The sequence below is a fragment of the Rhinolophus sinicus genome, linkage group LG06 (assembly GCF_036562045.2).
Source record: "Rhinolophus sinicus isolate RSC01 linkage group LG06, ASM3656204v1, whole genome shotgun sequence".
Taxonomy (NCBI): Eukaryota; Metazoa; Chordata; class Mammalia; order Chiroptera; family Rhinolophidae; genus Rhinolophus; species Rhinolophus sinicus.
The window spans coordinates 163070398-163211980 of NC_133756.1; the positions used below are offsets into that span (position 1 = coordinate 163070398).

A 141583-nucleotide genomic window follows, 5' to 3' on the forward strand; every position below is an offset into this window, starting at 1 on the left:
AATGGACGAGCAGGTGGAGGATAAGAAAGGCTGGACAAAGTGTGGGCTTGAATGAACAGTCACGGCTGGTTCACTAAGTGCGACAAACGTGCCCCACGAATGTGAGGTGTGAATAGCGGGGAAAGCGGGTGTGGGGCTCACAGGGACTCTCTGTGCTGGGTCTGAAACTTTCCTGTGAATCTGAAACCGTTCTAAAACGGAAAGCGAATGCTGAAAGCTCATCACGTAAGAACCCGGTCTACATTCGGGCATGTGGCCGGTGAACAGGAGCCCTGACTCCAGGGGCCAGCCCAGCCCCTGTCACTCTGGGCACTAGGACAAGCATAGGCCTCCCAGGGAGCCTCTCCCTTAAACCTGCACAAAGGGTGCAACTGTAAGTTTCTTATTCTGAGCAGTAAATGAAGGAAGGATGGAGCAGTGAATTGTGGGAGAAAGCAGTGGATGTGGGCTCTGCCGGGCCTGGGGCACGTCCTGCTTGTCACCTCCTGACTGCAGGGCTTTGGGGTTTGCAGTGCGGGATACACCGCTCCATCCAGTGACCAGAGACCACACAACTCAGGGCCAATACAGAGGCTTCGCCGAGCTTGCCAGTGGCTCCCCCTGCTGCCTCCAGCCCCTACCTGGACCACCTCAGGGGCCGGAGAGGACCTGCAGGTCTAGGTGGAACTGCTTTCCACCAGGCAGCGTGTCACGGCACACCAACACATGTTCCTGGTCGCTCCCAGCACCCTGTGATGAGAGCGGGGCTCGGCCAGCCCACCTGTGTCACAGTGGGGGTAATCCCACCAACCACCTGCTGAGTCCAGCACGACACCAGCATCGCTTGTGTTGCTCCCATGGCCTCACCAGCGGGGGCTTTACTGTTCCATTTCACAGGGCGAGAGACTGAGGACCAGAGGAGCTGATCACGTGCCCAAAGTCACAGGCACAATTTAAACCTGTGGCTTGAAAACTGTACTTTCAACTATCCCATCTAAATAGCGGTGACAGCTTCCCAGAGAGGGGATGTGACTAACCCAAGGCCACCAGCTCATGAATGTTGACGCAGCATTAGAGCCACCTTCAGAGAATTTTCTGGTACCAGCTTGGCAGCCAGCACCAGGACCAAGCCCCACACAGTCCAGAAGACCCTCTCTGTGCAGTCACAGAGGATGGAGGGCCCCCAGCCTGGCAGAGCTGGGAACCGCCTCAGAAGCCTGACCACAGGGAAAACACACGTGCCCCCTCTTGCCCAGTCTGCTGCCCCATTGTCACCCCTACTCTGAGCCTGTCCCAGACACAGACCAGCTGTGCAGAGGGGGCCATGCTGTGCGCACGTCAGCCCAAACTGGCTGGATAGCCCTCTGTATGTGGCCATGGTTCTGGTTCCCATGCCTGTGCGTGCTAAGGGTGCAAGTAGCTCTTGGCCCGCCCAGCAGTGTGTGTCCAGCCTCAGCCCGCCATCCCCCACCTGGCCCTGCCCTTGACCAGTGTACCAGCCGGTCAGAACTTCTCCCAGCCCCTCCCGAATGCCCTGTCCTCACTCACCACCTGTGCTTTCTGTCCCTCCACACCCGCTCATCCAGCCTTCCCCAGCTCCAGGCGGGGTGTCCCTCCCTACCCAAATCTGCAACAGGTGCCACTCCTGCTGCTGCCACAGCACCTGGGCAAGGCCTGGACCTTAGTCTCCTTGGTACTTGCAGGGTCTGACCCAGAGCCTGGCACGCAGTAGGCACACAGCAAGTGTTTATTGGATAGAAGGAAAGAAGGAAGGAAGGGAGGGAGGGAGGGAAGGAGGGAGGGAGGGAGGGAGGAGAGAGAGAGAGAAAGAAAAGAGGAGAGAGGGATGGAGAGAAAGTGAGGGTAGATAAATAGAAGAGTGAACAGATGAAAAGTAGATGAGTGGATGGATGGTTGGAAGATAGAGGATGGATGGATAGATATGGATGGATGACGGATGCACGCATACATGGAGGATGGAAGGATGGATTGATGATGAATGGATGGATAAGTAGATAAATGCGTTTGTTGGGTTCTGGAGGATGGGAGTGGGTGGCAGCTGTTTACTGCCCACTCAGGTCGTGTCCTCGCCTTGACAACTGAGATGCTCTCTGGGATCATTACCTCCCAAAGCCAGGCACCAGTGTTCACCTGAATTGAATGACCCTACACCAGGGAAGTAAGGATTATTGTAAAGACGTAATTTACCCCAAATGATGCTGTCACCACTGCAACTGGGACCAATGGCCAAAACAAGACAGTCGACGTGCCTGTGCACTCTGAAATCCCCTGCCCAGTGTGGAAAGTACCAGAATTTTGGGGATTTTTCTAGAGTGGATTTCATTTTGCCAGTGAGACAGAATCACAGTCAAATACGTACAAGTGCTCAGAAGAGAGTTTGCAAAGCAGTGGTGACCAGCTGAATCGAGTGCTCCTTTCAGTCCCTCGGGTCAGCCATCATTGTGACCGCCCATCTTGGCTGACCAGCCCCACTGTCAAGGAGGGGTGCCGTACCCCACACCGGGCCCAGCTTTGCCATGTAGGACAGTACTTCCCACAGAAATAGCCCTCACCAAGAGGCTCCAACGTCCACCTCTCACCTGCCCAGCACAGGTACAACAGCCCGAAGGACCATTTCTCCTGGACTCAAAATGACAGGACCCTCGATGAATCAGCAAGGCCACTGGCCTAACCACTCATCGCATCCCCAGTTAGCACCCTCCCCCCACTGCGTGGGGATCCTTTCCTTGGCCCCATCCTCAGGGTCTGGGATGGAGGATGAGAGCTTTGAAGTCTCCTGCCAAAATATCAAAACATAATACAGTGGCGCCTCGATTTTCAAATGGAATCCATTCTGGAAGACCGTTCGAGTTCTGAAACGTTGGAAAACAGCCGACAGTTAGGCCTCAGGATCTTGCACTCAGCGGAGCCGTGTGACATGTTCGACTTCCAAGGCGTGTTCGAAAACCGAAGCATTTACTTCTGGGTTTACGGTGTTCGTAAACCGAAATGTTCGTAAATGGAGACGTTCAAAAACCGAGGTACTATTGTAATCAGCAAATGTATATACTATTTAGTGGGGAATCAGGTCACAAGACGGCAGGTGCAATAGAATCCCAGTTTTGTCAATCTATATCTACATGCACAGAAATAAAGACCAGAATTCCACAGATGGCAAGTCCGCTACCAACCCCCCACTTATCTGTCTGACCCGCATGGAGCTGACCCCACACACACGGCTCCCTCTGTGCGTGTCTCACTGACACCCTCCCGTCTGCTCCTGCCTGCACGCCCAGCAAGGTCGGTCACGTCCACACAGGCTGCGAATGCTTCTGTGTTTTTCATCAATCTCTGTCCTTAACTATCCCATAAACCAGTGAAATCTAGGTGCAAAATGGCAGTTTTTAATTCCATGGGCACTAAGCGTTACAAAACATTGATGCTGATAAGTGGCTAAAAAAGAAAAAAGTGCTTCAATCAAATAATAAGTGAGGCCGGCTGTAGACAATTGTAAGCATTCATAAAATTCTCGAAAAATTCAGCATGTAAAGCGTGAATTTGGATTGGGAAGCTCTTACTTCACCTTAGAGAAGCTGGAGCAGGTGGTATTGAGTGTGGTCTACGCTCGGAAGGTGGTGTGGACCCCAGGCAGCAACAATACCAAACGAGTACACGTTGGAGGTTAAAACAATGTGCAGACCACGAGCACGCGAGGCACGCTGTCATTCTCCGGCTTCACATGCTTCCTCCTTTCCCCGGCCCTCTGCTGGCCCCACCACGCTGAGGAGGCAGCCCCTCAGCTGTACGGCGTGGGTGCTTGTAGACTTGCAGGCAATTTCTACTCTTGTCTTTGTATTTTTCTGCACTTCCTGAAGTTTCTCCAACAAGCACATATCACTTTTATATTCAGAAAGAAAAAATAAAACTAATGCCAACACCTTAAGGGAATTGCTGTTTCCCAGGCGACCTCTGCCAAGGTCTCTGCCTGATCCCTGGGATGAGACGGGGGTTCTCAACCAAGACGCTGTGGACATCTGGGGCCTGACCATTCTTTGTTGTGGGGGTGGGGGGAGCTGTCTTTTCACCGCAGGGTTCTTAGCTCCTCGAGAGGCTGTAGCCACTCCCTCCCCCAGTGGGGACAAAGGAACAAGTCTCCAGACATTGCCAGATGTCCCCTGGGGGGAGTCAACATCATCGCAGGTTGAGGACCACTGGTCCAGAGAGAAGACTTTCTAGGACCCCACACGTCTGTCCTGGGGCAAAGCATGGAACCAGCAGAATTTGCCAGAAGGTCTACTCCAAGAGAGAGGCCACGATGAAGGTGAGTGGCTGAGGCATGAAGGTAGATGGAGGTGAATGAAGGTGAGGCACGGGGAAGGAAGGTTCTGGACTTCTGGTGGCCCTTCCACATGCACACAGGTAACAAAGAGGGCAGACCACGTGGCCGGGACCTGGAAGCTGGGCGTTACCCAGCAGAGCACACACCCAGAAGTGACAAGATAAGCCACTGCGGGTGGCAAGAAACATTTGACATTTCTCCTTATTGTCTCATACCTTTTTTTGGAAAAAAAATAACAGCTTTATTGGACATAATTTACATACCATACAATTAACCCATTTAAAGTGTACAATTCGGTGGTTTTTGCTGTATTCACAGAGTTGTGCAACCATCACACTATCTAATTTTAGAACCTTTCCATCACCCCAAAAAGATACCCCGTGCCCATTAGCAGTCCCCCCACATCCGCCTGCCCCAGCCCCTGGCAACCACCAGTATACTTTCTGTTTCTGGGGTTTGCTTATTCCAGACTTTTCATATAAACGGAATCACACATTCTGTGGCCATTTGTGACTGGCTACTTCCACTCAGCATCATGTTTCATCCATGTTGCACAATGTTTATCCCATGTTCATCCATGTTCATCCCTTTTAGGCCTGAAAAACATTCCATGATACGGAGATAGCATCCTCTGTTTATCCATTCGTCAGCAGGTGGATATTTGGGGTTTTCACACTTTTTGGTTATTATGCTGCTGTGTACAGGTTTTTGTGAGGACTTACGCTTTTATTTCTCTGGGACAAATACCTAGGAGTACAGTTGCTGGGTCGTAAGGTAATTCACTCTCCATTTAACCTTTGAGGAACTGCCAAACTATTTTTCAAACTACACCATTTTATATTCCCCCGAGGAATGGGTGAGAGTTCCAACTTCTCCCCAGTATCACGAACGCTTAAATCGTCTGTCTTTCCTGTTTTAGCCATCCCAGTGGCTATGAGGGGGTATCACGTCCAGCTTTGATTTGCATTTCCCTGCTGCCTATTCATGCTGAGCACCTTTGCCTGAGTTTATTGGCCGTTGGTGTGTCTTCTTCAGAGAAAGGAGTGCACCTGGAGGCAGCCAGGAGCCCAGAACATGACAGAGGCTCGGGTCGGGCAGAGGCTCACAGCCGTTGTAAAGACTGGTTGCTCTGAGTGGGAAGGGACGTCACTGCAGGTCTGTGTCGAGGGGTGACAGGACACCCTGTTTTCTGAGTGGAGACCAGACTGACGTGCACAGACAAAGCTGTCTGTGCCAGAGAGGATGGTAATGACGTTATCCAGTGATGGTGGTGGAGACGGCGTGGGATGCAAGGCAGGTGGTGACAGGTGGTCAGGCTCAGGGTGCACTTGTGCTGACAGATGGCGTATGAGTGGGAGAAAAAGAGGAGCAAAGGTTGACTCCAAGATCCGGCCCACGTGACACCGTCAACAGGCCTCCGCTCGATTTGGGGAGAAGTTTGGGGGAAGATTGGAGAAGGTTAGGGGTTGGGTGGAGGCACCCACAAGACACCTAATGGGAGATGCAAATATGCCAACGGGTACCATGCGTGTGTTTTATGGGAGAGGACAGAATCACGTCGAAAGCCTTGCAATTTGGAATAAAATTACAGGCCCAGCAAAAGCTGGCTGTGTGTGACAGAAGCAGGATCGTTAGGTTGTTACCCACAGCAAAATCAGGAAAAGATGTGACCAGGGAACCAGCAGCCACCAAACACCGGTTCTGATCACACAGAGGGCACTGAGCCCGTGAGGTGCGATGCCCAGATGGGCAGAGTTTCAGGCGAAGGCTGAGAGGAGAGGCGCAGGACTGAAAGGGTTGGGACGGCTTGCAGCTCGGCTCTGCCAGGAACAGCTGGGCCATCTTGCTTTTAGATTCGTGTTCCCAATAAGATGCATTCAAGGGCTAATGCTGAGGTCCTGTGAAGGTGCCCTCACCTGGAAATAGGGTCTTTGCAGATGTAATCCTGCCGGTTCAGAGGCATCAAGTCAAGATGAGGTCAAACTGGATTAGGGTGAGCTCAAAACCAGCGGTAAGAAGAGGGAATTTTGCACAGAGGAGGAAGCCCTGTGACCACAAAAGCAGAGATTGGGCGACAGGGCCACAAGCCAAGGTACTTTGCAAGCAGCAGAGCACTAGAGAGAGGCAAGACTGGATCTTTCCGGGGAAGTGGGTTTGGGATGAACTCAGGGAATGCTTCAGGTGAAGCAGGCACTCACGTCCCCACAGGGTCTCAGGCTGTGACGTCTCTTCAGGGGCCAACAGAGCAGAGTGGGGAGAGAGGAGGTCAAGGGCCTAGACCCAGCACCAGCCCTCTAGCCCGGCACCACCAGACCAGTTAGAGACCCGCACATTTGCCTGTCCAGCCAAAGCCACAGCCACCTCCGTGAGAGAGGCACAGGTTGGGCAGTAATCACAGCCCTTCCAGGAGTGCTCAGTCTCCCAGAAAGGATGCAGGGCCAGTGTCCTCTGCGGCCAGCCAGCGAAGCCTCCCTTGGAGGTCACAGAGCTCGCTGGCTCCAGCTGGGCCCATCTTTGGGAATGTAGATCTTTGCAGACACACCCCCATGACTGGAGAATTGCCCATTCAACACCTCACACCAGGCTGTCTGGGGACTGGGGGTCTGCTCACAAAGCCGTGACAAGGCCAGCGAGATGGTTTGCTGAGGCTGTGGGGGGAGCTGAGGTGACACCCTTCTCGGAGGAGAGTCAGCCGGCCTGAGGAAGAGGCAAAGGAATTCCCAGTAGAGACAGGAGCCAGAGAAGGAATCTCTGCTTGAATAGCCCTGGAGACGGACAGCTTACTACCTCTACAGGCTGCCATCCATTTGGGGACATTAAGTTGTAAGAAAGCTTTTCCTGTCTCTAGTGGAAACCTTGCTCCCTGGTATTGGCTGTGGTCCTGGTCAACCGCCCTTTTGGGGAAGCACATGAGAGGTTTGCCTGTCCCTGGCCTGTCCCTGGCCTGTTCCTGGCTTTCCTCCAGCCCAAACACCCTGGGTTTCTACAAGACTCCTCAGGTATGTCCCGTCAGGCCCAAAGCAGCCTGCCCTCCCCCTGAGAAGCCCGGGGCCTGGATGTGCTTTGCAGAACGGACACCTGCTCAGTGGCCTTTCCATCCAGACACCAGACAGACAGAACTTCTTAGAAGTTACAGACAGATGGCTTCCAGAAGTCATCGGAGCCTCTGGAAACCTCTGGAAGGAGGGCAGGGCTCCCTCCACCACTGTCGTGCTCTTCCTTAAGCACCGGGACCCTGTTTCTTTGCCACACCAGCTCGTGGACCAAAGTTCGACAAGACTCATAAACTGAGGAATATTTCAGTAGAAGGGGCTCAGATCCTGGGAAGTCAAAAAAGGAAAATGGGACAAATGTCAGGCACACTTGGTCCCACCCCCACAATGCACTCAGTCTAGTGGGATGCTGTGGTCACAGCATCGAGACAAAAACCCCACCCCAGTGACTTCAGGTGACTCCCCGTGAGCACCCACACACGTAAGGCTTGCCCCGAGCTGACCACTGCTGGGATCCGGTTTACCTGAAAACCAGTTACTGCAGCTCTCAGATCACCCTGCCCTTGAGTCTACAGACCCACCTGCGCAAATCAAGTCAAACAAAGCAGCCGTTTAGCTGGGGAAAATGAGAGACACATCAGCTTCTGGTTGTCCCCACCCCAGGACAGTGACGCCCAGGCAGCTGTGGGCCCAAGGGCCTCTGGCCAGGGTCAGCGAGTGAGCTCCTGTCACAGTGGAGGCTGAGACAAGCCATGAGGGAGCAGAGGGGAGAGAGCTGGGTTCTGGCTGGTGGGGTGGAGGTGGAAGGGTGATGGGAAACTTCAAGCCACAACAGTTGTGCAGGTCCTGAGGGCGGTGGCAAGCGAGCAATACACAGGTGGCAGCTTGGCTCTGTGTCCACTGGAAACAAAGCTGCCATCCTTGCTGTAGCCAGCATCCGGGCCATTTTCTGGAAGGCACGCCTGACCGTGTCACCAACCTGCTTAAAACGCATCAAAAAGTCTGATGAAACATGACGCTGAATCACAGAAGCTGGCTTCGTGTCTCTGAGCGCTTTCATTGCGGAGTCTAAGAGGATTCTTCAGTTTGGAGAATCTGGAAGAACCTCTTTGCCACCCTCTTGCTGAGGAGCTGCAGTTCAGCCTTCTTCAGCTATGTCCCTCGTGCTATTCCTCCCATTTTTCTTTTTTTCCGACAATCAAACGTTTAACTCTCAAGCCCTCTGACTCCTCTTTTGGATGTCCTCCTGCTTTGCCTGATGGTCGTAATATTTATATGTGTATGTATTTAAAATCCTCTTCTGTTTGCTCTGTGAACTCTGTTTCCACAGGTGCCAGGACTTCTGTTTGCTGGGCCTGGTGTTCCCATTACACAAACACCTGGTGATGGTGCCACGTTGCCAGGTCAGTGCTGTAGCTGGGACGGCCTGTCTCTTTGCTCACTCTGGTCAGGAAGCCAGCCCCCCACCACAGTGTTGCAGGCTGGGAAGTGGACGAGTTCCCCTCCCTCCTGGGCTCTGCCTCTCTGGACCCCTGATGTTGCAGAGGAATGTGTGGGAACCCATGGGACACAAGGCCACTCCCTCCCCCCATGGAGGCTCATGTGAGGCTACGTGCATGGTAACCAGGGATGGGGGTCCCCTCCTCCTCTGGGTCCTTTCAGTGGGAAGGTCTGAGACACACAGCTGACCCAATTATTCACTGCAATAGGACTTACTAATAATGGTCATTCTTCCAATGAAACTTAGAAGGTCGAGCAAGGCACCAGGTCATCAGCGGTGGCAGCAGGACCCAAATCCAGGTGTTCTTTTCTAAAACCTTAGCTTATTCCCCTCACCAGGATGCCGTAGTCTACAAGAACTCTATTATTAGCATAGCCCACTGTCTCCTGATTCTAGAACATTCTTGTTCCAAGCCCGCCCTCCATAACCCCCTGGCTCTTGGGAGTCAGGCAAACCTGGCCTGCTGACCGGCCACGAGGAGTCTGGAAGAAGTTCTTTGCAACCCACTTGCTGAGGACGGAGAACAAGTTGCCTGTCTTCACTGTGCCTCCGTTTCCCGACTTGCAAATGCGTGTCAAGGCCCCTTTGCTGGGCTGCGGTGAGGACCATTGAGGCAACCAGGCGAAAGAGGGCAGCACATGGCAGGAGATCAGTAAATATGCGTCCCCCTCCTCCGTTTTCCTCAATGCCATAGTTAGGGACGGGCGCTGACACTTCAGAGTCACATCCAGGAGCCCAGGTTCCAGGGAGTCCCAGAAAGGGGGCGAAATGGACAGCCCTGGCTTATGGTCTGGACCATGGACATCGGCTCTGCACCGGATTCCACCCTTCAGCAAAGACTGATGGCAGGGCAGCTTCCACGGCAGGTTTGGGTCTGAGTGGAAGGGCGCAGTGGGGAGGGGGCTCCCCAGCCTGCTCTCATATGGCAGCTGTGGGGTTTGTATGGGATTGACCCTGTTCCGAAATCCAGGAGTGGGCTCTGATTGGTCTAAGCCGGTCACGAGAACCTAGTCACCCTTACCAGAGGGATTTCTTAAGGAATGAGAAATAACTCAGCCAATCCGTACATGGCATTGCTCTGTCCCAACAGTGATTGGCCCAGGTTGGTCCAACCAGAGCAAGGCTCAGGACTTCTGTTCACTAAGACCCCTCTCTTGCTCTGACCAATGAGGGGTGCAAAGGCAAAGCCTGGCACTCCTGCAGCTACTTTGTTGCTATGAGGCACCCCTTCCTGATGACAGCCCCAATGCACAGAGGCAGGCAGAGCAAGAGAACTCCTGAAGAGTGGAACCAGAGCCCTGGTACAACTGCACCCAAAGCCCACCTGCCACCAGGCTTTTTAGCTGGCTCTTCCTGCAAGATGAGAGACTGACTAACAGAGAACCCCCAGATGGATTTGCTGTCAATTCAGACCTAAGCCTAGTAACAAGTAACGAGTCCTCTCTGTCCAGTGTCCCCAGATTTGATGGTGGAAACCCTTTTTCTTCTGGGTCTGCCATATGGTCTGAACTAATCAATCCATCAATGGCTCCTGGGTGGTTTTCCTTAAACTGTCAGCTGAACAAGAAACCACAGCCTAGAGAGGGGCACGGACTTGTCCAAGGTTACCCAGCTGGTTAGTGCCAAATCCAGGATTCGAACCTGGGCCTTCTGCCCTCCGGGCCGCGTGGCATTCCTGAACAGAAACTCATCCAGCTGGCCTGCCCAGCCCGGCCAATTGAACTAGCTGCTAAATTGATACTTTGCAAAACATGCATGTTTCCAATTGCAGAGCGTTGTTGTGACTTTGAAGCAGCGTGCAGCCTTCCCCTGATGTGGTGAAGGACGGAGGTGGCTGGCCTGGTATGGAGAAGGATCTTAGAAAACCCTCCACAGAAGCCCCAGGGTACCCACTCACTGGAAGGAGATCAGAACGCAGCCTCCCTCCCGAGGCCGCAGGCAGCTGGCTTCCCACTTGAAAAGCGCCCCGTATCAATTTCACTTTTTTTTTTTTTTCCTTCTTGGTGCCTCCCTAATGAGACGATGTTAGAGTTGAAAATAAATAGATGTGTGGCTGGGTAAATAGATAAATAGATAAATAAAGCATGGATTTCTTCCAGGAACATTGGCCCTCGTTCCTTCCCAGGGGCTGGGGGAGGCGTGGGTTCCAGTGAGGGCTGCCGGTCTTGCTGAAGAGCTGGGAGGGGCAGTGAGAACAAAAGCACCGGCCACATTGCCTGCATACCTACTAGGTGCCGGCTTTGTGCTTTGTTTGCTCGCATTTAGCCTTCTCTTGGAATAGGCAGGCATCACCTCACGTGGGTGGAGTGCGACTCCTCTGATGGCTTCTGGTCAGGGTTGAAACAGGGATGGTCATGCTAAGTGAGCTGGAGGTCTGGGGAGGGCAGTGGAGAGAGCAGACGCCTGATCCACGAGGTCAGCTGGCCGGGCAACACAGACGCCTGCAGGCCCGTGACCATGGCTTCGAGGTGGCACGACCAGCCTGGCTGTTTTCCTCCAGCCTGGCTCACGCTGGAACCAAGGCAGAGGTGGCTCTGAAGGGCCCCAAGGAGCTTGCAAAGAAGTGGTGACGATGGCTGGTCTCGGAACCGAGTACAGAGGTGAGGAGCGAGGGGCAGGAACCGTGGGCAGGGTGGGAGGGATGGGAAGGGGGGTTCGAGGGCATTGGGGTGCTAGAGGTGATGAATCAGCTGATGCTTGAAATTGCAGTGGGGCTGGAGGCTGAAGGGGGACAGATTTGGAGAGGAGAGAAGGTGACTAGTCTGGGAGGCCAGGCTTTGCCATGGGATATATAATAACTGAAGGGCAGGTAACAGTGAATCCAGGGCCAAAAGTCTTCCAGGCATGAGGGACAACCTGGGGTCTATAGATGACCCCAGCACCGAAAGCACAGTCTGGTGGCTCAAGGTCAGAGCCAGGAGAGAGATGCAAGGAGGGCACTTACCCCCACTTCCAGGTCCTGGGTGGATGGGGAAAGGAGACAGTGCCACAGGGACCTGGAGGGGCAGAGGCTTGCCCAGGGGACAGGCAGCTTCAGGCCAGCCAAGAGTGTGAAGGGACCTGTCCAGGAGAGGCCCGCACCCCTCACCCACCTCTGTGCCCCTCTCTCTGCACCTCTCCCTGGGGTTTCTTGGGCTGAGCGTGTCCACAGGGCCCCTGGGAGTCTCTGCCATTCAGTACCCCCGACGAGGGCAGGGCCAGCAAATGAAGACCAGAACCCCAGCGCCAGCCTTCGGGGACAGGTCTGAAGGGTGTTTTGCACAGCTCTCCCGAGGGTCCCCAGTGGGATAGAGTCCCAGGTGCACACCACAGTCACCCATTCGTGGAAGCACATGCTGTGGCTTTTCTCTCCTGTCCCTCGCCCCTCCCCCCCCCCAGTTTGGCCTTCGTGGGATCACTTCCAAAATAAACTACTAAGTCCACCAAGTCCTCATGTCAGGCTCGGCTTTCTGGGGAACCCAAACCAAGCCAAGAGCTTTGGCTGATGCCTGGTGTAAGCTCCAAAGGCCGCTGTGGGCAGGTGGGAGAGGCTGAGGATGGAGACTATTGGAAGAGGAATTGAAGAGCAGGTAAGTATCCAGGCCAGGTGGGATGCCCCGGGGTTCTCACAGGGATGACGGGACAATGAAGGGGCACTTGGGGACAGGGCTGGCCCTGAACATCTCAGGCAGAGTGGTGGGCGGTGTGAGCATCGGAAGGAGCTATGGTCGGTCCAGAAGAACTACGGAGCCCTCCTTTCTCCTGCCTGTGGTGGCTGGTCCCCTGGGAAGCACACAGACTTCCCAGGTCAGAATTGTGAAGGAGACAGTTTAACCTCATCCTAGTGGCTTAGAGGGTAAGACCTTTTTTCCCCATTTAAAAATGTCATCATTTATTTTTCAGATGAAAAAATTGCGCTTTCCTACAAAACTAAACATGCTCTTACCCTACAATCCAGCAGTCGTACTGCATGGTACTTACTCAAAGGAGTTGAAAACATGTCCACACAAAAAGCTGCATACAGATGTTTATAGCAGCTTTGTTCATAATTGCCAAAAATCGGAAGCAACCGAGCTGTCCTCTGGTAGGTGATGGGTGAATAAGCTGTGAGACACCCAGACAATGGAATCGTCTTCAGCACTAAAAAGAAATGAGCTTTTAAAATATGAAGACATGGAAGAAACTTAAATGCATCTGACTAAGTGAAAGAAGCCAATCGGAAAATGCTGCCTAGTGTCTGATGCCAACTGTGAGACATCCGGAAAAGGCAAAGCTATGGGGACAGTCAAAGATCAGTGGGGTCCGGGGCTGGGGACAGGGGTGAACGGCTGAGCACAGAGGATTTCTCGGGCAGTGAAAGTACTCTGTGTGACATTGTAGTGATTGATATGTGTCCTTATACAGCTGTCCAAACCCATAGAACGTACAGCACCAAGAGTGACCCCTCACGTAAACGGTGGCCTTGGGTTTCATAACGTATCAGCATTAGATCTTTAATTCTGACAAATGTGCCACATCATTGTATGAGATTAATAATAGGGAAAACTGTGTTGGGGGAAGAAAGGGGTGTATGGGAATTCTCTGAACTTTTGGCTCAATTTTTCTGTAAACCTAAAACCACGGTAAAAAAAAAAAAAAAAAAAGCCTATTAATGTTTTTAAAAACCGCTAAAACCTGATCCCCATGACTGACCCACACTCTTGGTGGCCACTGCAGCTGGTGTTGAACTCTGTGGGACCACAGCCCCCTCTGATTGGTCCTAATGCCCCCCACCCAGCCCCACTCAGTTCCTCCCACAAGACCAGGAGCCAGGACAGCAGGAAGAGCTGGGGCCAGCTCGCTGCCTGCCCTGAACGAACAGGAGACGGTCAGGGCCACGGTGGCAGCTGCCGGCCAAGGGCTAGGTCAAGTGTTGGGGCCAAAGGTGGTGGGGACTCCCGTGGACCTACCGAGCCTCCTGGGCTGCACCCACAGGAGGGGTCCTCCTGCATCACCTGTCTCTGGGCCACACCTGGGCGCTCAGGTTGCACCTCCATCCCGGCTGGTGCAAGAATAAAATCAAGAAGTCTTTCCTGTACGCACCCCCTCCCCTGGAGCGTGAACAAAGCTCCCCTTTGACGGGTCTTTCGGGGACTAAGTCACATTCCCACGGGACCCATTCCTGGCCCCCCGTCCAAATGCAAGTTGTCAGTGACCTGACCCAAGGGACAGGCCACTCTGTTATCCGTCACCAGCCCAGCATTGTGGAGGCTTATCAGAGCACTCATGTTACCCACGGGGAGTGCCCAGCGGCCGCCCGCTCTGCTCTGCCAGCCCTGCCCACCTGGCCTGGCCCCACGGGCAGCCGACCTCTCCGCTAGTGAGTCTCTAATCCAACCATATCTATCAAGTGGAACTTCCTGGAGCCTTGGGGTTCTGCGAAGGTACCCCAGGGACGACCTGGGGGAGGGGGCTCCAGGCCCCAATTCCCTTCCTAACTATTATACTGGGAGACCTGGTAGCATTTCTTTGAAAAATGACTCTGGCTACAATGTGGATGAGCCTTGGGGACATTATGCTAAGTAAAATAAGCCAGTCACCAAAGGACAACTGTGTGATTCCACTCAAGGAGGTTTCTACCTAAGAGAGTTCTATGTTCAAAGTCCCCGGAGCAGTCGATTCATAGAAAGTAGAAGGGTGGGTGCCAAGGGTGGGGTTAGTGGGTTTGCTTTAAAATGAAAATGGTACATATTTAAGGTGTATGCCGTGATGATTTGATATACACCTACACAGCAAATGGTTACTACAGTCAAGCTAATTTCCATATCTCCTCACAGAGTGACCTGTGTGTGCATGTGTGTGTGTGGTAAGAGCACCTGAAATCTTCTCTCTCGCTCAGCAAATTTCCCATATTCAGTACAGTGTTAACTTCAGTCGTCACACGCAACCTCAGGTTTCTAGACTATTCACCGTATGTACATGCAACTTTGTACCCTTTGGCCAACAGCTGTCCATTCCCCCAGCCCCCACCAGCCCCTGCAACCACCATTCTACACAATCTGCTCTGTGCATTCAACTTTTCCTTTTCTTTGATCCCACACGTGAGCGATATCATGCAGTTTGGGCAAAGGACCTGAATAGACATTTTTCCAGAGAAGACATACAAAGGGCCAACAGGCACATGAAAAGGTGTCCAATGTCACTCACCATCAGGGAAAAAAAAATCAACACCACAATGCAATATCACCTCACACCTGTTAGAATGACTAGCATCAAAACAACAAAAGATAGCAAGTGTGGAGAGGATGTGGAGAAAAGAAAACCCTTGTAAACCGTTGGTGAGAATGTAAAATGGTGCAGCCTCTACAGAAAACAGTGTGGAGATTCCTCAAAAATGAAACTACGCTATGATCCAACGATCCCACTTCAGGGTATTTATCCAAAGGAAATGAAGTCACCATCTGAAGAGACATCTGCATCCCCACTTTCATTTCATCACCTTTCACAACAGCCAGGTCTGGAAACAACCTAAGCGCCCGTCAATGGATGGACGAATGAAGAAATTGGGGCAGGAATACACAGTGGAATATTTTTCAGCCTTAACAAGGAAGGAGATCCTGCCATTTGTGACAACACGGATGAATCTGGAGGGCTATTACAAGTGAGATAAGCAGACGCAGAGTTAGCGTTTCGTGGGGTCAGCATTCCAGTTTGGAAAGATGAGAAAGTTCTGGAGATGGTGGTGGTGACGGTTACACGACATGAATGCATGTACTGCCACTGAGCTGTACAGTTAAAAATGGTTAAAATGGTAAATTTTATGTTATCTGTATTTTAGCACAATAAGAAAAATAGAATGTTACCCACCCCAAACTCTAGAATAAGAAATCATCTTTTTCACCTCTGAAATGTAGATGAGAGGGGCTGAGGAAAGTTCTGTAAGAACTTGTCTTCTCAGTTTGACATAAACACTAAGTACAGCGCTTGAGAAACAAAAAATTAAGAAAGAATGATTGTGCTCACACAAAATATATACTTTCTAAAAGCGTGTGAAAAGCACTTCTCTGTTTCCCCCTCCACAGCAGAGGAGGATGAGTCTGATGCTGGCGTCCAAGGGTCCTTATCACATGTAAGGCAAGTGCGGCCACCTAGTCTGTGGTTTTCTGTTATGCCAGCCCGAGCTGACTAAGACACTTTCAAAGGTCAGTTATCCTTGAAATGAGACTCAAAATCCTTGCTCGGCCTGGCGTGATGTGGCCCCCATCTCCCTTGCTGACCCCCCACCCCAGCGGAGCTTTGTCCACACTTTTTCCATATGCTGATCTGCGTCCCTCCTGCTCCTCTGAAGAGAGGGCTCCCGTCCCTGCACCCTGGTCTCATCTTTGAGGCCAGCACCAAGTCACTTCCTCTTTCCTTGGCCTAGAGCAGGGGTGTCCAAACTGCTGCCCGCGGGCCAACTGCAGCCTGTGATCCATTGTTAATTGGCCCGCAGCAAATTCCAAAAATGTATTTAGTTTACTGAAATAAACCAGGTGAGACAATATGTACTTCACCTCGAGTGAGTGGCCCGGCTGTTTGTGTATTTTACCGCATATGGCCCTTGGTAAGAAAAGTTTGGACACCCCTGGCCTAGAGTGTCTCGCCCCAGCAGAGCAGTGGCCACACAGATCTTGGGCAGGCTGCCAGCAGACGCACTGCTTTCAGACGGTTGGTTCTTAGGGAAGCTTTGATGGGGCACAGCAGGAAATGAGGCAGGCGGGGACCAGGGCACCGGCCTGAGCTCTGGCTGTGATCAGGGGACCCGGGTCCAAGTCCAGGCTGGGATGGGGGAACCCAGAACCAAGACTGGCTCTGGGCCCTCTGGCTGAACAATAGCTGGCAACTCACTCCCATTAGTGTCCTGGGCTGTAAAGCAGGGATGACCAGTGACTAGTGACCACTGACTTGGCAATGTTGCTGGGAAGGGCTGAGAGCTGCGACACAGCAAGGCTGCACAGCGATTGTGTTGGATGAATTCCTCTCTGTCACCCTTACGCCTCACTCCCAGTGCCACCTCTCCCGACCTCATCCCCAGCTCTCCCCACGCTCCCGAGTCCCCCTACCGCACAGCACACCGTCCTGGGCGAATTTCCTCTCCCACCTTTGTCCCTGCCCATCACTGACAGCTGACCTGTAGTCTGTCCCCTCCAGGTGCATCTGCCCCCAGAATGAGTGACATGTCACAGTCATAGCTGTCTCTCCCTCAGGCCCCCTCCCTGAATATCTGCTCCAAGGAGCAGTTCAGTGCCTGTTAGTTCAGGGAAGGGACGAACGAAAGAACGAGTGACTAAATGCTTCGGTTCTGAAAGGTACACAAGGTGGAGGAAGAATCCAAACCTTGTTTTCTGCCAAGGGGAAGACGGAGAGTGAACGAGGTGACAGAAAAGGACTCCAAACCTGGTAGAGTCCAGAGATGCTGGGTTTACTAGAAGGTGAAGGCCACACAAGTGCTAAATGCCCCATTTCCGCGTCGAAGGGTGAAATCTGATTCCTGCCTGCCATGTCGCCAGGAAAGGACGTCTAATGTTCCATTCACTTCAAAGGCAGAAGCCAAGTCTACACAACAGAATCCTGGACGCGACAAGTCGATGAAGGTGAAATGTGTCCGCCCTGCGGGCCTCGCTCAGAACGTGCAGCCCTGTTCCACCTGTGCTCCCCACACATCTGTCTCCGGGGCACACAGCCCCACTGTGCAGTGAGCATACCCGGCGTGGCACTGCCATTGTACAGGGTGGGGGCCTCCACGGGCCCAGGCCCTCCAGCCCCGACAGCCCTGGGAGCCAGGACAGTGGTTACGACCACTGCACGAGGAAGGGGACCAGCCTTCCCAGACCACGGAGAGGGGCACCCCTTTCTCCTCTGGGGGTCAGAGCCAGGGGCAGGGCTGGCTGGGCAGCTGAGGAAGAGCCTGAAGAAAATGCTCGGCCCCTTCTCACTGGGGTAAAACAACCCAACAAGGGCACTTGGAGAGAAGAGGAGGCTTCGTAACGGCACAGGATCAAGCAGGAAATTCCCACACATCAAACCCTGCCGGGCCCCCCGGAATCGCAGCAGGGATGCCTGACCCTGACAGCACGGCCGGGGGCCTGAAGCCCAGAGCACCATGTGCCAGGCCAGGGAGGAGGGGCACTCAGACCGGCCTTAGAGGAGGGGAGGACACCCGACTTCATCCAGCGTGAGCCCCATTTGTCCCCACCCACAGTCCATTTTCAGAGCCAGTCTGCAGGCTGTGTCTGTTTTGAAGACACCCAGGTAAGCAGTGTGGTGTGATCAAAGCAGGGTGGCCCTAGGGCCGTGGTATCTGCCACCTGGTGTGGAGCGAGGAGGGGCACAGAAGGCATCTGCTGGCATGTGCACATGGCCCTGGTGGGACAGAGGGATGGGGGGCTGGCTGGGGACGAAGAACATGTGGGGCTGTGGCTCTGTGTCTGCGGCTCTGTGTCTGCTTACTTTCAAACATTGTGACCACGTGAAGGCATCAGCCATTCAAAAAATTAAATTGACAGGTTTTCAAAATTCACACACACACAGGTATGATGGAACAAATAAGTAGAAGGCCTGTGCTGACATTTCTGGGGATCAGAGTGTTGCTGAGCCCCATGTGAGAATCAGAATCCAAGGCCCTGCCTAGGAGGAAGTGGGGTGCTGGCACATGATGGGCGGAAGGCCTGGAGACGCTGGAGCTGAGCAGGCCAGCTCTGTGCCCCCCCCCCAGATCCTGTGTGTCTGCAGGGACCGTGCCCCTCAGTGCACTGGTCCCCCAGACTGGAGATCCCTCCTCCATCTCAGAGGGGAAGAAGTTCCTGCTGGAACATCACCTGACTGGAATCTCACAGAAGGAATTGAAAACCGTTGGAGCCCCCTGCCCAGCCTCCACCAACAAATAAAGAGTTGACAGCACAGAGTGTGGGCAGCCAGCTCCTGCCCCATTTCCAGGGCCCCAGCTTCCTTCTAGGAACCAGGAGCCTGGCCTGAGAGGACAAAGTCCCCAAGAAGGCAGTGTCGGCAGGGTGGCTAACTGCCCGTCTCCTGAGAAGCTCCGTGGGGATCCTTGGGGACAGAGAGCACCCCAGAAGCAGCTGCCGGGTACAGGGCAGCCTTCTTCCCTTCCCCTAAGGACTATCCCCTAAGGGACTCTCCACAAACCCCTTTGGCCTCATGGTAGGAAAAATGGCGCTCCTGTGACACAGTGCTTTGTGGATATTGGAGAAGAAATGAAGGATTTGGGGGCCCACGGCTTCTCCCCCCACCTGCCGCTCCCCTCCACTTTCCCCCTAGCATCTCCTCCCTCCCCCCACACACCACATAGCCCTGTTTTCTCTCACAGTGCTGGTGCCACCGTGCACATGGGACAGCCTTCTACAGAGCAAGAGGTGCAGAAGAGGAAAACTTTCCTTCCCGACCACCCATAATGCCCAGGCTTCCAGGGATAGGACCCGCGCAGAGCGTCTACGATTGTCTCAGGCCCACCCAGCCCCCACCCAAATCGCAGGGAAATCCCGTGCCATGTGTTCACATCCAAAGTCTCCACTCCCACCTTGTTCCAGCACAGGAACCAAAAGGCAGGGGTCCATTTAGAAGGCCGCGCGTCTCCTAAAACAGTTCTCAAGACCTTGAACCACGCAATCGGTGACAGGAAAGGCGGTTTTGCCAGCGTCTCAACTTGCACCAGAACATTCTACATTTAGACTCATGGAATAATCACATCAGACAGAACCTCGAAGACCTGTAAGACTACTTACAGGTGAGGAAACAGAGGCTCAGAGAAGCAAAATGACTCACTTTGGGGCGTTTGGGAAGTTGGGCGGCCTGGGTATCCTGTTGCTTGATCTACTGGCCCCTGTACCCGCCTGGAAATACGCGGAGAGAATCATTTGGTGACTGAATGGAGCTGGCCAGGAGAGGAGAGGGCCACCTGGGCTCCAGGAGGACGGAAGTCTTCTTGGAGGAGGTGGGGCCTGCACAGGGGTCTGGTGGGTGAGTGGACTCCTGGTTAACCTGGAGGGAGTAGGAAGAGGCACTAGGGTCTCCCAGACATGGGAAGGGAGGCTGGGTCTCCAGATCCCGTATGAGGAGTGAGGGTGGCTGGGGACAGATCCTAAGGGCCTTTACTACGCCTCTGGGCAGAAAACAATGAGATCGTAATTAGCTTTTTCACCTCTCAACTTCAGATCCACTCTCTGAGAACAGGACCCTACATGAGGCAAGACTTCTGGATTGTCACATGTCACATGCACCCCTCCCCTAAAGCTGGCACTGCTGGCTGAAGCACCGGACGAGTGCCACTGGGGGCCCCACTAGCTGCTCTGCTAACATTCTGGATTTTTCCTTCCAGTTGTCGCTCCGCAGTTGAGATTGCTCGCAACAGCAGGGGAGAGGATGTTTGGACACCCTGAGAACCCTCTTGAAATTCCAAGGTCCTGAATTTCAAGCTGAGCTCAGTCCTTCTGGTGTTCAAGTTCATTCAATGTTGGCAAAATTCAACTTCCTGTTTACAAGGGGCGATCGAGGAGGGGGAGAGGAAAGCCTTTTTAAGAGATTCCGAAGGCGGCTCAGACACCAGTGAGTGCTTATAAAGCACGTTGATGAATTAAGTATAAAGATGAATCAGAAACATGAGGATTAAATTTCCCTTGGAATACGCCCAGGTTTAATAATTAAAAGAAAAATAACTTGGCAAATAGAGGTGGGTTTTTGCTGAACCCGAAACATTTGAAAAGATGTTTGACTAATTCCAGCCCTGGGCGTGGCCCAGGCTTTTAGAAAGCGCCCTGGAAGCGTTAAAAAACTTCAGGCCACACGCTTGGAGCCCACAGCGCCCGCTGGCTTTCAGTGTCTCCTTTCCCTGTTTTTGCACCTTTAGGGAGCAAGTTCACCCCAATCTGTTGCCTCCAGTCTACGTGTACCAGGTAGATTTCTTGATTCTCCAGTTCTAGAACGTCAGCAGTCTCCACGGGGGGGCTAATTCCTGAGAGATGTTGAAGAAATATTTTTGGATGATTCAATGGCTTTCGAGACTAGAAGACTTTTGATTTTGATTCACACACACCCACACCCACACCCACACTCAAACACACACACTGACACACTCACACACACGCACACACACACACACACTCACACACACTCATACACACACACACTGACACACACTGACACACTCACACACTGACACACTCACACCCACACTAACACACACCCACACTCACACACACACACACACCACAGAAACAAAACTTCACCAGCAACAGTGCTATCATTGTGTAAACGGGGCTGCTCCTCAGTGTCCCGGAGGGTTCCAAGAAGGCCTCGAGGGCACAGTCTGAAATATCACAATGGTTTCCAGGAACTTCCCTGCTAGTTTCTGCAGCCGGGAAAGAAAGAGCCGCCCTGGTCCCATTTCTGAGGCAAAAACAACGCTCTGACGGTCGCCGGCCCTCAGCCGGTCGCCGGCCCTCAGCCGGGCGCTGTGTCTGCGTCTTTGCTCAGAACCTCCTCCCTGGAGGCTTTCCTCTTCCTGCTGCCTGCAGGCGGCCCGGGATGGTCTGAACAGTTTCCCACGCTCCTTTGCCACCACACCTTGGGCTCAGAGTGTGATTCGTGCCACGTTGTGTAAGGCAGGTCTTTTTGAGCCCGCTGGTCACCGGCACTGCACACCCAGGTTCCCACAGGTACCCACTTAGCACACATGTCGTGGCCTGCCAAGTGCCCGAGATACCCGGACATAAAGATACAGACTGTGATTGGACAACTCACAGTGGCAGACCAACCCTACAGATCGTTACGCACCACTATAAGAAGTGGCATGTATGCATCTGTGCATCCATCCAGCTACCCACCCGTCTATCCATCCACCAATATATCAACCAATCCATCCATCCATCCATCATCCATCCATCCATCTATCCATCCATCCATCCACTCACCCATCCACACATCCATCCATCCATCCATCCATCCGTCATCCATACACATACACACACACACACACTCATTCATTCATCCATCCATCTAACAAATATTTTTTGAGAAGTGCATTGGTTTCCCATGGCTGCTGTAACAAAATACCACAAAGTGGGTGACTTAAAACAACAGAAACGCATTTTCTCAGCGTTCTAAACCCAGTAGTCCAAATCAAGGTGCTGGCAGGGCCACGTTCTCTTTGAAAGCTCTAAGGTGAAAGATCCTTCTTTGCCTCTTCCAGCTTCTGGTGATTTCTGGCAATCCTCAGTGTTCCTGGACTTGTGGCAGCTTCCCTCCGTTCTCTTCCTCCATAATCACACAGCCCGGGGAGTTCCTCTGACAGGAAAGTTTGAGAAGCCCTGCTCTAAAGAGCAGAGCCTGGGGCAGGACTCCGATACTTATCCCTGCCCCCTTCCGAGGGAGGTGTGAGCTCAGGGTGCTGGGAGTGAGGGAAAGGGGCGTCACGCAAGGCAAGACACCCAGGAAAGGGGACGTTGTGCAGGCATCTAAGCAGGAGCCCCGGCTCGAGGTCGCTCCCCAACTTTTGTTTCCTAAAAGTTTACCCCGTGGTGGGGGGGGAGAGAGGATGGGGAGCACCTGACCAGTGGGTACGGGCTTTCCTTTAGGGAGATGAGCTAGACAGATGTGATGGTGACACAACATTGTGGACATATGAGGCCATGTAATTGTTCTCTTTACAATGGCTAATTTTATGTTATACGAATGTCACCTCAGCAAGAGACTTTACCCCAGGGACTGTTAGCCTCTCCTGCACTTCTGGGTGGCACCATCAGGGCTCTCCCTCCAGAAAGCCCTCAGTACACCGGAATCCTACCCACTGTGACGAGGCGTTTGGGTACCACCAGGGGAGAAAGAAAGGAGGTGGTGGAGAGAGTCCAAAAAGATGCACTATAAAATCTCCCATTTGATTATTACTTTTCTTATTACCACCATTCTTCTCTCTAAACATTGCACCAGCTTTGCAGTGGGTCTGGCCAGGCCCAGGTCAGCAGGGGCATTCTCATCAGCTGAGAGCAAATGGAAACCACCTTGAGAAAGATCAAAGGGAGAAAAGATCTGTCTGTGCAATTCAGAGGATGGTGCTACATACCACGGTGCCTGTCCACACTTCATGACATCATTGACTGTTCAACTCCAGGTCACTGTGTCACAGGATTGCAGCCCAAGGGTTAGCCACACCATCCTAAACCAAAGGGAAGAGGAACCTGCATGCTATATTGCCTGAAGATTGATGACATGATCAATGGAACAGAATAGGAACCCAGAAATATACCCACATAAAATATGACCAAGTGATTTTTAACAAAGCTGCAAAAAAAGCAGACAGTGGAGAAAGGAGAGTCTTTTCAACAAATAGTGCTGGAACATCATGTGCAAAAACATGAACTTCCACCAAAACTTCATACCTTCTACAAAAATTTACTCAAAGTGGATCATAGATCTAAACATAACACATAAAACGATAACACTTTTGCAACAAAATGTATGAGAACCTCTTTGGGACTTGAAGTTAAGCAAAGAGCTCTTAGACATGACATCAAAGGCATAACTATAAAAATTGATAAAGTGGACTTTATTAAAAGTAAAAACATTTGTTCTGAGAATTGCATTGTTAAAAAGAATAAAAAGAAAAGCCACACACTGATTAAAAAAAAAATATTTGCAAATCAAATATCCAACAAAGGACTTATATCCAGAATATGTCAAGAATTTTCAAAACTCAATAGTAAGAAAACAAACAACTAAATTAAAATATATGTAAAATATTTGAACAGTCACTTCACCAGAGAGGGGGATACAGATAGCAAGTAAGCTCATAAAAGTTATTCAACATCATTAGCCACTAAGGAAATACAAATTAAAACCATGATGAGATACCACTACACACCTATTAGAAGAGCTAAAATTAAAAAAAAAAAATTACAATACTAAGTGCTGGCAAGGATGTGGAACAACAGAAACTTTCACATATTGTTGGTGGGGATGCAAAATGATACAGCCACTCTGAAAATCAGTTTGGCAGTTTCTTTAAAAGCCAAACATACACTTACCATAGAACCCAGCAATCCCACTCTTGCACATTTACCCTGGAGAAATGGAAACCTACGTCCACATAAAACAAGTGTTTATGGCTGCTCTACCCATGATGCCAAACGTGAGAACAACTAAAGTGTCCTTCAGTAGGTCAATAGATGTATAAGCTGTATGCGTCCATACAATGGAATACTAGTCAGCAATGAAAAAGGAAGAGCGTGCAACTATTTAAATGACTCTCAAAAATATTGTGGTGAGTAAAAGAAGCTAGTCTAAAAAGGATATCTATTATATGGCTTCATTTATAGAACATTCTATAAGTGACAAATTTATAGCAATAGAGAACAGGTTGGTTTGGGGGACAGCATTACTATATAAGAAAAACACAAGGGAGTTTGCGGGGGTGATGAGACAATTCTGCATCCCGATTGTGGTGGTTGTTACATGAATCTACACACGTGTTAAAATTCATAGACGTGTACATCCTCTCCAACCAAAGTGAATTTTACTGTATAATCATTTTAAAAATAAAAAATAGAAATGGATGGATGTATTAAACAGCATATTAGACACAGCTGATAGAAGACGTAGTGAAAAAATTGTCCAGAATACAGCCCAGAGAAAGTATATGAAATATGAAAGAATGTATTAACAGGATATGCATAATTAAAAGGAAATTTAGAGTCCTAAATATTTAGTAATAAGTAACGTCCAAGTTGAGTTTATCCCAGGAATATCATTTTGGTTTAGAAAAAATCTATGAATGTAATTTACCACAATAACAGATTAAAGGAGAAAACCCAAATTTATTGTTTTAATAAATGCAAAAAGTAAACATTCAATAATATTCAATATCCAATCATGGTTTTAAAAAATCTTAGCAAAATAGGAATAGAAAGGAAGTTCTTTAACCTGATAAAGAGCATCTATCAAAAATACCCACAATAATAATCCTAAAGGATGAAGAGAATCTGGAAGAATTCCTTTTAAAATCAAGTATCAAGCATTTCTATAGAACATCAAACTCAAGGTCTTAACCTATGCAATAAGACATGAAAAAGGAATGTAAAAGAAGAAAGGTGGAGAGACTATTCTTAGTTGCAGGTGAACATATATGTCTACATAGAAAACCAAAAAAGAATTATTAAGAAAAGAATGAAATTAGATGAGTGGATACAAAACCAATGTACAAAATTCAACTGCATTTCTCTAAAGCAGCCACAGTTAGTTAGAAAGCACAAGTTTTCAAAAGAATCCATTTGCAATAGCAACAAAAACAAAGAAACAAAAATGATGTATACATAAATATAAATTACCTAGGAGTAAATCTAAGAAAAAAATGTATCATCATGTAGCATGTTTTTGGATAAGACTCAACATCATAAAGGTGTCGGTTCTCCCCAAAATTGTGTATAGATTCAGTGCAGTTCCAATGCAAAAACAAATAATGCTTTAACTCTTCTTCATGTACTTCAGTGAAGTTTGATCATTTTTACCTGAAAGGGATCATTATATACTTGCCCTGGGACCTAGGACAAGGGCTAAGTTTTTTCACGTGAAAAACAAGAGGATGAGAACAGATATCCCTGAGGTCACTTCCTGTGCTGAAATCCTAAGATCTCTGAAGCTCTCAGGAGGGGCTGGGTAAGGTGCATCTGATGCTTCTCGGTGGCTCCTCTTCTGCATTGCCCACCTGACGGAAATGAAGTGATGAACCAGGGCGGGAATGCGTCTCAGACTCCTCCCCGAAACCTTGATTTCTAACAGGAGGGAAAGAGGGAGCAAATCATGACACGTCCAAAACATTATGTAATCACTGCAAATAGCTTTTAAAGGATTACATAAACATGGAAAATATTTATGACATGTTAAGTGGGGGGGAAAAACTGCGCCTAGACTATAATTACAATTCTAAACGCAAAGACAAGATCCAGGATGTAAGGCTGCCCAAATTGTAAGTTCCACCTGAAGACATGTTTTGGTTGGCCTACATTTTATGCTTAATTCTAATTGTTGGTCAGCGTTTAAAAGTCCGGAGGTTTCACATAAACGTCCAGATTTCTACTTTTTCTTAAAAATATAAATACTGACCAACACTGGACCAAATTCCCACGTGACAAACAGCGACAGGAGCTGCACTGAAGCTGCCCCTCAGAAGGGGCCTCACGCTATCTTGCTGGCTGAGTCCTCACCTGCTCTGCTTCTCTCATTCTATGTGAATGTGTGACACCTCGATTGTAATGCTCTTTCAATACCTCCATATTTTGTTCATGCTGTTCCCTTTGTCTGAAATGCCTTTCCAGCTTTCTCAATTGGCAAAGTCTTGCCCATTCTTGAAGCCTGAACACAAAATGTCATTTCTACCACGATATCTTCTTAAACCTCCAGATTGGACCAAGTCCCACAAAGCCGAACCCCTGGAGGAGCCTTCTGTGATCTCTTCATTTGTGTGTCCCCTACCCTGGACCAAGCCATCACCCCAAAATAGGGAATGTGTTTTATTCCTCCTGGAAGCCCCAGCCTGCATCACCAAGCCCAGCACAGAGTTGAAAGGAACTGACGAAGAGATAATAGGTGAAAACAAAATTGTGTCGAACGGATGACGGTATCAGGAGAGCTTGTGGTTTCTTCTTAAAAACCTCTTTTAATGCTGGTATAATATCTCCAAATGGGAACACAGAAGATGGTATGTGAGGGAGCTCTGGACCCCTGCCCTGCCTGGGAAGGGCTTCCAAGTGTGGCTACACTCTCGGCGGTCAAGAGCATTGCAGTGGCCATTTGCCTTCTTGGGACTGAATGGTAGACTGTTCAATATGATTGAGGAACATAGTAAAGACAGGTGACGAGCACGTACATGAGTAAAGGCTCTGGTTTCTCTCCTAAATCCTCTATCCGCTTCCTGGAGTGAAGGCAGGGCGTGCGAGGCATTTTCAGGCCTAGAATTTGGGGATTCCAGGAGCTTCTGAGCAAGGTGCATGTGTCTAACGGTCCAGGGCCACTCAGCCTTCCTGCCTGGCTCCTGGGAATGCAACCAGGTCCTGGTAGGTCTGTCTGCATCAGGGTCCACTTCCCCAGCCTGGCCCACTCCTTGGATCCTAGAACACAAGCTCCCACTTGCTGTCAGGCTGAGGGCGTCTGCTTTCGGAGGTGCAGAGCAAGGTCTGTGGGCTCAGTGAGCACCTGCAGGAGCCCCCTTGCTGATTCCCACGTCGCAGGACCACAGGTGTAAGAGCTGAGACTGTATCCCGGGTCCATCTGCACCAAGACCTTCTTTCCTTCCTCTGTATCAGGGGTTTCATTTCCCACCTTCCTCAGTGCGCTTAGGCTCTGATAGAATTAAACGAGGAAAGGCAGCAGGGTCCATCACATGTCAGCTCTCACTGCTGGTGCCATGTATTAGAAGACGTTTATTTAGGGCTTTATTTGGAAATTGTTACATAATACAATAGTTTTCACTGAGTCGCACATTTACCACAGCTCCACTGCTGTCCCCCTGTCACTTTAGGAAAGTTCCTTAACCCCACCGTACCTCAGTTTCTCCATCTGTAAAATGTAGACAATGCAAGGACCCAACTCATAGGGTTGCGGATCAAAGTACATTATTCGTTAATGCATGGAACAGGCTTAGGAGAGCGAGTGGCATAAAGCAAGTGTTAAATACAGGGTAGCTCTTCTTATGGATAATGGAGAGAGAAAGTTTATTATGATAACTACGGTACAGGTGTAGCTATTTCGTTTGCTTGGTTCCCTTGTCATTCCTTGGGACTTCTGGAGAGCAAACTAGCGACGTCATGACATGTTGGTCTCTGAGTTCTTTGAACTACGTGTCTTCTATGGGGTCGTCCCGGTCGGGCGAGAGGTTTGACCGGTGCAGAGACACCCAAACACTGGTTTCATCAATTCTATCTTGTGCTTCCTCATTTTCTCTCGCGGGTTCCATGCAAGCCCCTCACTTTCCCCTCGCTGGCTGTGTTTTAGAAATAATACCCTGTTTCTCAAATCCTACGAGGCGAAGGCCACTTGGGCATGTTTCTGTCTTTGTCAAATGACAGCCCAGACACAAACAAAGGTTTTTTTTCTGCCTCCATTCTCTTTTCCGCTTTCTCTCTACTTTTCTTTCTGCTTCACCCTCCCCGTGGCCCCTTCCACTATGAAGTCTGTCTGTCTGTCATATTATGTAAGTTTGGGGATGTTTTTGATCTACAAATCACATAAGAAAAAAGATTTTCTGAAGTGAGATGTGGTGCCAGAGAAATGACACAAACCTGAAAACATCACGTCATCTGTGCCTCATCCATCACCCCACATCCTGGAGGTGACACGGCTCTGGGGTCTCTCTCCTCCCTCTCAGATCAGCTTGAATCACTGAGAAGAAAAATCCACTACGCAAGGAGCAAGGGGGAGGAATGGGAAATGTGCCCGTTTATATGAAAAATTGGACAAAAGAAGACTCAGCTCTCGCAGGCTGTAACGAAGTACTTGAATGTCTGCTGGCGTCAGTAGGCATCCATTAGCATATCTAAAGGTTCGTTTTTAAATCTGTTGATATGTCTGGTCAAAAATTATTAACCTGAGCAGGAAGTGGCTGCAGGCTTTTTCGGAGGGCCAGGCAGACACACAAAAGAGAGATGAAGGGAACTTATTGCCCGAGCCCGCCTTTTGTCACCCGCGGTCATTCCCTAGAGAAAGAGCCCAGGGTTGGGGACGGAAGGGACCTTCGAGCCTGCAGCTGAGATGGGCCAGACGGGCTCCTTAGTTTCCCTTTAAACACAGTCCAGCTCAACAGGGCTCACACCACTACTTGTCCCCATTCTTAGGGATCGTCCGTCATGCACCCCAAAACTGCAGTGAAAAGCCTGTGAACCTCTCATAGCTCCTCTCACATTTCTTACGTCCTGACTCTGTTTTTTGCTTGTTTTGTTTCCTTTGTTTTCATTCAGGTGAAATTCACATAAAATGCACCATTTTAAAGTGAACAACTCATCACCTCTGTCTAGTTCCAAAATATTTTCATCACTCTCCCCAGTAAAACCTGGAGCCATTAGTAGTCAAACCCCGTTCCCCCTTCCCCAGCCCCTGGCAACCACTAATGGACTTCCTGCCTCTATGCATTTGCCTGTTCTGGACGTTGCATATAAATGGGGTCACACAGATGGGGTCTTCTGGTTCTGGCTTCTTTCAAGTAGCAGAACGTCCTCAAGTTTCATCCACGGAGCGTGTGTCAGTGCGTCGTTCATTTTTACGGCTGAGTGGTATTCTGTTGTCTGGAGGTGCACATTTTGCTTCTCCCTTCATCCGGTGATGGCCACCTGGGCAGCTTCCCGCTTTCGACCCTGTGAACAACAGTGCTATGATCACGCATAAACACGTTTTTGAGTGAACACCTGTGTTCACTTCTTTTGGGCACATACTTAGGAGTGGAATTGCTGGGTAATGTGACAATTCTTTGTTTTGATCTGTTTTGTTTGGATTTTTTCTCTCCTTTGGCTCCAGTTTCCCAAAATGTCCAGACGGTTCTTCTCTGATTGGGTCATCTGGATGGTGCGTTCACTTGGCTCTAGTTATGTCATTTGGAGCTCTTTGGGGGTCCCACATAAAGCCCGAGGAAGCTGGAGACACCGCTCCACAAAGGAACCCCATGTCCTTCCTGCATGCACAGTGGGGCTTTGGGCTGGGGGGGCACCTTTGTCAGTTCTGTCCTCTTTTTGGTCCCCTTGCCTTTCACTGTCATATGCCCATGGGGTCATATCAGGCCCAGGGGAGGGTCTGCCTCCTTGCAGGACCCACTGCCTTCATGGATCACAACGCTAGATAGTTGCCACCTCTGTTCACTCAGAGCCTGTCACTGCCCTCTCTGAGCCAAGAGGGGTCTGATGCACCGGGAGTGTTCCCCGTGAAAGCCCGTGTCCTCCTTAGGAGTGCTGTGTACTCACTGCCTTTGTTAGCTGGGAAGTGAGGAGGACTCTGGACATCAAAAGGCCTGGAGTACATTATTCCTTTGAAGAATGGGGCCTCTGCTGAAAAACGAGCTCAGTTACGATGGGAAAGAAAGCAGGGGCCAGCCCAGGCACTGAGTGCCCTGCACCGCCATGGCACTCTAACTCCTACAGGGGCTGAGGGAGAAGCCAAGGAAGGGCCTACGTAACGTCTACCTCCAGACACATCACGAATGGCGTGAGGATTTGAAATAGAAAAAGGGGGAGAGCGACGGGAAAGGAGGCTGGGCATGCAGAGCAAAGTCCTGTCCTTAATGGGTCATTCAGGGTCTTCGCTAGAATGGCCACCACCTAAAGCAGCTCGGAAGCAGATCAGACAACTCCCACCCAGCTCCCAGGGTCTCCACAAGCATTGTGTACACAACGAGTGCTCTCAGCACTGACCCGAAGCCCACCCGGCCCCTGGGCCTCTCGGGGATGGGGTGTTGAGCTAGCCATCTGTAACTGAGAGCAGACCTGGCCCCACTTAGCCTGCCTGGCTCCTCTCCCTGCCAGGGAAGGAAAGGGCGCCCACTGCTCCTCCAAATCACTCTCTCCTGGACTTACAGCGTCTGGCTGTTTGGATGTTCACCTTTGTAGTCCTGAAACCTCAGGGCTGCTGGAGGATCTCCGAGACATTGCTGTCCGCTTCATTATACCCACCGGCCCTCCTCGCTGGCCCTGGATAGTGCGTCCTTCTGTCACTCTGCCCTCCCCGCAGCCTGGCCCGTCCACCTGGAAGGCCCACCCTCCTTCCACCCTCCTCCTCTTGCTGGCAAAATCCAGCCCATCCTTCAGGAGCAGCTGTCTTCCTGGACGCCCCTCGGCAGGTTCAGTCAGTTGTCTCGGGCTGCCCTCAGTATCTGTCCCCATCATGGCAGGGACACGAAGCCATCGCTTCATGCTCTCCTCAGTGTCACCGCACTGAGACTTGGAGGGCGTGCCCATGGACTGGTTGTCCTGGGAGGTGATGTGGCACAGAAAACGGGTGTGGGCTCAGACCTCCCAGGCACGTGGCCCTGGGAAGGTTACCTGACCTCTCCACCTACTTCCCTCATCAAAACTGGGGGGCCCAGAGCACCTGCCTTGCTCTTCAGACTGGATGGGAGTTTGTAGCACGATTCACTGCAGAGAAGCCTGTAACAGACGATGAAGGTTTGTTTCTTGTTGTCTTCTCTGTCTTGTTTCCCTCCACACCTTGGTCTCCCCTGAGCCACAGACAGTGCGTGACAGGGGGTCAATATCTGAAGGATAAGGGACGCCTGTGTCAGGGGCAGAGACATCTTCTCCCATCACGTTCCCTGACGTTTTTCAGCCATCCTTTTGTCAACGTCACAATGTCCAAACCTGCAAAGAACTTTTATAAGAGTTTATTTGAGCTAAACTGACGACATGAGCTGGGGAGCAAGATCTCAAATGCTCCGGAAAAATAACAGTTTTGCAGCTTCTTTTGTACATTTGGAATGAGGAGGGAATGTGAGGAAGATGACGTGAGAGTGGGAAAAAGGAAGGCGGGGATCAGGTTACAGGATCGTTAATAAGGGTATGTGCCCTCTTCAGGGTAGTTAGCTTCCAAGGGTCTGGAAAAGAGGCATTTCAAAGGTGTGTTAAGCTAGATGCACAGAAACAACAGGGCTGCTTAAGGCAGAGAGAAACCTTTTGTATGCCTGGGGCTGACTACCCACTGTGACCTGCCCAGTTAGGAATTTAGGGTCAGATCACCTGTGAGGTTACATTCAGTCAGATTTACGACAGTGCCCCTTTCTCATCCTCACTTTTGACCTGTCGTTATGCTGCTTGCCGCTGGCACACGTGGGCAGGGGCTGGCATTTGGGGCAAAAGACTTGGCTTCCAAAGAGAAGGGTCTGAAACTATGGCAGCTCAATGGTTTGCATTGTTTTTAAAGCTGTTTGCAAAGCATGCCAAACTGTTTATGGCAGATCCCACATGAGATGGTTCACCCTCCACCCAGAGCTGGCCACACCCTGGGCTGAGAACCAGCAGGGAACATCCTGCAACTTCTTTTCCATCTTAATTGTGCATTTGTGTTTTCCTCCAGAAAATGACAGAGCATCTGTAAGTACAACCTGATAGAAAAAGCGGCTGGAATTTGACTTTTACAACCTGCAAATGGATCCTCTCCCTTTTTAGATAAACACCCAGGGACAGACCCATTCTTCCTCTGACTACTCAGGAAATGAATTTTGGTGATGGCTCTATGGTATGTTTCTTATCAGAGGGAATTCTCTAGCTGCTGGTGTGTGTGGGTTTTTTTGGTGTGGTTTTTTTTTCCCCAGTGCTGTAAGAACTTGTTGGACCTGAACATAGAAGAATTGAGTCAAGTTCCTCAAGTTAGTTTTTGGGTGTTTAATAGACAAGTCCAAGTTCTCTGCATGACCCAAGGCTGAATCACCCACCCTTTGGCTGCTGCCCAATAGAATGATCTTAGATACCATAGAGCCACTGTGTAATTTTTATAACAAAGTCCATTCACCAAGAAGACTCCTGACTGGCTTAGGCTAGCACACCCCATGAGATGGTTAAGGATCCCTAATATATAAAAAGCTCTTAAAAATCAATGAGAAAAAGAGGGAAAGCCTATTGGGAAAATGCAGAAAAGGCATGAGCAGGCAATTCACAGAAAAATAAATCCAATTACCTCTACAAATATGAAAAGATGCCCGGCCTCACTATTAGTTAAAACAATGAAAATTGAAATAATAGGCGGGCTTTTATTTCTGTGTCGTCTATCAGATTGGCAAAGACAAAAGAGATTAGCACAATCCCATGTCACTCATTGCTGGTGGGAGCATAAATTGGTCCAGGCTTCATGGGAGGCGGCACAGGAGGGGTGGGGACCCTCTGGACCTACCGGTCAAATGTTAACTGGATACTCTTTGATAGCAATTCCACATCTAGGAATTAATCTAACCTAAAAAGTAAGTGTACAAAGGTATACAAAGACAATAGTTAGGGAATCCTTTTTAAGAGCGAATTTAAAAAATTGTCCCTACCCCCAAAAACTGCCAAGCCCAGCGGTTTCCACAGGTAAACACTCCTAAATCTCCCATTCTCGTGCTGTTTACAACTGTCGAGCAGAGAACAAGAAAGAAAACCTCCCAATTATTTTTATAAAGCAAACGTAACATTGATACCAAAACTAGACTTCTTATTAATACGAAGGGGGAAATCCAAGCTGAAATATAAACAATGAAATATGAACAAACAGAAGTCAGAAGCACATGAAAAGAATACTACATTAAGACCAAGCCTGGTACAATACTAGGAAATGTGTTAATGTAATTAATCATATTAATTGACCTGGGGGGAGGAAGTCAAACGATAGCTTCGATAGTTGGAAAAGCATTTGACAAAGTTCCTGATAAAACACTCAATACAATAAGAACAGATGGAAATCTCCCTAATATGACAAAATATATCCATCGCAGCCCCCTCGTGCTTAACAGGAAAAACACAAAACATACCACAGCAAGCATTATGGCCACTGTTATTTAATTGTTCCAGAATTACTGCAAATGCAATTAGAAATGATAAAGAAATTAGAAGTATAAAAATGGAAAAGAAGAAAATAAAATTTTGTTATTGTTGGATGATGTGCTTATATTCCTAGAAAACCCCAAAGAATCCATTGAAAAGCGATTATAAGCAATAAAATAAATCATCAAGGGATGATATGTTAAAACATCAATAGTTTTTACACACACACAAACACACACGCACACACATGCACACACACACATGTTCACACACAGGCACAGAAGCTAAAAATCCTGAGTCTCGGTTCATTTTTTTTAAAGATAAAATACTAGGAATAAGTATAACAAGAATTTTTAAAGAACTATATGGAAAAACACTTTGAAGACTATTGAAAAACAGAAAGGAAGACAACTGGAAAGACAAGTCAAGCTCTACAGATCAGTTCTTCCTAAGGTAATTTATAAAGTTAACTTGATGTGAATTAAAAAAACAAACAGGGGCGGCTGGATGGCTCGGTTGGTTAGAGCGCAAGCTCTCAACAACAGGGTTGACGGTTCAATTCCCACATGGGATGGCGGGCTGCACCCCCTGCAACTAAGATTGAAAACGGCAACTGGACTTGGAGCTGAGCTGCGCCCTCCACAACTAGACTGAAGGACAATGACTTGGAGCTGACGGGCCCTGGAGAAACACACTGTTCCCCAATATTCCCCAACAACAACAAAAAATACAGACAGTCTTTTTTTCTTTGACTAGACAAGGCAATGCTAAAATTCATATGGAATAATAAATAAGATAGCCAAGGAAATCCCGCAAAGAAGAGGAACAAAGACAGGGATTATCCTGAAGGATATTAAAACATATTATAAAGCATCAATCATTAACAGTGTGGGGCCAGAGATAGACAAAGACACAGCAGACAAGGTCCAGATCGACTCAGAACACATACGGGCGTTTAGTGTAGGAAGGAGAAAACTTGTCAATCAATGGAGAGAAAATGGCCAACAAGTGGGGCAGGGGACAAGTGGGCAGCTCATTGCATATGCCAGGATGAACTCGAACTGAATCACAGATTCAAATCAGAAAAGAAAAAGAAGTCATAAAAGTGATAGAAGAAAACATGGAAGGATTCTTTTATAACCGTTCAATAGGGAAGGCCTTTTCGTTGTGGCTGAAAACATAAAGGGAGCAAAAAAATAAAATTTCAACTATATAAAAATTAAAAAAAAAAAACACTCTAAGAAAAATCAAAAGGCAAGACTAAATTAAAAGTTTTACAAGTTACAACTTATGAAGTCTTGGATGTGGTTACCCAACTTTCTAGAAATGGCATGGATTTTGGCAGTGGAGAGTTAAAAGTGCGTTAGGAAGAGAGAAGAGAAAATGAGGGGACGGCATGCATGCAAATATCTCATGAAGTAACGACTGGAAAGATGCCGCCATATTTGCTTTGCACATTCAGACCTCGCCTCTTCTTCTGATGGAGGAGGCAAAGTTCACTTAGCGTTATCTCCTCCCCCTTGATACAATCAAATTAGAATTTAATTTCCTTTTTGAGATACAATTTTAACTAAAAGATTGTCATTAGATTGTGACAGGCTCTTGGAATTTTAGAACTAGAAGAATCATTAGAGGTCACCTGAGGGGACCTCATCAAATTACACTGATGGGAAGTGTTATGGACTGAACTGTGTCCCCTCCCTCAAAAAGAATTATTCTATTTTGAGGTCGTGGTCCGCAGTGCCTCAGTATGTGACTGTATTTAGAGAAAGGGTCCTTAAAAGAGGTACCGAGGTAAAATGAGGTCACTGGGGGGGGGCCCTCATCCCCTGTGACTGGGGTCCTTATAAGACAAAGAGATCAGGACACAGACACACAGAGGGACGACCGTGTGGGGACACAGGAAGGAGACGGCCGTCTACATGCCGAGGACAGAGGCCTCAGAACCAGCCCTGCCGACACCTGGCTTTCGGGCTCCAGCCTCCAGGACTGGGGACAGTGAGTGTCTGTTGTGTAAGCCGCCCGTCTGTGGGGCTTGGTTATGGCAGACACTGGAAATGAATACAGAGGTACCTTGGTGACGAGGAGTATCTTGCTGCTGGGGAGTATCTTGCTTACTAAACCCAGCAGGCTCTCCCGTGAGTCTCCCCCTGCAGGCCCACAGGAAGCTGCTGCGGGCCCTGCCCTGGCCTCTGCCCAGCTCCTGCCCTTTCTCCTTGCCGCTGCATTCTGGACGCTTCCCTCCCAACTCCGACACCTCCTGCCTTCACAGAACCTTCACACCTGGAAATTGTTTGGGCTCCCTTTTGGCCACTTGACCAGCTGACTTCATCAGCCACTCTCAGCCCCCTTGGTGCCCTAACTTTGATGGCCCAGCAGCCTCCCAACACCCTCTGCGCTGACATGTCCCCAAGCAGCCTTCCCCCCTCAGCGATCCTGAGTGTCTCTGAGTGAGGAGCCGGCTGCTGGCTCGCTAAGGAAGAACACAGTGAAGGGGCCGGGGGAGGGCTGCGGAGGCGGGGGGCTTCCTGTGCAGGGGCCAGGACTGGCCCCGAAGACTGATGTGATTCCCATCCATGAGCAGAAGGAAAGGGAAGAAGCACGCCCCTTGGAGTCACTGTCTTGTTGGCCTAACTGCTGGGAAGCAGAAACACCTGATCTCGGGGTGCTTTAACCAGCCAGTTTCCCCGTGAAAATTCCTCCAGTGTTCTTCACAGTCCGTTCCCGTCTTCGTACCATTGTAGATGCTCCAGTATTTTGAGAGATATTCAATCCTTACGTTCCAGATTTATTTATACTGAAATCATCAAAATGCTGTGTAAGGGGACTTAGGTGTTCTTTTTATAGACCCATTAAACCATTTTTGCTTTGAATCACTGTTCTGGCAGCTACAAATGAATTCAGACGCAATCTCCATGACCCCTCCCAACTCCAGTTCTTTCATCCGAAGGCTCAAAATTGAGGAAAGTGCTAGATTTGGCCAAACGATTTCCCTCTTGTCACTTGAGATTGATTGTGTTGCACAGGCAGGAGACTTTGGGGGGCCCATGTCCACGTCCACCATGCTCATCCTGGAGGGGCTCAACTGGCCTGATATTGCTTCTTAACCACACCGTGTGCATGGGGTCCCCTCATCTGGATTACAAACTCCAAAGGCAGGGACCTCAGCGTAGGCGGCCCGTGCATCTCCCTGCTGCTGGGGGACCCTTCCCTCTAAGTGCACGCCCCTCCCACATTTTTCAGACACTATCAGGGCTCCTAGTTTAAGAAACTCTGCCTGGACCCTTATGTTCATTGCAGCATTATTTACAATCGCCAAGCTATGGAAGCAACCTAAGTGTACATCAGTCAATAAATGGACAAAGAGGAAGTGGTACATATATGCAATGGAATATTACTCGGCCATAAAAAAGAATGAAATCATGGCATTTGTGACAACGTGGATGGGCCCACGGGGATTATGTTCAGTGAAATAAATCAGACAGAGAAAGACAAATACCACATGATTTCACTTACATGTGGAATCTAAAACATAAAATGAGCGAACAAAATAGAAGATACAGAGAACAAATTGATGGTCATCAACCAGATGGGAGAGTGGTTGGAGGGCTGGTTAAAGAGGGAGACGGGATTAAGAAGCACAAGTTGCCGGTTATGAAAACAGTAAGGGGGGTGTAAAGCACAGCATAAGGAATACAGTCAATAATATTGTAAGAACTATGCGTGGCATCAGAGGGTACAAGACTTACTGGGGTGATCACTTTGTAAGGTATATAAATGTCTAATCACTATGCTGTACACCTGAAACTAACATAACGTTACATGTCAAATGTAATTGAAAAAATAAATTTAAAAAAGTTTTTAATAAAATTACGTATGTCAAAAAAAAGAAAGCACCACCAAAAAAACTCTCCGTGCGGTCTGGCCCAGGGCTGCTCAAACGTGGTGAGGCTGGCCAGCAGGAGAAGCACTTGATGTACCAGCAGCAAAGGAGGTGTGGTCTTCGTGAAGGCTCATCCTTGCACGTGACATTGCCCGGGTAGAATGAGCAACCGGGGGACAGCAGAGGGAGGAAGCTTGGGAACAGGCCGAGGCAGGAATGCCCCGAGCCCTGCATCTCTGCCTGCAGCATGTCTTCTCGAAAGGAACCCACTCTGGGCAGGGCGGTAGGCTGAGTGATAGGCACCGAGATACCAGGTCCTACCCTCTGGAACATCTCAATGTTACCTTCTAAGGAAAACGGAACTGTGCAGATGTGATTACATTGAGGATCTTTGTGGGAAGATCCTTCTGGATTATTCAGGCCTTCAATGCACCCACAAGTGTCCTTTTAAGAGGGAGATGAGACATACACGGATGAGGAGGAGGTAATGTGACCCCAGAAGCAGAGATTGGACTGATGCAGCCACAAGCCAAGGAATGCCAGCATCTGGAAGAGGCAGGAAGGGGCTCTTAGAGCCTCTGTAAGGAGAGCAGTGCCGCCCACACCTTGCCATTGGTTAGGATGCTGGTCTCTCACTTCTGGCCTCCAGAATGGTGAGAGAATACGTTTCTGTCATGAAGCCACCCAGTGTGGGGTTATTTTTTATGGCAGTGTCGTGCGGGAGACCCTGCTCGCTGCGCCATTTGTCGTGCACGGAGGCCTTCTCGCTGCGCCATTTGTCGTGCACGGAGGCCTTCTCGCTGCGCCATCTTTCAGGCGGGGTGGCCTGCGGGGTCTCTGCTCCCGCTCCCCACACAAGAATGCAGGATATGGTGAGGCCGAAAAGGAACACCCACGGAGCCATAGGTAGGGGAGTCATACCACTATGGTCTCACTGGAGGCTGGGCCCACCGGACGCCGACCTGCCGTCCGCTTTTCCGCCGACCGACCGACGACTCTTCTCCACTCTCTCCTCTGTTCCTCTCTCTCTCGGCCCTCCTCTTCCGCTCTCTTCGGCTCTGCTCGGCTCTGCTCGGCTCCTCGGCTCTCCTTCGTAGCCGCAGCAGTTATACCAGCGGCCAATCGGCTAACCGGCCACAGCTGACGGCCAATGAGCCACAGCCGACGGCCATTCACCACCCGAGCCAGCACCCTTCCACGTGAGGCCGAGAGCCTGTAAACTACTTTCTGGGGCTCTGTCCCCACAGGCAGCCTTAGGAAGTGCAATGTTAGCGTGGAAAAGAGTTGAAGAAGAATCTAGAAGCAGATTCCGGAGGGACTGCCCCAAAGCCAGGGATACGGTGAAAGTGGCCCCTTGTCTACCTGTGTAGGTGAAAAAGGACAAACTGGGACCTGAGGGATATTGGTCCCCTGCTGCTCTTACTCAGTTTCTGAGCCTCGGTGTCACTGTCTGTAAAACAGCGTGGATGCAGGTGGCGTCCACACCTGGGATACGCTGCGAGGGCCCAGTGAGCTGGCATCGTTCCTTGCCCCATCTATGTGGGGTGTGAGCAGCGTGTCGGTGACAGCCCACGAGGCCAGGACATGTGTGACAGGCAGATCTCAGCGTCCCAGGGCTGCCAGCTTCCTGTGTCACCTGTGTGTGAGCACAGCTGAGCTGCCCTTCTCACAAGAGGTGAGGAAAGACACTCAGGAGGAGCCCAGGAGGCGGAGACGTGGTCTGTGTGCCGACAGCCCTTCTGCACTTGACCTCAAGTGCTAGGGGAACCCTATCTGGTTCTTACATCACTCCCAGAATGCGTAACGACCCTGCGCTGGACTGGATTGTGGCCCAAACTCATTTGGTGAAGCCCTAACCCCCGTGTGACTGTATCTGGAGACGGGGCCTTTAGGGAAATGGTTAAGGTTACATTAGGTCATAAGGGCGGGACCTGATCCAACAGGCCTGGCCTTATGAGAAGAGAGGTCTCTCTCTGTCTCTTGATCTTGCCAGCCTCCAGAAAATACATTTCTGTTGTTTAAAGCACGCAGTCTTTGGTATTTCATTCTGGCAGCCCTGGAGTCTTAGATGTCCTGTTTTAATAATAATAATAATAATAATCTTTTACATGTATGCAAGAATTCAGGCGGTCAGAAAGCTTTCCTCTCTTACCTCGTGGCCCTCACACTCTCTCTATCTCACCATATGGACAACTGGGGTGCTATGGGGCCAGGCCCAGGACCCCGTCTCAGACCCCTGGCTTAGCACTATTCTTGATACACCAGTGTGGGGACAGAGTCCCAGAGAGCAGTTTCCAGGCTCTCGGCCTCACGTGGAAAGGTGCTGGCTCAGGTAGTAGATGGCCATCAGCTGTGACTAGTTGGCCATCAGCTGTAACCAGTTAGCCATTAGCCACTGATATAACTGCCGTGGCTGAGCTAGCAAGTGCGGGTTGCAGTTAGCAAGTGGAGTCAGTTGGTTGGCAGACAGAAGTGGATGGCAGGCTGCGGATCTTGTGGCTCCTGCTTCCTGTGTCTCTAACCCAGCTGCCAGAGAGACTATAGTGGTGTGACTCCCCTATCCATGGCTCCGTGGGTGTTCCTTTTGGGCCCCACCATATCCTGCATTCTGGTGCGGGGAGCGGGAGCTGAGACCCTGCATGACAACCAACATTATTTTTTATAGCCATTTGTTACCCACATGCTGGCTTGTTCCACCTAAGAAGGAATCCCATTTCCCAGAGTTGACAACTGAGAACAGGGCAGTTCAATGAATGTCCCAAAGCTGGAGGCAGAGGCCAGGCCTCTTCCAGGTGGAACCCCCAGGTGCTCCTGGCATCTTGACATAGTGGAAGGGGAGCCCCGAGTAAGTGGGAGGCAGAGCTGCCTCCGATCCCTGACACGTCACTCCTTAGGTATACGGGGCTCTGGCTGCCCCTGCCTGGCCTCAGTTTCCCTTAACTGTAGGTTCCGTGACAGAGGAAGCTGGTAAGTCCGAGCTACCTCCTCTGAAGCACCCATCCTGCAGCCTGGGTCCGTGCCCCTCTGTGCAGTATACAGGGGCAGCACATGAACGCAGTGAGATGGAGGAAAGGGGCGGGAGATGCCAAGATTGCAGGCTCCCCTCACCTTGCACAGCCTGCAGTATCTGAGAAGCCTCTAGGGTGTTCTTGGGCGGCCGCCATGCCCAGGCTATTAGCGGCCGCGGGCCTCTCCCTTGGAGTTCCCAGCCCTCCACATACCTCTGTCCTGTGAAACCAGATCCCACAGGACACTAAGCCTTCGGATGCCTGCAATTCCTCAGCTGATGCTTGGCTTAATTAAGACACCGACTTTAATGGCATTCTCACCGATTACTTTAAGAAATGGCAGGTCTGTAAGATGATATTTCCTGGTGTGCAAGGATATCATGATGAAATCTCCAAGTCATCATTTCAACACAGGAAGTTATCGGCTACCTGGGGCAGCCCTGGCCTTCCTGCACAATTGGCCCGCTGTTCCAAGCGTTATTTAAGAGGCCGAGGCATCCACGTTCCCCAGCAGTCGGTCAGGGGGGGAAAAAAGGATCAATTGAGTATGTTAGCTCTGCATATAGACCTTCTCAATGTTTGGTTTGCTTTGATGCAAGCGAAAAGTAAGCTCTATACATTTGAACCTGTCGCTTTATCTTTTCCAGACTTCTGTCGTGCCTCAAAGTCAGCTAAAAAAATAGTCAGCTCGAGTTAAATTAGCATTTCTCCATTTCCTCCTTTGTCCTTATGTCCTTTGGTTTTAAAAATGAGCCTCATATTTTTATAAAATGAAGACACTGGGATGTTTGCCTCATGGGACGACGTGACCACCAAGCACTTGCCCCCACCCCCACCCCAGGTTACACGTGGAGCTGGTTCTGCCTTAGATCTACAGACACACTGGCCATCCATCTGGTTGTCAGGGTCATGGGGGAAGGGAGAAAGGAAAAGCTATTTCTATAAGGAACTGAATAAGTAGTTTCTCAAAAGAACTCCTCTCTCTAACATCAGGGCATCTACCCCTGTGTAGGATATTGTCCCTTTTACACCATGCTTCTCTGTTTTCTAAGGAACTGTCTGATATGAGCAGAACATGAAAACTTCCCCCAAGCTGCCCACTGAGTGGGTGCAAGGGGGCTTTTCCGAGATCTTTCTCCATCATCAAAATAGAATCAAAATCGGGGCAGCACTGGGGCTGGGTCCGCAAACCCGAAACCCTCCATCTTCAAAGCTCTGCGAGGGTTCAGTGGGCTGATGAGTGGATGCTTCTAGTTTCCTCCCTCACCTCCTCGCCCTCTGGTGCCCTAAAGAGCTGTGCCGGCCAGTGTTCAGGGTGGGAAGGAGTGCTGGGAAGTGGGCTCCTAACCTGAGCATATGTCTCGTGAAGCATTGAACAATGTCGACATGGGCACGGGTGTTTCCTAACATGTGGACAGTGCCAAGCTCAGATCTAGAGAGACTCATCCGTGCTTGGGAGATTTGAGTGCATTATCATTTTTCCAGCATGCAGTAATGATGGTAAGGGACCTGGGAAGCCTGCACTCTACCCAACAATGGCTGGAGCCGACCGTGCGGGTGTAGACAGGACTACCACCAGTGAACTGGATGGAGTGGACCATGCGGGTGTAGACAGGACCACCACCTAGGGAAGGAGACAAACCCAACTGATATGTGTCACTCTTTCTCTCCCTGAATATCCAGAACGTCCCTCCCTTGTCTCTCTCAGGAAGCGAGAGCCTGTACCGGCTTTGGCTCAGAGATCACCCTCCTCCCCCAGGCCCAGCCTGTCCTCTCCCCGCCTTGGCTGGTGGGCAGGCTCGCCTGTCTGCAGAGATGCATGGATCCGTTTATTTATTCAATCCACTTGATTTATTCATCAGATTTAAATCACCTCTTTTTGATAAAAGCCCAGAGAGTGGGGGAGGAAGAGGCTCTTTGGATACAGAGGTTGGTCCACGGCTGGTCCACACGTGCTTCCTGTTAACCCCTCTTCCAGGGTCCCTGTCACGTGCCAGGCCCCTGGGCAGGGGCAGCAGGACAGCGAGGCCGTGGAAGCCAAGCACTGGCGCCCCTGGGTTTCGCAGGCCAGCCTGGCCGGGGGAAGCCCCGCAGTGGGGACTGGATGCTTCCTGTTCCCTCCGTGGCTGCTGTGGGCTAACCCATGTGTTCATGGCAAGGGCAGCAGATGCAGGACCAGACAACACAGGTCATTCGGAAACTCCCCTCTTACAGCTCACGTCGGGAATCCTGGCTTGGTGTTCGAGTCTCTCCAGATCAACCACTTTCCAGAAGCTCTGCCTGCCCCCCACTCTGCCACTTCAGGCCCCTGGGGTCAAACCACCAGAGCAGCTACCCTCTCTCCCCCAAGCTCACTGTGCCACTGGGAAGCTGTGGGGACCCTCTCATTCCCCTTAATGACTTGGCCACTCTAGGCACCCGCATGTAGGCTGCCAGGGACAGGCTCACAGCCACTACCTTGTCCAGAAAGCTGCAGGAGAGTCCCTGGTCGGGAACATCACACTGCAGCCACCTGCCTTGGAGCGCCACAGCCCATGTCCCACTGACTCCAGGGGTACAAAAGGCCCCCGTGCCTCAAGATGGGACCAGCTCTGTGGTCCGATCCGGAGCTCCCTGTGGGATCAGGCTGAGGCCACTGCGTTGGCCTCCGTTCCATCCTGCCTACTTCTTTTCCATTCTCTTAAGAGCCGTCCCTGAATAAATCACATAGACTCAAACCCTTGCCTCAAGCTCTGTATCCAGAAAACTTGACCCAAGACCCTGCCCTTTTGTATCTCTAGCTTTGCTGCCTTCCTTCCTCGGTGGAAAGACCTCCTTCTCCCTTGTTACAAGCTAAACTGTGTCCCCAAATATTCATATGTTGAAGTTCTAGAACCCCCAGAACCTCAGAATATGACTATTTGGAGATAGGGTCTTTCAAGAGGTAATTAAGGTGAAATGAGTCATGACGGTGGATCTTAATTCCATATGACTGTGGACCTTATAAAAAGGGGAAATTAGGACCGGCACACACAGAGAAGACCATGCAGAGACACAAAGAGAAAACAGCCCAGGGCAGAGACCTCAGAAAGAGCCAGCCTTGTGACACCTGGCTCTCGGACTCCAGCCTCCAGGACCTGCAGACAGTGAGTGTCTGTTGTGTGAGCCTCCAGGCTGTGGGGCTTTGCTATGGCGGCCCGAGCAAACTCACACAGCCCTCCTCTCATGAACGTCACATTTATCCTTCAGAATCCAGCTGGAATAGCTTCCCAGGTTTTCTGAGACAAAATGAATCATTCATCTGGAACATTCTTGTGCCTCTCTTAATATGTATATATCATCCTCATTTGCCTTCCATTAGTCACATACATTTCTGTCCCATGCAAAGACTGTGTTTTTTAACTTATCCATCCTGTGCATTCCACACAGGAGCTAGTAAACGCTCAGTCAATGTTTGTCGAGTTAAAAGCGGGCTTGGATTGAATTCCTCGACTCCCCAAGGCAGGCCACCTTCCTCTTCCCCAACAGACCGAGTTCACTGGCAACCCAGATGCTATCACAAACTGGCACGGCGCAGAACAGGGTCCTGGCCAGGTCTCAAACACGGGCTCTATTCAGATGGCCCTGGGGACAGAGGCTGGGAACTTAAATTTCTTTCCATGCGGCTGAGGGCTTCCTAGGAAGTCACTGACTGAACACACCTCGCCGCATACAGACGAAACCGAGCACCGAATCCGTCTGGGTTCCCTGGGGGGTCCTCGCCTACAGGGCTGGCGTGCCCTGAGAACCCCCGTCAGGAGCGAGGCTGCTGTGGCTTCCCTCACCCAAGGTCAATCTTCCGATAGCGCCAGGCCGGACCTACTATCTGTTCAGTAGACAACATATCTACGTGTCAGAATCAGCAACCATCATCCAAGATGCTGGGTTTTTTTCTTCCTCGTTGAAATGGATCTTTTGAGAGTCGGTCAAGAGGAAAGAATGTGGAAGGATGGAGTGCCGTGGGGTACCTCGGTGAATGAGGCCCTTGATTATACGGGACCATTAAAAACAGGGAATTCACTCTCACCGCACACTTCCTTCGGTTACCTATAAATCTCACTGTCAGAGAAACTAGCCATTTGTTTTCCTGCAGAAGGGGGGAGAAAATGTCCAGGGCCCAGCGTATCTACTGCAGCGTTCTCCATTGTCAAGAGCGAGTTTTTGAAGTGAATGGATGTACAGGCGCTCTCCCTGCCCCCACCCTCCATCAGAATACCGAGAGCTGCTTTGCATAAGCTGCCTGTTGGGCAGAAGTGAAGCGAATGCAAATGTCATAGGATGGATTATGATGCCCGGCCCTTGCCGTGTGGACAATAGACTTCTCGCCAGACCCAACATTAGCTACAGCCAGGTTGCATTTTTAAAAGGACTTTTGTGCATTTCCCTCCCTCTTAGGACTTACGAGTCCCTTAAAAGACATCAAACGTGTTTAGTGCGGATATTCAGAATAAACGAGACCTTTTTCTTTTTTTTTTTTTCCCAGTGTGGTTGCCTTTGTAATAACAGTCTTCTTATGTGCTGGATACTTATGTAACTTAAGATGAAAAGACATTTTATAGCCTCCTGGCAGAATGATGGGAAATTAGCAGCATACCTGAGGCTCCTGTGCGCCTGGGGGAGTCCGTTTCAGGCCATGGGAAAGGGGCACTTTTGCACGGCTCCTTGGGACCGGCCTCCTGCTTTTCCGTATTTCCATGCAACGACTTTTCCTGCAGGCATGTAAAAAATACCTTGGTTAATTGCTTGTGATGAAAGAACATGATAGGGGAGTCGGTCTCAGAGACCCGTGGAGGGTCTGCCCAAGAATTCGTTAAGTCACTGGTTTCTGAGTAGGTTTGTTTAAATTCTCGCATCCCTCTCTGATTTGGAGACATTAAAACAAACCGGGCAAGCTGGAGTTGAAGACAGGGAAGTCAGAATCAAAGGCTCAAAGCAAGTCGGCTTGTCTTAACGGGCCTCGCATGACCCGGCTAAGAAATGGGTCCAATTGTACCCACTGCCTCAGACTGTTTTGAAGTTTAATTAATGCTTGCTACATTTTGAGGTCCTCAGATGAAAACAGACCACAAACGCAGAGTGTTATTATAGGGTCCAATCAAATGCCATGGGCATTGTCTGAACTTTGTCCCTTCTAGCAATAGCGATTGCTGTCCTGTCCACAACACCTGCTTTGGAACCCACCTCCAACCCTTTGATTCTTACGGGCCTCTTAACATGTCCCAAGCTGTAATCATTCGATCTGAACACACTCTTAGCACCACGATTTCCAAGAAGGAAAGTGTATCTTTGCCGTCTCCTGTGGATTCTTGTCCTTTTCTCCGTCATCAACAGTGTCATTTGGGGATGACTGTGGTACCCACCACACCTGGCTTACGTTGCTCAAACTCGCAATGGTCTTTCCTAATGAGCAGCCAAGGAAAGAAAAGGTCTTGGGTTCATCGTCTTGTGTTTCTTCTTTTGTACCATAATGAAGTAGAGAGACTTCACTGATTTCAACCACATTTGGTTTCTAAGAAAGGGATTTGAGATGCACGTAGCTTTCTTTTACCTTTTGACCTGCCGTTTCTGAGACATGGGTTTGTTTGTTGTTTGTTGTTATTTTGCCCGGATCGTGTCTGCTGGGCAAGAAAAATGGGTGAAGGATCGTGTGTGATCGGAAGCGCCCAGGCTCACGAGTACGTAACGTTGTTGTATAATCCTGCTAAGCCACTTTCTCAGGAGTATTATGTGAAGTTGAATAATTTTTATTTCTAAACACTGAATGGGCTGGAATGAAAGTGACACTCATGTCCCCTATGGGGTCTCTGGCTGTTCCCCCTGCCCAGGATGCTTTATCCCTGATGGTCATCTGGTTCCCTCCTGTCTCACTCAGAGCTCCATCCATACAGATGTCCCCCTGCTCCTCTGGCCACTCTCGATCTCCCACGTGGCAGCATTTCCTTGCATGATTATTCACTCAGCCACATGTTACGATCTGCTTCCCACTCTAGAGTGTAGTGTCCGCGGGGTGGGGGTGGGCTTTTCTGTCGGACTCATTGCTTTATCTCCAGCCTTGAAATACGACCTTGCACATAGTGAGGACTTGAGAAATATTGTTAAAGGAATGGCATTGGCTCCCAAGGGCACGGAGCACATTCCGTCTCTTTTAGCTCGGGGTCCCCAGAAAGTAGACACTGAAACACAGGCTTATATGCGAGTCCCTTGTGGAGGAGTGTGATCTAGGGGCCGGAAAGGAGAGGGAGCCCACACAGATGTGGTCCTGGGTCTCCTGTTGCTATGGTCACCAAGCTGCTCCACCCAAGGCGGTCCCGAGTGAAATGCATTCTAGTACTTCCTCTGGAGAAGGGGAAGCAGCAGGCCCACCTTTGTCTGTCAGCTGTCACCCTCCTCTGGACAGAGTCCGCCCACAAGATGTTGACTTTCTAGCACTTTCAGATCCTGGTGCACGAGTGCCAAGCACATACCCACTGTGTCATCAGAGAAGCACAGAGGCAGGAAACAGGATGCACAGGTTGGCATGACAATGAGAAATGTCACCCCTACTTCCAGCCTTTGCTCTTGAATCCATGCATTCCAACCTCAGGGGCACAGCACCCTATACTGGCCAGACGTTGGGTACCCTCACCACCCAGGGTGAATGGAAGGAAGACAAGGTCGCCAATTCCACTGGGTGTCCCCTGAGTTGCCCCCTTGGCTGAGTCTTTACGAGGACGCTCCAGCATTCTCTCAGACTAACTGCTTCTGGCTGCCGGAACTGTATCATAGGATCAGTAGATCTCAAGGTCACGTGCTCAGTGTTGTATCTCCCCATCTGCCCAGCTATAAGGTGAGTCCTTGATCCAAGGCATGTGGCAAGAGCGTGGTGATGGCTTCTGTAAGCCCTTTGATGGATGCTGGCAGAGCACTATAAGGAGGGGAGCAAACCCATATCTAAAGCAGTGTCAATTCCAGCAAAGGACAAACTGCTCTCCCCTCCAGATTAGAAGGGGTCCAATGCCTTGGTGGTTAGCTGGTACCCCACAAGGAATGGGACCTTGTTAAAGGTTCTTTGTTCATCTCTGCTGCTGAAATTTTACACATCCAGCATGAGTGTTGGAGTGGCTGGAAAAAAACTAGCTGTCATTCCCAGGGTGTCCCACCGACCTGGTCATTCAGAGCCTCCTTTATGGAACAGGCCCTCTGGTGGGCATCAAAGATCCACACGCTTTGTGCCCACTCTTATAGGTCTATCTGCACACCTTTTCTCCAGACTAACTTGTCCCTGATCTTCCCATTTTGTTCCTTCCGGGCTCTTGTGCAACCAGCCAAGCCACCTTCCCATGTCTGGGAGTCTATGTATGTCTTTACTCCAGGCCACTCCTCTCTCCATGCACAGCAGAAGGCCAGGTGTGCTGCGCGAGGATTTCCCCACGGCCCTGTCACTCAGGGCTACCCCTCAGGGGGGATATGCATAAAAGTCCATTTTGAGGTAGCACCAATGTACTGCGCCAACCCTTCTGTAAGCCATGCTTCAGTACTTCCCTCGTCCATCATTTGGGTGCAGAGCACATCCTCTTAAGATCACGCTGTGAGTTGATGGAGAGGGATAGGTGGCAACTTGGGAACCTAGGTACCTGTTCCTCTCACTTACTCATCCTTCCAGACCTGCTCACCCCCAATCTCCATCACACAGCTGCTGTGCCTGTGTAAACCTATGATGTGGGGAGCTCTAGCTAGCTAGCCCATATGGACAGCTCCAGTGGCAGTCAGTTGGTAGCCCATGACCAGGCACTTGACCTTGACTGGAGCCTATAGTCTTCCATGAGCTATTCAAATTAAGTTCTTCAAATGGCAGGTAGTTCCTGTTGTGCAAAGCAGGCCTGTGGTGCAGAACTCTGCAGGTCCCTGTTGAGGCTCTCCTAGAGAGAGTTTCTGCATGCTCCACCCAGGTGCTGGTAGATGCCCTACAGCACCATCCTGTCTGCTGGGTCACATGTCCTGCGTGGCAGGAAGCTTGGATGGCAGCCTCCACCTGCTGCAGAACTCTCCATTGCACGGGGTCCCACTTGAAAGCCACAGCCTTTCAAACCACTCAAAAAACCAGTTAAAAGAGAATTTCCAAGTATGGTATATGTTGGTCCCAAATTCAAAGATATTACATGTTGTACTTCTCTCTTCTTAGTAGGAGATGCAAGATGAGCAATAAATTGTTCCTTTTTATTTATTAAATTTATTGGGGTGACATTGGTTAGTAAAATTACATAGGCTTCAAGTGGATAATTCCATAACACATCATCTGTATATTGCACTGTGTGTTCACCACCCAGAGTCAGTTCTCCTTCCATCACCACATATTTGACCCAAATTGTTTCTTGTTAAAGGAGTTGTCCCAGCACGCCCCAGACACTGCGTCCCTAATCATTTCATTGGTATGCAGACCCTTAAATTTTCATGAGTTTGCCTCCTACATTCTGGGCATGCATGCATCTTATCAGGGCTTCCAGGGTACTTGCCCCTCCCTGCTCACCACATCCAGTGAGCATATGTTATCCGTTTAGCAGACCAGCATGCGCTGTCGAATATCAAGATGACTCTGGTCCCTGTGAGGTATCTTGTGTAGAGAACAGGAGAGTTAATGCAGGTCTGGAGCACGACAGTAAATGTGTACTGCTATCCTTGCCATGTAAGGACAAGTTGCTTTTGACCCTCACTGACGGGGAAGGAGAAGAACACATCCTCTCTGTCAATAGATGTCTATCATCCAACTTCCATTTCTGCCTCCAAGACGGAGAGGCAACTCCCAGAGTAACCTCCCTGACAGAAGCAACTATAAAAATGGGGGGAAGTATGAAGCAGCTGTGTTTGGCATTGGACAACAGGCAGCAAAGACTGAGAGGAAGAAAAACTCGTGAGGTAATCCCACTGATTGGCCTGCCTCTCTGCCTGGGGCAAACTTCCTGACTGTCGGGCAGGAGGCTGGAGCAGAGCAGAGTATGGCAATCTCACTGAGCTGAGGAGGCTGCCAAAGTAACTCAAATCTATGGGTCAGGGCCCCAGAGTGAAGGAAGCTGTGCCAAGCAAGGGAGCCCAGACACTTGTGCAGAGGTCCCTGCCAGTCCTTGGTCAAAAGAGGGGCTGTGCATGTGCAGGGAAAGACTACACAAGAATTGCCTGGGAACAGCTGCTGTGAGGTTGGGAGGCCCAACTGTGCTGAGACACACTGGAATTCCAGGCCAGTGAAAAGGGAGTGATTTAATTTATACCCAACTTAAAAGACATTACAAAAGCCTTAGGAGTAAAGACTATCCCCTAGAGTAAGATCTAGTCTACACTCTCTCTAACAGAGCCTTAACCCAAGTTTCAACAAGGGCTTTTCATGTGGCTGGAAGGCAGAATTTGGAGGATGAGCCAAATCAACTTAGAGCGGCACAAGAAACACCAGATCCAAGTCTATGCAAGCTCAAGTGATCAGCCAAGAAAACAATTACCTACTAGAACAAAAATCAACTCAGAGGCAAGGATCAGAATCCCAAGTCTTTATAATGTGTCATGTACAATGTCATACATCATATGAAGCTCCACATAATAGAAAAAATTCCAGACATGCAAGGCAACAGAAAAATGTGACACATATTCAATAAAAAAGCAGTTGATTGAAACTGACCCTGAGATGGCCCAGACGTTGGACTTAGCAGATATAGACTTTAAAGCTATTATTATAAATAAGTCGAAGGACTTAAAGGAAAATATAGTCCTAATTATGGAAAGAATAGGGAATCTCAGCAGAGAAATTAGAACTTGAGAACTAAATGGAAATTCTGGAACTCAAAGGCATAATAACAAATCAGGTCATCTCTTCTGTCATTTATAGTCTTTTAGGACATAGTCTATTGTCCTAGAAGACTATAGGTGACAGAAGAGATGACCTGAAAAGAGATCAATAGAAACTATCAAATCTAAAATACAGATCAAAAAATGAAAAGAAAACTAACAGACCCGCAAAGACCTACAGAATCACATGGACCAGTATATGTCTAATTGCAGTCCTAGAAGGAAAGGAGAGTGAAAATGAGACAGAAAACATGTGAAGAAATAAAGTAAAGAATTTCCCACAGTTGATGATTTTCATATAATAGAAACAAACAAACAAATTACAGATCCAAGAAACTCAGTTGACTCCAAACAGAATAATTGCAAAACAAAAGAAAAAAACCAAACCAGACCTAGGCACATCATAGTAAAACTATTGAAAACCTTGAAAGCAGCCAGAGGAAAAAATACATTACATACAAGGAAACAACCCAAAAATGATGGCTAGTGTCTCATCAGAAACAATAGAGATTCAGAAGTTAGTGGAAAGACATAGTGTTGAAAGAAAAGAATCATCAACTTGGAATGCTACATCCAGCGAAAATGTCCTTCAAAAACAAGAGAATTTAAAAAAATTAAATTAAATTAAATTTAAAAAATTTTTTTTAAAAAACTAGAGAATTGAAATAAAGACATTTCCAGATCAATAAAACCGATAAAATTTATCACCAGTAGATCTATACTCCCAGGATATTCTTCAGGCTGGCGGGAAATTACACCAGGTGAAGACAAGAATCTATAGGAGGGGGGCCAGCCCGGTGGCTCAGGTGATTGGAGCTCCGTGCTCTTAACTCCATTCCCACATGGGCCAGTGGGCTCTCAACTACAAGGTTGCCAGTTCAATTCCTCGAGTCCTGCACAGATGGTGGGCTGTGCCCCCTGCAACTAGCAACGGCAACTGGACCTAGAGCTGAGCTGTGCCCTTCACAACTAAGACTGAAAGGACAACAACTTGAAGCTGAATGGCACCCTCCACAACTAAGATTGAAAGGACAACAACTTGACTTGGAAAAAAGGCCTGGAAGTACACACTATTCCCCAATAAAGTCCTGTTCCCCTTCCCCAATAAAATCTTAAAAAAAAAAAATCTACAGGAGGGAATGAAGAGAGTCTGACCCAGTCAGTAGGTGGGTAGAGACTCTCTACCCAGTGTCAGCTCGGCTGCAGTAAATACGAGGCATGTGGCTTGAGCTGCCGTGGGTTAAGGTTATGACAGCCTCATACACTGTGCCCCACCTGATTTCTGCCGGGCCCGATGGGAACTGAGTGGGGATGTGATGAGGCCAGTACCCCTGCACCCGTAAGCTTTTGTGGGGAACTCACCCCACTGTTCTTCCAGGTGGTGGTTGCTCCTGACTCGCAATCTCAGCCAGGAGGGGGCAGTTTCACAGGTTTCCCCTTGGCTCCTCCCACTGAATGGCTCTCTCCTTGGTTCTGCTCTGCACTGGCCCAGAGGGGACGCTGACCACCACAGGACATGAGTGAAGCCTTGTTTGGATGGAGAAGCCCTTGGCTGAAGGGCTCATGCACGGAAAGGAACCCACAGACAGGCCACTCCTAACAACCTGCCCAGACATGGGGCCTGGGGGCAATGGGGGTGTGGGAGCTTCGGGGTGGGGGGGGTCTGGGGAGCTGCAGGGGGTTTGGGGCACCACTTTTTACTGAGAGGGAAAACAGGGTCTGGGGGACTGCAGGGGTGTGGGGGACCCCAGGAGGTCTGGGGGCACAGGACTTATTCCCAGATTTGGTTCAAGTGCTTGCTCAGATCATATACCAACACTTCACACTCAGATTGAAACCCCAACGTGACCAGCTCAGGGATGGTGAGCAAGGCCCGGGGGGCCAGGCAATGCCCCCCAAGACGGGAGGTGGTGGCAATGCCGCCTGGTGAGTGGAGCACTTTTCACTTCTCCACGTTTACGGAGCCTCTGTTTTCCATCTCCCTGTTCAGTGAGCTCCAGAGACCCCCCCAGTGACGTGGCTGACAACTGTGGCACGACTGACGATGGCAATCATTTTCCGAACATTTCACCGAGGTGTTCCTGCTCCTTGCCAGCCGAGGGGTGGGCACTGGGGCCGCAAGCTGGGCCCCTTCCTCCAGGTTTCCTGCCACCCTCAGGGAGGCCACATGGTTTCAGCAATGAAGTCAGCGGGCCCATGTAAGAGATGACGTCCTCCGGCATCACTTCATCATGGGAGTGTGGGCCTGGGCAGTGAGCCTGGGTGGCCATGGCTGCCACTGGTCCAGGCAGGCTTCCTGGAGGAGGTGAGGCCCAGCAGAGCTTTGAAGGATATGGAAGGTCTGAATAGGTGAGAGTGGGGTGTGGCATGCAGTGGACAAAGTCCTGAGCCGAGGAAGCCCAGGGGAGGCCCATGCAGTCAGCCGGGAGCAGATGGCCTGGGGTGTATTCTTGGAGGCATGCACCGTCCACGATTTCTCCATGAGGTTTTTAAATTTTGCTTTCATTCCAGTGACTGTGCCCTCCACACACCACACCCACACGGAATCCTCTGGAATGTTTCTGGCTTCAGGGCTCAGGTCTGCATTTCTCATTCTTCGGGAGTAAAAAGATAACCGGGGTGCGGGGGTGAGGGCTCTGAGTCTTTGCTGTGAGGTGGACTTTCTAGCAACTATTAAATTCTGTGGCCCCCTTCTCAGAATACTTATAAATACAAAACATAAAATGTTTTGGATTACAAAAGATACAAATTGCACCAAAATCAGTTAACTCAATATTTAAAAAATAATAAATTTTTGTGATATATATAGAAACTGCCCATCTTCATGACACATAAAATAAACTCCCAGCAGTAGGTCTAGAAACTTCCATGATTTTGAAGGGCAGATATTTTAGGATCTCTGCAACAACTGTGATGTGGTTTGAAAATTCCTGTTGGTGACAAAGCCACTCGCTCTGCCACTGCCACCGTGGTTTGTTGCCGACCATCAATATACCTGATTATACTTAAAGGCTGGTAAAAATAAAGTTGTAACTTTTTCCCCTCCAAGTTCACGGCCCCCAGGGTCAGAATCCCTGACTTCTTAGGACTGTGCCACTCTTCATGTGTCAGGAAACAGATGTCTGGCTGCCATCAGATTAGCAGATTGTGGTGCCAAAATGCTCATCAACCTTCCAGCACATGACTTGGTACTCAGGATAAACTTCTCTACCAGCTGGAAAGATGCTGGAAACAGAAAGGTAGGTTCACAGGACAGAGCTTTAATTCAGTTTAACACCATGAGACTGGCACTGCGTGTTGGAATGTGGGGTCCCTTTAATTGACAGTGGCCACTGGAGGCCAACTTGACCCATAGAGGACTAGCTCCTAGGGAAGGACACGAATGAGATGTCGCCTCCTTAAGAAGCTGCTCGGTTTTCTGTTTAAGAGGTGTGATCTTTCCAGGTGAATTAGGGGAAGAGCCCAGCTGTGGTTTTGTCATTTGTATAGGAGTTGAGCCCCCCGCCTGGCTGGAAGCTCCAGGTGGAACAAAGGAGGCCGGGACCCCACCCAGCCCAGCTCAGGATGCTGGAAGATGCTTAGTAGTTCTCGGGAGTGTCTGGCTCCAGTTGCTGGAGAATTGTGGTAGAACACACAGAAGACAGGGAGAGGGACAGAGAGCCACAAAAGGGCTCCTGAACGAGGCAGGAGAGGAGGAAAGACACACACCCACTCCTCTGAGGTCTCGGACCCAGAAGTAGGGGGTCCCAAGGATGGACCTGTCATCCTCCCGCAAGCCTTCTTGCCTTGAAACCTTCGAAGCTGTAAATACCATGAGATACAACAGAAAAGAAGCTTGGTGTGTCCATGCTCTCCTTTCCACTGAATACACCCTCAACCAATGAAAAAATAGAGGCTGTATTCCCCCTCCCAGAGGACAGTGTGACAGTCTAAGCAGGCCTGCCCAGCTGCCAACGGAAACTTTGCAGAGGCGGGAAATGCTGTAGCCTGTTGACCAAAATGAGCCCATTTGCAAATGGCAGGTGGAATTTGCCCTGTGAAGATAAAAGGCTTGATCTGGGACTTTGAAAAATTGTTTAGATGTTTTATTGAGTGCAAAAACAAGAGAAGGGAAAAATAATGAACTTAATAAAAATTTTACTGAATTCAGTTCGAAACAATGGTAGTATTTGAAAGCAACGCCGTCCACTGAGGTTTTTACAACAGACTTTTATGAGCTGTTTTTTCATTCTTTTTTTCCTTTTAAAAGACTGCACAGTGAAGAGCCTTTTCAAATGCTATTAACCACATTATTTTCAATTCCTGAACCATGATTTTCCCTATGTGGGGAGGCTCCATTTTCCAATTTACAGACGGGCAGGTCAGTTTTCCAAGGGAGGCTTCTGCCATTCGACTCAGATTCGTTCACGCGAGTCTGCAAAAGCCACTCAATGGTCACCAAAGTCCCGAGGGATCCAGAAGTTCTCTGACGGAAGCCCTAACACTGTTAGCTCTTCTAACTCCACAGTGGCCATCTCCGTGTCTCTTCACCATCCTTAACCCAAACACATGGAGGTGGGGGGAGAAAAATCCCATTTGCAGCAATGAGACGTTTGAGACTAAAAGGAGTGCATTGGTCTGAATGTTTGTGTGTCCCCCCTCCCAAACACATATGTGATGGTGACGGTGTTAGGAGGTGGGGCCTTTGGCAGGTGCCTAGGTCATGAGGGTGGGGACCTCAGGAATGGGATTAGACAGACAAGAAAAGTAACGGGAAGTGCCAAGGACTTGGCAAGTTGGAAGGACTTGCTAGCAACTGGACCTGAGGTGTGAGGGGACAATGTGAGTCAAGGACGACTACAAGGTTTGGGGCGTGAACAACTGGAGAAATGGGGCTTCCATCTACCAGGATGGGGAGCCCACAGGTGAGGAGGTGGGGAGGTCGGGGAGAAGGTCAGGAGTTGAGGACGCCTTTGAGACATTTCAGAAATGTTAAGTCTGGAACGTGTGCTAGTGGCTGGGCCAGATGTCAAACAGCAGCCCCATAAATGAATGTGGGGACCTGGGAGGTGTCCTGGCTGCACAGACCAACCTGGGGTGGCCAGCTTCGGGCTGGCACTTACAGCCCTGAGCCTCGGTGGGCATCCAGAGAAGAAAGACGAGATTCAGGGACGCTCTGGGGGAATGTACGTTAGTGTTATCCGTGTTGCACAGGAGAAATGTGGGGAGGTTTACACAACCTGGGATGGGAGAGAGGCCACTGGTCTTTGCTCCATCAGAGTCGTCGGTGAGCTGCCCTCGCTGGCCATTTGAAGGTGGAGCTCCATCCTGCCATACCAGGTACGGCACAGAGCTCCTTTGACACGAGTCCCACCCCATCCTTTCCTCCATCTCCCACCCTGGCGTTCAGGTGCCACCCTGTCAGAGGACCTGCCACTTTTCTGGGTGCTGTGAGGGAACCGAGCATGGGCCTTCCCCATTCTCAGAATGCCCCTGCCTTTAAATACAGCCCCCATCTTGCCTACCAGACCCAGCCACCCCCAGACCTGGCCCCATTCAGGCCCCCAATGTAAACCAGAGCGTCCCCGATCCTTGAGCCATTTCAACACTTTTCTAAAACCAGAGTGAATTATCTTCACCCCAATGGATCCAGGAAGCCCTGTGTCAAGGATTTGCTTGTCCTCTGGAAGGACAGGTAGGGAAGGGAAAGATGGCGCTCATGCCTTTGGGTTCTTCTAGAACAGCAAGAATGCAGATTATTTTCTCAATACAGTAACCTTCCATATATGTTTGTTCACCTGCCCGAATCAGAGAAAGTGTGTATCCTTCAAGGAATGTCTTCCACTTAATAAACTGTGACAAAATATATAGAAATAGGGTGCACGATAGAAGTAGGGTGCAAACAGAATTTGGAATCAAACTGGAAAGAGCAGTGAAAATGAGTAGGTTAGTCTCAATCATAACCACAAACCTGAAATGCAAGCACAAGTAGGAAACCTAGCGAAACCAGGGGACGCCTGGGATTTACTTAACAGCAGCGTTCCGATGTCACCCTCTTAGATTTGACGAAGCTGCAGCGTTTATGCAAGATATTAAAATCGGGAAACTGCGGGAAGGGTATGGGAACGCTCCGCGCTATCAAACATTCGTCCTCAGCAAAATGTCTGTTTAAAAAAAATGAAATACAAGCAGAGACTGTCAGCACTTAAACACATGCGTCTACAGCAACCAAGTAGGGTTTTCCCAAGAATAAGTTGGTGGCGATGAGCAGGAAAATGACTTATCCTATTGGCCTGAGAGAGAGTAAACGGAGGTTATTTAATTGTCTCAATAGACGTCAAGGAGGCTGAAAAACATTCACTATTTAAAAATTCGTAGGACAGGTTTTATTCGAAACATGATGAAAATTGTGGATTTAAAATCAAAAGCCAATGTTACTTAAATAATGAGTCATTAGCATTAAAAATCGGAGTCACCTGCCATGTGCCCCGTCCAGTGACCACTCCTATTTTAATTTAAAAAACTAGAAATACTGGTGAAAGCTATTTAATAAGAAAAGGAAATAACATGCAAATGTAGGCTGAGAAGGCATAAAAATATCAGTTTTGTGGTAGTCATGATTATAAATCTAGGAAAGCCACTAAAGGTGCTAGCAAATTAATTCTGGAAGATAAGGTACATAGAAAAAAATGCTTATCGGCAGCAACTTAGATGAGTATCACGCAACTAGAAAAACCACATAAAATAAGAAATTTTAATCACAATTTAAAAATCAAATAATTGAGTATCCATTTTCTTGGGGACACAAAACACTTACTCAAAGGCCATGCTAAGACCCTGATAGGAGAAAAAAGGAAGACAAAACACAGAACAACGATGACCAGCTGGTCGTGGCCAGCAGACAAGAGCCCAGTGTTAAATAGTCAAAAAAATCTGCAATCCATTTGTTAAATCATAAAAAGCCCACCATCAGCCACGTGGGCGTTTTCACACCATAGAAACCAGGGAAGTCCACATGAGAATCAAGAATCAGGGCTTGTCTTTCCAGAGAACGGGTTTTCCTGCACACCGTCATATTTAGCAAAGGCCAAGAGCTTCTGAAGGGCACTTTTAGGAATGTGATCCATTGGGAAAACCCAAAATTCCTGTTGAAGAGCGTGTATGGGCTTGTGCGTGTGTGTGTCTGTGCATACGTGTCTGTGCACACGTGTGCACATGTGTACACAGAGTACAAGAAGGTGCATACTCTAAAAAGTACAGTTAAAAACTGTTCATATAAAAAATTTTAATTTAAACATTTTGTAAAAAAGTGAAAATAAGAGTATATAAACACTGAGAAAAGTCTGAAAAGATCTACAAAAGATAGTACCAGTGCTAGCTGAGTGGTGGTACTTCAGGGGCTTGTTTTTCTCATGTTTTTGCTCATTTTTATTTTCCATAATAAACCTGTATTACTTCCATGACGAGAAAACACACATTGTGTATTTTTTCAGATTTATTTTAACGAGATAGAAGAAAACAGAATAACATTTTCCCCCATCCATGTAAAGGCAACAAATTCTAACTAAAGACATGAAACATCTCATTGGAGGCAAGATGGAGGGTGTTGAGTATGTAAAAAGAAAAAATTAAACCTCTTTCATAACCATGCACATGATAAAATACAAAAGAGTGACATCATTGGGAAAATGTGTAATAAACGTAAATAAAAAGCCAACTCCCCATGAAGTATTGCTATAAAATATACAAGATCAGTGTCTAGTCCATTTAATAAGTTATCGAGAAGAAGAAGAAAATATAATTGACACACCAGAGAATTTACATAACGAGTCATCACATGGAAATGCAAAGTTTCTTCACTGGCGATTAAAGAAAGAAACTCTAAATAATTCAAAAACATCATATACCACTGGGAATCCAGCTGAGAGAAACAAAATGGTAAGACCCAGTGTGGGAAGAAATGGAGGGGAAAAGTTCCTTCCACATGGCTGCTGTGGCCTGCCATGAGCTGGTTCTGTCTGGCAAGTGTTCTGACAGCCTTTTTTATCTTATTGAGGGAAAAGTACATACACTTTTTTTGTATCACACGAGGAAAATATGTTCTAACACAATGTTTCCCAAGTAGAAATATTTCTGGAACCCTGCCATGCGATGTCAAGAGGTGACATAAAAAGTGTACTGGTCACAAACAAGCATGTTTCTAGGCTGCAGGACTTGTCAGTGCCTTTGCAAATGTGCCTTGTGAATCTCCCAAGTATGTAGTTTTTACTCAGTGAATTTGATCTCAGAATCTCTTTTTGTGATAACATTAGTAATATCTCACAGAGCACTAGGCTACTGGAAATCACATTGAGATTAAGAGAAGTATTTTGTATAAGGATGTTATTTGTAAAAGTGAAAAATGGAACAATCTGAGTGTCCCCCAGCCTAGAAAATGTTATCCCATCAGCTGCATTTAGTAAGACTCCTTGAGGGTAAGTCCCTCTCGTCTGCCAGTTAGATAAGCAGGTTTTTGGACTTCGTATTAAAGTCATTGCATGAAGAGTTGAACAGGAGTGGAACCCTGTGGCTTGCTGCTCGAGACCCATTTCCTTGGTTGCCATTACTCAGGGGTCCCTGTTTAATTGAGAAAACCAACCGGACTGCTTTATCATGTAGTCCAGAGACGTTATCTGAAGTCACATGCCCTGCTGAAGCCAAGCCGGAAAGCATACTTACCACTCAATGTTCATGTATCGCTGTTACCCTTTAGAAATGGGAAGGGACGGGAGCCTGGTGCCCCACTGATGGTGTCAGCTCAACTAACTGACCCCTGATTAGATCTCAGCTCGAATTAAGATGGGAAATGTGCCCTGTATAAGCTCATTCATGTCTTAGTCCGTCTCATAGTCTGCTGGTTTATTGGCCTTCTCGCAAGCATTCCTCTTCGAAAATTTCCAATCTCCCCCCAACCAAATGGAGGGGAAGAGGGACTCTCCCCACTTTGGCCACATTGAGGGCGAAGGTTGAACCAAAGAAACGTAAGTATAAAACCAGAACATCAAACAGTATCTAGACACCAATGTGTGGCATCTGTGCACGAGGGCCCAGGAGACCCTGAAGGAAGACAGAGGGTGGGAACCCACGGCTGTGGATATTGTTTCCTCCGCCCCGCCCCCACCCCACCCATCACTCCCACCCCTCCCTCACACCATCCAATCACGTCCACCCCATCTTCCCTATTTCCCACAACATTTAACACACACAGTTTGTCTGTCTTCTCAGTTAGCCTGATCTTTGTGTACTAACGTGGTCACTAGCCTAAAAGAACCCATGTGTTCCTGGTGACATTCAAATGAGCCTGGCCATCAGGAAGATCTCTCGGGACAGAGAATGGAATGGCCTGTAGGCCATCACTCTTCAAGCCAAAAACACATCTTTTAATCCTTTGTTCTATGTATTCCTTGCTCCAACATATCTGTGCAAAGCCCCTACGGAGTACAAAGCCCCAGGGTAGGGTAAGGGCGGCTCCCTCCTGCCTCACAAAGTTCATAGTCTAGGACCTGGACAATTTCAAACACCGATGTCTGACAAAAACGAAACTCGATAGCAGTGTGCATTTAGAACTAGATGGTAAGTAAGACCAATGATTTGTATTTCCAGATTTCCAAAGCCAGCCAACGGGCTCGTCTCAACAGCCTTGGAGGCTCAGCCTTCTGGCCGGTCCCTGGCCTCAAAAGTCAAGTGTTTGCCACGCCAGCTTGGTGGCTGCCTGTGGGGCCATCCTCCACGTCTGGTCACCGCGGAGGTTTGTAAGTTTATCACATTAACTGTGCCTGATCCCTTGAATCCAAATTACAGACCAAAGCCACAAAATTGTCTCCCAATCAGAGGCCTCTTGCTGAACGCCCCCACAAACCCCAATTCCCCTTAATCAGCATTGAGGGGATGGGCCAACACTCTGCCACGGGGAGCACATTCATTTTTCCGATGTTGCAACGTTCCCCGGCAGTCTCCCTCTAATTGTCCTGTTCATATTCTTTTGAGGAGGTTTTGCGCATTGCGAGTCAGAGTTCTATGGCAAACAGAACAAAAGCGGCAGCAACAACAAAGCACTGGGGTCTGTCAGCTGGGCCTCCATCTCCCAGGGTCCCCCCACCCCACATGAGTCGGCTTTCACACAGCCTTTGTGATTTGGGGAGAGGCACTTTATCAGGAAGATCTTGAAGGCCAGGATCCTCGAAGTTTTCATGGATCGCAAAGAGCTGCCTTTGCAGACAGACACCCTGCCCCCAAACCTTCCAGCATCCCAGCTGTGAGTCAGAACTCTGAGCAAGTTTTCCAAACTCCAGACACTTCCAAAGAGAAGGCTTCCCTGGGATCCCTCCCTTCCATGATCTCCTGGGAAGGCTGGGATGGTGGTGGGAAAGGGCAAAGTGGTCACTCTATACGAAACTACTCTTCCATAAAGGAATGTGTGTGGCACCAGTGGAGTGAGAGGATGGTGTGTAGAGCTGAGTGCAGAGCAGGGTTTGTGAAGGATGGGGACGGCATTTGGGTCTTGCATTGAAGGCCAAGGTATGATGCACTTAACGGAAGGGGATTCTATTGCAAAGGGTGGAAGAAATAGGGCGGTGGGGGTGGGTGTGAAGGTGTGAGGGGGAGTTTTATAGGGAGGAGTGAGAGATAAGGGAGGAGAAGTCAACTTGGGCAAAGAGGGTCTTGGAGCATTAGACAAGTGGTTGGTTTTAGAAGGTCTTCGGGGAACCTCGGGAAGCCACTTAGGGTACCTGAGCATGGAGTGGCATGATGAGATAGAATCCTCAAGTGTGGCAGGCAAGGTGGGTGGGAAAGGAGATCAGTTGCAGACAGAGCAGTGTGATAACCCTAACTTCAAGTTTGGTGACAATTATGACAACAGATAACACCTTATTCACAATGGTGTCTACTTTATAATGTAGCTTTATAGTAAGTCTTAATGTTACGTAATGTCCAGCTTCCAATTTCGTTCTCCTTCAGTATTGCGTTGGCTCTTGTGGGTCTTTCGCCTCTCCGTATAACCATAGAATCAGTTTGTCAATATCCTCAAAATAACTTGCTGAGATTTTGATCAGGAATGCATTGAATCTTTAGATCAACTTGGGAAGAGCTGACATCTTGACAATATTGACTCTTCCTATCCATGAACATGGAATGTCTCTCCATTTATTTAGTTCTTTGATTTCGTGCATCAGAGTTTGTAATTTTCCTCATATAGATCTTATACCTATTTTGTTAGATTTATACCTAAGTATTTTGTATTTTGGGGTGTTAATGTAAATAGTATTGTGTTTTTAACTTCAAATTCCACTTGTCCATTGCTGGTGTATAGAAAAGGGATTGACTACCATATATTAACCTTGATTCCTGCAACTCTGTTCTATGCCCCAGCCATTTAGTGACCCAACCCAGAAGTTTCACTCATCACTTCCACTCACACCGATTGGTTAGGTCTTAGTCTCATTGCAACGGAGGCTGGGAAATGTAGTCTTTAGTTGAGTAGTAAGAGCCCAGTTAAAAATTCTGTATCTGTGGAAAATGGGGAATGGATATCAGAGGACACACAGTGATACCTGCCACACAACATCCTCCCCACGTATCTCTCCCCACGTGGGTCAGTCTATACAATGCCCCTGCTAAGGACGTCCAAGATGGGAGACTCAGGTCTAGCGTCCCTCAAAGTGTCCTTATTTGTCCTGGTAGATAGCACTAACCACTGGATCAAGCCCACACACCTGTCTCCCAAGGAGCACACGAATTCTCAGAGATAACAAAGTCCATATTAAACAAAAGACAGCTGCCCTCATTGCTTCTCATTCAGAGCCAGCCCAGCTGGCCACAGAAGGGACAGCATTTTACCTTTTAGGCTGTATCTGTTGGTTCCGCTATGACTCTCCCTCCTAGGCACCTGCCTCCTCTTAGCCGTGGCCTTAGTCTGGGCCTCTTCTGCTCCTAAGTGGTCACCATTCAGTGATGTGAAGGCCTGGTTTTGCATTTACAAGCAGCGTCCATCTGGGGACTGATTAAGCTCTACCTAAAATACCAGCCTCTTACTATTTTGTCTGCTGGAAAGGAGGTCATGTGAGAATTTGGGGTGCCCCTGAGCTGGTAACTGGGGTTGGGGCCAGGCTGCTTCTCCATAATGGAGACAATCCCATGTGGGTCCCGCCTGATGAACCACAGGGGTCTGGTTCAAGTGTCCTAAGGACAGCCCAGGGGTCTGGATTATGGAAAATATCTGGACATGGTTAGAGTTGCTCCTGATTGGATTCTCTTTTCTGGTTATAAAACATTTGTTCATAAGAGAATACAGAATTTGTTCATAAGAAAATAGGGAAAGCACATAATAGACTATAGCTTGAAGGAAAAAAGTAATTCCTATCACCCCAAAAGTCTCAGTTCTTCCATGCTGTCACATGTCCTTCGTATCAGCTGTCTGTCCTGCAGTTGAGCTAATGATGTGCGTATACGTTTGGATCTTGCTTCTTCACTTAATGTTCTCCTATCCCCTGAATGCACCATAATCTACTATTCCCATTATTAAACATGAGCTTCTTTCCAGGACAACTCCTGTAAGTATATTGGGTGGTGAGGTGGTAATACCTGCTGCAAGTTGCAAACGTGCACGGTCCTGGTGCCTGCCTCACCCTGGTTTGGGTTGCAAGAAAACAACAAAACAAAACAAAAAAACCAGCATCGGTGGACTTCAGCAGCAAAGGAAAACCAGATGGAGAAAGCAGGCAGGACCAAAGGAGGTAAGGCAGCACAAAATACAACCAAATCACGCCCCAGATCCTGCCCCACACCGCCACCCAGGCCCTGCAGCATGACTGCTGTGGCCCTGACCCTGTCACTGGACCCTGTGACCTCAGCTGTTGATGGCCCTGAACCTGGACACCCTGTCAGTGCTACACCAGAAGGAACTTTCTCCCTTCTCTGGTTCTGTGCAAGACTGGCTTTCAATTCAAAATCTTGGGGTGGGGGGGTGGGGAGATTAAAATTAAAAGTATAAAAGATACTATTTATAATGGCATCAAAAATAGGAAGAAATCTAATGAAAGATGTAAGACACACACGTACACACACAATGAAATTAAAGATCTAAATAAAGAGAGGGTCATATCCTGCTCATGGATGAGTATCTTAAATGGCTTGATTTCTAAAGATATCAATTCTCCCCACATTGATCTATAGATTCAGGGCAATCCGAATTCCAACCCCAGCATCTCGTGTGTGTGTGGGGGGTGTGAATTGATTGTGATATGTATATGGAAATGCAAAGGGCCAAGAATAGCCATGGCCTTCATAAAGAAGAAAAGAAAACTTAGATTACCTGGACCAGCCCGGTGGCTCGGGTGGTTGGAGCACTGTACTCCTAATGCCGAGGTCACCTGTTCGATTCCCACATGGGCCAGTGAGCTGCACCCTCCACAACTAGAATGAAGTCAATGAGCTGCCGCTCAGCTCCCAGGCGGCCAGATGGCTCAGTTGGTTGGAGCGCGGGCTCTCAACCACAAGGTTACCAGTTCAACTCCCACAAGGGATGGTGGGCTGCGCCCCCTGCAACTAACAATGGCAACTGGACCTGGAGCTGAGTTACACCCTCCACAACTAAGATTGAAAGGACAGCAACTTGACTTAGAAAAAGTCCCGGAAGAACACACTGTTCCCCAATAAAGTCCAGTTCCCCTTCCCCAATAAAAGAAAGAAAGAAAGAAAGAAAGAAAGAAAGAAAGAAAGGAAGAAAGAAAGAAAGAAAGGAAGGAAGGAAGGAAGGAAGGAAGGAAGGAAGGAAGGAAGGAAGGAAGGAAGGAAGGAAAGAAAACTTAGACTACCAGCTATCAAGAGTCAGTGGAGGGTTACAATCATTAAGACAGTGTGATGTGGGGCAAAGACTAAAAAATAGACCCACAGAACCGGGCAGTAAGTCCATACACAAGCCCACACCTGTCCATCTACCTGATTTAGGACTAAGGACCGTCGTCGTGTTGTAGAGCCAGGACAGGCCTTTCTGTAAGTGGGTTGACAGGATACCCATGTGGGGAAAAAATAAACCTTAGCTTCACCTCAGACCAGACGCAATTCAGTTCCAGGTGGACGGTGAACTTGGAAGTGAACAGAAACAATGGAGCCTGCCTCTGGCTCTGCCCCGCGTCCACCACATGCTCCACTATTGTGCCTGTGTTTCCTCAGCCTGGAAGTCCCACCGGGTTCCATGGTCCTCCAGGATGGCCTCTAGTGACCCCGACCTGCCATATCCATTAACGTCCTGTGCACTCCTCATGACATGGGTCTAGGATTGGTCTGTGTGACCTATAGAGTGTGGCAGACTGGTGACATGTCACTTTCACGATAAGGTTATGGAAGACCGCGGCCTCTGCCTTGGGCTGGTTCTCTCTCTTTCTCTCTCTCTGCCAGCTGCCATGTGTATGAGTGCCAAGGAGCTGAGGCAGATTCTCCAGCCCTCAGACGGCTGTAGCCCCGCTGACAACTTACTGCAACATCATGAGGGACCCAGAGCCAGGTCACCTGACCTGCTTTTCCCACAGTCCTGATCTGTTTGAGATAAATGCTGGTTGTTCGATGTTGCTGATTACGGGACTGCTTGTCAGGCAGCAGTTGCTGACTAGTACGCCTGTCAATACCCTCAGCCGAGTTCCCTGGAAGATTTCCTGGTCCTGCAGGCCGACTTCTCAGGTCTCTTCCTTCCTGCTCCTCAGCTTTCAGCCACTGCCGTTACACGACTTAGTGTCCGTGGGCTTGTCCATTCGTCCTGATAGAACGCACGCCCTTCGGGAGCAGGGACGGTGCCAGTTCTGGGCAGAAGCCTGTGGAGCTGGAGACACAGAGGCAGATGGCACGCTTGCTCTAATCCTCCCTGGTCCTATGAGGGCTGGTCTTGTCCAACACCCCCCTTGACAAAAGAGGAGACTGAGTTGCCCCACTGGGTGAGGGACACTGGAGATGGGGAGGGGATGGGGTTTCTAAACCAACTGAGGTGTAAGAGTTTCTTTAGCTTTCTGGTGCCGTGGTCTAGCTCTGGGCAGCTCACGGCTGGGGTGGAAGAGACATCAGAGGGCCAGCCTGGCCGATGCAGCCCCAGCACCCCCTCCCCGCTCACTTCCCCTCCCTCCACAGAGGCTGTGCAGTGGTAAGCACCCTGCTCCTGGGTGAATCTGCTGCCCTGGGGGCTCCAGGCCCATGAGGGAGACTGGATCGGGAGATGGGAACGCAAGAGTCTGGAGGCATGTCTAAGGTTGTTTTCTTTTTTCAGGTTGAACCTCTTAGTTACTTCTGGGATGCTAACGGTGCAGGTTTATGCAGTGAAAGTCAGAGCGGACGCACCCCCGATGCCTGTACCAGGGCCGCTAGGAATGCCCCACGCTCACGCTGATTTCTGCAGGTGACCTACATTGGCTAATTAGGACAATGTGTCCATTTTGTCGAGTTTCTTAACGTCACAGCCAAAAAGCATGTCTTATGCATCATTTCTTATGGTTCCAGACGTTACGACCTCCCCGTGGAAGGAATGAGACAAAAGATGAAAGAAAAAGAGAACAGGAGGAGGAGGGGATAAGAAGGGCAGGGCAGGGGGGTGAAATGGCTGAGAAGTCCTCTTTGAAAGTGTCCAGGTCTGTCCTGGGTCGCCTGGGTCCCAACGAGCTAACCTCGCCCCCAGCCCCCGGCAACAGCTTCCCTCCGCTGGAGTATCTGCTAAAGATGAGCCCTGCTGTGCAAGAGAAACAAATGCAGGTGGTTCTGAGCCAGCGCACAGGAATAACCCGGATGTGTGGACGGTTAAAACGTGCTCCGTGCCCACAGCGGAATATTACTCAGCCATAAAAAGGAACGAAGGTCTGATATGCACTACAAAACACAGATGAACCTTGAAAACACTCTGCTAAATGAAACGAGCCAGACTCAAAGGACCCATAGTGTAGAATTGCACTTCAATGAAGTACCCCGAAACTGGTAACTCCATAGAGACAGGTGTCCTGGGGCTGGGAGGAAAAGGGGGTGATGGCTAATGGGCACGGCATTTCTCTGGGGGATGATGAAAATGTTCTAAAATTAGATTGTGGTGATGGCTGCACAACTCTAAGTATAGTGAAAACCACTGACTTGTACACTTTAAAAGGATGAACTTTATGCTGTGTAAATCATATCCCAATACAGCTGTGTCTTTCAAGGTGAGCCCTGCAATTTCTAGGTGCTTGGTAATTCGCCTTTGTCTCTGGGTTTTAGAGTGAGATACAGCCGGACGCATCCCAGCTCTGCCACAGCAAATGACCCCATGGGCCTCAGTTTTCCCATCTGTGAAGTGGGGAACAGGTGACTGTCCTCGGAGGTTGCTGGGAAGAGGAGTTAGATATAATCTGTGGTGACGCTGTGCAGCTGGGAGAGCTCAGTAAGCAGCGATCCGTTATTGCTATCATCAGTGTCGGGGCTACTCTGCCCAGGAGCAGCCGGGGTGGACGAAGAAAGGCTGCTTTCCAGAGTGAGCATCTAACTGTCCTGGCTCCTCCTGCCTCCCTCGCCTGCCCACTCCCCTGGCCTTTTGACTCCCTGATCTCTCCCCCTCCACCCCTGCGTGGCAATCACACCTTCCTCACAACCACCCTTATCTTTCATCTCTTCTTTCCAAACAGCCTCTGTCTATCACCCTGAAACTTGCATGGGAATTTGCTGGTGGGTGGATTTTGAACTTGGTCTCATCAGCCAGTAACCAAAGGGTAGAGGGAAGAGGTGGATGAGGGCCGGGAGAGGCCAGGAGGCCTTCCAGGTCTCCCTCTGGGAAAGCCCAGATTCGTCTTCCCAAGAGCTGCTCTGAGCTCCCCCCCGGTGCTCCCCACCCGGCTCTCTGCCCTGCATGACCCTCTGTGGCTTCCTTCTTGCAGCTGTAATTCTGACCTGGGAAGCTACAAAGGGGATTCTGAGACCTACTGTTGTTCAATAACTCACGAATCACAGAGGAAACAGTACATTCACCCAGGACAAGGCAATGAAAGGAAAACCTCTGTTGATATACTTTCCCCTTTGGCTGGAAGTATATCAACTCTGCATAACAACCCTGTTTATTTCATGTTGATCTCATTGGCAGTTACATAAGCCTTTGATTAAAATAAAACGGAGGGATGAGTTGGTTATGACTTAATGAAGTCACAGTTTCAGCGTGTGGGATTTATTGTGGGTCTTGGCTAACAAGGGCAGGACGCGCTCTTGACGGACTTACCTACGCCAAGTCGTTCAAGACCCTGTGAGGTCAACACTGTCATTATTTCCATTTTACAGGTGGGGAAACTGAGGCTCAGAGCGGTGAAGCCATACAAAGAGGAGGCGGCAGGTCTGGGGCTAGAGCCTGTTGGTTCCAGAGTCCACACTCTCCACCACTGTGTTTTAATGCTGGAGAAAAACTTGGACACTGTTCAGAGACCCTTCGCTTATTAGTTATGTCCACCACCTAACCACCTCGGACTTTGCCTGTTCAGTTTCTGTCCTTCCTCCTTGTTCGGTGAAACCTGTCTGTTTACCCCTCCACAGAATTCTGCTGGTAATCGTACTGCTCATTACTTCCGTCTGCCTCTGGAAAGGAGTGAGCAAGACAGGGGCATGGTTGCCTGCAGAAGGCATCTGCCAATTTGGCCGGGAACTCTCATTAAAAAAAAAAAAAAAAAAAAAAAAAAAAAAAAATTCTATGCATTATTTCTCAGCTCTCTAGTGGGAAACCTCTGGAGGACAGAGACCATAACTCAGTCACGTTTGAGCCCTGCCCGTGTCCGTAAACATCTAACAGACATGGCCTGACTCAAACCATGCCCTTAGCAAATAAAAATATTTAGTTGCCTGCCTATGTAAGGTGCTACAAAGCATGTCCCATCATTCTCCCTCTCCCTACCTCTAGTGGATTGAATGGTGCCCCCCCAAAATCATACGTCCACCTCCTAACCACCAGAGCTTGTGAATACAACCTTATTTGGAAATGAGGTCTTTACAAATGTAACCAAGTTAAGGATCTTGAGATAAAGTCATCTTGGATTGGCCAGGGGGCCCTACATCCAGTGACAAGTTCTACTCCAACAAACAGAAGAGAAGACACATAGAGGAAGAGGCCAAGGGAAAATAGAGGCAGACTGGGGCGATGCGGCCACAAGCCCAGGGACGCCTGGAGCCCCTGGAAGCTGGAAGAGGCAGGAAGGAGCCTCCCCGAGAGCCTTTGACAGGAACGCAGCCCTGCTGAGATCCTGATTTTGGATTCCAGCTTCCAGACTGTGAGAGAATCAATGCCTGTCATTTTAAGCCCCCAGTTTGTGGTCCTTTGTTATGGCCGCCATGGGACCCACCAGGGCCAAGGAAGGGCTGAGGCTCCCTCCAGGCTAAAGGATGACCACTCGGCTCACCCACCACACCCCACAGAGCTGACAGGATGTTAACCTGCCCAGCTGCCAACACTAATGTTACATTTTGCTTGAAAGCTTTCTAGCTGGTGCCTCCAGCTTTGTCTTTGGGTTAGAAGATAACTGGACAGTGGGGCAAAGGACAACGGATGCCCAGAGACCTAGGGGCACAGACGATACCCTTCCAGGCTGGTGGGTCCAGGAGCCCACTCTCCCCAAGAGGCTCCAGCTGTACGTAATATTTAAACAAGCTTCCTGTCCCCTCCGCTGTGTAGTGCTGTGTCCGGGCTGGCGGTCAGCTGACACTATCAGCGGCTTGGGCCTCAGTCTCATGGCTTCTTGACAGTTATGTTGCTTCGCTTCCAGCCATGTCACCGATCCACACCTTTGGCCAATTTCACCTGTGGTTGCCTCCCCTCTTCCACTTTGCCATGGAGTGACAGGCACTGGGCCCCATCCACCCAGAGACCTGGGAGGTGCCTTAACCTTTCCGCCCTCTTTCACCAGCAGAAATCTCCCCTTGGACATCTGCTCTTCATGCTTACATTGACACTTATGCCCTTAATTACTGTGCTTCCTTTTTTAATCGGCTTTTTTACTCCTTTTTAAACTTCGAAAAGATTTATTTATAAGTACATTCAAGGATTTAATTCTCACGTCCAGACAGCTCAGGATGAAGTCAGCAAATAAAAGTGAGTTTATAGACTATGAAGCCATTTTTTAAATTCTTTCTGAATATAAATCGAAATGTTTAATTCCACACCCAGCATGCATCATTCAGCATAAGAGCAAGTATGTAAGTGAACACGCTGAGCAGATTTTGATATACGCCAGGCCCTCTGCTAAGGGCTTCATACCTGTTACCTTAATTACTCTTCTCCACAGCCTTGGGAGGAGCTCGATCATGCCCCATTTTACAGATAAGGACACCCAAGGTTGCCCAGCCCCTGGCAGATGTGGGTCTGTGTGTGACCGTCTTGTGCAGTTTCACAAATAATGGTTGTAAACCTCCTGGCATCTTGAAAAAGAGGTGGCTTGCTTTTGCATGTATTCTTGGAAAAGCAGATTATCCTGATCAGCTTGGAAGGCCCTGGGATTGTTCTGACAGTGACATGGAGGGAGGAGCAGCCATTGAGGGTGTGGGTCTGACGGTCAGGTCCTCACGGTTGCCAACGCCGTGAACTTGGATAAGGCACACCTCAGTTTCCTCACTCAGTAAGTGTGTGTGGGGGGGTGAAGATTAAGTGCACCAGTGACAGGCGTTCTGGGGGAAGGGGGCCACCACCTTGCAGAAGTGAGCAGATGAGGATGGGGACATTAATGAAGGCTTTTTCTCCAAACCCTGCAGGAGACGTAGTTCAGAGCAAGGGGCCATGCGGGCTAGAGGAGTATTTCCTGCAGCCTTTCCTGCTCGTATCCCCCATCCCTGCCTCCCTGTGACTGCAGGGCATACTCTGTCCAAGCCGCCATTCCTAGAGGTGGCAGTGTCAGGAGGGTCTTCAGAAATCCTCTGACCCAGCCAAGCCTGGGGTTCATAGGGGCGCCATGAGGTAGAGGCAGGGGTCCTGTTGGTTAAGGTCAGCTGCTCAGGATACAGTGAAGTGCTCAATTCTTTATCTTGTACTGACCCTCTGAGAAAAGACCCTTCGTGACTTTTTAAAAAATAGGTACAGCTAGCTTATAAATGTTTTCCTATGTGCTGGGCACCTCCCAAGCTGCCACTGGACTGAGCCACCGCATGATTTTGAACAATAAAGAAAAGAGTCGGACAGCTGTAGCTCCTCAGTGCTGGGAAGTCATAATGGTCACCGGTCCGGTTCGGTCACGTTCCTCAGATGGACAGTCAACCCTATTACGGATAGCAATGGGGCCTGGGCCCACATCCTACATGTCCACAAAAACTGAATATGCCATTACACCACCAACACAACTCTCCTTATTACATTAAAAACAAGCAAACAAACAAACAAAAAAACACCTGTCTCTATATCGGGAGTGGACCGGTAAAGCACCGTGGCTGGACCTTGTGTCCGCGTTCCATACTCAGGGAGGTCCGCACGTGTTCTGGAGAAGCGAGTGCGCGCTTTCTCCAAACCTTACGGTAAGCGCGGCACACAGAGCAACCACGTGGCGGCAGAACCGAAGCCCGGCGGGAATGCGCGGAATGCGCGGCGCGGCCCCGCGCGGCTTGGGAGCCAAGACCCAGGTTCCCGCGGCGCGCGCTCTCGCCGCCCTCTCTCTCCCCAGCCCGGCCGCACCCCAGTCCCTGGCCCCCATTGCCCAGAACGGCAGGAGCCTATCGAGCCCCGTACGAATACCCTAGCGAGACTTGAGGACCGAGCACGCCCCATCGACCCCTCGGACCTCACGTGCCAATAACTCCCCAATGGGACCAAACCCGTGCCCCGCCACCAGCCCCGACGGCTTGAGACCGAGGGACCCCAGGGGAAGGGTGCAGAGAGTTAGGTATGCAACCCTTCGCCTCGCACCTGAAAAAGTGTCTTTCCCCCGTCCCTCCTGGCAAGTGTCCACAGCCCCCAAACTGGAAGGATCCCCATAATCAAGACACCCACCCACCCCCAGCCGTCCTTCCATCCACCACCAGGGCTATGGCGCATGATAGGACCTCGGGCGTTTCAAGGGCAGAACGAAACTGACTGAAAGACAGGAGGGTGCGGGGTCCTCCCTGCAGACATTCTCCGGAAAGGGGAGGGGATGGGGGCAGAGTGACAAGTCCTAGAGGCGAGGGAAGGGGCCTCACGTCCTTCCCGGGAGTGGGGAGCGGTGGGGGCGCCGCGGGAGTCGACGAGGGTCTTAGAGCTGGTCCTTCTCCCGGAAGTTCCCGCTCCCACAAGCCACACGTTTCCTAGGCCACGCGAGTCTCCACAGTGGAGCCCTGCGCCCTCGTTCGGGGAAGGGGGTCTGCTCAGCCTCTGGTGAGCCGCGGCCCTGCTTGGGCACGGAAGACGCGGGAAGGACATGGCCTCCTCGGTCACCACCCCCACCTCCCGCCCGATCTGCCTTAGTTGAAGGTGGTTATCTTCTCAATCTGTGCACCCACTCCGCAATACTTGGTCAACGACCGCCCAGAGACCTGAGCCAAGAGGCCAGGAAATTCCTAGTGGACTTGGGGTTTCATGTTACTCAGGACATCAAGCGCTGCGTTTTGAGAGGCGGAGGTCAAGGAGTTAGAATCTTCATTCACCCCCAAAAGAGCATGTTTTCCCTCGGGATCTCAGAGGCAGGAGCCAGCCACCCACACACCTGTTGGGGTTTGCTTTTTAACTCCCACGCACACCTCGCCCGAGATCAGAGCTGGGGGAGGGGTGTCCGGACCCCGCAGACTGCCGGACCGACTACTGGGGCTCGGGTAGTCTGTGTGTGGCTGAAATGAATTGATCAGAGGCAGAAACGCACCTCCACAAGCTTGGAGCGGTGGGAGGTGCGGCTGCCTCTGCGCCCAGCTGTGCCTGTGCCGGGTGGGCTCCAGGGCCAGAAGCCGCAGCTTTGGGGCGCCAGGGATCCGCACCACGTAGCCAGGGCGGAGCTACCGCAGCACGTGGGCCGCCATGCGCGCCCCCAAAGCGTGTAGTGTGGGGGAAGGGGAGCCCGAGCGCCCCCGGAACCCCGTGGCCCTCATTCGGAAGCGTTTCCCAGGGCGACTTAAGGGCTTAACAGCGGAAAACTCGCGGAGCTGGAGCCAAGTCCTTTCAAGTCGCCGGCAGGTATGCGGCTGCAGGTGACCCCACCTGGGTGCGTCCGCCCGTCCCCAGCCCGTCCTCTCTGGGGAAGGCGGGAGGTCGACACCCGTGGAAGAGCCCCATTGGGCCCTGCACCCCCTCCTCAGAGCCCCCCCTCCTCCTGCGGGGCGGCGCGCAGCCGCGGTGCATCCCAGTGTCGGCGCCGCGGCGCGCGGGTTCCTGAATGAACGCGCTCCCTTCCCCCGCCTTGAATGAAAGTTCCCACAGCCAGGGACGGTGGCAAACGCGCCTGCTGCGGAATTTGCCCTCTCGGGGCCGACGAATCTCCCCAGCCTGGGTCACCCCGGTGGGGGGCCAGGGACCCAGGAAAGCAAGAAGGTGATTTAGTTACTTTTGGATTTCCTTTCCAACCAACGTGGTTTCCCTCCCGATTGAGCTGCCGGTCCTTTGTCTCTAAATGGTCACCAAGAAATAAGCTCAGAGCACTTTAAATGAGCCCAGAATTCGGAGTTCCTGCTTCGTGGTGGGTTTTTTAAAAGCAGTGCAAAATTAAAACTGCAACATAAAAGTTTTCAAAAGTTGCTTTTCTCTTTGGAAAAAAATTAATATCAAAACGCATCCTCTGTTCTCCTAGAAACAGCAGTCCTCAAGGAACCGGGGCTGTTGGCCCTCTCGCGGGCTCCGGGGAACACAGATCTGGGATCCTGGGTGGGGGCTGGGCAGCCAGCGCTCCCCGCGGGGCCCCAAATTCCAGCGCCTCCCCCGCGGGTTCCTGGACGGCTCTTCACGCTCACTGGCCGGGCTTGCACTTTTGCGCCCGTCCCTGAGCGGGGAAATCAACGAATTTCCTCGTTGAGATCTGCCCGGTCCGCCTAGTAACAACGCCGGGCCCCCATTGGCTCATGCTAATTCCAGTTTCCTCTGCCTTTCTCCCGGGTTGGGGGGAAGCTCCCTCCAGGACCCGGAGCCCGTTTTGCTGGAGTGGGCGAGCCTCTTTATGCCCCGCTGCCCCTCGCTGTCGCCTACCCGCCCCAGCCCGGCAGGGGCGCACGCGGGGCTCGGGCCCCGTAGACCCCCGGGACAGGAGCCGCCGGGTGATAGCGCGAAGCCCCATAAATCATCGGGGCGGCCGCCGGGTCGGGATTTTATGAATGAAAAAGCAACCCGGCGGCCCTCGTGCGCAGGCTGATGCTGCGAGGCTCCGGCGTGCACGGGGGCCAAAGCGAGCATAGGTGCCCGGGGAGGGGGACACGGCGGTGGGTGCTCCCTACTGGGGCCACCCACGGCTTCCGAGGCGTAAACCGAGGGTAATTACCCTCCTGGATCTGGAATATTAGAAACCCTAATTTCCAGCCGGGAATAGAGCACGGGAAGAATCAGCCCTGAATGTGGGGGTGTCTTGCCTTGGTGCGTGCGCCCTTGAGAAAGGGAGGGGTCTTTTTTGTCCGTTTTCTTGGAGCCTTTACTGTGAGAGGATACGGTGATTTGATGACACTAAACTATTCAGAGGGAAGTATATGAACAAATTTCTTAATTTAGGGAAGGTAGTGTAAAAAAAATGTTACGGTAGCGGAAAAATGTCCTTTTGTTTTTTAAAAAAGCACCAAAAAGACAATCTAATAAAACAATTTATGTGTTCTTTTATATGTCTCTTAACTTTGCAATAATATTGGGGACCCTGCCGTATAACCACGAACATATATAGAGTTTGCTAAAATCATCAGCTCAATACACCCATTTCTTTAACTTAACAATTGTTCTAATTTTTGTCACCCCTGCCGTCCCCATCAGGCTCACGTGTGCAGCCCCAGGGCAGATTCTTAAGGTGAAAAGATGTCCACACCTCCAACAGAACCAATTAGGAAGCTTCCGGTGGTCTTGTCCCTGGCAGAGCGGCGACTAATAACTTTAAGCGATTTAATGTACTTTTTAATGTTAAAATGAGACAGGACAGAGACCACTGTCTTGCTGCCTTCCATTCAGGGTGTTTTTCTAGTAAGTAAATTACCGGGAGGGGTGGATTGGGATTTGGGGACCCCCATAAGGATGGACTGGCCAAAGTAGGAAGACAGCCTGCAGATCCCCAGGCGAGGAGGACAGGATGAAGGAAATGCTGGCCACCATCTTGGGCTGCTGCTGGAATTTTCGGGCATTTATTTCATTTTATTTTTTGAGCGAGCACATGCTAGGCTGAAATCTCTTCAACGTTTAGGGTTACCCCCCTGGGCATTTGCAACGACCCCTCTGTGCGCCGGAATGAAGCCTCCAGCAGGGTTCTGGGCTCTGCCCGGCGTCCCCGAATGTTCAATGGTTCCTGAAATTTACACGTGTTAATGAAAATGAAAGAAGATGTAGACGCTGAGATTCCTTGGCCGCCTCTCCGCCCGTGGGTGCCCTCGTGGCGTTCTCGGAAATGCGCCCATTCTCCCGGCTCCGATATAGGGTGCCGCCAAGCCCCACAGTACCCCCTCCATGCGGTCTCCCCCCGGCTGCGTGTGGCCTGCCCGCCCTCCTACTTGTACCCCTCTGCAGAGCCACCTCCACCCCACCCCCCAAATCCCGGGGGACCCACTCCGGGAAAACAGGCCCCCCTGCACCCCTCTTCTCCGGCGGGGAGGAAGGCTGCCTCGGGTGATTTGCATTTCTATGAAAACTGGGCTTCGGGGGCAACTCCGCTGCGGGGCTCTGCCCCTCGCGGCTCCCTGGCGCTCGGCGCCCGCGCCCCCTCCTCCTGAGCCCGCCCCCGCCCCCGCCCCCCCTCCCATTCTCTGCCCGGCTTTGATCTCTGCTGAACAACAGTAACGTCACACGGGCTACAGGGGAGTTTTGTTGGAAGTTGCAAAGTCCTGGAGCCTCCAGAGGGCTGTCGGCGCTGTAGCAGCGAACAGCAGCGTCCGCGCGCTCGGGCGAGGAGCAGAAGAGCTCGAGGGAGCGCAAGAGCTAGAGCCGAGCGCGGACCAAGCCCCCGACCCACCGCCAGCCCCAGGCCGCCTAGCAGAGCCTCAGCCATGGCACACCAGCTCCTGTGCTGCGAGGTGGAGACCATCCGCCGGGCATACCCAGATGCCAACCTCCTTAACGACCGGGTGCTGCGGGCCATGCTGAAGGCGGAGGAGACCTGCGCGCCCTCCGTGTCGTACTTCAAGTGTGTGCAGAAGGAGATCCTGCCGTCCATGCGGAAGATTGTGGCTACCTGGATGCTAGAGGTGCGGGGCTTGGGCGGCTCTCTTAAGACTTGCCTGCAACTTGTTACCCACATTCCCATTTCTTTGCGGCTCATCTTGCTCCCTTTTCTCCCACCCTAACTTTGAAGTTTGCCGGGGGTGTAGCTAGGAATTGTATTTTCAAAATATATAGATACTGTGGGGTTTTTTCGAACAAGGACAGAGTGGGGGCATTAGAAATTCCCTTTACTGGTGGTGGGGGAGGGGGTCCCTGCGGGGAAAGGCAGTACCAGACTCACCCTAATTGGCTCGAGGGTGCGGGCCGGCGGGCTGGGCGCCCTTTTGGGCCCCCGCCTGGGCCGCCACCGCGCAGCTCCCGCCTGCGCCTGAGTCCGCTGCGCCTCCTCTCCCAGCCGCGGAGCCGCCAGCTCCAGAGGGAGGGGGCATATATTTGATTTTTAAATGAATATCCATGGACACGTATGCAAGGACCGCTCGTGCCAGTATTATGCGCCATCTTTGTTCTTTTATTGCAAAGCAAAAGTGTTTATTAATAATTGGGGGCAGGGTGGGGGCGGGGAGCGCCAGGCGAGGCGCTGGGGCCGCGGCAAGGGGCCGCGCGGACGCCGGGAACCGGCGGGAGGGGCGCGGAGACCGAGTGCGGGCAGTTTGGGGGGACCCCACTCGGGAAGTGGGGGCCCTTTGTTCAAACAGCGAGTCCCGGGGCTCCCTGCACCGCCAGCCTTGGCCGGAGAGCACGCCGGGCTGCAAGGTCGCGTGGCCCCCAACACGCTGGTATTGACCCTCGTCTGCAGGGGTCTCGGGTTGGAGGACCAGTCTATATCGAGCCGGGGGCTAGAGTTACATTTTCGGGCTTTCAGTGGGCGCTTGGGGGGCCCGCAAGTATTTTTAAATAATTTTTTTAAAGTGCGGCGTGGTGCCCTTGCGAGAGTGAAACGGCGCCCGCGCCCAAGGGGAAGGGGGGCCCCTGAGTTTGAATTCCTGGGGCTCTCCACCGAGCCTGCAACGAGCTCCCGACCCCCGGCCTGGGTAAAGGGCCGCTCGAGGGTCATTTTCAGGTTTTTTTTACGTACCCAGTTATTTTTTTTATATTTTTAAATATTTTTTGAAAAGATGACGTCTGGGGAAATGCGGCGCGGCGGCCTGGGACGCCACCTTTGTGTCTCGCAGGCGCTGCGAGCGCGGCGCCCAGCCCCGCGTCCCCACACCCCATTTGGTGCGACCGTGGGCCAGGCGGGCCCCAGAGTACCCACTGGGGCCGGGGTCCCCAGGGCCGGCAGCCCGTGCGCGGCGCATGCCGGCCAGCCATGCCCGCTGCCGCCTGCACCGTGCCAGCCGCGCGGGGACTTTCCCTTTCAGTTTCGGGATGGGTGGGTACTGGGGATACTTAAGGGAGGGGTTGCATCACTGCAAGCGTCTGCCACCCCCTGCCCGACCCTCCGTGTTCTGAGACCCGTGGCATGAGCGCGAGCGGGATGGGGGGCGCGGGGTCCCGCGGAGGTGCCCAGCGGCGGCGGTCACGACCCGGGTGCCCCGGCAGGTCTGCGAGGAGCAGAAGTGCGAGGAGGAGGTCTTCCCGTTGGCCATGAACTACCTGGACCGCTTCCTCTCACTGGAGCCGGTGAAAAAGAGCCGCCTGCAGCTGCTGGGGGCCACCTGCATGTTCGTGGCCTCAAAGATGAAAGAGACCATCCCCCTGACGGCCGAGAAGTTGTGCATCTACACTGACAACTCCATCCGGCCCGAAGAGCTGCTGGTAACCCACTGCCCACCGTAGCCCTCTTAGCAAAAGGACCCCGGAGTGGGGGTGGGGAGAGGGCAGGGGGTACCCGGCCGGCCTCCCACAGACCTTGTGCTCTGAGGGCGGGAGGCCAAACTGCCCGGGCCCCTCCCGAGGACCTGGCGGGACCCCCGCCCCACCTCACACTTACTTTCGCTGGGATTCCCACTGTGTCTCCGGCCCTAGTACCGCCGAAAAGTGGGCGGCGCGCGCCCTCTAGCGGCGGCGGGGCGGACAAGGCTTTGCGTGCGTTCCATGTGCTGGTGGTCTTTTTTTGTCTCCGCTTGTGAAGTGTTAATAATAAGCAGGAACCTTTACAAGTGGCTCCTTCAATTTTTTGACCTGGGATAGCATGTTTTCCCCCCCTTGCTGGACCCCCAACATCCCCATCCTTTCTCTCCAGGCCCCTATCCCACTCGAGCCCCTCCAGGAGCGGCCCCCGCACCTCTCTTTATGTTTGTTCGCCCCATTTCCACAGCAAATGGAGCTGCTGCTGGTGAACAAACTCAAGTGGAACTTGGCAGCCATGACCCCGCACGATTTCATTGAACACTTCCTCTCCAAAATGCCGGTGGCAGAGGAGAACAAACAGATCATCCGCAAACATGCTCAGACCTTCGTTGCCCTCTGTGCCACAGGTAGGGTGACTGGCCCTGTTGGCCTGGCCTCCCTGGCAGAGCTTCTTGCCCTCTACCTCAGTTTCCCCATCTGAGCAGATGGTCCGCAGACCCCTCCTGCTCTCCGAAGCGCTCCTCTGTCCCGGTTCTGTTGAACAGAAGGCTCAGGCTGTTGGTTGGGCTGATGGAGGGGGGTGTTGTCTTCCCAGGATCTGGAGGCTGGCCTGTCTGTATCCAGTTGCTGTGGCTACTGCTCCCCACACCAGGCAGGGGCCAGGCTATGGCTACTCCATGTTAAAGGGGTTTACCTTGGCCAACAGGCCTGCCTCTCCCCCCACCCCCACCCCTGTCCTTCCTTGTATCCTCAAGGAGTCTGAGCTTTGGGGCCCCCTCCTGGCCTCTCCCGGGCTGGGCCACCTGCCAGGGGCGCCTACAGGGGTGGGGAGTGCAGGCCGGCAGTGTCTGCACCACGTGCTCTGGGCGGCCAGCTTCAGCTTTGGCCCTTCTGCGGGGGCGGCCACCAGAGCAGCCCAGCTGCCTGAGGCCCCACTAGGGGCGCCTCAGCTGAGCCCTGGGAGGGGCTTTGGAGCAGCCTGCTGCTGTGGTTGGCAGCAGGGGGCAACCCTCCCTCCCCCTGGCACAGCTCTGGATGGTCCCTAGATGCCTCTCCCTGGCACTACCCTGGCCCCAGCCCCCGGCAGCCAGCCTTTCAAACCCAGTGAAGACACACACACACACACACACACACTTGCCTCCAGCTTCCCCCAGCCCTCCCCTGACCCTCTGTGACCTCTTCCTTCCTCCCCTCTAAGCATGAGCTGGGCCCAAGAGACCTGGAGACACTGACCGGGGACCCATGCCCGCATCCCACCCAGCTCTGCTGTGTGCTGCCTCTGCCCCTGGTCAGGCCTCAGCTGTCAACATCTGTTTGGGGCTTATTCTGGGCAGCCAGAAGGCCACACTTTGTCAAAGGGGGAAGTTGGTATTTTCTACCCTCGCCCCCTTGGAGGGGTAGAGCCCCCGACCCGGCATCTCATTGAACCCTACTGATGTCTGGGGTCTCTGGTGGCTGGAATTTCTGGGTTAGGCGAGAGTTGGGAAGATTCTGCTGGCCTCCTCACCCTCCTCTCAGTCCTTCCAAGTGAGGCATGGGGGAAAAGCCAAGGACATCGTTGGCTGGATGGATCTGAGGGGTGGGGAGGTGCCCCCTCCCCAGGCGTTCCAGCTCTGGCTCTTGGGTGGGGGTGGGGATCCTCCCACTGACCATCCCCTCAGCCTCCAGGGCCAGCCCAGCAAGCAGGCAGGGAGGCTTCCTCTGGCTGGGGCGCCTCCGAGGAGAGAGGCCTCTGGAGATTTCCAGGCAGCCTTTTATGGAGCTGAAAGTGGTTTGGAGAAATGGGCAACGTTTCCTGGAGATAATGCAAGGAATGGCTCTTGTAACACCCTCCCCCTAGGATAGTTGGGGTGGCCTGGAACTGCTCCTCTACTGGGACCCTGGGAAAGCAGGGGGTGTAGCCTGCGTTGGGTGCTGGCAGTGCGGGAAGCAAGCCTGGTGCAGAGGCTACAAACAGGCTCTGGTGCCAGCTCTCAAGCTGCAGTAGGTCGATGTATGTGAGCCCTGGACTTGGGGTGACCCAGCTTTTCACATACATTAATTCCCAGGGCGGGCCCTGTGGGGGACCTCAGGCCAGAGGAGGGGTGCGGCACCACCCACCAGGTCCCTTAGAAGATGCTCAGGGTCCTTATTGCCCTTGGTTACAAGGGGACCTCTCGAGATGAGAGTAACATTACTGAAGCTCAAAAACAAATGAGTTACGGGAGGTGGGGGCATGAGCAAAAGTCCCAGAAGGTGTTTTTGGCCCTCACATGGCAGAGGTCCCATTGAAAGGTGCTGGGGGGGGCGCTCCACTCTCCCTGCACCCCAAAGACGGGTTCCTGAGGACCCACCCATGTGCACACATCACCCACCCAGCACTGGCTTTTGCTTTTCCTATAACATGTAAATGGGAGCTTTTCCTTGTGCTGTGCTGGGTAAGAAGACACTGCCACGGCTGTTTGACATGAGCACATAATCTAGCTCAAAGAACGGGTCTTTGCCAGCGTCGGCAGTGTCACGGCTCCAGGGACTGCTTGTTCTCGCATGGGCCCTTCACAACCAAAGAGTGAATAGGAACAACTATTGGAGCTTCTGGATTGCTCCTTACCTAAACATAAGCCCCCCAACACACACACACACACACTTCCGTGGGGGACAGGCTTCGGAAGTGAGCCTGCCCCAATTATTCCATCCCTTTAGACGGGGTCTTGAGGTCCAGCCGGTCAGACCTGGTGCTCCAGCCGCGGCGCTATCTGTGCAATCCCGACGGGCCTCAATGAAAAGCTTTTCATTCATAGCCCCTGGCTCTCAGACTGGGTGGAATTGCTCCCCTTTAGTGGGGGAGAGAGGTGGCGAGCCTTGTTAGGGATTTCTTTTCTAAATCACAGCGCCCAGAAGCCGGCTTTGTTGCCCCTTCAGGGTGGCTGCCTTTATTCCCAGCCCCCCTGGCTGGCGCCTGCCCCTTTAACAAGGCCAAGCTGTTTATTCTCGGGATGAAGACTCAGATGGGCTGTGCGCCCCAGCCCATGGGGGCCCCACTCCCTTTGTGCCCAGCCCCCTCCCATTCAGCTCACCCAAGTCCCCTATTCCTGCACACTCAGTGGCAAAAGATGAGGCAGTGGGGCGGGCTCTCACAGGTGCCCAGCTCCAGGCTGAAGGCTCCTCGTCCGGTGCAACAAAAAAGCAGTCCACGCGTGCCACTATCACCACTTTAGTGTCCTTTCCACAACAAGTGTGCAAGGGGCCTGCAGGTCAGGTTGCCCTTAGGAAAAGCAGAGGGTCCCACCATCACCTGGGCAGAGGGAGCCTCCCGCACTTCCCGACTGGCCCCTCAGAATTAACAGACCCAGGCCAGCCATTGCTGGGACAGGCCCTGGTACCTGCCTAGATCACAGGGTCCTGTGGGCTGACCCTGCTCACGGCCCCCTTGCCTCTCTCCCTCTGCCACAGACGTGAAGTTCATTTCCAACCCGCCGTCCATGGTGGCCGCTGGGAGTGTGGTGGCCGCAGTGCAAGGCCTGCACCTGGGGAGTTCCAACAGCTTCCTGTCGTATCACCGCCTCACACGGTTCCTCTCCAAAGTGATTAAGTGTGACCCGGTAAGTGAGCACGTGCACTGCTCCCACGTTGGCACCAAGTACTAGAAACATCCAGTGTCTGGGGCACTGAAGCTGGCGTTCACCAACGGGAAAGGCTTTGGCTTATGCCAAGACCGCCGAAGAGGATGGCTTGGTCCCATGTGGGGGCCGTGTCACAGGCTGACCGTGCACCAGCTTCACCCACCTCTCCTGAGGGCTCCTCTGGAAGGGAAAGCACCTCCTGATGTCCCCCATTGCTCCCAGGAGCCATAATGGCCTCCTGGTGAGCTGTCCAGGAAGAGGGCCCACAAGGCAGGCCCCTGTCAAATGACCCATGCTCTGATGGGTGGACCTGGGGCTCGGTTGAGCTTTGTCTGGGCCACAATGTGAATGGCCAATAAAAAGATGCTTTAAAAGGGCTCTTGTGAGGTCTCGGGCCATGACAATAGGTCCAGTCCGGACAACCTTGTTTTTTATGGCTGCCTTTGAGAGGCTGCTTCTCTTAAAGCCAGAGTCAATTGTGTTCTCTCAAAAATGCCATTGTTTTATTCCCAATTTTTCTTCCCTCCTTAAAGAAAGAATTAGAATACCAATGACAAGGGTTTGTGGCATCTACCGCATTAGACCAGAGTGGTTGGTAGGTCAGCCGTGACCCTGGGAATGACCCCATTCCAGGCCTGGCTCCAGCTGCCTTCCGGTGGCCCACCAGGGGCCACCTCAGCAGTATGACTGCAAAAAGGTAGGGTATGAGACACACACTTGCCTATCCTGTGGCCAGCGGTGCTTGGTTGCCAGCCTATGTGTGTCCCCAGAGGAGGAAGCATTCCTAACCGTAGACACGGGAGCTCCTGGAGGGGGCCCCCCTCTGCCTTGGTGCTTCCATCACTTGTGCCCTCAGGCAGCCACCGGGAAATGGGGCAGCCTCACTAGAAATGCCACAAACAAGAGTGCTGTCCAGACAGTGGTAGGAAATGACTCCATGACCCCTATTTGAATAGAGCCTGTTTTAATTAGATCTGAATCAAAATGCCTCGCAGCTGACAGACGGGGAGCAATCCACCCAGGCTGAAAGGTGTTGTCTGGGCACCTGGTGAAAAACATCGCTTGGCTCAGACACAAACCTCTCAGCAATGGGGGCCCCGGGTTGTCAGCCCTTCTCCGGAGCCAGCCCTCAGTGGCCAAAGTCAGCTCTTCACAGGATAGAGCTGCAGGTCCGAGTGGGCTGCTGGGAGGAGACAAGGGCCATGGAGCTGGGCTGTGGCAGCCTAGGGGAGTCCCTCCCTGCACCCTCTGCTCTCTGTACCACCACACAGCCCCCCCGAGTTACCAGGGGCAAGTAAACCACTGCCCCTAAGAGCTGCCTATCGAGCTGACCTGGGTTGGTGGGTGGGAGCTGTCAGGACTGGACTGAGGCTGTGCTGGGTGTTGGGTGTGTGGGTCAAAGCTGGAGGCGGCCATCAGGTGTTGGGCTCCACACCAGAGTTGGGCCTCAGTTTCCTCACCAGTAAAATGGGGCTATTTGCACTTGCCCTATGTTCTAATCTGCCATGATGAATAAACGTTGGTGGAGGCGGGGGGGGATAGACCTCCCTGTAAAGGCCTAGAGCTCTGGAAATGTGGGTGGTCCCCCGGGATCACCCCAAAGCCTTGTGGCCTGGGTCCACTTCTTTTGGGTGAGAAACCCCAGCCCTACTGGTTAAAGTTCAGCAGCACCTTCCCCGTGGCTGGGCCATGGGGAACCCCATTCCTGGGGGAAAGGCACAGGTTTGGAGACTTAGTTCTAGAGTAGAAGTCCAAGTGTGGCATCCTGGGAGCTGGCACAGGTGGCTCTGACCCCTGGAGCTGTGAAGCCACCTGGCGGCAAAAGTCCCCTCCACACCGCTGGGTTTGTCCCTGGTGAGACAGGAGCGGTCCCTGGGCTCCAGGATGCCTGTCCATTGACAACGCAGGGTGGTGGCAGCAAGAGGAAGGCTGCTGCAGGTGAGCACGGCAAGGCCCGTGCATCCCCCAGGATGCGGGCCGAACAGGAGGATGGAGGCGGATACAGGGTCCCGGTTCCCCAGGCCACCCAACATTCATTCTCAGTCATGCACGGCCTAACGCTTTGACAGCTATTCATCACAGAAGGCTGGGTTCACCGCGGGGCTGACTTGGCAGGGCTTAGAGGGCCTCCCTGTCCTGGGTCAAATGGCTGAATTTGCCAAGGACAGCAGCGGGGCCAGAGGAACCAGATCAGAGCCCAGCAGAAGAATTCCCTGCTGGGAATGCAGGGATAGGCGGGGGCGGGGAGGGAAGGTCTGCAGCCTATGGTTTTCGCTCCTGCGTGGGGCTGTCCCTGCCTGGTGAGCGTGTGGACTGCTCGGGCCAGGGGCAGCTGGGGGCCCGACAAAGCCCATGCAGGTCTATCCTGGGGTCGGGAGCAGCCTTAGATCAGCTCCCTTGAGTGTCGGGGGGATGCGGCCCTCCCACCGTCCTCCTTCTGAGCCCCCCACCCCGTCTCACCAGGACTGCCTCCGGGCCTGCCAGGAGCAGATCGAAGCCCTGCTGGAGTCGAGCCTCCGCCAGGCCCAGCAGCAGGACCTGGACCCCAAGGCTGCCGAGGAGGAAGAAGAGGAGGAAGAGCTGGACCTGGCCTGCACGCCCACCGACGTGCGGGATGTGAACATTTGAGGGTGCCCACGGCCGGCAAGGGAGGGGCTGGCCCGGGTGTTCCCCACAGACCGCACCTCTCCAGGACCGCTCACGGCCAGAACGGGCAGCTTCCTTCCCCTTGCTGTCGGTTTTTTCCTTTGCTCTTTCCCCCTTCTGTCTCTGACTTAAGCGAAAGAAAAAAAAAGTACCCAAAAACTGTCTTTTAAAAAAAGAGAGAGAAAAAAAAAAATAGTGTTTGCATAACCCAGAGCTGGGTGGGGGAGGAGGGTTGTGCTACAAAAATAGGATTTTATACCCATAATCAACTAGTTTTCTATTAATGTGTTTGTGTCTCTGTATTGTAAGGATAGGCATTAACACAAAGAAAGTCTGCAGGGGAGGGATAGATTTGATTCTTGATGCGTTTAAAGCAAAAAAAAAGCATAAAAATGTTCTAAAAAATAGAAAACTTAAACCATTTTTAATGTAGAAGGTTTTTAGATAGAAATACGTATTGTGCTTTTCCCAAGGAGCAGAGCTTTAAGGCGGTTCTAGGCATCCTGTATCTTGCTTGCTCACGCATGTAGTCACTTTATAAGTCATTTGTGCGTGTTTATTTTATTTCGTAGGTAGGCGTGTAACCTCTTCACCTTGTCAATGGCTGATGTAACCTGTTGGTTAGAGTAGCGGACAGTTCATGGCTGAGTGCGAGTCCTTTCTGCCTGTGGACCGACCACCCGAGCGGGGTGTCGGGAGCCAGTCGGCGTAGCAGTAACGGGAAGCCAACTGTCCGACTCCTCGCGGACAATACTCTAAAGAAAAGCCGCAATAGCGATGTAACATTCTATTTTTTATAATCTTCATAGTTTTGTAGTTAACCTGTTTAGGAGATGCTGGGTGTTCACCCAACAGACCTGCAGCCTGCTCTCATCCGGGTGAAATCCACAGCTTTTTTTTTTTTTTTTGCTTTTCCCCTTCTCAATATTCTAAAACCATTCCATTTCAAAAGCACTTTCAGTCCAGTAGTTGTAGGAGAGATCTCTCGTTTATGTTGTATGTGGAGAGGGGGGCAGTTTCTTAGTGGAATGGTTTGGGATATTCACGTACTTGTGTGCAGAGAGGAGTGCGAGGACAGGGCGTGTCAATACGGTGTTAGCGAAAGGGGGTGTGTTTCAGAAGGCTCGGTTCCAGGCGGGAAAGAGAAGAAAATGTGCATTCTCGCATTGCCAGGATGATCCCTTTTTCCGTACAGAAGTGGAAGTTCAGGGACCCTTTGGTGCCAACTGGTGTTTGAAAGTAGGGGCCTTAAAGGTTTACCTAGAGGATGCATAGTTTAAGGCTTAGGAAGGTTTTTAAACACTAAAATATATAATTTATAGTTAAGGCTAAAAAGACTATTTATTGCAGAGGATGTCTGTAAGGCCAGTATGATTTATAAAGTGATGCAATCTCCCCTTGATTTAAACACACACACACAACATGCTGCCTTTGTTGCAGGTTTAATACAGTTTATAAAAGTTAGGTCCTTTCAGAGGAGAGGGGGGAAAATTCCCAGGAAAAAAACGAAGACATCGATTCGGACTGTTTGGCATTTCCCAAAGTGAATCCAATCAGACAGGCATCAGAGTTGCAGGAAAATTAGGGTGCTCAAGTCAAGTTCAGTTCTAGTATGTTCTTTCCCTGCCCCGTGTGAAAGCAATGTTAGCAACCAATAGACACTTTGCACATCTTGGCTGTGGACCTTTTTGTAATGATTATGTCGGGAGTGTGGAGGGAGGTGGCCAGAGCGCCCAGGCTGCTGTGATGCTGGGAGGGCATGTGAGTGAGGATGTGCGGGAGGGAGGCTGGTGGGGGACCCCGAGGGACAGGCTGCCGCTCCGCTTTCTGATTCGCTGCTACCGATCCAGGACTTCCCAGCACGGTCTGGAAACAGATTCACAGCGCTTCTCTGTGTCTTTCACAATGTTTTGCTGCTATTGGAGGATCAGTTTTTGTTTGTTTGTTTTACAATGTCATATACTGCCATGTTCTCGTTTTAATTTTCTCATAGAAAAAATGTATTACGGATGCCTTTTTTTTGTAGTTGTTTGTTTTGGTTTTTTTTTTCTTTTTTTTTTTTTTTTATGTGATCAGTTTTGACTTAATGTGATTACTGCTCTATTCCAAAAAGGTTCCCGTTCCATGATACCTCATGCTTCATTTAGCCATGTGGAGACCAGGCAGTTGGGCTCTGTCTGGCCCACAGCCTCCTGCTTCGGCAAACAGACACGCGGACGAGATCCCCAGAGGGGCCTGGTGTGGATGGACTCCGGGCCGCGTGCAAGCGGCCATCCTGGCGTCTCTGAGGACCAGCCTGTGTCCGGTTCCTTTCCCTGCGCCTGTTAATGCTGGACTCCACCTGACCCGGCATTTACCATCCTAGTAGTTTTTACAGCTGTGTTGTTCTTTGCGTGTAGCTATGAAACTTGCATCATTATTATTATTATTATTGTTATTATTATTATTGTAACAAGTATGTCTTAACGTGCCCCTGTGGTCACTCGGGATAATGGGAAGAGCTTCTGGAGTCGTTCAAGTTTCAGGTTATGTACTAGCGCTGTTCGCTATTCTGCTCATGACAGCATGATGCTGATTTCAAGACGCTCCAGATGTCACTGCAGCCCGCTCACAGTGCTGTGTGCCCGAGTCACCTCGTGTGCTGCCGAACCAAAAGGATTTGCACCCTGGGGGCCCCAGTGGGGTTAGCCTGCGTGCTCCCGGGACCTGCCCCGCCTGCAGGAACGTGGCTTCCGCTTACCTCAAGCATTCTGGCTGTGGCGTCTGAACCAAACTGGGTCCTGGAGGGGCAGTCCTAGTGGGGGGTGAACACTGCGCTGAAAGGCCAGACGCGGGTCCCGGGGGGCACAGCGGAGTCTGTCCTACAACCAGCAGATCTGTGAGGGTCTCTGGTGGGGGGGCACTTGGGGTCTGTGTGATGGTTGCACACCCTGGCATTTCCCAGCACAGACAAGTGATGGGCATGTTTCCAGCAAAAAAAATACAAACGTGAAAAATCTAGAAATAAAATTGGTAAAACCCCAGTGTGGTGCCTGCCTGTTTCCTGGGGGCAGGCAAGAAGCCAGGGGCTGGGGGCCTGGTGCCAGATCTTGGGCTGGGGGTGATGGGTGGAGTCCCCTGTCCTGTCGTGGGGGGCTGTCCTGTGTACTGTGAGGTGTTTAGCTCATCCTTGGCCTCTACCCACCAGGTGACAGGACATCCCCAATTGTGACAACCAAAAATACCTCTGACATTGCCAGATGTCCCCTGGTCCAGGAGCAAATGATGCTCTCACAGCGCAGGGATGAGGGGAGGGGTGCACTCGGGCCGAGAACACGCACGAGTGACTGCCAGAGGCTCTAACCACCTAAGACAACAGCTGGGGGGGGGAGCAGTGACGTGACCGTGCCTGTTGATCAGAACAGAACTGTCTTCCAGCCCACGTTTAGTCCTCCCAGGTTATTTGCAGATAGGAAAATAAAGCCAGCATTTGTTAACCCCTTTTGGCGCAAACTGCTGCTTGCTCTTGGTGAATCATGGTCCCGAGGCACCCAGGCGTGGGGACAGCGCAGTGCATGTGTTTGGGCTGCATTCCAGTGGCCTTTCACACGGGCTGGTGACCTGGGAGGCCTGGTGGACACCTGTGATGTCACGTGTACAGTGGAAGCTGACACCACGAGGGCTTCAGCTTGTCCTGGGCGAGAGGGGGTCACAGCGGGTGGACTGGGTTCCAGCAAGAATCGGGAGAGGAAGGGCGAGCTCCCTGCACGGGCGTGAACGCACGCATGGGAGGCTGGAGCTGCGAGGGAGCAGCCTACGGTTTTTAATGTTTTCCAGATGGAACATCTCAGTGCAGGCTGACAGGGTGGGCAGAGTGGAAGGGAGAGAGGCAGGGCCTGGGAGAGCGGAGGGGAGGGGAGGAGGCCCCACAGGACGGGCTGCATAAGCACAAGTGAAGGGTCTGGGCCACTGAGGAGGGTCGCTAGTCCCCTTGGCCCCGTCTCCTGGGAAGCCCCCACGAGAGGCGTCTGGAAGGCTCTTCCTCGGTTATGCCTCCAGCCCTGACCTTTCAAGCCACACACAGCCCCTCCGGTGTCTGTGTCCCCTTATGGGATGGCAGTGAAGGCCCTGTGCATATGGCGAAAATAAAAACGCCTTTTAGGGACTTCGGAGGCAGCCTTTCAGCCTCACCCCCACTGCGTCCTGGCGGCAGCCCGAGCTCCTGTTGTCCCTCAGCCCCACTGCCCCAGTGCGGGCACACTGGGCCCTAGTTAGCCAGGAGGCCGGCCCAGGCTCCCAACCTGGCCTTAGGCAGCCCCCCACCCTCTGCCAAACCCTCCTGGGGCTTCTGGCTCCTCTGGCTCTATTTAAGGTCCTGGGACCTGGCCCATCTCCCCCCCCCCCCGCACCCCCCTCCCCTTCTATCTCACCCCCTCTCTCCCCACCTCCGTTTCCCCCAGCCTGACTCCTCTAACCCGCCCATAGGACTGCAGGACACACCAGACTACCTCCTGCCTCCACTTCTGAGCCTGAAACGCTGCCCCCTCCCTCCAGGCTCCCACCACGACCCCCCAGGCCTTCCCCAGCAGGTGGCTCTGGGAGGCCCAGGAAGCACCACACCTGATGTGAGCCCTTAGGACAAGTGTCTTGCTAATCCTCTCTGCCCCCCAATTCCAGCCTGGCAAACAGTGGATGCTGAGAAGTGGGAGCTGAACGGAAGGGGGCGGGCGGCATTCCTGTTCCCACAGGTCACCCAGCTTGCCTTGTCGGTTACAGAGGGACAGGGACGGCCCTGCATAACCTGGGGGCGAGGACGGATTCCACGGCGTGAGGAGGTGGGAGGCGGGCACGGGGTCTTCCCAGGGGCCCAGGCAGCACCTCATCGTCCTGGCCAGGGCAGAAAGGCCCCAGGACCCGGCAGTGTGCACCCAGGGGAGTCAGTTCCATGCCAGGACCACGTTGGGGAGAGGTGGGGTTCCCAGAGCAGGCGGCTGCAGCTGCAATCACAGAGGTGGGCGCCGCCAGGCCCCTGGGGGCCCCAGCTGCAGTGCCAGCCTCCCGCACTCCTCCCAGACCACCCCGCCCAGGGCCTCTGGGAAGCCAGCTGCCCGCATGTCTTGGCTTCATGTTTGGTGGGGGACGGAGATCACCCCACCAGGCCAATCCCAGCAGTGGCTGGGCGTGGGCACGGGAGGGCACGCCAGTGCTGGGCTGTGTGGGGGTGCATCCCGCACGCTGGGCGACCTCTGAGCACACAGGGCTCTGTCATCCCAGGAATGTCTTTGATCAGGAGTTTATGCCGAGGGGAGCCAGCCCAGGGCTTCTAATCCGTTCCCACAGTCCCGGAGGCCTGCCCCCCTGCCCTGAGCCACACCGAGGCCCAGCAGACAATAGCCAGGGGACAGTGGGCGGGTGGCTCTGGGCTTGGGCCTTGAGGCCCACATCCGGGGGCATTGTCACTGCCCCTCACAAGGAGGATGGAGAAGAAAACTACACAGCCAGCCCTCCCCTGATGGCTGCAGGCCGTGAGCCTATCAAAGTCGGCAGCGTCCATTAATCCTTTTAATTCTCAGCTACTGGCAGCTGTGACAACCCTCTCCACTGCAGTCTCCCAAGGGCAGAATGGTCTGACCCGGAGATCGCCCACACTCCAGACCCCACATCGGGGCAGTTTTCCTCCCCCAGGTTCAATCTCAGAAGAATACGAGCTCACGGTCACTGAGCATGGGCTGGGTACCAGGCATGTCCTGAGTGTCAAACATACAGCTGCTCCCTAAATCCTGAAACAGACCCTGGGGTAGATGACAAGCGGGGGACACACTGGTGAGTGGGCCCTCCGGAGCCCAGGTTCTTGCAGGTCTAACTTTCCCCACCTCCCAGGTCAAGGGTCAGCAGACTTTCCCACGAGGGCCAGACAGCGAGTGTCTGAAGCTTTCCTGGCCACACAGTCTCCGTCCAACCTCCGCCACTGAGCAAAAGCACAGCGGACGATGGTAACCGATGGTAACCGAGTGAGCACAGCTGTGGCCAGTCAATCCTTAGCCACCAGAACGGGCAGTCAACTGGGGCCCAGAGAGGTGAAGTCACTGAGCCAGGTCACACAGACAGGAACTGTCGGGTGGCCAGATCTATCTCTGGAGCCCACAGTCCTGTCACGGGGTTGGCTGCCTCCCAGGGAAGAAAGGGCATGGGCTTCAAAAGTGGGCTTGATGAAAATGCACAAAGCCTTCACTTGACTCTTCACTCAACAGCCAGTGCAGGCACACTGGGCCCTGCTCAGCCAGGAGACCCAGGGGTGAGGTCAGGTCCACGCAGGTCCAAGGCTTCAAGTCAGGGCAGGGTCTTGGCCAGCCGGTCAGCCTGGAGAGGGGCAGCAGCCAGGCACATTGGTGGGGGATGTCTGAGCGGCCTGATCTTGTTCTTAAAAACTCTTACACGTGTACACATACATGTTAAACACACATGTTTTGGGGCAATAGACCAGGGGGCTGAATCTCAGCTCTGCAACTCTCAGGCTGTGTGGCGTTGCCTTTCTGAGCCTCAATTTTCTCACCTGTAAAACGGGAATAGTCACATCTACAGAATGGAAGCTCAGACATCCATTCTGAGGGAGAGGACATTCATTCGGGGGAGGACAGGGCGTCTCCGCCACGTCGCCCATCAGCGTATCCTTAGTATCTATGGTAACGCCCAGCACAGAGCTGGGGCTCAGCAAATCTCCACTCAGTAAATGCCGTTTGGGGTGTTGATAGGGCTGCACGGCCCAATGCGTAAGCCACAGCGCAGCACCTGGCACACACAGCACTCAGTAGATGCCATCGTCATCTCACCTCTCATGCTGCGTAGCATCCGGCTGTGGGAGGAGGCCCCAAACACCAGTGCTGTTTCTCTAGCCACACTTCCTTCCTTCCTTCTCTTGGCTCATAAAGTGGACAGTTTGTGGTCTTCATGCTGGCACCAATACCCCTCCCAGTGTTGACAGCCACCAGATTTTGCTCTGGGGAAGCCCTATTCTCAGCTCTGTGGCTTGGTGGGACTGACCCCATCCCCAGCTCTAGGACAGGTGTCGATGGGCTCAAACCCATTGCGGGATGGGGTCCAAGGCTGGCACGTTCAAGGTAGGATGTGCAATCAAATAGCCAATGAGACTCGGGGTGACATTTATGGGGTTTCTGGAGAAGAGAGTACTGCCCTCTCTTCCTTGGGACACCTGGGGACTGGCACTGTTCTTCCACTGCCCATCGGGTGGGGCCTAAGTATGAGGCCAGCCCTGCAGGCGAGCAGGGAAGGCACCAGATCGCCAGACAAGCTGCTGGATCAAGCCTCTCCTGAAGTCACATCCCTTTTGTTTCAGGCAATCACTGTCCTTATGGTTTAAGTCCGTTTGATATGGGCTTCCTGTCATTTGATTTTCAAAGATTCTTAACTATTACAGTGTTTGTGTTTTCTGCCTTTCCTAGATTTAACCCGTATTACTGATATAAACAGTGGGAGCTGGGCCCTTGCAGGGGCTGAGACTAGGGGAGATCTGAACCAGCTTTCAGGGGTAGACCGTCTTGGCCCTTGTGTAGAGCCAGCAGAGACCCCTGAAGGCAAGCCAAGAAGGCTTCTGTGCCTTGAGATAACAGCATCTTTCTGGGGTACAGTGCCACCTGCTACCTGCTTCTCAGAGCAGCCCAGACCAGGGAGCTGAGAAAAATCCCTTGAGGAATTCCCTTGCATTGCACGTCAGGCCAGGAAGGGTCTGGACTGTGTACGTCCAGTGCCCTCACTCTGCAGATGGGCAAACTACAGCACAGACACAAGGAGACCTTGTATCAGCGTCCTGAGAGTGCCGTAACAAGTGACCACACACAGACATCGATTCTCCTACACTCCTAGAGGCTGGAGGTCTGAGCAAGGTGTGGGCAGGGCCGTGCTCTCTCCCAGCTTCCGGTGGCTGCTGGCACTCACTCCTTGGTGATGCTGGGCTTGTAGCTGCATCGCTCCAACCTCAGCCTCTGTCTTTACGTGGCCATCTTTCCTGTGTGTGTGTCTCCATGTGGCATTCTCTCTGCAGGTCTTTTCCTCTTCAAGGACGCAGTCATATGAAATGAAGGGCCCGCCTTTCTCTAGTACAACTCACCTTAACTGACACCTGAGTGCCATCTGCAGAGACCCCATGTCCAAATAAGGTCTCATTCACAGGTTCCAGGAGCTAGGACTTCAGCATATCTTTTGGGGGGCACAATTCAACCCACAACAGATGTGTCTGAGCTCTCAAAGCGAGGGAGCAGGTTCAACGAGCTATTTCAGAGGCATACATGCAGCGGGAAACAGCAGCTGTTCAAAAAACCCCTGCCGAAAGGACGGAACGAGCCCTTCACGAACATTTACGGGGGCGCGGGCTCCCCCGGTGTCACGTTCTTGAGTGGACAGAAAGAGAATCACATTCAGGTATCACCCGACAGGACCTCCAGCCCAGGACCCAGGGTCTGGCTGATCTGGTGAAGGAGGCCAAGTCACTGTCTGTCAGACCGGCAAGGGCCTCAAGGCCACACGAGAAGTTCAATCAGCCACCAAGAAAGGGTTACGGAAAAGTGCACAAGCAAGGAGTGACTTTCCTTCTTAGAAAATGAACCTGCCAGCCACTCAGCCATGTGGGCGTGGACAAGCCACAGCCCCTGTCAGGGTCTGGTCCCTCAACAGTAGGACTGTCGTGTCCTGGGAGAACTGCTCGAGTCAATTGTACCAGCTCAGTGGCTCAGTCTCCTGGGTCGCAGACAGACCAGTGCCTCGCTTCATTCATTACGGACCTGAATCACAGTGGATGTCAGGTTGACCTCGCCTGTTAATTGTAGTGTTGGGCACCTCCAAACTACTCTGGTATTCTCAGGTGGAGTAGAAGAGACAGTCTCCGTGGTGTTGAGGTCAAACAAAAACTCACAAAGCTGGTAGTGCGAAGGTTACCTCCTCCAGGAAGCCTTCCCTGTCCACTTTCTCATTCCCTTATTCCCCAAGCAGAGCTGAACACCCCCACCCCGGCTCTGGACTCCCCAAGTGCCACGTACGACCCTCGGGGGGCCCTGCCCACAAGGTTCAGGACGGCCAGTGGCCCGTTCGGTTGCTGCCTCTCCTACAGCAACTGAGGACAGCTCCTTTCCCATAAATCCACCTGCCTTTGCCTCAGTCCACTAGATGCAAGACTGGTTAGAGACAGGCCGCCAACGGTCAGGAAAACGAGGCTCCTTTCCAGCTAAGAGTAATGTAAGCAACTGCGCAAGCCCAGCCCCCTCCGTGCTGTTAGGCCTGAGGGCAGCCACTTGCTGGGACCACTGGCATGTCCCTCAGCTCGACTGGGCAGCCGTGCCTCCCTGTGGGAAGTGGGGGGAGCAGTGCCTCACAGGGTTAGTGGCCAATTCAGGGACATGAAGAAGGTAAGGGTGGTCACCCGCGGCCACTCAGTAAGATGCTTACCCTTTCTCCAGTGCCTTCCTTCTCACCACTGGGAGGAGAAAAACAATGCGGTGAAGGCGAAATAAATAAAAAGTAACATGTGGCCTTCCTTCTTTTGGGGACGGCGATGTGGCCTGTCGTCAGGCCCCTCCCTTTGGCCACCATGGTGCCTCTGAGTGCAGCTGCAAAGTGCTCAGCTTAGGTGGAGGGTTGATTAATCTGCTTACTCTAATTCCTAACATTCTAGAAAGATAAAATGAAGTATCGCCAACTTTTAAGTGAAAAGTCCCAAGTCCCAAGTCAGGGTGGCAGTTACGGGCTGAGTTGTGTCGTCCCCCCCCCCCCCAAATTCCTATGCTGTGAGTCCTGACCCCTAGCACCTCAGAATGGGACTGTATTTGGAGCTGTGGTCGTTAGAGGTGATGAAGGTAAACGGAGGTCACTGGGGTGGGCCCTTAAACCATAGGACTGGGGCCCTTATAAGAAGAGATCAGGGGGGCGGCCGGACGGTTCAGTTGGTTAGAGCGCGAGCTCTCAACAGGTTACCAGTTCAATTCCCGCATGGGATGGTGGGCTGCACCCCCTGCAACTAAGATTGAAAACGGCGACTGGACTTGGAGCTGAGCTGCGCCCTCCACAACTAGATTGAAGGACGACTTGGAGCTGATGGGCCCTGGAGAAAAACTGTTGGCCAACAGTCCCCAATTAAAAACAAAAATTAAAAAAAGAAGAGATCAGGACACAGACACACACAGAGAGGGACGACACAGGGAGAAGACGGCCGTCTACACACCAAGGAGAGAGGCCTCAGAACCAGCCCTGCCGACACCTGGCTCTCGGACTCCAGCCTCCAGGACTGGGGACAGTGAGTGTCTGTTGTGTAAGCCGCCCAGTCTGTGGTATTTGTTATGGCCGCCCGAGCTGACTAATAAAGTGGCACAAAATACGCTGGGAGTTTCTGAGGGGAAGGAGGGAGCAGGCCAAAGCCTTGGGAAAACTATGAACCCACCAGAAAGGGACAAAATCCAACCCAAAGAGCTCCCGAATTCGAGGCCTATCTGGACAAAGGTTAATATCCAAGAGAACCAGGTAGACAGGATGGGATCGGATGGAACGGGCAGAGAGCAAGCAGGGCACCATGGCACACAAACGATGGAAACCCAACCCAATGGGCTTGAACGACTAAAGCATCACCAGCTCATTTACCTGGAGCCCGCACCCCGAGCCGCTCGCTGAGGCCCTCAGGGCCAGGTGCGCCCTGACTCTGCTCTGCCGTACCCAGGGGGGCCACATCTGCTGGGTTGCACGTTGCCTCAGTAATTCCAGGTGTCACATCCCCATGGCACACCTTCCAGAACAGATACCATCTCTCTCCTCTCGTAAGTGATGTAACCTTTCCCAGAAGCTCCCAGAAGACTTCCACTGTGATCACATTCGCAGAGGAGCCATGCCCATTTCTGAACCCAGCGCTGCAGACGGTATCACCTACAATCGTGTGAGTGACTGGTAAGGGGGCCTCCGCTTGGATTAGAATCGAAGGCCATCTGGGGCGACCAAGGGTTCCTGGAAACTGGGTCTAGTTCTCCAGGGAGCTAGGCAGGCACAGGTCAAGCCCAGTGTCCGGGGACCCTGACAGTCAATGAGGCAGCCTGGCCCAGTGTGATGGGGACAGAAGTGGCTGGCTGCTGCTCATGCTAACACCTGGTATGGGAGAGGCTGAGGGTGAGCAGGGAGGGGGAAGGGGGGAGGGAGGGAGGGAGAGAGAGAGGGAGAGAGAGAGAGAGAGGCTTGGGGCAGGAGAGATGAGTAATAACTGCTCACAGGCAGCTGGGCCCGGGTCAGCAGGAACTGACCTGCCTGGAAAACACGGGCACCCTTCTTTCACAGGAACCGTTTCTGTGTTAATGAAACACGTGGATGGAAAGCCACACACCTTCCTTTGTAACTAGACCCCAAGTAGCAGGAGGAACGAAGTCATTGCCTGGATGTCGCACTATGAATGGTCCCAAACGGCCTTTAGCTTTAAAATACGCTATTTATTTTTGTTCTCCAATTACAAAAATAATACATTATCACAACAGATAACAGAAGACACAAAACCAGCAAGGGAAATGCGGCGGCCCCTGCTTCTCACCGCCAGGAGAGAGCCCTGGAGGACCAACATGAGGAAAGCGGTGTTTGAGGGGTACACCCAGCACACAAGACGCCCCCAAACTGAGGGGCTGCAGGTGAGGACATACACACTTAGTGCAGTGAGACCACCGACTGGGGGACAAAACGCCCAGCCCAGCTCCCCAGGAATCCCACTCGAGTCTCCAGCCTCTTCCTTTATTCACCCCACTCCCTGCTTTTGGACATGCTGCTCCCCCCACCGCCCCCCGCGCGACAGAAGTCGGGGAGCAGCATGCCACAGCCCTGGGCACCCTCTGGGGATGTGGGCCCGTGCAGTCACATATGAAGTAGCTCAGGGAGGATGAGCTGGGGAACCCACTCCCCTCCGCCGGGCCTCCCCCTGCACATACGATGCCCTGTGTGCACGGGCAGACGCAAGAACCCATTAAAGGGAGAAGGCAGTGTCCTCAACGTCAGACGCCAAAGGCTTCTGTGTACAGCGCGGTGGCCTAACACTTAGTCTTCAGTTTAACATTTTCCCCTTGAACCAGTTCTGATGCTGCAAAGCCCCACCCCCACCTGGAGTACTGAGCGGGCCGCTGGCCTCTTCTCTCTGCCGGATGCCACAGGTCTGTTCTTGCATCTGTAAAATGGGAATAACCTCACCTCGTGGGCTACTGAAGGGATTTAATAAAACACGGAGGCACGTCACACAGCGCTGGCGCATCTTAAATGTCAGCGCTTGTTGGCACTCACTAACTTCATGTCAACCCTGATGCTCTCATTTTTCGAAAAACCTGTCCCTCTGAGCACTGAGTCCAGGCTTGGGGGGAATCCCCCCCAAAGCCAACCCCAGTCACGAAGCTGCCAGGCCTGCTGCCCAGCTGGACAGGACCAGTGAGTGCCTCGCTCTGGCTACACAGCAGACAGGGTGGGACACAGGACAGGTGGAGGGCCCTGTGGGGACACCGAGGCAACACAAGCAGATCGGGGAAGGGAGCCCTTCCATTGGCCAGACTGAGACCTTCCCTCCAGAACAACGAAGACCGACCCCACCATCACTCTCCTTCAACCACGTTTTTAAACGCCTAACACACAGATATCTGTCCTTGATGTTTCGTCTTTGTTCATCTGTCGTCCTCAAAACGAAAGTCCAGAACCTTCCACACTAATTTTAAAGTCCGGCTGAACATTCAGTAACGAACAAAGCTGAAAACACAAAAGAAAAACGACGGTTTTTGGTTTTTTTTTTACAATTTCCTGGATTCTGCCTCACAAACTAGAGCCCACCCCTCTCTAGCTGCAGCTTTGCTTGTCTGTGTCACCACCCTTCCAGAGCCCTAACACCTCCCCTCTAGACTCTGCAGTCCACACACAAAACGCTTTGCACACGCAGCCCGAGACCATTAGCAGAGTGAGCCCCCAGGGCCCACGGCTCTTCTGAGGAAGGCACTCCCACCAAAAGAAACACTGCGGACAAACCTGTTTAAATCTTCCTCGAATTCTGTCTAAGTCGTCGTGAAGTTTGGCATAAGTAGGGTCATCGTAAGGGAATTTCTGAATCATTCCAATCAATGATTCTAAGACCTTCAGCTTTTTGCTGTAAAGCACAGAAATGAAAGGCTTTTAGTCCTCTGTACACAACAGGCTCAGCTCACATAACAACTATGGCAACTGCTTCCTTAAGAGCGATGGGCGTGCTGAGCACGGCTGGGTTCAGAAGCCGGTGATTCCTTTTCTTATCAAGCGAAATAGTATTTATTTACTGAGCAACGTGCTCTCGCCCACACCCATGCCTCCACATCAAGTACGGCCCGAGCAGCAGACGTGCCTCTGTCCTAGCCGTGGAGCCGGGCACAGAGGCAACCCACAACAAGCACGCTGACGGCTGTTTCCCTGGGTCGCAGACACAGGCACAGACAAAACTAGACAGGAAAGGGCACGCTGGGCATGACCAAGCCTGCTCTGGGCCTGGGGACTTTCCAGTACTGAGACACGCTGCTCCCAGGCTTGGGGGTTCAGCGGCAGGTGAACCAGCAAGGCCCTTCCCTGCCAAGGGCAGGGCTGGTGTCCCAAGAGTCCAGCCCCCTCCCCAAGGAGAAAAAGGGCTCCGCTGGGCGGGAGGTGGCGGTGCAGAAGGGGCCCAGGCACCCGGTTATTCAGCCTCGGACCTCGGCGTCCTCATCTGTAAAATGGGGTGTTAACCGCGACCCCACAGGCTTCCTAGAGCACACATGCTCTGTGCAAGTGCAGAACCTAGTAGCAAAGGGCAGGCGCTCCATAAATGTTCATCTCCTCGCTTCCACCAGACGCTGGAGGCCAGGGTGCTCTCCTGGGGGCAGGTTAAAAACAAGCAGATGGGGATCGAATATATGGTGATGGAAGGAGAACTGACTCTGGGTGATGAACACAGAATGGGATTTATAGATGATGTAATACAGAATTGTACACCTGAAATCTATGTAATTTTACTAACAATTGTCACCCCAATAAATTTAATAAAATAAAATTATAAAAAAAAACAAAAAAACAAAAAACAAACAAATAAAAAAAAACAAGCAGATGTGCCCACATCTGGATAATGTGCCACATCTGATCAGCTGAGTGGCAAGAATATGCTAGATTACTGGGACTTTCAAATAATGTGTCCTCGAGATGAATCAATAACAATTCAAAGCAACCAAGACCCCCTGAGTACCTGCTACGTTTGCTGGCTTTAGATACGAGTGAGTGAGAACGTATGGCTCCCTCTCTGAGAAAGTGAAGTCAAAGCAAGTTAACTAAAGCAACAAAGCACTCGGTTTCCAGGGAGATCGCAGGCAGATGCCAACAGATGGGAAATGGATGTATTCTAACACCATACAAGAACACCAGCTATTTTCAACTTTGCAAGTAGTGACTTATCCTCCTCTGGCCGGTGAAGCCACTCCAAACACACCCAGCAAAGTCAGTGCATGTCAGGAGGGTGGGAACCACTCATGGCTGATGTAACAAAAACAACGCAGGCAGAGTGCCCAAACTCAGCCCTGGCCAAAGGCCGGGCTGCATGAGGCTCCAGCCAGCTGCTCAAGGGGCAAGAAGCACCCCAGAGTTTCCGGGAAAGCTACGTCCCAGCTGCAAAGCACCCTACCATCTTAGCTACTGCTCTCTGTGGTCTGCGGCGTCAAAGCCCAGTTTTACCAAGCAATGATGCAGGTGGCAGGTGTTCCTTTTTTAACATCCTTACTTGGAACGTGAAGCAGAAGATCCTGTCAGCTTTCTAACATTTGTTTTTAATTGCATTGACTTATAAAATGCAGTCTGCGAACCATGGCTCCAGGGTAAAGGCTTTCAGGCTCAAAGAGCCCCTCAGGCACTGCTGGTGGGAGGTGGGAGCAGAGGAGCGAGCACCCAGGTTGGGGGGCTTCCACCTGCCGAGCCAACCACCACGGCTCCTGCTCTGACAGACAGACTGGAGGCACGGCTCTAAGGAGTTAGGGACCCCTGGACGTGGGACCCCTCGCACACAGTGCCGGCGGGAGAGGGGAGACAGGGAGAACTCCAAGAGGTGTCTCTCCTGGTTCTTTGTGTAGCGGGGTGGAGCGCCAAGCTCAGCTTCCACTGCCACCCAGTGGCGCCACACACAGGCTGCCAGCCACTATTCTAACTGATCACAGGCCATCCTGCACCCTCGCTGAGTCCTCAGAGGACATTCCCCCCAAGGATATACACCTCAGTCACCTCCCAAGGACTCACGCAAATGACACGGACAAGTCAGAGACAGGCAACCTCAGAATCACCCTCACTCAGCGGCAGGCATCCCGGTTCTACATCTGAAGGGGGAGGAGGGCAAATTTTAGAAAGTCTAGCTATTTCATGAAGGCAACGAGTCACCCGACAGCGGAATGCCACCTTCCCTGCTCTGTTGCCCACTCTCCTCGCGCCCCTCCCAGGCTAAGCAAAGCCACCAGGCATCAGGAGGACGCAGCACCAGCGAGGCTGCGCCGGCTCCTGTGAGCAGGAGGGGAGGACGGCCAGGCCACGTGCTCCTCCTCCTCAGGGCGCGTTTCCAGCTTCAGAATGAGCACAGATGTGACAGGCCCATGGCGCCTTCGGTAGGTGGCACAGTGTGTGAGAATAGCTTAAAAAGGCTACAACAGCTCACACGTACCCACTGCTGCTAAGAACCAGACACATGCTGAACACATTAAATGTGTTAGCTCGTTAACAGACCTAGTTGGCAACACTTTTAAAAAACTGGTGACAACAAGGTCACCATCTCTGAGCCCTAGTCATGCCAAGACTGTTGTACTCTGCTTATTAGAAGTTTAGAGGAAAGATGGAGAAGATATCATCAATTTCAACATCGCTAACAGCAGTCTATCTAAAAGCCACCTGGTGCTCTAATGGCACCAGGAGAAAGCCAGGGGGACCTGAGAACTCGCGAAGTAGTAACGACCAGTGTTCATCCAACACCGAAAACGTGCCTGGCACTCCCTGGTTACAGGCCCCCCCTTATCTGCAGGGGTACATTCTAAGACCCCATGGACAGCACTGAACCCTTACATACTGTTTTAAATGAAGCACTTTATGGCTTCTCTCCAGCGTGTCCAAGTGGCCGACATCATGACTCCTGCGCTTTGTGGCCATTACGTAACATGAGGGTGACGTGAACACAAGCCCTGCAATTCTGAGCTGGTCCCCGAGGCGGCTACTGAGTGACTAGCAGGTGGGAGAGTCTGCAGCGTGGAGACGCTGGACACGGGGCGATGCACGTCCTGGGCACACAGGAGCAGGACAGCGCGAGACTTCCTCACGCTGTTCACAATGGTGCCCAATTTAACCCTATGAACTGTTTATGTCTGGAATCTTCCATGTAATAGTTTCAGACCCCGGTTGACTGAAAGCGCAGGTAAGGGGGACTACTGTACTATTTCCTGTGAATCTCATAACAACATTCAAGTTTGGTATGATTATTTCCTCCATTTTCCAGATGAGGACACTGAGACATTAACTGCTCAAGGTCACAGCAAGCTAATGGAACCAGAACTCCTGGTCCACACACTGAAAAAAAAAAGAAGTCTCCAACTTTACCTGTCTTTCTCAGTGGCCCGACCGTGCAGGAGACACCTCCAAGCAAAAGCAAAACCTTGGTAGCACCCAATCTGTAAATTTAAAAAACATTTAAGTGAGAAATTAATAAGTAACTAGCTACCCTTGGTCTAACTATCCTACTCTCAAAACAATAGGTGGGGAGGAGGGCAGGGGTGCCTTACATTGCTGTTCTAGAAGTATGTGCTGAGCACCAGGCGACAGAAATTAGGTCATCAGTGGGGTAGCCAGCCTCCAAGGGGGTCCCACAGACATGTCCTTGGGCAGCCCCTCTGATGGTACCAGAGTGGACAGTGTAACCAACAGAACCCAGGAAGAGGGAGCACATGACTTCTGAGGCGAAGCATCACAGACAAGGTCACTTCTGCCTTCATCACTGGCTCAAGTGTCACGAGGGCACTGAAGCAGCCCCAAGGAGAGGTCCACAGGGCGAGAACAATAGCTGTGTGAGCCACCACACAAGTGGCTCTTCCAGCCCCAGTCAAGCCTTCACATGCCTGCAGCCCCTGCTGACCTTGACTCCATCATCAGGAGACCCTGAGCCAGAACCAGCCAGCGCAGCTGCCCCCAGACTCCTGACCGTCAGGAGCCAGGGAGATAACAAACGTTTGCTGTCTTAAGCCCACGTGTTTCGTGGTCATTTTGCAGCAACAGACATCTAATATAGTCATGACTGCCTCAGACTTTTCATTTAGTGCCAGCTGCCTGTGAGGGCCACTCTAGGACAATGGGCAGAAGAGAAGGCAAATTATACATTTTACGGAATTTTGGCGTAAATGAAAATGGACTATGTTCACATGACATTCTTTGGGTGAGGATTCAGCTGGCTTAAGACCCGAGGCAGCACCACGACTCTCCCAGGTAAACTGAGGTGACTGAGGGTGGGCTTTGTCATTCTCCAACCCGCACACGTCATCATCTCTATACAGTTCCGTACTGAGCATATTTCTCCATCAACATCTACCTAGTCTATTGCCATTGTAAAAGGCCTGAAGTTCTGGTCCCTCATACTGACCATCAGAGTAAATTACAAACGGCACATGAAAAGGATTCGTTTCGACACAGGGGTTCCCGCTCACCTCAGATCCGATTTTGGCTCCGTGTAATGCGCCATGTTGTCTTCCCTCGCTGATACCCAAGCTGCTGCCTTCCTCGTAGCCTTCCTGGTACCCTTCCCCGTGAAACCTGTGACAGAGAAGCGGCAAGCCTGAGCGAATAAAGAGGCGCGAGAGTCTTCTTCCTGGGAAACCTTTCCTCCCCCACGTCACCCAAACCCAGCGAGACCAGGCACAGCGCAGCAGAAAAGGCAGGAAACTTAAGACAGATCGTTTGGGCTCCCGTCCCAGCTCTGCCCCTCCCTAGGTCTCTCCTGGGGCCAGACGCCCTGTCTCTCGAAGCCTCTTCACCAATGAGGAGGGCGAGCTACTTCGGGATTCCCAAGCCTGGAAGGACCCCAGGAACACAGGAAAACTTCAAGGATATTCCGTGAACTGAGGCCCAAGAATCTACTTTTCGAAACTTCCCGGGGACCCTAGTCTGCAGCCAGGGTAGCAATCTTACAGTGAGTCTGTAAGACCCCGCACGGGACCAACTGCTTCAAGAAAACTGCAACCTACGGAGGGCTTCCCGTCACATCTCAGGAGCCGAGCAGAGAGAAACGCCCCCAGGTCACCACAGGCGGACGAGGGCTGTGGGGCCCGGAGCACAACGAAGTCTCCGACTTTGGGGCTCAACAGCGGAAGCGGCACCACCTGAACGTGCCGTCGCCAAAAAGGAAAGGGGTTTGCTGGAGCCGCAGTGCGGTGGCCAGCGCGGTGGCGAGGACAGGTCCCGCCCACTGGCGGTGTGACCTGCCTCCTGTGTGACTGACACGGGCACCAAGGCACAACGCTTAAGGCAGCAGATTCACAAGGTAAATGGCAGCGACTGAGGGTCACACGCTCACGTCCCGACGCCTAGCGCTGGCTCAGGACAGGCAGAGCGACTCGCAGCGGCCCCGTGGCACCGCCCTCGGCGCTCCCGGGCTCCGGAGGGACCGGGCTGACGCCTGACACATTTACCAGCACGTCCGTGAATGCTGCCGTATGTGCGGCCATTGCGGAAAAAGAAGCAGGGGCAGAGCCCAGATGGCAAAGGCCTGTCGCACCCGGAGACGGGCGTCCCTGGAGGAAGGCGGCCACGCGGCCGAGCAGATGCTCGGGGCCGCCGCGAGCGGGGAGGCGGGTCTGGAGCAGCAGCTGGGCACCGGGCGCCCGCCCAGCGGCCGAGGAGCAAAGAAGGGTCAACAGCACCTCGGCCCCCACGCGTCCGCTCCTTCCAGGCCCACAGAGCGCTCCTCCGAGGCCCCGACGCCCGGACACCAGGCCCGGGCGGCCGCCGCAGCCCGCAGCCCAACAGCTCGGGAGCTGCCTGACAGGGCGGCGGTCCCGGTCCCAGCTGAGGCCGGCCACTCACCTGTCATCCGCCATCACGATGGCGTCGAACAGGTCCTGCTCGCCGGCCATGGCGGCAGGTCGGCCCGCCTCGGGCCCGGAGCTCCGTCCAGCGCGCTGCCGCCGCCGACCCGCGAGGCTCCAGCAGACGATCCGCTTCCGAAGAGGCGAAACTCACTTCCGGCGGCGGCGGCGCGGGGCAGGCCGGGTAAGGACGGCGCGCGGCAGGGTCCAGCACGAGCCGGCGCGGGGTCGCAGCGCGTGCGCGGGGGCGGCGCGGGGCGGAGCTGGGCGGGGACGCAGCCCCGCCCCCGCCCCTCCCGCCTCGGCTCCCTCAATAGGCGGGTGGGTCCCAACCCGGAGCGTCCACCTGGCAGCGGGGCGGGGGGTGTGACCCATGTTTTCAGTTTTACAAAACCGAGCAGATGGAACCGAATTGCCAAAAGCGGCTGAGAAAGAAGCAGGGAAGAAACTGGAAAAGCTATCAAAGAACCAATGCCTCGGGAGGCTCGGGGCCAGGAGGCTGCCCGTGGGATTTGGGATGGAAAATGGCCAGGAAGGGCAATTCCTGGGGAGGCGACAGGTCACAGAGGAGGGGGGCCCGTCCCCCCGCGCTCGCTGACCCCGACCCACAGCCAAGGGCCACCTTCTAGGACGACGTCAGACTCCCGACCGCAGCCTAAAATGCCACCGAGTCCACGTTAACAGGAATCCAGGGACTGCGGGCCTCGGTTCAGGAAACGCAAGCTGGCTGGACCCTCGAGCATCGGCAACCGCAGCAGGTGGCAGGGAAGCAGCCTCGCCGTCTTGAGGCTCGCCGGGAATGGCAACAGTAAATGTTGGCACCCCCTCTTGAAATCTTCAGAGTTATTTGAAAGCCTGAAATAAAAGTGTGTGCGTGTGTGTGGTTTTTTCTTGCTGTTATTTGTTTTTAAAACACAAGCAGGGTGATTCATAATTCATGCAAAGTCAGGAATCCAATAGTACAGAGGATTTGTAATTAAGAGCAACGGGTGCCCCCACTCCAGCAGGAGGCATGCTCCCCCTTTTGTTTCAGCAGTACCTAGCCCTAGCTCTCCCATTTGTCCTTTCCATGAGAGATATTGAGAGAACACTTTTAAAAAGGTGCCTCTAACTCAGTGACAATGGGACATAGACATGAAGTACCAGAAGTATTCTCCTTAAAATACAACAACAACAAAAATGAAGACATTCTCAGAACTGGACAGAGTTCAGAAAAAAAACGAAAAAAAACAACATTTGCTTTCTGTTATTCTGACAATAATTAGTCATAGCTTGAGCAGGGAGGATTGGGGAAATCCTCTTTACCATGGTCACAATAAATTGCTTAGGAATAAGATTTGAGCAGGATCTATATGAAGAAAACTGCAGGCTAGGAATGACCCTGGATAGGAATAAAATTCTATGGGATCTGGGGGAAATGTGTCAAAATTCTATATTTCATCTGGATGAATACGAATAAGATGTTTTTGAAAAAGAACATGGCGAACTTACCATACCAGGTATGAAATGATAAAGTTTCAATAAAAATATTGTGATACGTTGGGTCAAGAAGAGACAAATGAATGAAATATAGTAGAATGGCCTGGAAGGGGATTCTAGTAGACGTAAAATTTCACACAATAAAAAGAACCACAAATTAATGGGGGAAGGGTATTTTAATCAGTCACTATAATGGAAAAATTGGCTTTGGGGGAAAATCAAGTTCCATTTATATCTCATATCATTCATTAAAATAGTTCCAGACAATTTAAAGATATATATATATTTTTTTTTTTTTTTTAAAGGACATTTGATAATTCTGGTGAGTATGGGAAAGCATTTTTAATACATGAAAAGCCATGGAGGGAATCACAAAGGGAAAACCTGTGTATTTTACTACATGAAAATACAAACTTGTACATGCCAACTGTGGTAATAAAATTAAAAACCAAAGAACAACCTGGGTATTTATTTATCATAAGTATTATAACCAAAGGAATATTATTTCTGGTTTATAAAGAACTTAATTAAAATAGAAAAAAAATGGGCCAGATTTGAATACATAATTCCCAGACGAGATCAAGCCTGGCTGGCAAAAGAAAAAGACAGCCTTACTTGTAATCGTAGGAGTACTAAGTGAAAGAACAATGAGATACAGTTTTTACCTTTTAAAATAGTTAAAAAGCAAATTTTTTTTAGAATGGTAATATACTGTCATTGCCCACAGATGCATAAATTAAAACTACCTTTTAGTTAGGTAATGTAGAAAGACAGGAAGGGTATTTTAAATGGTTTTCAATTTTGACCTAGTAATTTCACTTCTAAGACTTCGTCTCTGAAAAATAATCAGAGAAAAGTGATAATTGTTTGTACAATGATGTTCAATGCAGTGTGATCTGGAAAAACCAGAAGGAGAAAGCAGCTTACAGTGACAAAATGGTGAAACGATGACATCTATATGGTAGGATCCTCACACCAAAGACTCGTCAGCAACAGCCAAAAATAATGTTTGAAACAAAAGGAATGTCATGGAAAATGAAAATGCTCCTGATGTTTAGGGAATGAAAAAAACACAAAAAACACTCTACCTATACTCCAGTTCCAATTACACTAAACAATTATGCTTTTTAAAAGAATGAAAGTAAGTACACCATGTTAACAGTAACCATACCTAGATTTTAAAATTACAGGAACTTAAACTTTTGTCTTGTATATTTTTCTGAATATTCCATGTTTGCACAGTGAACATGAGTCTCCCGGGTCAGCATAAAAAGCCCAAGAAAAAACATTTCTGGAAGATGAAATTAAACAGATTGTGTATTATTGTGTTCTTAAAATGTCTTTTCCTTTTTAATTTATTTTTTTCATAAGCAAACGAAAACACAAAACATTTGGAATGTTGGAAAAAGAGCAAAACAAGCAAGCAAACAAATTTGCTCTCTCACTACTCTAGCCACCAATTAATTTTAGCTAATTTTGTTACATTGTTTTCCTTTGAATTTTCACATGAAAATAATCTTAATATATGTAAAATTTTATGTCCTTTCCCCTGCCCACTTAATATTATATTACAAACATGTCCCAAATAAGGGAACTCTTCTTTTACATATATATATATGTAAAAACAGTGACTATATCTATTACATTTTTTATGATAAATTTTATCAGCTGAAAGAAAAGACAAGAAAATATTTTATTGTGCATTTTGTATATTTTATACTGCATTTCCTTTGGGCACAGGAAAACTGATATGTGGTGAGGAAAAAAAAAGACCAATTATGGGATAAAACTTATGGACATAAAAACTTGTACAGATGTACACAAGCCTTTAATTTCAAATTTTTTTAAATTGTGCAAACTTTGAAAGATTTACAAAAATCAACACTATTGATTGATTCAAACTATTAGTTTGAAAATAAAACTTTGAAGAGACTCCCCCCACCCCACCCCATTGGTTCCTTGGTTGAGTTCCTTAAGTACTGGTTTGAATCCAGATTGTCCTAATCTAAAAGATAAAAAAGCCTGATTACGTGATCTTGAATTTTTTAATATTATATTCACAAATTGCTTCATTTTCAAATAAAGACCAGATTTTAAAAATAGGGCCTTGAATATAGAAAAGGCGGAGATTTCAAGTGCAAATATTTATTTCAAAATCCTTATATACGTTTCAAATTTGGTGTCATTTTTAGCAACTAAACTCATAAAAAGTAGGTAGCAAAAAACTGAATTAATATCTCTCCTTGTTATGTCAATTTTCAAGAAGAGAGTTGTGATTTTTGCTTGTGTATATCCTATAAACTGAAATTTCTCCACCTAATTAAATGGAATAAGAAACGACAAATTTGTATCTGAAAGGGTTTTGAAAGATATTATAGCGCTTTCTAAGCTTCAGTTTTTAGTTTCTCTGAAAGCTGCCTTGATTGTATGTATTCCAGTAGTTTCAAAACACTATTACTAAACATTTAATTTGTCACAAAAGATATAAAGGGGAAGATATAATCACCTTCCAGGGATTCACTATGTTAAGAAATAAAACACAGTTTTAAAAATACGCATGTTTTGTGGTGGTTGGATGGCTCAGTTGGTTAGAGCGCAAGCTCTGAACAACAGGGTTGCTGGTTCGATTCCCACATGGGCCAGTGAGCTGCGCCCTCCACAACTAGATTGAAGACAACAAGCTGACACTGAGATTCCAGAGGGACAGCCGGATGGCTCAGTTGGTTAGAGTGCGAGCTCTCAACAACAAGGTTGCCGGTTCAATTCCCACATGGGACGGTGGGCTGCGCCCCCTGCAACTAAAGATTGAAAACGGTGACTGGACTTGGAGCTGAGCTGTGCCCTCCACAACTAGATTGAAGGACAATGACTTGGAGCTGATGGGCCCTGGAGAAACACACTGTTCCCCAATCTTCCCCCAAAAAATTCATTTTAAAAATAAAAAGAGTATCTCAGAAATGCCTTTAAAAAAAATAGACATGTTTCACATTTTCTTGGTCAAATTCAAGGAGAACCAGGTTGCTACAATTAAAGTGAAAAACAAAATTCATCAAAGTTTATTGAAAAGTGTTTGCTTATTGGAATTGATTTTTTTTTTTTAATTTAATGTATCTGCAGCAAAATAGCAGGCAGCCTCCAAAACTCACCAAACCAAACCTGACAAGGAGAACTAGAACTGTTAACCTAGTAACACATTCATCTTATTAGGACAAAAAAGGCAATTTAAAAACAAAATGTACCATTTTTTCCGCTCGTGATTAAAGAAGAAACCTGCCAGCATATCAACAGGTTTTGGTACGTGTTTAAAAATAATCTGCAAGTATAGGGTCTTTATCCTATTGCAGACTCTCCCTTTATCCTACAGAATTAGAGAGCTCCGTCTGGCGTCTGGCAGGGGTGAGGTGAGGGTGGCGGGTGGTGGGATTAATGAGATCAGGAGCAATCTTTATTTTCTCCTTGATAAGTTTCTGTATTTGATATTTTTTATCAAGAAGCAAAGATGCCTTTCGTAATCAGAAAGAAGAAAAAGCAATTTCAAAGTCTTAAAAGGACGTCATTAAATGACAACTCCCTGAAAACAAACCTTTCTCTCGTTCTATATTTATCATACATAATGAAAACACAATTGAGGAAAGAGACATTTTTCAGGCTTTAAATCCCAGTTTGAACCCCTGGGGCAGGGAGTCGGAGAATCCGAGTTATGTTCCTTGCAGCATTTCCAGTGGATTTTCCTTTCTCCTTCTTTCCCAAATGAGGCGCTTTGGGAGCCTGCCTGGAAGGGCCATTTTCTACATGCCTCCTCAGGAGCTCCCAGCAGCCAGTGCACAGGAGACCTGGGGTGATGGTCGGGGCCTGGTCTAATCACCAGCCTGCAGACTGGCACTGGCCAGCAGAGGTCAGCCTCCACCCTGCCCAGCCCCAAGGCAGGGGATGGGGGCGGTGAGCTAAGTGGTAGAGGCCAATGCCCTCTGGGACAAGCTCTGAGATTTGGGCCACACCGTGTGACCCCAGCCCCTCAGCAACCACTAGTGACTCATCTTCCTGACTGCTCTGGGATCCACAGGGACAGGCCCATTGCGTCCAACTGCAGGAAGCAGAAAAGGTGGCGAAACAGAGTTAAGTATGAGTCAGACAGCAGTTTCTCCAAAACTAGGGTTTTCAAATTAAATAAAGGTTAAGAGAAAACATGAACGTTTGAATATCAGCAGACAGCAAAACTGCAGCGCTTACTTGGCACAGGGTCTGGCTAGCACAGAGTCGATGCCCAGGGAGCCATAGAATGAAAAACATGAAAGAACGCAGGTGGCCGAGTAGAGCCCCCTGGGTCTTGGGAGGGACAAGGGGTGAGAAGCCAGCGTGGCTGTTTGCGGAGGTGTGTGCCCACAGTCCGAAGTCACCATACAGAGGGTGGCCAGGTAAAGGGTTTTCTTTCCAGAGCTCAAAGTCCTTTTACCAAAAGCAGGAGCCAGAGCTGGGTGCATTTCCCTTCGTCTGTAGTTGAGGCAGTGGGACCACAGAGCAGGCAATGACTGGTCCAGGCCTGGCTGGTCTTCCTCCACAGCAATCCGCTGGTCTTTGCTCAAAGAGGGAGTGAAGGCACTACTCAGGCCTGCTCCTTCCCCACAAGTTGTCCCTTTCTCTGGGGGGAAAGGAACGAGTGTAGAACTCATGACCCCACTTGCAGAGGCTTCAGAGGGTCCCCATGTGGCGGACACCCCTTCCATTCTTCAGAGGGGCCCTCATCTCTGGGCCTCCAGTGTCTGCCTTCCCAGGGCTGTGGCCTCCTCTGGCCCCACCCCTTATGGGCTTCCCCTCCCTGCTCCCGGCAGACCCCCATCCCCCCCCCAACCTCCGCCTAGGGGAGCTCCCTCCTTTCCCTTTGGTGGAGTAGAGATTCCTGCTGGGCTCCTTCCCCTGAGCCCAGAGCCCTGTGGAGCTGGCTTTGCCACTTCCTCCTCCTGCCCTGAACAGCCCCCTCCCCAACTGGAGGGCGACATCCGGAAGGCAGGGCTGGGGCTCCTTCTACTCCAGGGCTGCACCCCGTGTGTGGTCCGAGGCAATAAAGGGTAGGCAGTACCCTTAACAGCTTTGCATTTCCTTTTCAGCTCTGGTCGGTGGGTGGTACTGGTCCAGCTCGCCGGCTTCCTCGGCCTCTGAGATGCGGGCTCCCCAAGCGCGCATTTGTGAAACCCTCTCCTGGGGGCTCGGTTTGCCCGTTTGTGGAATGGGAGGAGTGCTGGTACCCACCTCGCAGCGCTGATAAGAGGATGAGTGCCTGACAAGGGGGCATAGAATAAAGATAATAAATATTATAAATACAGTAAATTCCTGATACATTTTTAATGTCCGGTTGCAGAGGGATGGAGCCTTCCTCTGCCTTCGCACTCCCCAGGGTCCAATATCCGAAGTTCTTTCGCCTCCTGGGGGGCTCGTCTGCCAAGGCGTGCGGGTGGGCCGGCAGACCCCCCAGATGAGCCAGCGCGGGTGGGGTTGGGGGGCTGCAGCCCCGTCGCCTCCGCCGAGCCTGGAGCGGGCTTGGGCCCAGGCGCGGCGCTGGGACCGCGCCCAAAGCCACCGCCAGCCCGCACGGGACCACTTGCGCACCCGCCACCTGGGGGCGCCATTGCGCTTCGGACCGGCTGCCGCCCCACTCATACAGCAGCCAGGGCTCGGTCACCCACTCTTGCTGCTCTTCTGTGGGTGATAGCACATTCTTCTCCTGAACCTCCATTTCCCCACTCGGGCCATAATAATGATGATAAGGACCCACTGTATGTCAGACCCTTTTCTTCCGTTATCACTTGTAATTCTTAAAAACATGCCTTAGAGATGGATTTCACCAGTATTACTCACTGAGGCTGGGGGGGAACGGAGGGGGTTTGCTACCAGCTCCTTAGCTCGCAGCCCTCAGATAACACACGTGGAAAGAACGAAATGTGGGCCGCTGGCAGGTTACCCAGTCCTGAAGGGAGAAGCAGGATTATGGAGCCCTGCCACCAGGGCCCCAGGGAGAGCACTCATGTCTGGCAGCTTTGTCCGGAGACTGCTTAGGTCTGCTGTCCCCCAAGCTCTCAGACTCTTCATTCAGGACTGCATGGGGGTCCAGGGAAGAACCACTGACAGGAAGGTGGTACCCCCCACCAAACCCTCAGCCTGCCTGGGGCCTCCCCCGTGTCCTGTGAGGACAGCTTCAGGTAGGGCAGGGCGCCCTGAGGCAGGGGCTCCCAGCCTGGGCTGGTGACAGTGGCCAGTGAAACTCTGGGTCTGGCGCCATCACCCTCTGTTCTCAGTCTTCCCTAAAGTACACTGAGTTGCAATGGTTACCGATGAGTCTGATTTTGTACCCAAGCATGGGTTAAAGTTTCCCCTGGAGAAATTGAGAGTGCAGCCCAGCGGCCTCTGGAAAGATTTTAAATGTGCATACCATTTAACATAACCATTCCACTCATGTCTTCCCTCTGTAGTGAGTTAAACGATGGCCCCCAAAAGGTATGTCCAAACCCCAATTCCCAGACGTTAGAACCTTTGTCCTTTGTTGGGCAAAGTGTCTTTGTGGATATAAGGATCTTGAGATGAGATCATCCTGGATTACCCACATGGCCCCGAAATCCAGTGACAAACGTTATAACACAGAAGAGGAGAGACAACAGGAGAAAAGGCCATGTGAAGATGGAGGCAGAGACTGGGGTGATGTGGCCACCAGCCCAGGAACCCCTGGAGCCCCCCAGAAGCTGGAAGAGGCAGGCAGGCAGGACCCTCCCCTGGAGACTGCAGAGGGAGCACAGCCCGGTGCCACCTTGATTTCAGACTTCTGGTCTCCAGAACCATGAGCGAATCAGTTTCTCTTGTTTTTAGCCACCCAATTTCTGGAAGTTTGATATGGCAGGTCTAGGAAACCAACGCAGCATGCTAGAAAAAATGCTTGGTGACGTGCACAAAGAGGTGTGTTCAAGGATGTGTTTCTAGAGCATTGTTGGTAATAGGGAAAGCACGGCCCCAGACAGGCCATAGTGCCGAGAGCGCGTCCCTCTGTGGGCTGGAGTCCTGTGCAGAACGGGGCAGGCTAGTTTAGTGGATATGGTCAGAGAGGACTAGATTAAAGTGAGGTAGCAAGCTGAGCAAATTTTGGGAAAGAGATTCCAGTCAGAGGGGACTAAAGACCCTACTGGGGAGAGGAGAGGGCCAGGGCAGGGAATGGTGTGGTTCTTGGGACCAGGGCGGTACCACTGTATGAAGCCCAGTCCCTGAGCTTCCCGGGCTGACTTCCCAGGGTTGGAGGAGGTGACCCAGGGCATCCTGGGCCGCGGCTGGGGAAATCTGATGGGGAATGACCATGGGACGTGATAAGGACTCTCCAGACCTAATTCTGGGACTCTTGCTGGAGCCATTGGTAGGAGAGAACTGTCTGCACTCCCTCCTGAGGCCGCAGGAGGATAGACAAGAAGCCTGCAGCTGCTGGGGGCCATCTTGTCATCAGGAGGGAGAAGATGCCGAAAAACTGAGAGAAGGATGTGCTGATACCCGAGGCCGTCAGAGCCCCAGACCCAGCGTGCCTGAAGCCTGGTACCCCCTGGCCTTTTCAGGAAGGTGATCCACCCCCAAGGGTAACAGCCTTGAGGCAGTGAAAGCATTCTCACTTCACAGGTGGGGAAACAACCCAAAGGAAGAAGGATTCTCCAGGCCGCCCTGCCCCTGGGATCTTTCGAATTCTGCTCTGGGCACTTTCACTGGACAGACTTGTCCAACTGAGTCCCTTTCTGTCCCTGGTCCTCCCTCATTAGTTAACCTCATGTCAGGGGTGTGGCTCTAAAGCTAGGGCTGCCAGATAAAATGCAGGACACTCAGCTTAATTTGAATTTCAGATGAACAATGAATAGTTTCTTAGTGTAAGTATGTCTCAAATGTTTCATGGTATATACTTATACTCAAAAATGTGTTGCCTGTCTGAAGTTCAAATGTAACTGGGCTTGCTGTATTTGCTACACTTGACCACACTATCTAGCAGGGCATGGAAGGGAGATACAAGACCCCCTTCCTAAGATGAGCAAAGGCAGGGCAGTGTGGTGGGGGCTGAGATTCAGTCTCAAAAAAGAATCTTCCCCATCTCCTGCCAGAGTGCCCACATCAGCCACAGGGACAGCCATCTCCACTTTTTGGCTGCCGGGTCAAGTGGAAATGAGGCCTGGACAGCACACATTAACTGTCAACACTCTAGTATGAATTAGTTTACAAAGTTGTGCATTTACTCATACCGTGCTGTAGGGGGAGACTCGCCCCAGGGAGGGAGGTGCTTCATTTTCCCCTGAAGCATTTGTCTCCAGAGCACAAAGAATCGAATGTAAATTGTTTTCCCCTGGATTCTTGGGCTGCACACTTGGACCACCAGGGAGCTCTATAAAACCCTGTGGTCCAGGCCAAACCCATTCCAATTAAACAGGATCTCTGGCGTGAGGCCTAGCTGTCAGGCTTCCCCTCCATGATTTCAATGTGCAGGCAAATTTGAGAACCAGTGGGGATAATGGTTCAGAGCTATGGGTTCTAGGCGTGGTGAGGGCTGTTGTTGGCTGGCAGCCCACTCTGTGCCAGGCTTCTTGCAGACATAATTCCCTTTGGTTCTCCCAATAGTCCCGCAGTGCAGACATTGTTAATGTCACCATCCAAACGAGGATGCAGGCTCAGAGAGGTGGCACGACCTACTCACGGTGACACAGCAGGTTAACGGGCCAGGGATGCATGGCTGGGTCAGCCTGACCCCACAGCCCTTCCACCACGCTGCCGCCGGGCTGTGCATGGGTGAGTGCCTTCTCCTCTCTGGTCCTCCACTCCCTCATCCATGAAAAGAGGGGTGAGGATGCTGTGTCAGCGTTCATCACGCCGCCCTGCCCATCCAGGTCTCAAATTAGTATTGTCACCTGGCGGGGCATTAAAGAGGGGGGCCATCATAATGGGCAAATGGTGGGCGGGGGGGGTGGCAACCTGGGCACTCTGGGTGTGTCCTCAGCGTGAAAGCCGGTTTAGAGCGTGCGGACCCCTTGCTGTGGGGCGGGAGGCACCTCATGAAACGGCCTTCATAGACTGTAAGTGACGTCATCGTAACAGGGCGATGTGAGCCCTGGTGGGCTCCATGGCGAATGAGTGAGCCGGCACTGTTCTCGTGCCATTCTCCTCCCGGCCTCATCCCTCAGACAGAGGAGAACGCTGAGGCTCAGGTAGGTCGATGGGCTGCTCCTGAGGGAACAGCCAGTAAGTGCGAGCCCTGGTGAGTCCCCCAGGCAGCCTGTGGCCCCGCCTCCACACTCAGCCACACCACAGTGGTGGCCTGGACGGTGAGGAGGTGACTTTGTGGTTTTTAGGCTATCAGAGAACAGTTTGGGGGTTTGGGTTTTTTTTTTTCTTCCTACTTTTTATTTTGGAGGAATCATGGATTCACAGGAGGCTGCAGCATTCAGAGGTCCTGGGTCTCCTGGGCCCAGCTTCCCCGACTGGTTACACCTTAAGTAACTGACAGTCTAGTGTGTGTGGGTTGTCCTCTAATCTTGTGTACATTCAATGCAGCCACTGCAATTAGGACACAGAACCAAGTCAGCACCAGAGATCTCGTCCTGCGGCCCCTGTACGGTCACGTCTGTGCTTGTCCTCACATGTTGGATGTAGGTCCTCACTGGTCACCCCATATCGCCCCCTACCCCCTTCTTCCTTACTAACAGATCCCCTAATTAACGCTTGCTTCCCCAGCCTGCCCTGAGCTGGGGCGGCCCTGCGACCAATCCTGTAACCAGAAGCTGCTGGCAGGTCCTGAGGAAGTCTCGCTTTCCAGAGGTCAATGCGGCACTGATTCTGCTCCTGGACGTGAGCACACGGCAAAGGCTCAGCTGCCACGTGAGACCCCAAGGGAAGGACGGAAGACACCGAGAGCATCACGGGGAACAGACCCGCACACCGTCATGATAAACACACTACCAGTCGGGGGTGATTTTGCCCCCCAAGGACATGCAGCAACTTCTGGAGACATTGTTGGTTGTTGCAATGAGGGGGTGCGACCAGCTTCTAGTGAGCAGAGGACAGGGATGCTCATCATTCTAGAATTCAGGACACCTGCCCCCAACAAAGAATTACGTGGCCCCAAATGTCAATCTAGACACCCCAAGTTAGGCCACTGTTATTGGCGTGTGTTTTCTGCAGTTGACAACGCTCCTGATACAGATGCCATCCTAACCACTTGGCCTCCTAGCAGAGGTGGTCTGAGGAAGCCGGCACCCAGGCAGGGAGGGCACCTGGGCCCGCACCACCCTTCTCCTCCAGCCGGTTCACCTAAGCCTATCATTTATTAACCCATCTGAGTCTCCGCTGGGAGCAGTATGGCAACCATCAGAAGCTTAAGGAACAGCATCAGCAAACACACTGGGAGGGGCTCCTGTGCCGCGAGCTGCGTCTCCTTCCTCCCCTGCCCCTCCCTCTTCCTCCAGCTGGATAACAGAATGCACCGTTTGATACAAATTCCACTTTAATGTAGAAAAACCAAACTCAGGTACACACATAAATACACCTTGGGGGTATAAATAAAGTAGGGAAATAAAGACATGTGCGTATCAAACAAAATAAATTAGTCATAAATACCACGTTGGAAACTAAGTGCTGGGAAAACTCAATGCCCCGCTGCTTTCACCTGTCACCAGCAAGACTGGCTTCCAACCTTCCTTTTCCTGGCTTCTGAGTGAAAGGTTCCGGGAAGCTGTCCAGTCCCCTCGCACAGAATGACGTGGTGCAGGGGCAAAGGGCCGGGAAATGGAAACAGCTTCTGCATCTGTTCTTTTCAGGTCAATATCCATAGCGTTCAAAAAGGAGCCAGAGCCCCCAACGTGACATGGAGAACTAGGGTGGGGGGCAGGTCTGTAGGGTTCCGTCTCAAAGGCCCTCACGAGAAACTCCTACTACCTGGAAACCAAACCGCAGCGTGCAAGGAAGGGCTGCTGGGACTAGCTGTCTTCATGTCCTGTCCCTCTGAGCGGGTGGCAGAATGGCTGTTCACTTTAGGGGAACCAGGCTGAGCCTGGCAAGTGGTGCCTGTGTGCAGGGTGCTGGCTGATGGAAGACGACCAAGGAAGTAGGCACACTGCCAGGTCGTCTGGTGGAGGTTATCTATCCCAGAACCAGCCATCAGGGGGCGCTCTCAAGATTTGCCCAGGCTGGAAGGGGGCTCTGGGCTCCCCCTGCACATTGGTTGTCCTAGAGGGGCCGGGGCAAGGCCAGCGGCTTGAGATCTGGATCAGTTCTCACATTTACCTGCCATTTCAGAGCTGAGCACCTGTGAAGGTTTTTAAATGACTGGCTTTTCTTCTGGCTGCCCCTGCTAGAAATGATGGGAGAGAACTGCAGAGATTTTCAGCGTGGCATATGAACTTTCCCAGATAGGGAGTTCCCTGTCAGTGGAGGTATTCAAGCAGAACTGGGACAGCAGGTGTCCAGCAATGACCAGGGTGCGGGGTAGGGAGCAGGGGTAGCACCTGGGTAGGTGGAGAGCTTACAATTTCATGATCATACAAGTCTATCTCCTAGAAACTGGCACAGCCAATGTCCAACTGTCTATGTACAAATTCTAAATGTTTCTTCCTAAAGCTAAATAGCACATGGGCCCAGGATTGTACTTGTAAAGCATGGCCAGAGCCCGCTCTGCAAGCACCTCAGACAGGCCTGGGGTCCTGGCCCCTAGGGGCAGGGGAAGGCCAGGGCCTGTTATTTCTGAAAGCTAGGACTTTCCACTAGCCTCAGTTTGTGGGAGATTCCAAAAGGGTCCATGCTGTCCGTTTCCAGGGGTGAAGAAAACGTGTCAGCTTCCAAATGGTCCTCGAGGTTTTCGGGCTCCATTGGGCTCCTGGGCAGCATGGGCAGGAAGTGGGACAGGGGCAGAAAACCCCTATCCTTGTACAGTTGCCTCTGTCGGGCACTGCTCAGGGAGACTGGGAGTTGGTGCTTCTTGGACCAGTACACATTGTAGCCGTCGGGTCGCATCTCCTCCTCGAAAGCACAGTCCTCGGCCGAGTACTGAGGCTGCGGAGAAAACAGACAGCCTGTGAGCACCAGTGGGCGCCCCCCATTCCGGGTGTGACACCGCCAGAAGTAGAGACCCACACAGGAGGACATTTGTGGTACACACTGCCACTCGGCCTGCACTATTAGTCGTGTGCGTGTGCATAGTTAGAGGTTATAAAGTATGCTATTAGGTATTTAAAGTCCGTGTTTTATATATAAACTTATATATAAAAAATATTTAGCATAATGTAATGTATGTTCACATAAAGTATATAGAAAGCATGTATTACATCAATGCACACACTGAACATATATTACATTATAATATACATTTAGGATTGTTTACCATTTCACTTTATTTTTTAAGGTTCATTTTATTGTTCAATTGCAGTTGATATACATTATATTAGTTTCAGGCGTACGACAGTGATTAGACACATAACTTACAAAGTGAGCACCCGATAAGTCTAGTACCCATCTGACACCATAGCTGTTACTATATTGACTATATTCCCTACGCTGTACTGTAATCTTTATAATGCATTTATGTTAAAACTAACAGTAAAACATATACACTAAATATATATATATATACTTTATATATAAATTCATATACCTTTATACTTTAACCTTTAACTTTACAAACACTTCAGGTATATATTTCATGTTCGACATCTAAATGTCGTTTTTACATTGATTCTTTACATTTTTCACAAAATCACGTCACTTTTTTTTTTTTTTTAAGGAGGGCACAGCTCACAGTGCCCCCTGTGGGGATGAACTAGCAACCTTGGTATTAGCACCACACTCTAACCAACTGAACTAACCGGCCACCCCCACGTCACTTTTTAAACTTAGTCTTGTTCTGAGCAACAGTATCCATAAAATCAGAGGTGTGATATGCACACGTGCGTCCCTCTCCTTTTAAGTCTTGACATTAGTAAGTTCCCTGTATGCCACTGGCACTTTGAGAAACACAGCGAAAGTGCTATCCTTCAGGATAACATCTGGGGCCCAGATTAAAGAATCTAGTCCCCATTTAGATCCAAATAACAGCGATTCTCAAGTCTTTTCGTCTCGTGCCTTAGTGAGAACCAGCAGCAGCAGCCCCCCCTCATTCATTTGCAGAGAGCCTTCCAGGCAGCCAGCCAGGATCAAGATAAAGGCAGCCCCCTCCCCCCCGGCCCAGGACAGCGCCTGCACCCAGCAGGGGTGGCCGGAAATTTGGGGGGAAGGAGGAAAACCAGTGCCTGGTCCCAGACCATTCATAGTTGATTGAGAGGTGCCAGCGGGTAGGTTGTCTCCCACTAGTGTCATTACCCTTGGACAGAGAGGACGGCCCAAGGCAGGGAGCCAGGAGGGCTGGGCAGTCAACAACCCCAACAGGCACCCAATCTCATTTCTGCCCAAGCCTACAAAGGTCGCTGAACTGCAGGTGGGTGAGCGCTGTATTGATAAGGTCCTGATAAGGCCGGTGGCCCAGGCACCGGGATTAAGCCACCAGACAGCAGGAGGGGGAAATGCAAATTGAAGAACAAGAGAAGTAAAACCAAATGGTTGGATTATTTGACTCTGCTGCTCCTTTGGGAGAAATTAAGCATTTCAATGCTCTTCTCCATAGAGAAAATTATACTATTTCAAGTTTCTAAGAAAATGTGGAATCGGTTAAAAAAACAAAAACAAACAAACAAAAAAAGCAATTCAATTTTATGCTAAGCCATGCCTACAGGATCAAGAGGCAGAACTGGATTTTAGGTGGACACCAACCCCCCAACCCAAGTTTGAATTAGGAGAAGGGTGGGTTAGACCCACCAGCCCCAGGAGACCCTCAGGATTATAGCAGCCCCCCCCCCACATAAGTAAATGTCACAATAACAAAAGTTGCCACTGCGGATTTGGAGTGGCTCTGGGTGTCAGCTTTCAGCCAGCTGACCACCTCCTTTCTTTGCCTCCATTCTTGTCCTTCCACGCAGGACTCCACCATAAAACCTGAAACAGGCACTCGGGATAAATGGAATAAACCTACGCCAGGGCCACAGAACAATTTTGAGACACTAAAAAAGATTCGTGCTGCCGGGGGAAGCAAGGCATCTGCATCTTTTCTGGGGGGGCGGGGCATCCCCCCAGGCTTAGTCTCTCCCACGCCTGCTCCTCCAACCAACGGAGCCCCTGGCCCAGCGGGACTGCATTGAGGCCCAGCGCCCCGCCAGGACCTCACACAGCCTGCTCCATGCGACCCCGGCGGCGCGGGAGGGGCAAGGCTCCCTTTGAACTCCCAGCCTTTGTTCCCGGAGACCAAAGACCCAGCATCCGCACACTTCCTGCCCTGAGCCTTCCATGGGTACCCGGGCCATTCCAGCCCGCTCAATGGCCTCCCCAAAAGGCATCTGCAGTACAGGTGAGCAGGACACGAGGATGAGAACGAACTGGATTATTCTGACGCGCCTGCAAAAAAGTTTTTCTAGTAGACAAAAATTAAAACATTTTTCTACATTCCCAAAAGTGATTTTTTTTTTTTTTTTTTGCTGACTTGTTTTATGACTTACCGTTAAAAAATAAGATCCAAGTCGTGGGTCTACCCTCTTTCTTTCTTTCCTTTTTTTTAGTACTGCGGGGAGGGGAAAGGAGGCGAGGACCACCCAAGAACAGGCCCAGGCTGAGAAGGCCTGAGGTAGGTTTTCCTGTTTAATATCAGAGAGACCCAAGTAACGGATTTCCTCGTCCGATGGGACGGCCTTTGGCTCAAGTGGAAATGCAAAGGCGGCTCTCACCCATTCTGCATCCACCCGCTACCTCCGTAGAAAAATGTCGTTTAATCCGCCGGAGCAGAGGAAGCCAGGGACCTCTGGATTCGGTCCAGGGCGTCACCCTCCCCTGCAGGCCCCCACCTGGGGACAGGCTATGTCCCGCGCGCCAGCGCATCCCTTCCGGTGGTCACACCTACCAGCCCTAGCAGCCTGCCGTCGGCTCCCATGCAGAGGTACCGGACGCTCTGCACTCCCTTGATGGCCACGTTCCGAAGGGCGACTGCCCGGATTTCCATCAAACCTGGTTCGAGGGAAGCAAAAAGCTTCAGGCGGGACCCGCGGGGCCCGTAGATTCGGTCGGTGCACCAGCCCGTGCCCCCCACTCCCCCAGCTCGTCGCGCGCCTGGGGTCTCGGGGAGAGGGAGTGGAACGCCGAGGTGCCCAAACCTGGGGTTCCCAGGAGTGAGGGGTACGCGGAAGCCAAAGGGGGGTCAGGGGAGGGTGACGCATGAGTGCGGAAGGTTCGCGCACCCGTGACCCCCCCCCCCCAGTTCCTCTCGCTGTCTGGGTAGCTGGGGAGGGAGCAGAACTCGAATGTGCCAAATCCTGGCGTTTTGGGGAGTGGAGAGCCGAAGGAGTCGAAGGGAGTTAAGGGAAGGGGCGCTGGGCAGGAGGGAGACCCGGCGGGCACTCACTGTGCACGCTCTGGCCCCGCGCGCAGTCCACTGCGCCATCGGCGCGGATGCGCAGAAAGCAGCTGGAGGGGCCGTGCGGCCCGGCGGTGTACAGGTGCCTCAGGCGGATGGACTCGCCCCAGCCGTAGTGCACGTGCGGCCCAGGGTCCGAAAGAACTAGGGGGCCCCCGGCTGAGGCCAGCCAGAGGGCAGCCAGGACCAGGGTACGGGCCACAGCGCACCAGCTCCGCATGGCACCTCTCTCCGGCTCCGATCGCAGTTTGGGCGGCAGGGCTGCGAGAGGCTGAGCGGCAGCAGGGACGCGCTGCGGGGCTGTGCGTGGCGAGGTGGGCAGTTGGCCGCGGCAAGCCGTGCGCTCTGGGTGAGCTGCGCTGCTGCTCCGACGGCGCGGCAGCTAGAGGCTGGCTGTCTTATATAGTGCGTCTAACCCTCGCGGCGGGTGGGTGCCCGAGACACCCGAGCATTTCTTATCGGGATTGCATCAGGCCCCCGCCTCCCCTGCACACACCCACTCACACCCCGCCTCTGGCTTCAGCCCCCTCCCCGGGCCCCGCCTGTGTGACCCCGCCCAGGCCGCCGGGACCTAGTAGTGAAGGAGGCCCTGCTTCGCGGGAAGATTCGGGGGAGCTCCTCCCCGCGGCCAGCGCGGTGGCGGGGCGGTGGCGGGGCAAGCGGCCAGGTCGCTCTAGGCTGCGCGAGTTGTATTTTATAAAGCAATAAAGGAGACGACGGAGCCCCGCCCCCAGGCCACACGGCTAGCTGGGGCGGAGGCAGGAACCCGGGGACCAGAGATTGGGAAGCGCTGAGCTTCGCATCCCTTACTCCCAGTCTGTGAAAACCTTGCCTCGGCTTTAGGACCCTCTCCCCTTAAAAGCCCCATTCTCTCCCTCCGGGGAATGTGCCAACCCTCCTATACCCGGACATAAAGTCGTCCTTCAGAAATAATTTCCCCTGCAGCTCGTACCCTCTCACGTTCTCCCAGCTTGTGTTCTCGCGATCTCTGCCCCCCTCCACCCTCAACCCCTTTTATCCCTGTAAATTGTACCCCGACGGGGGTCCGGGCGGGATCTCCGCCCTCGGAGAAACAATGGGGGCGTCGCGCGGGCGCCGCTAGATGGCGCTTCAGCCCGGGTTTCGGTGTCTGCGCTGCCGCGCCCGCGGAGCACCCGGGAGACAGTGCCCGGCCCGGCGGTCGTTGCGAAGGGGCCTTTGGGGACAGGGTGGGCTTGCAAACTGCAGACTGGAAAGCTGACTTACCAGCTCAGGCCCGGGCACGCCTTTGTTTCTGAGGTGCCTTTTGTCGTTGGTCCAGTCTTTCGATCCCTGAGCGCAACGCAGAGGTCGGCGAGCGCCTCACCTGATGGCGAGTGGAAGAAGTTACGAGCGCTTCTAGCGTTCGGGACCACACCAGGTGGGGAAATTCTGGTCACTCAATGAAGTGGCTCCTGCAAACCAGATACCTTCTTTAATGATGCTCTGAAAATGGAAACAGTGTCCAGAGAACGCCATGGCGGGAAGACAGGGGTCTTCCCAGGGGGCTTTGGCTCAACACTGATTCTTTTTCTTTATTCCTCCACCCACCCACCCCCCAACTTCTGGGTGTAGGTCCCCAGGAGGCAGGTTTTAGGGAAAAGCCACACTGGATCAGAGTAAAGACGACGGGAGGGCAAACGGTGGAGACCCTGAGAGAGAAAGCAGTGCCAGGCCTAATGAATTTCAATGAGTGAAAGCCATGTTCACACCCCAGTCAGTGACTGGCGCTAATGACGGAGCGCACAGAGAATGTCACCAGGAAAGTCTTTACAAAAAGACATCATCTCAAAGGCTTTATAGATCAGGGACCCCCACGCTGCGTGTCTTGATTCAAAAAGCCGCCGCTTTCTGTTAAATCTAATTACTTCCCCCCTGTGGCTTTAAATCGACGGCGGCTCCTATTAAACTTAATTACCCTCCCCTGCAGCTCTCATTTTTAAAGATCTTGGATAAATGCAAGGCCTGAGTAGGATGGCAGGGGCTGCACTGGGGGACACGCCCCAAATCAGGCTGGGGGATGAGGGGGGACGCCAGCCTCTGGCTCCACCCCCACCCCTCAGCTGCCCCTCCTAGGGCCATGGTGGGAAAAGAGAGGCTGCTGTGATCTGGAAGCTGAGGAGGATAACAAGGCCGGCAGCTCCCTATTTTCTGAGCACTTTATTGTGTTCTCGGCTTAAACCCCCATAAGAACCCCCATGACATTCTGCCCCCCCTACATTTAACAGATAGGGGGCCCTAGAAAAGTGACAGAGTGACACAAGGTTGCACAACCTGTAAATGGTGGGCCTGGAATTTGAACACAGGTTGTCAGGCTTGTAAATCCAGGCCATGCTTCATCTGGGGGAGGTGAAGTGGCCTCCTAGCAGGGGCACAGGCTGCAGGGTCAGAGCCTCTGTAGCACAGATCACCCAGCCACTCCCTGGGCAGGTCATGAATCTGATGGGCCTGTGGCCTCCTCATGCCTGCTTTCAGCCTTGTGCTGGAGTCATGGGTGAGTGGACATAAAGTGCCTGGGGTATAGTTCATGAAGAATGATGGCCGTCCACCAAGGGTCTGTCTGTGGTGTGTGTCATGCAGGGACTCAGCTCCCGCTCCCCGCACAAGAACACAGGATATGGTGAAGCCAAAAAGGAACACCAACGGAGCCATGGATAGGGAGTCATACCACCATATTCTCGATGGCGGCTGGTCAAGACACAGGAAGTAGGATCCACACAATCCGCAATCTGCCATCCACACTTGGTAACCGCACTTGCTAGCTGCAATCCGCCATTGGCTTCTCTGCCAACCAACGGAGCCCCTAGGCTAGCTGTGTTAGTTATATTAGTGGCTAATGGCTAACTGGTTACAGCTGATGGCCAACTAGTCACAGCTGATGGCCATCTACTACCTGAGCCAGCACCTTTCCACGTGAGGTCGAGAGCCTGGAAACTGCTCCCTGGGACTCTGTCCCCACAGTGTGTCAGGCATTCCATAGTCACAGCACTGCTCTGAAAGAGCAGTGAGAAAATTGTTAGAAAACTGAGTTGGCCTATAGAGTTGGCCAGGCAGCCAGCGAGGGTTTGCACCCAGGTTGGCGGGGCCCAGGAGACTGGGCCGGTTTGCTGGTACCAGGTCTGCGTGATTGGAATAAGCCAAGAGTGGTAGAGGAAAGGCAGTGCTGACCAGCAGGGGGCGCTGCGGCTAAGGCTATCCAGGTGAGAGCTGCCTGGTCGCCCTAGGTGAGGACTCCTTCTGAAGCTTTTCATGCGCCCCAGACCCCTGCAATGTGCTGGGTTGGGCAGATTTTTATTTTTCAGGCTGCATTTGATTTGGCCCGGTTGAATGAGCCAGTTGACTCCCTGGTGAGATTTCATTCACTGAAAGGAGTGGACAATGCTAGTTCGATGCAAGTCACACCAGCCGCTCTGCTCAGTCCATTCAGGGCCCCAAGGGTCTCAGGCCCAGAGAGTCAGAAGGGCCTGGCTTGGCGACTTTGTCCTGGATCTGATGTCAGCTGGGGTCTTTTTAACTGCCCTAAACTCTTCCTGGGGTCGACCTCCCTCAAGCCCAAGCTTGTCCGGTTGCTCTTTCTGGTGGCAGCAAATGAGAGACTTTCATCGTTTCTAACCTACGTCCAAGCAGTGACAAAAATCTTGTTGTTCAGCTTCAGTCCAGTTTTTTCATGATGAAAATAATTGTTTTTCTTTTCACTGTACAGTTGGAAGTTTACAAACATGCCTTCTTAAGCACTTCCTATGTCCTTCCCAACCCCCCTACCCCACCCCATGGTTAGAAGCACTTTGTAACTGTAGAAGCTTCTGCGTGATGGTAAAAATCTTCATCAGAATATGAGAACTGCAGTTTCGAGCTTGAGACAGAAAGGACTGTGAAGACGTGGGTGAAAGGACAAGCCCCGCAGCTACAGCAGCTCGAGGCCAAGACAAACTAGAGCTCAGGGCTTCTGAGTCCCAGCCCTGTAGAATCTGCTAGAACATCCATGACTTCCCCCCAAACCTTCTATTTCACCAAAACCAATAGGGTCATTATTCCCATAACAGGCTCTCCTGTTAGCCCGGAAACTGACAGGGGCAGAGGCAGGGTGGAAAAAGGAAGGCCTTGGAATCCCCATTTCCATATTTGTAAAAAAGCAAAATGAAACTTAATTCTCCGGGTTAATGTGAAAATTAGAATAGATTATCGGTCGAGAGATCAATATTTATATAGCGACCATCTGGCATACGGAGGTGTGTACTAGAAGGGGTAGCTATTGTTATTTATTTAAAGGCTACTCTGGCTATTTTTGCCAAACTTATTATTTATTTTTAAGATGTAATGACAACTCTAGAAAAAGACAAATCTGGTGCATGGTGACAGGAAGCTGATGGGTGGTTGCCTGAGGCGGGCAGTGGAGGCGGGATCAGCTGGGCAAGACCAAGAAGGAGCTTTCTGGGGACATAGGGATGCTCTGTTGATTGTGGGGGTGATAAAGAGGTCGTGACGTTTGTCAAAACTGATTGAGGGGTGCCCTTAAAATTAGGATGCATTTGGGGCAGCTGGATGGCTCAGTTGGTTAGAGCGCGAGCTCTGAACAACAGGGTTGCCAGTTCGATTCCCAGATGGGCCAGTGAGCACCGCCCTCCACAACTCGATTGAAGACAACAAGCTGCCACTGAGCTGCCTTAGGGGAAGCCAGATGGCTCAGTGGTTAGAGAGCAAGCTCTCAACAACAAGGTTGCTGGTTCAATTCCCACATGGGATGGTTGGCTGCGCCCCCTGCAACTCAAAATTGAAAACAGCGACTGGACTTGGAGCTGAGCTGTGCCCTCCACAACTAGATTGAAGGACAATGACTTGGAGCTGACGGGCCCTGGAGAAACACACTGTACCCCAATATTCCCCAATAACATTTTTTTTATTGGGATGCATTTTATTTTAAATTATACAACAATAAAGTTGATTTTGAACGTTGTCATTGCAAGAGTCACACTTGTTCATGGTTTGAAAATAGGGAAAAATCCTGAAAAGCAGAACATAAACAATTTAAAAACCTGAAATATCACGACTGCATTATGAACCTATTTCTCTTTGGGTGGATTTCTTCCGCAGACTTTTAAAAAATATTTATGTATCTTAGGAAAAAACAAAAACCCCAGCATTTGAATTGTATATCCCTTCTCCCACGTAGCTGTAAACATTCCCCAGGGCACTAAATGTCCTACAGCACGTGGACATCAGCAGAGTGGGAGTTCCATGGGGCATGTACTCTGTCCCCTAGTGCTGGATGCTTAGATTGTTTTCACTGTCCCCTCCCACATCACACCGGGTAGGACATCCTTCGAGACACCTGTCACACCTGTCAGTCTCAGAGGGTAATTACTGGCCCCATGTCTCTTCCCCAATATCTCTTCCCCAGGAGGGCTCTGGCCATATTTAAATGCTGGGTGGAGGCAGGATGTAGCAGCTTTCTCCGGGAATTCGGGAAACTACTCTGCTTCTGCCCAGACTTCTTTCTTCTTTGAGTCACAACCACTAGCTGTCACCCATGTGGCACAGGACAGGAGATTGGAAGCCCTTTTGCTGCCAAGTCACTGCCCCCCACCCCCAACCGGGCCTTAGACCCACACGCTGGCAGAGCTCCCCCTGGTGGTCAGGGCCTGGGTGTGGTTGTGCCTTACGTTTGTCATGCGTGACGACAGGAGTTTGCGGTTTTTCCTGCCAACGAGGCTGTGCAGCCATTTCTGTACATGAATTCTTTTTTTCGCACTGATCATCATCAACGCAGAAATGTGTTCCAATGGGAAATACCGTGTTTCCCCAGAAGTAAGACCAAGCCCAGGGGTGTCCAAACTCGTTTCAATGTTTTTCACCAAGGGCCATATGCCGTAAAACACACAAACAGCCAGGCCACTCACTCGAGGTGAAGTACGTTTTGCCTCACCTGGTTTATTTAAGTAAACTAAATATATTTTTGGAATTTGCTGTGGGCCAATTAACAATGGATTGCAGGCCGCAGTTGGCCGGCGGGCCGCAGTTTTGACACCCCCGACCTAGCTGGACAATCAGCTCTAATGCATCTTTTGAAGCAAAAATTAATATAAGACTGAGTCTTACATAAGAATGCAACAACGAACGCCATACATGTCACCTAGTTAAGGAAAACAAAGAGTAGCTTAATAAGAAAACGTTAATGGTGCTCATTATGACTTTACTAAAAGTCGTAAAATGAAGATATGGAAATTGGAAAGTCCTGGAACCCCTGGCCTGTGATGGCTGACAGAGCCTCCACAAGTTGACTGTTCTTCAAACTTTACACACAACGTGATTTTTTTTCCCTCTCTTAAACAACAGCAAACTTTCCATAAGGCATTTTCTCTTTCTGACGTCAGAGGCTGTAGGAAACCCTGAGACAGGCCCGGCCAGCACAATTAGCTGAGTTTTTATGATATACCAGACATTGAGCTGGTCACGATGATGATGGTGATGACAACGGTGAGGGTGGCTGACACTTAGTAAGCTGTTAGTACGTGCAGAGAAGTATGCTAGGCCATTTACGTCATCACGTGTAACTTTCACGGTGTCCATTTTAAAGATGGGGTAAGTGAGGCTCAGAAACAGTACCTTGCCCAGAGTCACAATGGTAACATACAGCAAAGTTCGTATTTGAACACAGTTCTGCCCGGATTCAAGTCATAAACCTCTTACTCATTACAATATATATTTTTTGAAAAAAGAAAAACCAAAACAGCCTCTCTTTCAGAAAATGAAGAAGCCCGCCTGCATTCAGAGCCTCGGTTGGGCCAGGACCCTGATCCAACTGCTCAGTCCCATCACCTGCCCCGTGTTTTCCCAGAGGGGCCATCTAGGTCCCCCAGAGTGACTCCAGCAAGACAGCAAGAGAGGTGCCCCCTTCTAAGTGCAGCCCTTGCTGAGTCGGCTTCACTCCTGTCACACCTGCCGTCATTTCTTGGTGCAGTTATCGCTCTGCCGTCTGTCCCCTCCCCAGATGCAACTCCACACAGGTGGGGAAAGCATCTTTGGCTGTGACCTCAGTCCCTTCGCAGAGCCTGACACATAGGGGGTGGTCCAGAAATGTTGTACGAGTCATTTAAAGGAACTAGGTAGTTTGTGTGGCCGTGAACGTACTGCATTCATCCATTTGTCTGTCCTTTCCTTGCTCATTCCGTCCACCCTTCCTTCCACCCTTTCTTGGTTCCATCACCGTATTAACTGCTCATTGATCTGCCAACCCTTTGCAAGGACTTCCGGTAGGTCAGACCTCACGAATCGGACCCCTAAGGCAGGGCTCCCAACCCAGCTAGAGGGGTGTGCCTGGGGCACCCAGCGATGCCCCACAAGGGTTGAGGCTGGCATTTCTGTTGCAGGATGGTTTGGGCCAGAGGGGTAGCATAAACAAGATCTTTTTCCCGATGTCGCCAGCAGAACACACTCCCACAGCCACTGCCCCCTGTACCATAATTACATTTCCAGGAGCACTTCCGGACACCGTGACACCCATTCTCATGTTCACCGTGACCCTGGGAATGCCAGAATTCCTCTTGGAGAGAAATCGATAAGAGAGAGAGAAACCTGCCAGTGTGCGAGGGGAAAGGACGATGATGTGCGCCCTGAGTCAGAGGCAATCCATTCGCCTCAGCTCACGTGGGAGACCTTGGCTCTGGAGAATGGTCTACAGTTAACAAGGCCATTATCTCCAGGAATTCCTGCCACAGAGAGCAAGCTATTGACCCATTCTATTTTATTTTAAAATTTTTGTTGGGGAATATTGGGGAACCGTGTGTTTTTCCAGGGCCCATCAGCTCCAAGTCAAGTCGTTGTTTTCAATCTAATTGTGGAGGGCACAGCTCACTGGCCCATGTGGGAGTCGAACTGGTGACCTGGGTGTTATGAGCACGGAGCTCTAACCAACTGAGCCGACCGGCTGCCTCTATTGACCCATTTTATGGATGAGACACCAAAGCACAAAGCCAGTGGGCGGTAAAGATCCACTGATGGGTAAGGAAACCGAGCAGCCTCTGAGAAAGAAGCTGAATGGGGCTCAGGGACAGAGCTCCTTCCACCTCGCCCAGCGGCCCCCCAGGCCTGGGCGGAGACCACCAGGCAGGCCAGTGTTATTCCAGGTCATTTAAGGAGGGTGGACTCAGAATTCTAGGGGGACAGGAACTTCAAGATGATTTCCTCAAAGCCCCTCATCCCCACATGAACAGAAAAGAAGCAGGAAGGCGAAAAGATTTGGCTGAAGACATCCCATCCATGGGCAGCAGAGGGGACGAGAACAAACACTATTTAAACAACATCCCCCTCCCTCCCAAAACACACATGGTCCAGAGTGACATTCACTTGTAATCAAATCTTTTTAAAAAGAAAACCCCATATGCTGAGGTTCCTTATTAAAAACACCTGCCTAGGCAGCTTGGCCATTGGCGGAGCTGAGGGGAGAGGGGACTGGGGACTATTGAGTGGGTAAGGATTTGGGGGAGACAGGGGTAGAAGTGTTTTCAAACTTGTTAAGAGTGGTGATTATGATATAGAGGCCACACTGAATTTTACACTTTACAATGTTATGTGAATTTAACCTCGATACAAAAAACAATGCACAAAGTAAATAGACCACTATAAAGGGCATTATTGGTGCCTTTGGTGAAATTTGAATATGGACTGTCCACGAGAGAATGGTCTGCGTGGTGCTCCGATTTCCTGGGTTTGATGCTTGCATCACGGCTATGTAGAGAACGTCCTTTTACGTGGGAGGTGCAAAGAATATTTAAAAATATTTGGAGAGAAAGGCGACGTAATACAGCTGACTTTCTAAAGGTTCAGAAAATGAAATCTGTGCATGCGAGAGAGCGAAAATGCGGATGTGAAAAATGTCAGTGGTGTAAATGCTCCTTTTACTAGTCTCAAAACTTCTCTGGAGGTTTGGAATTTTTCAAAATAACAAAATGGAGGGGAAAACCCAATCCACCTGCCTGGGACCGTCCTGTGGCTTGTCGCCAGAGCGAGTGGCTGGCATGGGGCTGTGGTTTGCAGCCCACAAACTGAGTTCCCCGACAGGGTCCTGCTGAAATGCAGCAGCGCTCCACGAATGTGTTAGGATCACTGTCCTCAGCCCCATTGTCCAGAGCAGGAAACTGAGGCTCAGGAGGCCATGGCTGACCCATGGGACACCACGCAGCATCAGGATGGGGTACAGAACAAGTCAGGCTATTTGGGGTCTTCTTGGGGCGTGTCTCCTAGATAAACGGGAGTCATGTTGCTTCCCTGATGTCACAGGCAGAGGACATTTTTCTGAAGCATCCATTCCCTGGGGAATCACCCTGAGGTCCAGTCATTCCCTCAGGGACACTCTCTTTCCCCCTTCCTACTCCGTGCCAGTAGATAGCAGCTCAGCCTCAATGGGTGGCATCCTTTCGGTCGGTCCTAAGTAATGCCTTTTTTTGAAACAAGAACTACTTTCCACAAACTTGGTGGTTGGGTCTTGTTCTGTATGGGGTATCAGTACCCTGTTTGAAGTGGCCGCTCTCATGGTTGATGTAAGAAGCAAAACTGTGCCCAGGCCACAGGCAACAGCCCTTTTAGAATACAGAGATCTTGAGAATTCCAACTCCAGCCCCACGTTCCTGAGCGTTCTGCACAGTTTATTACCCATGACAGTCACCTGTTGGCTGAATGCCTGCTCTGGGCCAGTGTGTGTGTGCAGGTGTGTGTGTACACGCATGGTTATGCATGTGTATGAGTGAGTGTGTGTCCTATGTGAATGCATGTGCGTGCGTGTGCCATATATGAATGTGATGTGTGTGTGTACTCTCATAAGTGTATGCATGAGTTAGAGTGCATGCACGAATGTGTGTGTGTGTGTGTGGTTGCTCATGTGTCATCTCTGTTTCTTGTCTTAGCAGCTCTGAGGTACTGTCGCCATCTTACAGGTGAGTGAATGGAAGCTCGCAGAGGACGTGCCCTCCTTCACAGGACTGACTATAACTGTCATAACGTGATGATTTATGCACTTTGCTCAAATTTCCCTCCTGATGTCTATAAGTTCCGTGGCGGGAGTGCAGAGGTCTTGGTCACTATCTTACCCCCAGTATAGCCCTGAAACTGGCTGACAAATGCCTGTGAACTGAAAGGGGAGAGAAAGGAGGAAGGGAAGGAGGGAGGGAAGAGGGAGGGAAAGAGGGAGGGGGAGGGACAGGGACAGAGGAAAGCAGTGTCTTCAGCCTCCTAGGCCTCCAGCCCTGCCTTTCTGGCTGGTCAGTGGAGACCAGAGGTATTTCTGTTTTGAGGCATTTAAACAGATGCTCAGGGCTCAGTTCCGGCTAGGGTTTCTGGCCACACATACCATAGATCCAGGGGGTTGGAGAGTCCTTCCAAAGGCTCCGCTGTGTGCCTTGGGACAGGCACTTGACCTGGTTTTCTCCTCTAGGAAATGGGACCAGACAGCTGCAGAGGGAGGTGTGAGAACAGAGGGGCTCTGCAAGTGGCTGGAGGCTCCCCGGGGGCCCTGGGTGGGCCGGGCCAGGGGGTTGGGACACTGGTGCTGGGCACCTCTGGAGGACAGGTACCATTAGCACCAGCCCGGACCTCTTGTTGAATTTAGATTGTGACAAGAAGGGACCGCGTCCCAAAGTCCCATCCAGGCTGCTCTAGACCATTTCCTCAGGCTGTGCTGGATGTCCCCATTGCCTCTTCTAAGTCAGGGAGACAGGGGCACAGGGACAGTCAGCCGGCCGTCCCCAGAAGAGGTGGAGGGAGGCTCCCAACCTCTGTTCCCCCTCCCACTGCACCCCCCTCCTTCTCTTCAACTGCTCCATGTCCCCTTTCGTCCATCGCATAGCACCTGCCCCCATTCTCACCCTTTCCCACAAAACCCACCCCTAGGCCCTTGTTCAAGTCTTGACATCACCCCCATGTTACTACAGAACATCCAGGGGTAATCTCTGGCTCCTGGCCCCGGACCTCTGTACCCTCTGAGATCGCAAGTCTTCTGGGGAGGGGTCGACAGCTTTCAAAACATTCTCCGAGCTGCCGGGAGGCCAGGAGGCCAGGCTTCAGTTGTGTGGAAGGGCCGCTCCTCCTAGCCTGAGGCCTGGCCTTGGAAGCGGCCTGGCACCTTGGTGTGTGGTGCACAGGCCTCTCCTTACTGCTTTAGCTCAGTTCTGGCCTGACGATGTGCTCGGCCATCTCTTGACAGGGATTTAAGCGCCCGACCCTGGCAGCAGCCACTCGATGGCTCCGGGAAGATCTGCGAGCAGAGCCACCAGCTTGTTCTCTAAGGTCAGTGGCAGGGGCAGAAGTGAATGCGGATTTCTGTCTGGCCCTCATTTAAAGGCCAGCTGGCCAATTCCCTCAGGGTGCTGGTGAGGGGGTAAAGGGTGTCCCCTGCGGAGACATTGGCCCGCTGGCCAGGCAATGATGGGGACTTGTCACCAGTGCAGACAACCTGGCCTCATGTGGATGGAACTTCCTCTTTCCTGCTCAAGTCTGATTCCCATGATTTTTGTTTGTCTTAAGGGTTCCTTCTAGAAACTTCCTCACCAGACAGTTGGAGTCATGATCTCATTTCCTCTTGAATTCGGGACCAATGACCCTGAATGTGTTTATGTGATGTCCCTGGTGAAACTCGACAAAGCACTGCCCCTTCCTGAGGTGGGGTCTGTTCTGTTGCAGGTGTGGCCACAGCAGAGGCACCTCACACAGCCCAGAAGGGCCCCAGAGACCACCCCACCCACCAGGCTTCACTACCACCTGCCTCCCGCCAGGTATATGGCATGTTGTCCAAGGGGCAGTGATGTTTTCTGAGGGGCAGAGATGTGGCATTCATCCTTCTTTGGCTCTGAATGGTCCCCACCCACCGACAGTCAGCATCTACGAGAACAGCAATGGCCATTTACTGGGCACCTATTATGTGCCAGGCTTTACCAGGTGACTTCAGTCTTCACACCTGCAGACAGGGTGTGGATTTCCTGCCCAAGGCCACCCAGCTTGTAAGTGGCAGGATTTGAAGAGAGACCTGCAGGGGTTTACATCCCTGTCCTGGGGTGACTGTGACAAATGATCTCAAACTTGGCCACTCAAATGACAGAAATCTATTCTCCCACAGCCTAAAAGTCTGAAATCAAGATGTCGGCCAGGCTGGTTCCTTCCGGAGACTCTTAGGTAGATCCTTCCTCACCGCGCCTAACGTCTGCTGCCTCAGGCGTCCCTCAGCTTGCAGATACATCACTCTGTCTTTACCCGGTCTCTTCCCTGTTCCTTTCTCTGTCCCCAATCTCCCTCTTCCTTTCTCTTATAAGGACACTTATCATTGGATTTAGGGCCACCCGGGTAGTGTCAGATGATGTCATTTTGAGATCCTTAATTTGATTACACGTGCAAAGATTCTTTTTGCAAATAAGATCACATCTAAGGTTCCAGGTGGACATACCTTTAGGGGCCTCCTTCAGCCCCCCACAGGCTCTATCAGTCAATGCTTGTCCCACTACAGCACTCTGAGCCCCAAGGTAGTCCCTTCTTTGCCCCAAGAGAGTGATAGTGGGTGGCTGCTCCCAGAGTGTCCTCCAGCAGAGACAGGGGAACGTGTGTGTGTGTGTGTGTGTGTGTGTGTGTGTGTGTTGGGATGGGTAATGGGAGTTCTCTGGGCAGAAGTGGCTTAGGAGAGAGCTAGCAGGCCCAGACACCCCCAAGGCTGGCCTCAGATGTCATCCTGGCAGAGGGCCAGGGGTGCTTCTCGACTAACCAGCTTAGTCAAGTTCACTAAGAAGCTCCCCTCCAGGCACTCTGGGAACCGAAGGGACTTATGGCCTAGTTCCTCACAAGCCTGGCAGACTTGCAAAGCCCCCTTTCCAGCCCTCTGTGACCTTGACCCTGGCACACCATTCTCACAGTCCCATCAGGAAAATCCCCAGGGCCTTGCATCCTACAGCAGACGAGGCCTGGGGAGAGAATCTGTGAGTCTGGAACAGACTGGGAAAGGCCAGCTATGCAATGATGAGGAACTGGTTAAATGAGTGAGGGTACATCCAAACACTAATGCCCCCCACTAACGTTGTCACCAGAATACCCAACGGAATATACCGTAAAATGTTGATTTTGTAAAAAGCAAAAAGGAAAAATAAAGGAACAAAAATATGCCTAGAGGTGTATTTAAAAAAGTGAATTTTATTTTTTATTTTATTTCTTATTTTTATTTATTTATTTTCTTATTTTTATACATCTCTGCTTTTGTCTACATTTTCTACGCTGGAAATGGATCACTTTGATAACGACAGCACAAACTATTAAATCAGTCGAAGATAGTTTTTAGACGTTAACTTGGGGCCAGCAGACAAAGGATTCCTGTGGCGTGGTTGAGTGACCCCAATCACTGAAATGCCATGTCAGCAGCGAGTGACCACATGCAGGGACGTCCGTGCGGCTTCAGTGGTCAAAGGTGTGCAGACAGCGCCGTCTTACACGTCCCCAAGTGTCACCTTCCTCCCAAACAAATCCCCGGGCTCCTGCACAATGGCCTTCCACTCAGGCTCCTCCAGCCGGAACCTTCCCGTCGCCTCCTTAGAGGGTCAGAGGAGCTGCCCTCTCGGGATGGAATCCGTGCTCCTGGCTGGCCGCCCGAGGCTGTGACCTCCTCGTGGAGCCAGGCTCTCTGGGCCACTTTGTGCTGGCAAAGGAGGCTTTTAAGTTTTCAAATGCTTTGGCAACTTACAATGGTGCCTTCTCCAAGGGGCTCCATGAAATTCTCAGAGACCCGTCAAACCTGGCGAGTCCGGAGCTCTTTGATTTACAGGACAGATGTTTGCCAGCTGACACTTGGAGGGACCAAGGAAGGCGGAGAGGAATTAAATAAGAATAAGGGTGTCAGCTCCCAAAAGGTGGCATATCTCTACTCTAATTCCTTGACGCCTGGTGTGGTATGGTTCAGAGGTCGGGGCTGTTAATGGGCAGGGAACAAATTGGGGACTGCCTCCTGTGGTTCCTCCAAGGGGAGGGGGAACCCCCTTTACAGTTCAGGGACTGCGTCTTTGGAGGCCAGCAAAGCCCGTGTGCTGCTGGGTCTGACATTGACCTACCTGTGATTCTCCCGGGCCTCAGTTTCCTCCTCTGTAAAACAGGGCTGTTCTTAGCAATAAATGAAATGGTGCATGGACACCCTCTGCACAGTGCGTGGCACACAGTAGGTGCTGCTGTTTTCTAGTTTGTCTCCCAGCCACCCAACTAGGCCATTGGAGGGCTAAGATTTGCCCGCCCTAAGGGCTTTGTCCATGATGTAAATACTTCTAGGAAGGGTGGTCTGAAAGACATCAGGCGTTAGGAGGCTTTCTTTATCAGTTCCTGGTCTCTGTGAGTCAGGGGCCTGACACAAGGCCACTGTGCACAGTGGTACAGGCTGTGCACTGCACAACCCCACAGATCCTGGGGTGATGCGATGTGGCAGCCCTGTCTAGATAACTGGGGGCTCAGCCAAAGAGGTGGGGTGGGGGAGAGAACAGATGCCAGAATACCTAACTTCTAGTCCCAACAGAACACAAAGTGACTTCTTTATTTGTGTGTTTAATTACTTAGTGTGGTTTCCTCTGCACATGACCCTCAGAGGCAGGGACCTTGCCCACTCTGAATGCCACTGTTTCTCCAGCGCCCAGCACCATGGTCAGACATCATAGCTACTCAGTAAATACTGTGGTAGGAATGACACCGGGGGTGGGTGAGGGATGGAGTAGGAGACAGGAAAGGTTTACTGAGCTCCAGGCTAGCTCAGCATCCAAGGAGCCGGGGTAAATCATCTTTGCTCTGCAGTCCCCACCCCGGTTCTCCCACTGGCCATGGTGAAAGGCCTGCACGTGAGGGCTGAAGAAACAGTGGGTGAGGCTGCCTCTCAATTCCGCTGCTGTGCGGGAGTTGCCTTGTGACCGACGGATCTATTCTGAGCAGCTATAGCCCCAAACCAGAAGAGTTCAGTGTCTTCCTACAAGGGAGTGGTGGATAAAAGAATTAGCACATTTGTGCAGTGGAATATTATACAACAAAGAAAAAGGAGTGACCGCCAAGTTCACACATCGACGTGAACAAATCTCACGACCATAACGAAGAGGGAAATGACAAGACACATAGAGAGACTAAATGACATTCTTTAAGAGACATGTCCAGGTTAAACAAGAAAACTATTATCACAAAAGTCAGAATAGTGGTTATATTGGGGAGAAGAAGCTGGGCTGGGGTTCTGGGGAAGGAGGAAGGGTTCTGGGTGTGAACAGGTGTGTCTGTGGCCAGGCTGTTGGTTGTGTGGGTCTTTGTTTAAAATTATTAGTGAAACCGTACTGTGTCCTTATGCGCTTTGCAGCACCTATGCTGTTTCCCACAATGGGAGAAGAGAAGGCTCAGAGGACGGACTCTGCACCGCAGCAGTCTTTGTACAGAAGGTAAGATTCGCATCATTTCCACTTTCATGTGAATAAAATCAGCACCATTCACTGAGCACTCGCCATCTGCCATCTAATTTAATCCTCACAACAGTTTTGAAAAGTACTTTTTATTACCCCCTCTTCACATGTAAAGAGCCTGAAAAAAGCTGTGCAGGAGGAAGGGAACTGCGGTGGCCTGGCCGATGATGGGCGAGCTGGGCTGGGGCTCCAGGTGGCAGGATCCGGGCGTCCCTGAGTACCCACGACCTGCGTGCCAAATGGCAGGGCCACCAGGGCTTTGGGCCGTCTCTGGGAGACCTGTTCCCTTCCTTGGTGCTATAACCGGGTTGTAAAGCACTTTAGGGGCCAATTGGCACCAGGGCAGGGAATTGCACCCTCTAGGTGGTTCAGTGACCCCATAAATTGCCCCAGGTGGGAGGCAGTTGGGAGGCCCCAGGAACAATAGTGGCCAGTTCACTCTTCAGAGGTGCAGCATTCCACAGGGCTATGGCCCTCAGACTCCAAGGGTGGGCGGGGGGTGGGGAGGCCAGACCCAAGGGGAGTGGGTGGGGGGGTTGCCGCACAGAGCTGACAGTGGCGCGTGGACCGCGAGCCTCGTGGGTGGGCCGCTCTTCCTAGGTACTCAAACTGGGCTCCTCAGGTCACAGCAAAGGAAACTTAGATTCAAAGGGGCCAACAGGAGCAGTGTTTTAGACTCTGAGGTAACCACACAGGCACTGGTGGACGCCTGCCCTGCCTGCCTGTTGAGTGAATGGAAATATCCTGGGCTGTCCGAGTCCTACAGTGCGCCGGTGTGCTGTGCCCTGGCCGTCCAAGGTTAAGGAAGGGAGGGAGCCTCTCAAGCTTGAGTTTCTCAGGGGGAAACTGAGGCACAGAGAGGAAGCATGGCTCACCCGAGGCTGTATCCATGGTGTCGCCAAGCGGGACTTGGGACCGCAGTCCCCCTCCTCTGACCACGGCCAGTGGCCTCCACTAGCCTATAAGTTAACTGAGGAAAAGATGCCCCTCGCCCTGGGCAGACACAGCCCTGCACCCGGGCATGCAGCTCGGTGCACTGGACTTCAGGAGGGGCCCTTGTGCAGGGCACAGCCTGCACCGCTGTACAAGGCAGACCTGCCTGGACTCATGCACAAGACTGTGCACGCACCTGTGTGCACACGCACATGGGTGCATTTCTCTGGGCAGCGTGCTCATCACGTTCATCAGATGCTCAAAGGGGCTGTGAGCTCATCAAAGGAGAATGACTCCCAGAACGATGGCGGCCTTGGCATCGCCCCGAGCCAACACGGCCTCTCCAGCTTGGGGGCTGGGGAGACAGTGACCGCAGCCCTCACAGGAGCTGAGAATCTCTCTCCCCCGTCTGTAGCGAGAACAACACACCAACATGTCATATAACCCTTAGAGCAATGCGACAAAATCGCGGGTACGGGGTTACCCTCATTTTGGAGACGAGGAGCCTGAGGTTTGGAAGGGATTGCAGACTTGTCCAGGCCTAAGCTGCAGGTGACAAGTGGCATCCAGCAGCGACTGCACCTGGCTGCTGCCAGCGGAGCTGCACATCCATGGCAGAGGGCACTGTGATTCTGGCAGAAGTTCATGTCTACACAGGTTTCTATACCCAGGTGTGGACATTTGTGGAGGTGCCAACATTAAGATGCCCAGCTCTGGCAGCAGCGGGAAGTTCTGGAAGCTGCCGGCATGTGAGCACCCTCTGCACATTGCGACCCACGTCCTTTCTACTCTGCTCTCTGTGCTGCGGCCTCGGGGCTGAGAGCCAGGGGCAGGTTTAAGAGCCCAAGGTCAGAGGTTGCCCAGGCACCCATGCCAGGCCAGAGGGCTGACCTTTATGTGACCAAGTCTGAGGACCCTGGGGCCTGAGGAAGGGTTTCAGACCCCTGGCCGCCATTTGAAATGCTGCTTGGGGGTTGATCCTAATCGCCCCTAATTTAGGGGCCAAATGGCCAATTAAGGGACCATTTGAGAGTCAGAGAAGCAGAAGATGAGCTGAGGAGACAGAGGAAGCCCAGCCGAAGCCTCGTCGTGGGAGCTGGTCACGGGGCTCAGTCCGCAGGGAGGGTGGTGCTGCCCCTCCTGACATGGGGGAGCCTGGGTCCTGTGGGCCCCACCCGCTGCTGCGGCGGGCTGACTGTGGGCCCTGAGGGCTGCCAGAGTCCCGCTGCAACATTCCCTGGGGCTCACTGTGCACCAGGTGCCCGCCACGTGCCACACTCACGCCCCTCACTGCCCCGTCAGTCATCTAGATAGTCACTGGGTGCCATTGCGAACATGCAAACCCTCCGAGGTGCTGGGGACACATCAGGGACAAAGCGTTGTCCTGCCCTCGTGGCGCTTCAATTCTAGTATGTGACAGCGTGTGAATGTGAGAGTGTAGGAACGTCTATGAGAGTGAGTGTGAGTGTAAGTGTGTGTGAGCGTGGCATGTGTGAGTGTGTAAGAGTGTGTGTATGTGAATGTACGAGTGTGAGCGTGTTTGAGTGTGAATGTGTGCACGCACACGTGTGTGGTGGTGATGGATCCGGAAGAAACAAATGACAAATACACATGTAAGTGCAATACATCTGATGGTGCCAGCGCCCAAACTTTCCAGCTTCAAGCAACTTATTCTTGCTGGAAATTCCGTGTCCAGGAATTGGATCCTCAGGCAGCATCTGTGCTCCCTAAGGGGACTTACGAGCATAGGAGGCCGGGACGGGCACATGGCTGCCCTGCGCATGGGGTCTGGGGGCCTCAGAGCCCTCCCATAGGGCCCCTCCCCAGCTGGCCTCTCCCCAAGGCGGCTTCTCCCCACAGCAAGGCCTGCTCCCACCTGGGCCAGGGGTCCAAGGCATACTGGGCAGAGGCTTGGGCCTCCCCCCTGGAGGGCACTGAATTGGCATCTTGGACACAATCCACCTGAGGGGGTTCTGTCTACAGCAGGGTCAGGGGCCCTGGCAGGGGGACATTGCACAGAAAGCTGGAGGAAGGAAGGTGTGCCCGGCACCAGGGAGCGTGGTTTCAGGGACGCCCCAGTGTGGGGTGGGGTGAGCGGGAGGGAAGGGGGTGAGGTGGAGAGGTGGGTCGAGGGGCCGAAGGGTCTTGAAGTCGTTTGCTGTGAGGAAGGGTTCCCAGAGGGTTGAGCCCAGGAGGAGCCGCCTGCCTGCCTGGGGAGGGGTGCACAGAGAGGAGCTGCAGGTGGACAGATAGAGGGCGCTGGCGATGACAGGACCGGGAGGTGTGGTGGTCAGAGTCCCATTATGCTGAGGGCTGACACACAGGCTGGGGCCGTAGGGACGCGATGGCCGGCATGCCTGGGGAGAGGAACATGGGAAGTAAAGAGCATAGAGGACATGGCCCGGAGAGTGAGGTGAGGGGCAGGGGATGGTTTGTGCTCCGTGTGGGACCTCGGAGCACGTCTGCCGCTGACGGGACAGCTCAGGACAGAGAAGAAACTGGGGGTGCAGGAGACAGGCGGCAGGAGTGCAGCCATGTTCTGAAGCCAGCGAGAGGGGAGGATGGGATGGGCAAAAGGAGGGACCGCCACCTAAGAGCAGCGGGGACAGTTTCAGAGGCCAAGTGTCTGAAGCCAGGGGCAGGGGTGGGAGGGGTGCGGCCGTGCAGGCAGATTCTCCTCCTAGTGCTCAGTGTTCTGTGACATAGAATCGTGGTTATCAGGTGAGATTGAGGGGAGGAGGGATGATGGGAAAGAATCTTCTGGAAGGTTCTACAGACCGGGATGCTGTGGCTCAGAGAGGTTGGGTCACTCGCCCAAGATCATGCAGCAAGAGGGGCAGCGAGTAGACTGGATATCACTCTCCTGGCCGGGGGAATGTCCCCTGGAGAGTTTTGTGGTAGAAATGATTGCTGTCCCCCTGCCACACTGCCCCTCCCCCCACTGTGTCCTTGCTCCTGGTAGCACCCCTGGCCTCCTTTCCATCCATGTCCGGGGATATGGACAACAGTCTTGGCCTTGGCATGGAGGAGAGGGGCACCCATCAGGTGAGGTTCCCTGTACCACCCACATCCTACAAACGCGGGCCATGTGGGCCCCTCCCGCGGGCATTGGATCAGGGGTCCTGGAGGAAGGAGCCACACGGCAATCACCTGCCTGGCCTGGCCTGGCACCGGGCTTTGCACACCATGGCTCGGGGCAGAGGCAGGCTTGGTGTTAGAAGGAGCGCACGCGTCCTGGCTCTGCCATTCTGGGGCCGTGTGAGTTTGTCTTGGGTGATCAATTACCTGGGAGGACAGAGGGGTCTCCAGGAAATGGGACTTCCATTGCTAAGACCAGGACCAGTTAGTTACACTATTGGTGATGTAACCACTAAGCTTCAGTGCTCTCCTGTCATCAACCAGGGGTCCAAGCCCTTGCCGCTCAGGCTGTGCCTGAGTGTCCTGGAAACACTTCCATCTACAGAGAGAGGGGGAGCCTCAGTCCATCTCCATCTGTAGTGAGGACCCTGCAGTCAACGCTCAAACCACAACTCGGCTAGCAAAGGCCATGCCGGCTTGGCCCAGGGTCCACCCCCATCACTGCCTCAGACCCACCTATGTCCCAAGCCCTTGGGCACCAGCGTGGTCCCCCCATCCCTGTGGGATCCCTGAGCTGTCAGCGGCTCTCTCAGCCTTGGGGGCTTATCCATTGCCTTGTGCTTGAAGGCAATTTGTTTTGGCTGATAGTAATTTGTTTCCCAGGCTAATTTGATTATCTCCTGGGGGGCTTCCTACCTGCCCCCCCCCAGGTCACTCACCATTACCATCAATTACCATAAAGACCCTCTTCAAAGGGCAGGACCCTCCCCCCCTCAGGCCTGCCCATTAGGGCAGGCCTGAGCCCCTGCAGGCGGCAATAAACTTTCTGATGTTAAATGATGGCTGAAGTGTCAGACACCTGTGATGGGGACCTGGGGCGGCCTCTGTGGCTCATCAGGGTGAGATGCCTGCTAATTGGAACCCGGGGTCTCTGGCATCCACAGATCCTTAGAAACAGCCTCATGAATCTTCTCAACAACCCACGAGGCCGTGGTAATTTGTGCCCATTTCACAGTTAAGGAAACTGAGGCTGAGAGAAGTGAGAGGACCTGCCCAGGTTACCTGACAGGAAATGGAAGATGACAGGATTGAGGGTAGCGCCTGGGTAGCTCTGATGCCATCATGTGACCATAAATGTAAATCCTCAGGTGCGTGCCCGGCAGTTTTAGCCCCGGAGTGTTCGTGGGGCACCTACAAAGGGGACTCAGGCCCATGGCTCACTGGCTGGATCTGACAGTCCTAGCACCTTCCACAAATGTCTCCGCTCCAATGGGAATCAGGAACATAACGCCAGAAGACAAATCCCTGAAGTGGTTGGGCGTCTGTTGACCACACATTTCAGGAGCAGCGGACATGGCTGTAGCAGGCATCTGAGTGCTGAAAGGAGCCATGACGTCACTGGAGGATAGTGGGCGACCAGGCCCATCCCCTCCATGGCTCGGGGGCATCGAGTGACGACACGCCATGGCTTTCTCCCAGCTCATCCCGGGGGGCGCAGCTGTCTTCTGAGACATACATGCTCCAGAAGCGTGTAGCCCCAGCCTCAGTGCCCGTTTAAGTCTGTACAAACATCAAAAATCCATCAGGAAGAGGAAAAGAAAGGAAAACTGGGCCTCTTTCTCCCCCGCGCCCGGAGTCCGCCCTCCACTACAGTTTGGGTGGCGCCAGGAGAAGAAGAATAAGGACTTTCATAGATACACTGGTGGCTGCGAAAGCAGAGAAGGAATGCAGAAGACGATGACCTTTCACAGGAGAAATTCTCCCTTCTTAGCCCGCCCAAGTCTCCGCTGGCCTTTCCCGGGGCTTTTCCAGGGCTGTCCTTGGAACCACTTCCTTTTCCTCCAGTTGAAATGTCTGGGAAGAAAAGGCCTCTCCCTGGGGCCCCCTGGGCTGGGGCGCCTGCCTGGGACCCGCTCAGATCTCCCTCCTTGAAGACGAAACATGCCAGCGTCCAGGGCCAGCTTCTTGCCCCAGTGTGGATTTCCTCCTGCCCACCCATCTCCCCCCAGCAAAAGGAGCGTTCAGAGGGAGGGGTGGGGGTGGGGGTTGCACATACATTGGCAGTAGGATGGGGAGGGGACAAATATATATCCTTAGGGGTGGTGTCCAGGGCAGGACGAAATCAGTTTCTTTGATTTCTTGACCAAGTTTTGGGGTATTTACAGGATGGCTGATGTTTGGTGATTTCTTCCTACAGCACAAACCCCAAAGCTTAGGGGCTTACAACATCCGCTCTCAACTTGCTCACCATTCTGTCCTCTGGGCCAGGCTCGGCGGGGATGGCTCATTTCCACACCAGGAGGTGGACGGGTCCTCTCCACGGGTGCCTCCAACTGGGAGCTCGGCTGGGGCTGGACATCCCAGACGCCTTCACCCCTATGTGGGCTGCACAGACTCAGGGCCTCCAGGCCTTTCTCACACGCTGCTGATCTTTTCGGCAGGTGGCTGGGCCTTGACATGGTGATTCAGGCTCCAAATGGAGGAGAGTGGAAACTGGCAGACCCTCTAAGACCTAGAACTGGAGG

At 51.7% G+C, this 141583-nt stretch overlaps 3 protein-coding genes and 1 long non-coding RNA gene across 7 annotated transcripts; 1 reads left to right on the forward strand and 3 right to left on the reverse strand.

Annotated features, from left to right (window-relative positions):
* Window positions 1-12777: 12777 nt before the first annotated feature.
* Window positions 12778-102867, reverse strand: LTO1 (LTO1 maturation factor of ABCE1). Of its 4 annotated transcripts, none has more exons than XM_074336864.1 (5): window positions 102628-102826; window positions 101253-101358; window positions 100156-100226; window positions 44804-44918; window positions 12778-12931 (listed from the first exon to the last, which is right to left on the reverse strand). In XM_074336864.1, exons 1-5 carry the CDS (start codon window positions 102675-102677, stop codon window positions 12926-12928), a joined length of 348 nt encoding a protein of 115 aa, XP_074192965.1. In that variant the 5' UTR covers window positions 102678-102826; the 3' UTR covers window positions 12778-12925. The 4 variants fall into 4 exon arrangements, with proteins under 4 accessions (XP_074192965.1, XP_019611228.2, XP_074192964.1 ...); XM_019755669.2 differs by lacking the exon at window positions 12778-12931 and adding an exon at window positions 23424-25587 and having other exon boundaries at window positions 102628-102829; XM_074336863.1 differs by lacking the exon at window positions 12778-12931 and adding an exon at window positions 30816-31046 and having other exon boundaries at window positions 102628-102867.
* LOC141572299 (uncharacterized) lies at window positions 74244-75702 on the reverse strand. Its single transcript, XR_012497666.1, has 2 exons — window positions 75576-75702; window positions 74244-74426 (listed from the first exon to the last, which is right to left on the reverse strand). It is a non-coding gene; the product is annotated as an uncharacterized LOC141572299 (long non-coding RNA).
* CCND1 (cyclin D1) lies at window positions 74911-83749 on the forward strand. Its single transcript, XM_019755666.2, has 5 exons — window positions 74911-75318; window positions 76838-77053; window positions 77556-77715; window positions 80741-80889; window positions 83374-83749. The coding sequence occupies exons 1-5, from the start codon at window positions 75121-75123 to the stop codon at window positions 83536-83538; spliced, it is 888 nt and encodes a 295-aa protein (XP_019611225.1). The 5' UTR covers window positions 74911-75120; the 3' UTR covers window positions 83539-83749.
* An 11817-nt stretch (window positions 102868-114684) lies between the features above and the next one.
* FGF19 (fibroblast growth factor 19) lies at window positions 114685-119941 on the reverse strand. The gene is made up of 3 exons (XM_019755613.2): window positions 119581-119941; window positions 119083-119186; window positions 114685-116156 (listed from the first exon to the last, which is right to left on the reverse strand). The coding sequence occupies exons 1-3, from the start codon at window positions 119810-119812 to the stop codon at window positions 115842-115844; spliced, it is 651 nt and encodes a 216-aa protein (XP_019611172.2). The 5' UTR covers window positions 119813-119941; the 3' UTR covers window positions 114685-115841.
* Window positions 119942-141583: the final 21642 nt, after the last annotated feature.

Excerpts from the sequence above, each read along its gene's own strand:
- CCND1 (XM_019755666.2), top strand. The coding sequence starts at position 75,121 with ATGGCACACCAGCTCCTGTGCTGCGAGGTGGAGACCATCCGCCGGGCA. Across the intron at positions 75,319-76,837 it reads TGGCTACCTGGATGCTAGAG|GTCTGCGAGGAGCAGAAGTG; the intron begins GTGCGGGGCTTG and ends GTGCCCCGGCAG. Across the intron at positions 77,716-80,740 it reads CGTTGCCCTCTGTGCCACAG|ACGTGAAGTTCATTTCCAAC; the intron begins GTAGGGTGACTG and ends CCTCTGCCACAG.
- LTO1 (XM_074336863.1), bottom strand. The coding sequence starts at position 102,677 with ATGGCCGGCGAGCAGGACCTGTTCGACGCCATCGTGATGGCGGATGAC. Across the intron at positions 100,227-101,252 it reads GAGCCAAAATCGGATCTGAG|ATTGGGTGCTACCAAGGTTT; the intron begins GTGAGCGGGAAC and ends TTAAATTTACAG. Across the intron at positions 31,047-44,803 it reads CAGGCGCACAGGAGCCTCAG|ATATTGACCCCCTGTCACGC; the intron begins GTATGCTGCTAA and ends CTTATCCTTCAG.
- FGF19 (XM_019755613.2), bottom strand. The coding sequence starts at position 119,812 with ATGCGGAGCTGGTGCGCTGTGGCCCGTACCCTGGTCCTGGCTGCCCTC. Across the intron at positions 119,187-119,580 it reads GCGGGGCCAGAGCGTGCACA|GTTTGATGGAAATCCGGGCA; the intron begins GTGAGTGCCCGC and ends CCCTCGAACCAG. Across the intron at positions 116,157-119,082 it reads ACGGCAGGCTGCTAGGGCTG|CCTCAGTACTCGGCCGAGGA; the intron begins GTAGGTGTGACC and ends TTTTCTCCGCAG.